The sequence below is a fragment of the Micropterus salmoides genome, unplaced genomic scaffold (assembly GCF_014851395.1).
Source record: "Micropterus salmoides isolate LMB-PRFRI ecotype aquatic unplaced genomic scaffold, ASM1485139v1 Ms_hic_scaffold_12, whole genome shotgun sequence".
Taxonomy (NCBI): Eukaryota; Metazoa; Chordata; class Actinopteri; order Centrarchiformes; family Centrarchidae; genus Micropterus; species Micropterus salmoides.
The window spans coordinates 15,841,600-15,961,187 of record NW_024040263.1 but is presented as its reverse complement, the minus strand read 5'-3'; the positions used below and the strand labels follow the sequence as shown (position 1 = coordinate 15,961,187).

The 119,588-nt window shown below is 40.2% G+C and overlaps 3 protein-coding genes across 3 annotated transcripts; all 3 read right to left on the bottom strand.

Moving 5' to 3' along the window:
* Positions 1-6,014: 6,014 nt before the first annotated feature.
* Positions 6,015-83,743, bottom strand: mast1a (microtubule associated serine/threonine kinase 1a). The gene is made up of 27 exons (XM_038713651.1): positions 82,318-83,743; positions 72,405-72,436; positions 45,224-45,312; positions 43,842-43,917; positions 43,214-43,286; positions 39,276-39,436; positions 37,377-37,452; positions 34,272-34,481; positions 33,802-33,903; positions 28,765-28,897; positions 26,232-26,299; positions 25,955-26,031; positions 24,661-24,869; positions 23,626-23,764; positions 22,264-22,396; positions 20,834-20,999; positions 20,323-20,424; positions 19,753-19,875; positions 19,486-19,595; positions 16,528-16,691; positions 13,642-13,886; positions 13,190-13,447; positions 12,854-13,086; positions 12,328-12,450; positions 11,868-12,004; positions 11,120-11,307; positions 6,015-10,868 (listed from the first exon to the last, which is right to left on the bottom strand). Exons 1-27 carry the CDS (start codon positions 82,354-82,356, stop codon positions 9,151-9,153), a joined length of 5,184 nt encoding a protein of 1,727 aa, XP_038569579.1. The 5' UTR covers positions 82,357-83,743; the 3' UTR covers positions 6,015-9,150.
* A 14,741-nt stretch (positions 83,744-98,484) lies between these two features.
* Positions 98,485-103,857, bottom strand: rnaseh2a (ribonuclease H2, subunit A). Its single transcript, XM_038713650.1, has 9 exons — positions 103,714-103,857; positions 103,312-103,447; positions 103,108-103,179; positions 102,731-102,857; positions 102,539-102,626; positions 101,574-101,711; positions 100,322-100,409; positions 100,009-100,132; positions 98,485-99,684 (listed from the first exon to the last, which is right to left on the bottom strand). The coding sequence occupies exons 2-9, from the start codon at positions 103,436-103,438 to the stop codon at positions 99,522-99,524; spliced, it is 927 nt and encodes a 308-aa protein (XP_038569578.1). The 5' UTR covers positions 103,439-103,447; positions 103,714-103,857; the 3' UTR covers positions 98,485-99,521.
* A 3,537-nt stretch (positions 103,858-107,394) lies between these two features.
* Positions 107,395-110,435, bottom strand: LOC119899180 (transcription factor Sox-10-like). The gene is made up of 4 exons (XM_038713649.1): positions 110,287-110,435; positions 109,234-109,902; positions 108,561-108,832; positions 107,395-108,373 (listed from the first exon to the last, which is right to left on the bottom strand). The coding sequence occupies exons 2-4, from the start codon at positions 109,674-109,676 to the stop codon at positions 107,589-107,591; spliced, it is 1,500 nt and encodes a 499-aa protein (XP_038569577.1). The 5' UTR covers positions 109,677-109,902; positions 110,287-110,435; the 3' UTR covers positions 107,395-107,588.
* Between the last annotated feature and the right edge of the window lie 9,153 nt (positions 110,436-119,588).

Genomic DNA, 119,588 nt, shown 5'->3' with positions numbered 1-119,588 from the left:
TCTTTTTTTTTAACACATACACTTTGATTACTTTATGCTTTAATTACTTGTTTAATGAAATGTATTGGTTTGATTGTTCTTATGTTGTATGTATGATACTTTGGCAATATTGTTGCTACACATTAATGCCAATACAGCTAATTTGAATTGAACTGAATTGAATTGAGAGAGAGAGAGAGAGAGAGAGACAGACAGACAGAGAGAGAGACAGAGAGAGAGAGAGAGATATCTCTCTCTCTCTAAATATATATTTTTTAACACACAAACACACGCTTACTGTTTTTTAAATTTATTTTATTTTTAATATATTTTAATTTTTTAACACACACACACAAACACACACACGCTTACTGTTTTGTTTATTTCTTTTATACATTTTTTTAAACACACACAAACACACACGCTTACTGTTTTATTCATTTATTTATTTTAATTTTTAATATTTCTTCTTTTTTTTTAACACAAACACACATACGCTTTGATTACTTTACGCTTTAATTACTTGTTTAATGAAATGTATGGGGTTGATTGTTCTTATGTTGTATGATGCTTTGGCAATATTGTTGTTACACATTCATGCCAATAAAGCTCATTTGAATTGAATTGAATTGAGAGAGATTCCGAATTCCGTTGTTGTTGAGAAGTCATGTTTAAGGCTTGCTGCTAAACAAAACGCTTGTTTTCAGTCCAAAAATTGGATAAACATCGACTTTTTATGAGGAAAATGCAAAAGAAGTGACCACAATACACCAGAGGGGAGAAAAAGAGGAAAAAGGAGGAGAAAGAAAGAGAAAGAAGGAAAAGAGATACAGTTTGAAGAAGGAGCTCAGAAACAGAGCATCAAGCTGAAGAGAAACAAACAAGGAGAGAACAAAAACAAACAAAAAGAGGATACAGTAGAGGGACTCAAGCAAATAAAAGCAAACTACTGGACACTGAAATCAGTAAGTTTTTGCAATTATTACTATAAAACAAGTCCAAACTGAAACACTCAAGCTAATAGCTAACAAGCTAACACTGGACTGTGGTTATCCAGCAACGGCATCAAACAGCAGTAGTGCTGTTTTAAACACAGAACACAGAAGCTTGAAGATCAACAACTGTTTCATGATGTCTACACACTCTGAAACCATTGACTACCCCCCAGCTATCAAAAGCAAAACTGCAAGAGGAAAATGTAAACAAACAATACTCAGAGAAAGACCAGGAATCCTGTTCCTGGACCACTATGGAAGATCCTGCAATTTAATCTTCTGGACGGATGAACCATGTGCTTGGCTGAATGTGTTCAGCTCTCATTACCCAGCAATAAAGAGAGCAGGCATTTGTAATGGATGGAAAATAAGTGTACTGGAAGAAAATGACTCTGACACCAGCAGAATAACAGTAAACCTGTTCAAAAATGGAACTGCCATGATACAAGGCGACCTGAGACCGTTTGAGCTCGACTTTCCTGCTATGAGACTGAGAGCTGAGAAGGAGGTCCTCGCAAGCATCGCTCCAACCCTGGGAGTCAAACCGTCCTGTTCTGTCCCTGCTCCAGACAGACAGCCTGCTGATGCTGACACTGATCCTCTCCTGCTACAGCACTCTGAGGCCCTGGACATCATGAGAGAGCACTTCTCCCTGATGGAAATAGAACTGGTACAGATCAGAGAACAGCTGGACCAACAGCAGCCTTCCTCTCCTACTGTCAGTGACTTCCAGGCCAAGAAAGAACAGGACAGTGTCAACTCACAGCCGAGTTTCAACAAGAACTAACTTGTCAGAGAAGACAGCTGGATCATCTCAGTGAGAAGGTGAAGGAACTTAGGCAGGACAGGGACAACTGCAAAACTGAGTTGGCTACTCTGAGAGAAGAGCAGGGACAGGCTCAGTCTACAAGCCAGACTGAACTCCACACAACCCCCTGGTGCCTGCCTCGCAGATCCAGACCACATCCAGCCAAACTCCCACTACACCTGCTGAAAGACAACACAGCCCTTTCCTCGAGGACCCCCCCCCCTCTCACACAGCCTCACGCACTCTAATCCCCCCCCCCCGTACCAACCAGCTGCCTCCATACAAACATCCCAAGCCGAGACGCCAGTCACAACCCTGCACCTGTCCAAGGGCCGGCCTCCAGCCAGCCTCCAGCTAGGAGCTCCAGACCTGAAACCACCACCACAGCTCCACATCCAGACCCGACAGCTGATAATGAACAAACACACACAGACAGAAGGGCTGACATTATCCTCCTCATGGACTCTAATGGAAAGTTCCTGGATGAAAAGACCTTATTCCCAAGGCACAGAACGGAGAAGATCTGGTGCTGTTAACAGTGCCTGAGCTAGGCTCACCTAGCCACATCATCATCCATACAGGCACCAATGACTTCAGGTCCCAGCAGGACAGACTGGCAGACTCTCTGAGGAGAGTCACTGAGCAAGCCTCCACCAATTTCCCTACCAGCAATATCCATGCTGCTGCACAGGAGAGACTTCCAACCCCACACCATTCAGAGTGAATATCAGCCATTTCATTTATTTATTCTATTTTTAATATATATATATATTTTACACACACACACACACACAGACACACTGTTTTTTAATATTTTTTTAACACACACACACTAACTGTTTTATATTTTATTTTAATATATTTTTATTTTTTTTACACACACACACGCTAACTGTTTTATTTATTTATTTTAATTTTTAATATACTTTTTATTTTTTTAACACAAACACACATGCGCTTAGATTACTTTAGGCTTTAATTACTTGTTTAATGAAACGTATGGGGTTGATTGATGTAGTTTGTATGATGCTTTGGCAATATTGTTGTTACACATTGCAGTGAAGTCGCAGACATCAGCCCAAGGATCGGTACGTCATGTCATCGTGACACGCAAGTGCTTCTGCAGGCTACACATACAGGGCCGTGTGTGGCGTTGGCGTCATTTAGAATTAGAATCAGAATTAGAATCAGCTTTATTACCAGGTAGGCATATGTGTACACATACGAGGAATTTGACTCAGGATTGTACAATGCTCACGATGTGCTTACTTACATACAATAATACAATAATAAACTCAGGCTACAGTATTGAGAACACATATACAGACACACTATAAACAAACAATATTGACAGATTGAGACAATAGTGCAATGAGCAGAGTGCAAAGGATGCAGGAGTAAATTATTATTATTATTATTATTATTATCATCATTATTATTATTATTGTACATGTCGGAGGTGGATGAGATATACAGGTACACATACACATACACGCATACATGTGATGGCAATTTGAGTTTTCAAAAAACAGCTTAGGCAAACACTTGTCTTCTACAGAAGGAACTCAGTGGGACATACACACAGTGTCTCAGCACATGCAGTTTTTATCCTAATCTCAGGGTCAGCACTATCTTACCACTGGAACATGTTGTCTTTAGGAGGTCCACTGGAGGACAGTCAATCCAGATCTATCGTAAAGACAATCATGCCCTAGTACAGCCAGGTACATGATGTAAAACAATGAAAGACATAACCCCCTGGACACATCACATACATTTACCCAGTACCCGATAAACCAGAGGCCCTCAGTGAGTAACATTAATTAGATGACTGTGTTTGGAGATGGTACTCATGGAATTCCCATTACATTTACTCCCTTTTAGCATGAGACTACAAACATTTCATGTAATTTCAGCAGTACTTGCAGAATGATTGATTATGTAAAAATATAAGAATATAAGAAATAAACAATATAGGAATAAACAATGTATTTATTTGTAATTAAACAATGTGGATTATCATATTTATCAATTCAAAATGCAAGTAAAATAAACTCAGACATGTACACAGTGCGATTGAGCATAGTGCAAAGGATGCTGGAATAAATATATTTGTGTTGGTATTATCTGCTTGAGGTAGGTGGATTTGGTACACATACAATATACCAGTGGTCAGCAATAGGTGGCCCGCGCAGCCAGATTGCTTTGAGTCCGGGTACTGGAATGGATGTTCCCCAGCCTCAAGTTTGTGATCCACTGACAGGTGGAGGCTGGCACAGTGAGCTGGGTGAGTTTGGTGCTGAGGATTTCCAGGATGATGGTGTTGAATGCCGAGCTGAAGTCCACGAACAGGATCCTTGCATATGTCCCTGGAGAGTCGAGGTGTTGCAGGATGTAATGCAGTCCAAAGTTGACTGCATCATCCACTGACCTGTTAGCCCTGTAGGCAAACTGCAGGGGGTCCAGCAAGGGGCCTGTAATGTCCTTCAGGTGGGCTAACACCAATCTTTCAAAGGACTTCATGACTACAGATGTCAGGGCGACAGGCCTGTAGTGATTTAGATGGAGGGTTTTTTGGGGACCGGGATGATTGTGGAGTGTTTGAAGCAGGAGGGAACTTCACACAGCTCCAGTGATCTGTTGAAGATCTGTGTGAAGATTGGGGCCAGCTGCTGTGCGCAGATTTTCAGGCAGGATGGTGACAGGATGGTGTCTGGGCCAGGAGCCTTCCTGATTTTCTGCCTCTGGAGGAGCTGGTGCACATCCTCTTCACAGATCATGAATCCCGGTGAGGGGTTGGTGAGCGGGGGTGACAGCGGGGGAAGGTAATTGTTTGAAGTTGGAGTTGGAGTGGGGGAGAGGTGTGACTATGGGCTTCTCAAACCTACAACAGAAACCATTCAGCTTGTCAGCCAGTCGTTGAGTATCAGCAGAGTTGGGGGATGGTCTCCTGTAGTTAGTAAGTGTCCACAGGCCTCTCCACACTGACGCAGGGTTGCTGGCTGTGAAGCTGTTTTCTAGCTTTTCAGCGTGGCATCTCTTTGCTGCTTTGATCTCTTTAGTCAGTGTGTTCCTGACCTGGTTAGACAGAACTCTGTTTCCACTTCTGAAGGCCGCCTCTTTGGTCTGACGAAGGTGCCTGAGTTTTGCTGTGAACCAGGGTTTTTGGATGTTGTATGTGTGGAAGGTTTTAGTCGGCACACACGTCCTCACAAAAACTGATGTAGGATGTCAGTTAGTTCGTCCAGGTCAGTGGCAGCAGCCCCAGAAACACTCCAGTCAGTACAGTCAATGCAGGCCTGTAAATCCAGCTTTGACTTGTTGGTCCATCTTTTCACCATCTTTACAACAGGTTTAGCAGATTTCAATGGATGAGCCAGACAGTGATCAGAGAGTCCCAAGGCTGCATCCTTCAAATGTAAATGAAAAATGTAGCGCGTCTGGACGCTACTGCGCTAATCAGTCACTAAAACAGCTTCGCTACTGAAAAGCTATTTGATTTAGAAAACAGCGACCACCACCGCGCTCCAGAAATGTAATTAAACTAGTAACGGCGCTACTTTTAGCGACGCTACTGCCCAACACTGAGTGGTCTCACTAAGAGAGAAGTCACTGGTTCACAATTTTGAATTTTCTTTTAATTATTTTTTTGTCATGTAGCCTACCCCCTAAGATAGCCAAACAAATAAAATTAAATTTGACTTGTGCATGTTGCAAAAATGTAAGTTAGTTAAACTACACACAAAACACAATGATTCTTACGCTATATAAATTGTGAAGCCAAGTGCAGAAGACTTGACATTGATGATGATGATGATGATGATGATCAGTTTTTATTTTCTTCTCTGTTAAAAATCTGTCCATCTTGTACATATTAACAACATTAATGATGGCTTCATGACAGCAATTTTCGTCTTTGACAAGTCTAAATGCTGTGAAATGTTTTTACCCCCTTGCCTGCCCCCAGGTTAAGAAGTAAGCCTCAAAGTGAACCAGAATGGACAATACCAGGCTCCTGGAACAGATAAACCTACAGCCAAAATCTATGTTATTAGTTATAGCTGCTGTTATATTGTTTTCCTGAGATAATGGTCTATTATTTTATGATTACCTGCAACTGTAACAAAATGTTTTTTTTGTTTTTATTGTGTTATACTATTATATGAGGGTCGCTGCAGAATGTTTATTATACAGATTGCAGTCAAAAAAGAGGGACAGGTGGTAAGTTTTGGAACAAATCTTTAGAATTTTATTCCACATACTGCACTTCAGGTGTCTGCATTTGAATCACATCTATCACAAACAAAAAATGCCCCAGGGTACAAATAAATACACTTTTCAGTGAACAGAGATATGTGGAATGTTTTTATACGTGGACTTTTGTGTTCATTTGTAGAATCCATATTTGTATACAGTATATATATATTTTTTCTTTTTTGTCAAAGTAAGTTACAAACAATACCAGCAAATGAAGATTTTTCTTTCAAATAAAGTGCATTTCTACTACTCTCTCTGTCAATCACAAAAAGAAAAAAGATGTTCTCAAACATGTAACACTAGTTATAGACACCACTGATTGGGGAAAGGCCTGAAAGTGGACATAATAGCTGTAGAAGATTACATTACAGTCAGTTTTCTTAACTAGGTAATCAAAACTGAGCTGATGTATTACATGAAGATATAAAAGAACTGCTTCCTATCATTAGAATATATAAGACAGTATATTTAAAAATGTGAATCCCTATTCCAGAATCAACAGTCACGTGAAGAACACAACAACAGAAGAGGAACAAATTCATTCATTTGATAATTACTGCAAATATTTTGTCATTAGAAACATAAATGCATATTCAGTAACCCTATGGCTAATAACATCCATTCTGCAGTATTTTGGTGGTCTTGGCTTCATTACAGAAACTGTTAGTCTTAGGGTTATTAATGAACATTTTATGGACATGTTTAACAGTGGATATTTTAACCACTGGGGGACAGTAGAGTACTAAGCCAAAGAAAAAAAAAACTCAGTGGTTGATGCATGAACTGCATGGGACATTAAAATCATTGGTACACCCTCAAAAATTGCTAGAGTCGTGGATGGATTGCTAACAGAACCCGTTCCAAAAGCTTAAATAGATAAAAATCAATTTAATTGCATTAAACATGCATTAAGAGATGTTTTTTTTATATCAATGACTTGTTATGTAAGAAGATGGTCTCTGCCAATACCACAAAATCAACTTCCCACTTTGTAGCTCTTAATAGCTTTTAGTTTAGCCACTCCCAGCCATTGTTATCAATCTGTGGGGGGGACAATGCTGCCAGCTGATGTAAAACAATAAGCAACCGCTCCCAGCACAACTCTACACTTAATACCTCATGCAAAACAGCTGACAGCAAAAGTTGGAGAGCAAACTTGAACATTCACTGTTGTTTGACACTGAAGTTTGGACTTGAAAATACATTTCAGTCTTTCAACTTCTGCCTTGGTGTGAAGTTGCTGTTTTTTGCTGAATCAGTTTATACTTGCAGAGTTTAGAAGAATCAAATTACTGTCAGAAAGGGACATTTAACAATGTGTAAAATCAAAGCTGGATTAAATCGTTAAAACCCTACTTTCTGCCCAAGACCGTAAACCAACAAGTTGCAGTATAGTGACAGCAGTCCTCACACACACAGCTGTAAATGGTTTGCATAAGATTATGTACACTGGATAGTTAGTGAGAATGAACTACTAAGAAGATGAATAAGACCAGGGGGAGAAGAGACTTGTTTTTCCTTCTCTTTTCCCAACATTTTAAAATCCTTCTCAGCACTCTGAGATGACTGATTCAAACACCTTTATCAGTATGTTACACAGCATCATGACTACCTAGCTTGCAGTACCTAACAACACAGTCATTCTGATTATACTGTAGATGACCTTGTTTTTACAGTAGCAGGTTCATTGTGATATACTGTACCATGCCCACATCCACAAACCCTACCTTAGCTAAAGAGCCCTTTAACAAATTACAGTATGCTACATCCATGACTGCTTGCTTTTCCAGTTTAGGCTCAAAACAACACATGGGTTTCACTGTATATGTGCTTATAATTATGTTTACATACTCTATCCACATAAGGAATCATCACTGTGCCTGTGTGATCTGTTAATAAAGTAGCAGAGCATTCAGCAAAGCCTGTAACTGTTACTGGATCCTAATTGCTGTCTGTTTATTTCCAGTTTGGTTTCTGTCATGACCCTTGCTGAGTCAACCGTGCAAAGTGAAATAACCCCTTGAAAAGACACACACACACACACACACACACACGTGTGAGTTAAGAAGCGCGCGCGCTCACTCGCAAACACACTTGTGTCCCAATTCATGTGCCACAGGCGTATGGAATTAAATGCATGAAAATCAGCTGCTGACACTGCTGCCTCCTGTGGCAATGTGAGTGTGTGTACATGTGTGTTTGTGCGTGTGTGTGTATAGGCTGCAGTCAGACGCAGAGGGAGGGGGGAAAAAGGGCTGTCGTAGCCCTCCTGCGAAGGGGAGATAAGCGCTGATCCTGAGCTCTGTCAACCCCGCTTTTCTCTGCAGCGGGACACAGCCTTCAAGAATCACCAGAAATAGACCCAAGGTGGCTTCACACACGCACACGCACACACACACACGCACACAAAATTCCCTGTGACAGACAGAGCTTGATGTGACATCCACTGACAGAGTGCCTGCTTTGGCTTTGTCTGACTGTGCACAACAACTCAGTAAACTGCTGGACGAAGAAGAAATGAGCGTAATCATCTTGTTGCTTGTTTAGCCACTGTTGCCAAACTGAGGCGGTGTGTCATTCCCGTTGTTTGATGCAAATATTACAATTTGACTGTGCCTCAGTTAATCCACCTGTTTCTTTGTCTTGGTTGATAAGCAGTGAAAGAAGGAAGGGCTGGTTGAAAGACAAAATAGAGTGACAGGATTTGGTATTCACAGTTTTCAGCATGTTTTGATCAGTAAAGCACTTTTTGACCTTCTTGTAACTATAATACATGTACAGTACATACCATATGACATGCGTTCACATAGACCCACACACATATACATCTGATAAAGTGTTCCACATTACATTAAGAGTCTTCTTATTAAATACTTTATAATAGAAAATCAACACATAATGCACCTTTACGGTAGATTATTTTACTCCTGGTTTTTAAATTAGAATCAGTCAATGATTGGAATCAATAAATAACATTTTATATACTCTGAAACTGGAATGTACATTGTTTTTAAGTGCTTGACTCCTGTTGCATTGTTCTTCCAAAAAAAGGCATCTTTTTTCTATTTTTCTTTTTTTTTTACTAAAGTTCCATTTAGGGGACCCATGGGGTCACATTTTCGGCGGGCTGCTACCTGTTGCAGCCTTCTCTAGCGGTGAACCAGCGGGACTTTGGGTCACCACTGCAGCCCCAACAACCACTCGACCTCCAGCAGGAGTGTCAGACTTTCCTGCTGTGCCTCCCTGCTTCTCCTCCGTTGCCTTAATCTGCTGTTCTTTGCTCTTGGCCCCCTCCTGGGAGCCAAGCTTGATTGGCCCGAGGACGTTTTTGGCCACGGTGGTCAGCTGGCTGACGAAGCTCGTCTTTTCACCAGGGGAGACAGGCCGTGACTTACAGAGGGAAGGACCACAGAGGGAGGGGGTGACGGCAGTCGGGGAGGGAGAGGGGGAAGGCGAATGCTCCTCCACCACCTCCAGGCGACATTTGTCCTCCCAGTCAAGGGTCCCCCGGTAGCAGTTGACTGGACCGAGTCCCTGCCTCACCTTGCCCAGGGAGAGCTGCTGCCCATGTGGGGGGACGACGGGAGCGAGAATGCGAGCTGGGAGTTTGGGGCTTTTGGAGCCGAGATCTGGAGTCCTCGAGTCACTGCTCTCTGCGCCGGCCTTTCTCAGGTTGTCCCCCATACCTGATGGTTTAAAGGTTTTGCTCATGCTCAGAGGACCTGCTATCACTGTTGCGTTGATGCCGATGGATTTATCTGGAGTAGAAGCAGAGCTCTTGGTGAAGGCAGCTCCAGGTAAACCAGGCCTACTCTTGTTGTTTCCTTCCTGCTTTGGCTCAGTTCGGCCCTTTAGCTGCTCCTGGGGATCTTTACTATTAGATAACACAATTTTGGCTGCTTTGGGGTCTTGCTGTTTTGGAGTTAAGTCTGTCGGACTCTTTTCAGGCCCCTTCTGACCAACTAGACTTCCTGTTGTTTTGGTAGGGGTGCTAGGAGTTGTAGCTTTAGTGGTTTCTGCACTTAATCTGGAGCTTGGGCCTGACTGCAAATTTAAGGGCAGCTCACTTGTATGAGTTCTTCTTGTTAAGGATGACTGGGATATTGTTGCTCCAACCCGACTCAATCTCTCCAGACCTATCCCTGTATCAGTCTCCCTCTCTTTCTCCCTCTCCCTCCCTCTCTCCCTGTCTTCCCTCTCCCTCCCGGCCAGCAGTGTTTCCCTGCTGAGCGGGGACTCCTGTCTTCCTAGTCTCCTCACAGGCTTCAGGACACCAGTCTCTGGGGAAGTAGAGGACGAGGGCAGGGGTGGAGGATTAGGAGGCAGATTTTCCCCTTCGGTCTCCAGCAGGCTCTGAAGCCCGAGCTCGCAGAGGAAGGCATCCTTACGGTACTCAGAGTGCTGCACCTCCAGGCTGTGCTTCCTCAGTGGACCCCCTAGCCCTCCTGTAGAACTGGACTGGGTCAGAGGCGAGCCCAGCTTCTCTGCCGACTGCACTCGTTTCAGAAGAGGTGATCGAGGGGGTTCAGCACTCTTGGGCCTGGGACGGACCACCGGCGGCGAGGAGTGGAGCTTGGCAGGGAAGGACTGGGTGGTGTTGGAGCTCCCCACAGTGTGGCCAGGCAAGGGTGGAGGCGACGACTGGGTGGGAGAGGGTGTGTGGGCCAGCGGGGACAGGGGGATGTTACCAGCAGACTTACAACGGGCAGAACGATACTGGCGGTGGAGCTTAGGGGAGAGGCCGTGCAGGGAGCTGGGCCTCATATGCTGAGAGGGAGCGGGAGAGTTTGGAGTGCTGGAGGCTGGAGAGCTGCTCTGGGAGGAAGCACCTAAAGGAAAACACACAGCAGAAAAGATCCATTAAGATATACAGACTCCCTGAGAAAAAGGCACACTTTGATTTAAAAGGGAATTTTGGCTTTAAGGACTGGAACAATTTCTGGCTTTAAAAGCTCACTTTCCAGGCCATACGCTGTGGTTTCTAAAAAAAATGTCATATTAAATAATCCTAATGTGAACTGATCTTAGACTACTTCTATTTGAAAACTTGTATGTTTGTTATTTATTCCCAATGTCCTACCCAGGTATGAGGGCTCAGGGGTGGAGCGGTAGCCCTGAGTCGGGGACCGAGCAGACAAGCTGTGAGTTGGGGAGCCAGGAAGACTCTCACTGGAGGACAGGGAGCGATTCAAAGAGGACAGGCTGCGGCTGGTGTGCAGTAGATTGGACTGCTTTGTGATCTTACGGAACAAGGAGTTACGCTTTTTACTGCAGGATAGACAGGCAAAGAAAACACAGGATGAGAAAGTAAGATTTGAAAAGGGATTAACAAAATATAATATATAATAATTTGTTAACAAACTTGACTATAAAAAAGGACTACACCAGTGATTTTTACCACGATATACCAAGAGTTTTGTTAATGCTTTTTTGCACATTATCTTTTGTCAATTAACAATGAGAATCAATTTGAGATACTTTATTTTGTTTTGTCAAAATGTTGAAACCTTGCTTTTGCATTCAAGGATGCTGAAATATCTGAAATTTCATTCTCTACGACCAAAAATGTGCCCCTGAGCAAGGCCTGAAGCCCTAACTGCTCCTTACGCGCTGCACAATGGCTGACCACTGTTCCTAATTAGGATGGGTTAAATGCAGAGAACAATAAATTTCCTTTGGGGAGCAATTAAATATAAGAAAAAAAGGAAGTATAAACTATTGACGTTTAGAATGCATGAAATCAACCCTGAAAACTATAAGTTTATAAGACATCATCAAAGACATGAGTAACACTGTCATTAACGTGTTGCAGGTGCGTCGGCTCCTACCTGTCCTGGCCGTCCTTGCCCATGGTCCTCTTGTTTCTTCTGGCCATCTTACACTTGTAGCTGGCCTTGCGGGCAGGACCCACTTTAATAGAGGTGTTCTCGAAAGGCGTGGTTGTCACCTTCACTTTGTTTCCACTCTGCACAGATCAAGGAAATAAAATTATTGTACACCTATGCTTATAATTATCCACTGTCAACCTTATTTACCAACAGAAAACTGACCAACAAAAAACTTTATTTACAGAATTAATTAGCAAACTTGATGTGTATTTGGAATACTTAAAGAGACACCAAGCTCAGAGCTACATGGATGTGCAAGCACTGTGTCTAAGTACAACTGACAACTTATAAATAGACAGCTAAGCGGCCTTTCACTGACAGAAATAGAAGAATTACACGGAAACATTGACATTATAAATATACTGTACAATTCAGAATGAATGAGCCTACTGCTGCCTACTTTGAGGATGAGCTCTACCACTTCAGTGTGGACCAGACCATGGACAGGCTCCCCGTTGACGTGGGTGATGAGGTCACCAGCACACAGTCCAGCTTCCTGGGCGGGGCCGCCATCTTCCACATGCTGCCAATTCACACAAAACGTTCGAGTTCATAACAGGGAAAAATTCATTACATGTAAACATTCAGAGTACAGTATTTAAATCTTAGACAGTATTTGTTTATTTCCCCTTTAGTTTGGCTATAAATAATACTAGTATGTTTTTTATTATAGAACAAATGTAACGGGAAGATAAATAATATATATAACTGGTAGAAGGTGTACCCAAAAACTCCTCAATAGTTTTAGACATTGCTGAAATCCCGTCCTTTCTTGCAGTTATTTTTAATTCACTGATCAGTGGGTTAAAAACTTTAAAATACACACTCAAAACTCACAGCACAAGCCATCCCTTTTTATGTGAGGATTTCTGCTCCAGTGCAAAACATCTCCAAACAGTACATACTACTACTACTAAGTTTCTTACCCAAACAATGTGATGCACGCTGTAGATATCACTGTCTCCAATGTAGACTCTGATGGCCCTGAGAGTAAAGCCATACTTTTTTCCAGAGCGATGGATGGTGATGGGAGAGCGCAGAACGCTGACTGCCGGACAAAAGTCTCTGCTGGGTGAAGAGTCACGGGACGAAGGGTTGGAGGAGAAAGAGTGGGGAGACATGGGGCTGGCCAGTGGAGAGAAGCCGCCATGCTGCTCCACTGGAGGGTTAGGTAAGTGAAGCGAGAGAGATAACATACTGTATTAGAGCACCACAAACTAATATTTCCAAAAGGGATTTTATTCTTTCCTTGTGCCTCTCACCTGATGGTATGATGACAGACAGAGCCGTGGCAGAGGCTGACTTGATGACCTTGTTTCCGTGTCTGGAGTTGCGTTTCTCTCCATCACCAGACAAATGCTGATGGCGAGCCCTGCGGAGGACCAGGTCATTGGTGGCCCGGGCCCCCAGAGGGTCATATAGAGGAGTCATCACGTCACGACCGGCTGCTGCAGGACCTGGGGATAATGTTTGGACAGCCGTGGTAACCTCCGGTGTCTCTCCATATCTAGGTGATTTGTCTGTGTGGATGTAGAGTCAGGTGAAAATTATAGTTATTTATAGTAGCATTTAGAGGTGAAAATAGCAATTTTAGGAATTGTCTAGCTGCCCACTCACTCACTCACTCACCAGCAGCTATCTAATAAGGTACTACAGGTTGGTTTTTCACCTCCTCCCCCCCTTGCTTCTCAGAGACTTCCCCCTGCTTACACACCTGCTCCGTTGATCTCCTTCAGACTGTTCCTCTGCTCCAGGAGGCAGGGTGAGGGGACACTGGTCCCATCCAGTGAGGTTCCACGGACCTTGATGGGCACCTGGCGAGACAGGAAGTCTGGCTCACCGTCTAGGGGTGAGGCAAAACGATGTGTATCCATGAGTGCTGAGAAGCGTCGGCGAGCACCAAGGGGAGGGCTTGCATCCCCGTCCATGTAGAGGGACTCTGAACAAGACAGGCGTTTCCTGCAAGAGAAAGATGAAGACACGGTCACACAAGATGATGAAAACTGTCTTCTCCTAAAGAATCCATTATTCAACAAGACTAAGGGCGCTTTCACACCTGTAGTTTGGTTCATTTGGTCCGGACCAAGTAAAAAAAATGATACACTGTTGCATTTTAGTTCTGGTCCGGTTCATGTTCACACTGCAGTTTTACAAACAAACCAGAGAAGTAACCATGACGTTACAAAGACTTACAGGTAACTTGTTGATTGGACAGCTTTGGCGATTGTCATCCTGCATCATCAGGACCCACGTGGGGAAATCAAACTCCGGTGACTGACAGAAGTTTATGCAGCATTTTACTGCTTCTGATCTGTATCGCAAAGAGCTCACGAAGTAATAATTTATTAAAAGCATGATTAGTAATGCTAGGCAGCAGAACGACCGCATAGCCTATTATGAATAATAACGTAAAAACAGGACATGTACAGTAATAATTCGGGGCTTATTCGCCTATAGTATACTGTGGTATTGCTGTCACACATTTTTTAACTTAATGAACTGACAGGGTAAACGGAATACTACTTGCCCTCTTTTTTAACAGATTTTAACCTATTAATCAGGGAAATACCCGCACTTTCAAGTAGGCTATACCTTATAAAATGATTTTCACAAACATAGGGGCTTATACAGATCAATTATAAGATCGCTGAATGCATTCCGCGATGGATTTATTAGTGGTTTAGCTTTGGAAATAATGCTCAGATCACATCTCTGCTATCATAAAATCCTGTTTTTGGTTCGTTTGCTTTCACACCACAAGCGAACTGCACCAGAGTTAATTTGAAAGCGTGCCGAGACCGCTTTTGGTGCGCACCCGATTGCTGCATTCACACCTGCCGAAACGAACCGCACCAAGGGGCAAAACGAACTCTAGTGCGATTCAACCTAACTAAATGAGGCAGGTGTGAAAGCACCCTAAGACTCAAGCCATGCTGGTAGCTCAGTAAGGCTGTCCGAGGCTGCTTTGAGTTACATGCTAATGTCAGCATGTGGTCATGCTCACAAGACATTTCACACTTTTGAAACTCATGGAGGCACTGGAAAAATTCAGGGGAACACCAAAGTAAGCAGGAACGGCCATCCATCTAGTATTTGTTGAGGTATTTCAATCAAGAGCAAAGTGGTGGGCCAACCGATCGACATTGTCATCAGTAGAGTCATACCGCTCTGTGATCTGATGGAAGTGATTGTTTTTACATTATGTCTTTAAAAGTAAACAGTAGAGTTTTTGACCTCTTGTAGCACTATTGAGATGTTTTCTCTGAGTGAACGTGCACGCGAGTTAAGCAATACACATTCCTGCCAATGGTGTTACACTGTTTCACTGATCAACAGGTGGCTGTAATGCACCAAGATATGCTCCAATGTGTAGGCAAAGGCAGGGTAGCAGAAGTCAGTACACATGGATGTAAACAACGGAAGATTCAAACTTCAAAATCATGAGGAAGGAAACACATTTAACACATTTGTTAAAACTCAACTTTACACACAATGCGTGTTGGTCGAGTAACATTGAATGTAAACATAACTTTTGTTTGCTTACAAGAAAACTCCACAGTGCACCTTTAATTAAAGAAATGAATGGATGTAATAAGTGGCTGCCGAAAAAGTAATCATAGCTGGCGAGATAAGGATAATTCATACTTGATGTGGACGAGGGAAAATCCAATATGTAAGGTAATAGATGAGCCACCTTCACATTATCAAATTTTCTAACTATTATGAATGCAGAATGTATGAATGATTTTATTTTACATATGAATGCAGAGGGATTGCAATCCAGACCTACACTTCCTAAAGATTGAGGTGAAACAGAGTTATGACAAGAAATGGAAATCTGTTTCTGCTCTGCGCTCCCAATCAGCAGTGTGTCAGTTATTAATATGTAGTGTGGACCCAGCAGGTTGCAGTCTTTGTAAGCTGCTTCAAAGCATGATAAACAGAGCAACAGAGCAGAACTATGTTTATTGAATCTAGAGCCCAGGATGAGAGTGATCTTTTCATTTAGGTGGGCTAAAAACTACAACCCTTTGTGCAAAGGTAATGAGAGGTGTCTTTCATTTTCATTCCAATATGAATAATCACTATCAGAATCAGACAGATGTTGACTATAACGAAAGACGAGCAAAGAAATCTTGTCTGTTAATAACTGTAGGTAAATGTAACTTCACTATTGAGGGTACAAATAGCATTAAACCACCTATATTCAATATTCCTAACATTACCAGTAACCATCCTTTTGTGTATCTTATTCAAAAATGACGCACTGGATTTGAGTGAAACAAGCAGCTACATTTGCATTATTTATTAACAAATTGTGGAAAAAACTGACACATCAGAGACATTTTGGTTTTCTGTGAGACATGTGAATCAACCATCCAATTCCACTTTTTTCCAGACTTTGTAGAAGTGGGATCTGTTGTCTGCTGCTGACTCAAAGTGAGTGTGAACTCTCACACAAAGTTCTTTTTATACAGAAAGTGTCAAAATTGTTGTCATTGAGATAGAAGGCAATTATTCAGGCACACTGGGGTAACACCCCACCTCACTTGCAAATTAAAATCATGAACATGCCTCTTCAATAATGGCCACTACTCACATCTCAGGGGACCCAGTCCTCCAGCTCTTGTCTCTCATGCTGAAGCTACCAAGGCTCTCTCTCTTGGTCACTTTGTCCTCGCGCGGACCCTTGTGCTCCCGGCGAGACACAGAGGTCGAGGCTTTCTGCTCCAGTTGAGACAGATGCTCCATGCTGCTGTACACCTGCAAGGGAACACAGTCAGATCAATAATCATTTGGTCTGTTTGCAGTTATTAACAGCTCTGGTGAGTGGGGATGACAGCTACCGTTTATATTTGTTTGCTGTAATTATATCTAGCATATTTGTTTCACATATCAGATGTGTCTATATATAAAAACCTGTTTCTCTGACCAGTGGGGAAGAAGTCATCTCCCTTAAACAGGAATGCCACTGATTTTACACATCAAAGTCTGTTTCCAGAAAAATACTGCATATGTGACAAAAGTTGTGAAAAGCCTTTTGGGAACTGAAGAAGCTGACACAAGTCTGGATTGTGTCTGGAATTTTTGCTTGAAAATGACTCAAGTAATTTATCGTCAAAAGACTTGCTGATTAGTTTTCTATCATTGACTAATTGACTATTCAACTAATTGCAGAGTGTGTCCACTCTAGACCCCATTAAGTGCGTGTATTCAACAGAGGTCTCGTACACCTGCTTTGCCAAAGTTAGTCATGGAGTTCCACAAGGATCTGTGCTGGAACCAATCCTGTTCCCCTTTAATAGGCTTCCTTTAGGCAATATTATCAGGAAACACTCCATGAACTTTCATTGTTATGCAGATGATACTCAATTATATCTATCAATCAAGCCAGATGAAACTAATCAATTAGCTAAACTCCAAATGTGCCCACAGGATGTTAAAACCTGGATGACCTGTAATTTTCTAATGTTAAACATTATAACAACAACTCAGATAAAACTGAAGTTATTGTCCTGTGGCCCAAGCACCTACGTGATGCATTACCTAAAGGTATAATTACTCTAGATGGCATCGCCCTGGCCTCCAGCACCACTGTGAGGAATCTCGGAGTTATCTTTGATCAGCACATGTCCTTTAACTCGCACATTAAGAAAATTTCAAGGACCGCCTTTTTTCACCTACGTAATATTGCAAAAATCAGGAACATCCGGTCTAAAAATGATGCGGAAAAACTGGTCCATGCATTTGTTACTTCTAGGCTGGATTACTGCAATTCCTTTTTATCAGGCTGCTCGAAAAAGTCCATTAAGACTCTTCAGCTGATCCAGAATGCTGCAGCACGTGTTCTGACAGGAACCAGGAAAAGAGATCACATTTCTCCTGTCATAGCTTCTCTGCATTGGCTGCCTGTAAAATCCAGAATAGAATTTAAAATTCTTCTTCTCACACACAAAGCTCTTAATGGTCAGGCACCTTCTTATCTTAAAGAGCTCATAGTACCTTACTACCCCACCAGAGCACTGCGCTCCCAGCTATCAAGCTCCTGTCTTATGGAACCAGGTTCCAGTTTGGGTTCAGGAGGCAGACACCGTCTCCACATTTAAGAGTAGGCTTAAGAATTTTCCTCTTTGATAAAGCTCATAGTTAGGGCTGGCTCAGGTGAGTCCTGAACCATCCCTTAGTTATGCTGCTATAGGCCTAAACTGCCGGGGGACTTCATATGATGCACTGAGCTCCTCTCTACTCCTCTTTCTCTCCCTCTGTATGCAACCTCATCCTGTTAATGCACGTTACTAACTTGACTTCTTCTTGTCTTGTGCTTTCTCGTCCCTCTCCTCCTATCACTTTCTGCAAGTGTTCCTAATCAATCGACACCCTCTGCTACTATTATTGCAACTATTGTACCTATTGTTATTATCATTAACATTACGGGTATTATCATTAACATTACTATAAATATCTGTGCCATTATTCATTCAGTCTATAGCAACATTACCTTTACGGTCTGTACCCCCACCCCCCATCACTCTCTCCCTCTTTATGGCTATCTCCCTCTCTCTTGCCCTTTCTCTCTCTCTCTCTCCCTCACCCCCAACCGGTCGAGGCAGATGGCCGCCCATCCTGTACCATGGTTCTGCTCGAGGTTTCTGCCTCTTAAAAGGAAGTTTTTTCTTGCCTCTGTTGCCTAGTGCTTGCTCTTGGTGGAAATTGTTGGGTTTCTGTAAATAACATCACAGAGTATGGTCTAGACCTGCTCTTTTATGAAAAGCACTATGGCTCTATATAAATAAAATTGAATTTGCTTGAACAAGGCCACTCAACAGCCATCAACAGTAACTTCAAATACATCTCAAAATTAACCTCAATGAGGCACTTTGGATTATCTGAAGAGCTCCTTCAGGACTTCAGGACACAACCGAAACATGAGAGGAATGGACCAGGTGAAAGACAGAGGGAAGAGAGAGCAGATCAGAAATAGAGGATGAAAGTGGGAGAGCCGATAGAGGAAATAAAAGACAGTATGAGGTGAGAAAATCCCACCCGAGAGGAAAAGTGTGACAGAATGAACACGCTGGCACGCTGAGAAAGAGACTCACAGATCGGAATTAAAAGAAACATGGCCATAGAAGGAGTGGATGTGCCAAATTAAATAAGGATGAAAGACTGTCTTCGTCATTAAACATACATCTGTAGAAACGTAAAGCAAGAAGCATTAAAGGCACATGGACCTCTGAGTGGTTTAAAATAAAAACAAGAAGAGGAATAAGAAGGAATGTTGTAACAGTTACAACAGCCCAGTAAGACTTTCTGAACTCCAGGTAAGAGACCTCAGTCCAGCCTCCAAGTCCTGCTTTCTGTACTGTCCTCATTGTATCTAAGACTCTTTTTTTCTTCCTTATCAAAGCCTGTCAAATAATCTCCAAGCGCCAAGAGACAAATAAAACCCAGATTGACACAATGAAAAAATAAATAAATAAAAACAGAGTAAAATGACAGAGGGAGGGGGAAGAGAGGGAATGAAAGAGGAGAGGGCAGTAGACAGACAAAGTCAGACCTTGCTGAAGCGAGGAGAACAGGAAGAGAACTGTTTGATCTCTACAGGCTCATCGTCATTGGTGTCATCCTCGTCATACGTATTGATGTGATGATAACGATCCGAGCGGGCTGGCAGTAGAGACACAGAAGAGATTAAATATATGAGCTGTCATAAAATGTGCATTTTTTACTGTGACGGCATCAGAAAAGTATTGTATAACCCATAAGCCTAATATTGACGCAGCTGCTGTACTTTACTGTACAGAAGAAGCCAGAGGAAACGTACTATCAAAGTAGCTGGTGTCCTCCTCTGACTCCAGGTGAGGGATGAACTCTGCCTTTTGTCTCAGCAAACTGTTCCAGTCCAGCTCTGTGAAGAATGAGTGCTGCTTCACCTCAAATGCTCCACCTGGTGGCAGGGGTACAAACAGCACAATCTGTCAGCCTTGTTCAAAACACAGAAAGATGGACAGACATGATACTTAAAGGCGCTTCAACTATAATTTTATGTTAACAGTGGATCGCATGATGACGTGTGAAAGGTGAGCAACCCACAGAGAATCATCACCCCACTCTGCAGTTTCACCCATCAAGTGGCAAGAAACAAATCCAAATAAATGCTAATGTTGCTCTGTGTCTGCTTGATTTGTAAACTATCACCTATTTGCTCTTTTAACGCAATGTTGTGTTTAAGGTGTTTATGGTTTATGGTGTGACTTAATCAACAGTCTTTTAATATAATATATGCAAGCCTGAATGCTTATTTGAAAAGTTAATGGATTTATTCATTCCTAATATAGACTCAAAATGGGTGCAGATCAGAGCTCTGATATCAAGTCAATGCAAAAGTTATTACCTGTACCCAACCTCACAAGAGGGTTGGTCTGCAATAGGGCAGAGATGAGGTCCTGGGAATCCGCAGGCAAGGCGTCATCACCTTCAGGCCAAACTATATCGTCTAATAGATGACAAAGAGAGAGCCAAAAGATCAGCATAACGAGGAAGAATGAAATTGCTTCCTTTTGAAGTAGTTTTCAAGATGACAAATCATAGGCTAGTCCAAACTACTGCTAAATTGCCTGTAAAAGCTGCATGTCACCGGGGGAAAAATTTAAACATGGAAGAAAACTATTCTATTTGGAGCAGTATTCAAAATCTTAAGACTTAAAAACTCTACATACAATGTGCTTTCTGAACTGTGTGGTAGTCTTAAAATACTGTAGCACACTTAACATGAACCACTTACTAAAAAGAAAGACACTAACCCAGAAACCCAGTTGAATGAAAACAGCTTTTGTAGTTTGCTTTTGATTGCTAAAAATGTGACCCTTAAAAAAAGTAGAAAAAGATGAATACTATTTTCTTACCTGTGATGACCTGTCCGAACAGCTGCTCCGGAGTATCCCCAAAGAAAGGCACACAGCCCACCAGGAACTCATAGAGGATGATGCCCATGGCCCACCAGTCCACCGGCTTTCCATAACCCTGACGGAGAATCACCTCAGGAGCGATGTACTCTGGAGTGCCACATACCTGAGTGATGGAGAGAAGGTTGAAGTGAGGGAAGACAGGCAAAGAAAAGAGAGGAAGGAGAGAAATACAGGTTGGAGATGCTTGACAAACTTAAGTTGTTGGCATAGCCACGGGAAACTGTAATGAAATCTAACTTGTCCAAGTTGCAGTGCATTCATCACTCATCCTCATCATCACTATCATCCTCAAAGATAATCTGTAATTATTCCCCTCCAGACATGTTGTAAAATATACATGTAAAACATAATATAATCTTTATATAATAATTTGTGTCTGATCTCTCTTTATACATCATTCTGCACACTGAAGGTCAAACATCTAAAGGACATAAAAAAAGAAAACCTTTTTCATCACTATCAAGCCACTCAGAGAGATTTGGTTTTATCTGAGATCTCTGTCGCTGAAAATTCAAAGCCAAAAGAAGGATTTTCACAGAAAGGTCTGTGGACTTTTCAGGTAACTGTGAACTTGGTTCTGGAAGGAGATACTACTGGTGAGCTTTTCAGATGTAAATTTTCAATGCTGTAACATTTGCATTTAAAACTGAAATGGCTGAATTAGACTTGTAAAGTCGGATTTTTTTCTTTATGATTTGGACAAACCAACACTTGAACACTAAAGTAAAAATGGAAATTGTTGAAGTTTTATTCTAATAATCATACATATATGCTCTTCAGGAGGTATGAAAGCGATGTATATATATATATATATATATATATATATATATTATCTGTGTGTGGTTACACAACAGGCACATCATTACGGAGTGAATGAGAAACACTCTCCTAATCAGAAGCTCCACTACAAACATGAAAAGCAAAGCCCTGATCTGTTTCATCCGCAGATGTGAGCTATTTACTGGCAGACAAACAGATGCCTGCTTCCACCCAGAAGAGGTGGAGGACACGCGGGCCAATTTGACTGATTATGACTGGTTTAATTCAGAGCATAAACAATAACTACAATTGCAAAATGGGATTGTAATGGAGATGGAGAGCATTAATGAATCACTTGTTCAGACTACACAGGTAGCATTGTTATGCAGTGTCTTTATTTGGAGTTTAGTGATTTTGGCACGCATGGCTGGGGAAGACTAAAAGGTGCTATGAATGCCAGTTGCCTGCTCACCACCATACATCAGAACTTCACTAACTTTGCATTACACACACATCTTATTCATACAGCCGCTAACCAAAGGCATCTGTCTGTAGCCTTTTATCCTTTATAACGTGGTGATAAAGTACTGCAGTTAATGTCCATGTACCTGCTTATCCAGGAACTCTCTGGCATCTTTCTCAATGTGTCCCTCGTACAGGTTGGTGGTGAGGCTCATTAGACCCATCTTCGACAAGCCAAAGTCTGTGAGCTTGATGTGTCCCATGGAGGTGATTAGTAGACTATGTGGAGAGAGAAAACAGGCGGTTTGACTCTTGTTAAGTTCAAATTCTGGCACATTGCTGTCAAATCCATACATATTTGAGTACGTGGTTATTGTGAATGCATGCAAAGTCATGATCAGAGGATGTCATTTGTTGTTTTCAATTGGATGCCGTTCTCAGGAGGACAGGTCTTAGATAATACATCAGGGGGAGAGTGCTGGAGCTGAGATATGGACACATGAGAGTGGCGCGCCGCAGATGAATGCACAGAGCAACCTTTCGATGAGACAGTGACTGACAATGACTGATAATCCTCATCCCTGAAGTATTTTTGTTTACTTTCTATCTGTATCAATTTGTCAGAATAAACTGAACCAACCGAGCTCTGTGCACGGCTGCCAAAACAAGAAGAGGACCGGAGCGGACTTGAGCGGGGCTGTAGGCTACTGAAGGTAAGGCCTGCCTACTTTTCTTGAGTGGTAATCAGATATGTTGTGGCTTGTTTGTAGCTGGTACAGCCATAACCCTAGACCTAAAAATGGGTGGTGCTGACGCAGTGGATAAGACACATCTTTTGGTGTGAAAGATCTGGGTTCGATTCCCTCTGCGACACATCAACCAACGTGTCCCTAAGCAAGACATTTAACCCCTGATCGCTCCAGAGCCGTGTGACATTTCTAGAAGTTGCTTTGGATAAAATGTTAGCTAAATGACTTATTATTATAAATTATTTTACCAGTGCTACCTGTGCTGTGACAGCTACATCAAATTCATGCAATTTTTCTCATCTATTGTACTATTTAAAGTGAGTTAAAGTGCTTTTTTCCAGCAATTCTCACTGGTATGTCATCCTTGAGAAAAGACAGGACTTTAAAAGCAGCATTAATTGATTTTTGGCCACTTAGGGAAGCAGAACAAACACCAACAAAAAATTCTTTCAACCTATACACTTGTGGTGATGAATTTGTTAGCAAACTGTTGATTATTTACACATCTAACAGTTACAGAGCAACACTATCATTCATTTGAAGTTGTGTTATAGACACCTGATTAATGTAAATCCAATATTCATCTTTATCTTTAACTCCTATTAGCCTTTTTAGTTTTTGGTCTGTAGTGTCTCCTGAGGGAAATATCTGACTGATATCTGAGTTTGTCACTACAAGAGACCCCTTTCACATCATACATAGTATTTGATCCATTTGTTTTTGTAAAAACTATTAATTAATGCAGCTTCAAACACTCACTTGTCAGGTTTGAGGTCTCTATGGACGATACCATAGTTGTGCAGATATTCCAAAGCTAAAACAGTCTCTGCAAAGTACATCCTCGCCAGCTCCACGGGCAGAGCCCCAATGTTCTTCAGCAAAGTGGCACAATCCCCACCTGAGAACGCAGAAAGACCACAAGTTGTTGTGAGCGGATTTATTCTTACTTGAGAAATGTTAAATTAATCAGACAAATGGTAATGAAGCACAGAAAGTCTGCAGGGTGATGAGGCAAAATAGCATCATAATAGGTGATTCATATAAATAGCATTCCTATTTTTGTGACGTACCTGTGCTTATGAGTGGGTATAAAAATAAATATATTTTTTATGTTTCTGGGGGTTTTTGGGCTTGTAATCCACCTTTGGCGCTCACTAAACCAGTGCAGTGTCATTATACATGAGTCATTCTTGACTACATTCATGCTCAGCTGCCCTCCAGAAAATTCAGCACAAATGGAAAAGGAAGATGAGCAGGGCTGGAGCAGCAGTGTGAATCTACTGACCTCGTTTGACTTTCATAGTCAAGAATCACTGTGATAGGGAAATAAGACTCTGCCCTTCTGGAAATGTGAGTGAGAGATTACACTCCGCCATATTATTTTCATTTCCTGACACTGAGCGGACAAACCATAATTTGCTATTCAGACGTGTAGCAGACACTTTTATCCAGAATTAAATACATTTTGTGACAAAGCTTGCACTTTAAGGTCACTTAAAATTGGTAAGGTCAAGGCCACAGTGCCCAGACAAAAGATTTAAAGGGAGCAAACTGCGTACTGATTTGGTGAAGATTTTATGGAAGCTAGAGATGTGCTAGGTCAGGACATAGGAGCCAGGGAGAAAAAGGCTGAAAAGTGTTGCTGTTGTTTAACAAGTCTGATCTAATGTGCGCCTGAAAAAGATGCCTGAAAAAGAGAGGGCAAATCGAACAAGACCAAATCACCCATTCAATTAAATTTGAAAAAGCCTGCAAGTAGTGTGCCTAAAAAACAAACAAATCTAACTCCCTTACCCTCAACATATTCCATGACCATGCACAGATGTCGCCGCGTTTCAAAGGAGCAGAACATGGAGACGACAAACGGGTTCTCTGCGAAGGTGAGGATGTCCCTTTCTACGAACGCCTGCTCAATCTGGTTCCTCAGGATCAGATTCTGCTTGTTGATCTTCTTCATGGCAAAACGCTGACGTGTCTCCCTGTGGCGCACCAGGTAGACAGCGCTGGAGAGATGACGAGATAGAAGAGCCAAGAAGTGAAAACTGGAGGGACTGGAGGTGCAAAGATGAGGAATGAAGGAAAGACAGCATGGTGAAACCGTGGTGAGACCATTATGAAGTGTAGTCCGCCTCAGAAATATCCTTTTTTTATTTTAAATAGGCAGATAAAGTGGGAGTAATACAGGCTTCACAGTTGCAATGTAATCCTTTCTGATCTACCCAATAAACAGAAAATTTTATAAATCTTTTAAAATGCAGCATCATGAGGAGACCACATGCTATTTTTTTTAAAATCCCTTCCGACTGCTTGTCAGAGTACATTCTGACTTTACGTCATTGGCTTTAAAATAATTTAACAGACCATTTCCTGAATCCATATAAGAAAATGCTTTTTAAAAATATTTACCCTTTGGATGTTGGTGATTTAATTATTCTCTGTGCCAGGATTAAGGACTAGAAGACTGCTTTTAGTGCCTGAATGAGTTTTTTTGGTCCATCCCACATTGGATTACAAGACACTATTAATATCTCAAACATGAGAAATATAATAAGACATCCTCTTGTAACACCTATACAAAACCCCACAAGAAACAGTAATATCAAATCAAACCATAACATTATATACACATACAGTATGTACTATTTTTTTCCCTCGTCTCCCAGGCTCTCCAAATAACTGGCTAAATACTGTATCAGAATCTTTTAGACTGCTTTCTTTTATTTATGACAGCTGGTTTTTAGTGTGGAAACAATATTTATTATTATTATAATGTTGCTGTAGTAGAAGCAGTAGTATTATTATGGAAGTTTTCTTTCAGTTTTCATCCTTCATGAGTGTCTTGCATGAAAAGCACTATATGATATTGAGCATGAATGTTGACTGTTGACCCTGGTAACAGTAGTTTGAATAAAAAAACCTTGAATACTTTGAACAATCTCAACTCAAGGCCCACTTACTGTACTGTACTTCTACAGTGGATTAAGGTTAAGTCAGGTTTTTTTTTCTTGTTCTAAACACAATATAAAAGCTTAAGTGGATTTGATGTTGTTTCTACAAGGGGTCAATGAGGTTCCCATCCATTGCTTACCCATAAGCTCCGTTGCTGATCAGCTTGATGCTCTGAAAATCTTCTTCACTCGGAGGCTTGATGGCTCTCCCTTTTCCCTGGTGACACATTCAGCATTTTTAAATTATAAATTCAAATCCACACAAAGGCGTTTTAAATGAAATGTTCAAATGCTCAAATGTCATTGCTACTTTGGTGATTTTGATAACTGTGAGTGTGAATGGTGGTGTGTATATGTAGCCATGCAGTATGTGAACGCATGTAAACACAGATGTGTCTGTGTTTATTTGTTCTTCACCTCTGCTGAGTCGTCGGTCTCTGGAGTATGTGGACCCTCACTGTCGTAGCTGTCAAGGCTCACGATTTCTGTGGAGAAACATGCAAGTTAACAAGCAAACCCGGTGTCATAATGAAAAGTGACTATTTTTCATGCTAAAACATCAGGCCTCCCACACTGCTGTGTGCAGATAAAACATTTTGCAGCTGCTCAGACATCTTTAACAAAACAGCTATTCAAGTTTCAAAACAGCTAAAGGGCTCGTCAGATCACAGAAAGAAAAACACGAGAATTAAAATAGCTTCCTCCTATTAATTTTTCTCTCCCTCCCTCTCACTTTGTACTTCCTCCATCCTTGAGCAGCACTGGCAGCAGATTTTCAGTTTTTCCACTCTTGTATGTGACAGCTGCTAGAATACGCATTGTTTTGTTAAAACAGGGAAATAATTGAATGATAATTAACTTTGCAAAGCGTTTACAAAGCGGCTCTGCAGATATTAACATCATGTAAAATAAAAGTCAGGAGCTGATAAATCTTATATTATGTCGGTTTCTGTTTGATGCTGAAAACAACTGATCTTGTCTCTGTGAGGAACCAAGAAAAGAAATGAGAAAGTGTGAAAGTGTGAAAGTGTGGACGTGCAAGTAGCTACGTGGGCGTGTGCATGTGTGTCTGTGCATGACAATGTAGGTGCAAAAGAAAGTGCAAGATCAAGATATCAAATGGCACATCGTTAGCTGAGATTAACTGAGAAAGACCAAGCAGGCTCATATTTTTCATGAATTCAGAAATAAAACAGCAGCAGTTTATTCGGAGAAGAGTCATTCCGGGTCATTTAAGCCATCAGCTTGTGAACAGCTTGTGATGGATTAGACCGGGAGCGGCTCAGCAGATGTGAATTAGAACTGTGACTTTCGGGGCCGAGTTTGAGCCCTGATGATTAACGAAAGACAGCGATGTCACAGCACCACCGCCAGCCAGTTGATGATCCAGCCAGTCCAAACTCTAAAGCAGGGGTTTTCAAGTCTGAGATTGTGGCCCTCACCCACAGACAAAATTGAGACAACAGCACCCCAACAGGCAACTACTGGAGGGGTAGACAAATTTGTGTCTGTAAGTCCACAGGACAAAGGGAAAATATCATTATATAAATTGAGTGTCAGTTTTGCACCATCAGAAAAATACTGCAACATAAAAAAGTTAATATTAATAGACTTCGGAAGTATAATATTGCCATGGAGTCAGTTTTACAAGTTTTTCTTAACCTATATTTCTTTACATTTGATCATATTTGCACCATTAAAAGCATGCCGAATTAGCTATGAGCATTTCCTATTTGCAATGTATCCATGAATGTAGAAACAACTATCACTGGATTACTTTGGTACTAAAGGAAACTTAAAAACATGATGATGCATGATGATGAGATGTACAGAACATCTTTTTTCTATGAATTCTAAGCTGATTTATGGACGTTTATTTGCGATGGACAAAATAGATAATGATATTCTTGGGAAGTGTAAGACATACTGAATCTATATGAAAAATATGCAAGTTATTTAATTGCGTCCATGAGCTGCATCTCACAGTCCCTGTTGCTGCTCCAACTGCTGATCGGGTTGATAAGCGAGACAAACTACAATGACTAACTAGGAGCTTAAATATAAATAAGCTTATTTGATAGTTAAATAAAAAGACTCATCTCATATCTGTCTATTAAGTATTGAGCTACAGCCAGGAGGTGATTGGCTTAGCTTAGCTAACAGGAAGCATGGGGAAAGAGCTAGCATGGCTCTGTGCTAGCACCTAAACAAAAAAAAAGAAAGAAAAGAAAATGACAGGGTGTAACTTAGTAAAAAAAAAACAGTTTATCCAGCAATCCAGCTGGTTGTCAGGTGACCTCCCTGTGACAGCAAGACTCTAGGAAGTCACTGCTTCTCGCCAGGTTGGTCATGAAATAGATACAGCACAAAACTCCACCTAAAACTACAAACATTCGTTCATTGCTTTTTGTATATTGATCAAGTAAACAAGGGGCGGCGTGGTGGTACAGTGGTTAGCACTGTCGCCTCACAGCCTCCGGGTGCTCTGGCTTCGTCCCACCATCCAAAGACATGCAGGCTAGGTTAATTGGTGTCTCTAAAATTGTTCTTGGTGTGGAGTGTGAGTAGTTGTTTGTCTATGTGTGGCCCTGCAATGGACTGGCTACCTGTCCAGGGTGTACCCTGCCTTTCACCCGATGTAATCTGGGATTGGCTCCAGCCCCCTGTACGCAGGATAAGCGCTTGACGATGGATGGATGGATGGATGGATGGATCAAATAAACAATACTTTTTTCAGTTTGGACAGAGCCGAGTTAGCCGTTTCCCACTGCTTTCAGTCTTTATGCTAAGCTAAGCTAATCACCTCCTCACTGACGTGAGATCAATCTTCTCCTCTTACTCTTGTCAACAAAGTGTATTTCCCAAAACAGAGAAAGAGCTCGAGTTGTCTTTGTCTACAAGGAGCCAGTCAAAAAGAAAGCACTGCAACAATTGAAAAACTTTCTCTTACCCTCCAGAGGGTCTCTGGTTAGCCCCAACTGGCCGATGATGTATCGAGGGATGTCTGCCTTCATCAATTGTCCCTCCTTGGCATGGTCCTCCGCTGCCTCCAGCAGATGGTAAAACTCTTCAGGGTTGAACTCCTGAATCATTGGAAGAGAAAAAAACTGAAATGCCAAAGACAACTACAATACAAATAAACCTAAAAGCTTAAACTACCAAGACTATCAGTCAAAACACCTGAAATAATTCAAATGTGGTGTTCATGTCCACAACAGCAGAATTTTAACACCTTTAAATAGGTTTAAAGACCAGTGCTGGACCCATATCCTCACTACAAGAATTCAAAAAACTCTAATCAGCTCCTGTCTACACCCAATAACAAATCAACGCTTGCTACTACTGTTTGATGCACAGGTTTACAAAAAGAAAACCTGTCTCTCTTCACTTGAGGTATTTCACTGATCCTGAAACAAATGTATTACAGGAAAAGTAACAAGGGACTGAATGAGTAAGACTGGTAACGTGTTGGTAAGTCATCATACCGCTTGCATGATATTTTGCCCAAAATCATGATAGCATCACGGTATCGCTGATAATGATGATATGATATATAGTCAACTGTCTATATATCATGATATACTTGTAACTGAAGAATAAAAATCACCTTTTGTATTGGAAAATAATCATTTTAAAGAAAAGCAGGGCCCATTTATATGGTGTATTTAGGCCTTCAACTAATTCAACTATTACTATACTTCAACTATTTTCAATCTGAATTAATCTAGTGATTCTTTTCTCAATTAATTGATTAATAGTGTGGTCTATTAAAGACCATGACATCCACCGTGAGTCCAAGGTGCCATCTTTAAAAACATTTTTGCTTGATAGATTCATCAGGTACAAAAACTGCCAATTCATTTTATCCAACTGACAAATCAATTAATCAACTTACCATTTCAGCTCTAACTGTATTTTTGCCTGTCCTATGCATTGATCACCTTTGAGTATAGATGATCATGATAATGCTGAACTTCCATAAGGTTCAAATGCCAGAAAGCAGAACAGTTCAAATGTCTGCAGGAAAAGAAGAAAACAGCCTCTGACTCAGCATCGCAATAAAATGTTTATGATATTGGTGCTAGAGCTAGATCAATAAACTGTCCAGGCCAATATTAGGTTATTGACGATATGTCAGTATTGATATACATGTCTGCTGATAAGTGACAAGAAATTGCAGTTCAGAAATGCCAAAGTAGGTTTGAGGTAATTTAGAAACAGTCTTACCACGACATAGTATGTCCACCAGAAAGAACTAACAAGAACAGTTTTCAGCTGCAAAATGTCATTAGTTTAAAAGTTAATTAATAAATAAATCAGTATCAAAATTGTTTGTTTATCTTATGCATTTTTAAAATTGACTATTGCTCATTATACTGTTATCAGATTTCTTTTCTAAATATTGATATCTGCATCAAAAATCTAGTATCGGTCGGTCGATTGGTATATTGATAACATGTTACAAGAGAACGTATGACAGCAGATCAGTATATTGATTAGTTTTCCAGCCCTACGGGGATGAATATTAAACCATGATAACTTACTTCCTAGTTAGCAGTAACAAAGGGATATAATAACGGCTAACAAAAGATGACTGAACTGAACTGATGTTACATCGTGTCACACCACATACATGCATCAAACTCATTCCAGCTGTGCCCAACTTGTACTCACAAAACTAGAATTAACTTCAACCTGCTGCAAATTCATGACCCAACACCGCTATGGGGCTGTCAAACAAACACAATCAGTGTTAATACACCTCCAAACTTCAAATTGCTTTTTCAACTGAAACAGCCTTTTGTGGTGTCCGGTGGGATTCTGTTTCATTCCTGTTGGTAGAATAACATTTTTATTAGAAAGCAGAGCCTGGGGCAGCCGGGATCATTTCCTTCCTCCCCTGCTCTCTCATATCTGCTCCCCTCGACCAGAGAAAAAAAAGAGAGAGTACGGAGAGAGGGAATTAACCTGACTCTCATAGCTTGCTCGGCTCAAGGATAATATTCTTGCAGCTAAAAGCCTACTGACTGTGTGACATTTTCACTAAATCAGACCTTGCAACTGACTCGAATGCTAAATGAACTCTACGACCATGGACAACATTTTGTCTGTGTGTGTGTTTTCTCCTCTCTAACCTAAGGACCATGAGGATCTTAAGTCCCCTCCACATCCTGCCTGACCCTATCGACCTCTTCTGACGGTTGCCTTGGCAACGGAAAGATGAGGCGAGAGGGTTTGGAGGAGGGACAGCGGCAATGACGAACATGTGAGGCCATCAATCAGTGAGCTGATATCCACGTATGGCTAAGTCTCTAGTGTAAACACAGAGGCGTGTTATTAGTAAGCTGAAGTGAGTAATGTACTGTACGTATCAACATGCCAAGGACACGTCTCCCAGCTGGTTCGATGTGCTGCTGAGAAGACAAGCTGTGGAGGTGGAAAGAATATTTGAGTCAAGTTGGAAAAATATCCTATGGCGATACGCGTGTACTCCACTGCTGCAGAGATGTGCAGCATGTCTGATGTACTGAATGACAAAGCTTAAACGAAACCATCACTTCTAATATAGTATCCATACATCAACTTCTCATTAAGGCCGAACAATTTGGGGAAAAATTCTAATTGTGACTTTTATAGTGTTATACGATTCGATTTGCAATTTTTTTAAAATGAAGTAATAAGTAAATATTCACTTTTTGACGCAATATATCAATATTCACTTTTTGACGCAAGCCGTGTCAAGCAGCACAGAGCAGATGAACCAGGCAGGATGTCAGACACAGAATGGCATAGAGAATCCGGATTTTCAAAATAAACACCGTATGGAGACTCCCAAATGTACAACAACAATAAACATGGTTAAAACAGACAAAAAAGGAAACAATTTAACATCGTAGCTACTTAACCATAGTAGAAGCAGAAAAATCAAGGACAACTGAACAAATAAGCAAAATGTTAACAACGTGTAGGCTAAACGCTCAGCTGCTGAAACACTTCAGTGTGAGTTTCCTTGAATACCTTGAACGCAGTTCAGCAGAGCCATTGCCTGTGTCGATTCGGCCGGCGCCATTAAACCATGTTTTCCTCTAGTTTCATTTGTTGTTGGGAAATGTACACGCCCTTTACTCACTCGCTTGTGATTGGCGAGCAGATCTGTCACACAAGGATGACAACGGAATGAATCTGTAACTGCGTGACTGTTTAAAACGGGTCAGATGCACTGTATAATTAACCTACATTTTAATCGCCGTCTTCGCGATTAGCTAATCGCGTTCTTTCAAATCGCAATTTTGATTTGAAAACGATTAATCGTTCAGCCATACTTCTCATATATTAAGAACGCTAAAGGTGAAACTGCATTTATTGGAAGCAATTGCACATTAGCAGCCATCTCCGAATGCATAGGGGACGTAGTAAATACGCAGCACACGTGCAATAAGGAGGTAAAGAGTAGAACTTAAATGTGTTTTTCCATGGTTTTGATTCAAATGCAGCCATGTTGACTTATCGTTTAATGATACCATGTCTTTCTTTTAGATTCACGTTGCTTCCATAGTCAGTGAAATACTAGATATGTACTGTATGTACCCTGTTTTGTAATGTTAAGATTATTTTTTTTTCTAAATGACAAATCAACCCAGTGCCTTCCAGTTCATAAGACTTTTGTCCACAGGTTTTAAGGGGCATTCCAGCAATTTAGTACTGCATTTCCATAAGGTCGGGGACCCATAAGAAACAGATCAACAGTCAAAGTCGAAGCCACAGAGATATCCTAACTTTTAGTCCCACAAATGCTAGATCCTATATTTCCCATAATGCAACTTTATAAGGATTGATTATACAACTGTTACTGAAATGTATATGTGAAAATGCTGAATCACTGTTAAATCATCTGTTGAATAACTCTAAAGGGGCACTGCAACCATTGACGTGACTGAAGACTGACCAGAGAGATTTTATACATCAGCTGTTTTCACACGCTTAGTACTGCTCCCCGTGCAAGTAAACTGAACTCCAGGTGTAAGATTGGTGCACTGTCCCTTTAACAGCAGCAAAAAACACAGTTCAGGTCCGGGAGATGAATGGCAAGAGATAAGAGATGAAACCCCAGTGATGAACTCACATATCAAAGACTTTTCACTTTCTTGCGTCTGAGTAGAAGGAGCTTAAAGCTGTTGAAGATCTTCTGAAGCTCAAAACAGCTCAAAAACTCAAGTTCTTATTTTAATCTCTCCAGAAACAACAATGTCGGGTAAAATCTCTTGTTCTAGTGCCTGTACGGGTGGACTGTGCAACAAATATAAAATGTGTGTGCACGTACATCATATTGTATGAGAGGCAGCAAAAGTTATATTTGTTTACTACAGTAACGCATTGTATTATTTTCTCATGTCTGAAATACTAGGGTTAATGTGATATTGGTAGTGGGTACTGGAATTGGTTCTATTTGTATGTTGCTAATTTGCCGTAATTGAAGGCTTTTGATTTCTATGTTGTAAAGATCTTACACGTGGGCACACCTCGTCTCTGTTTTTAATAAGACTGAATGCAGGTATGTAATTATGGAGTGTATATTCCTTGTTTGAGTGTATAAATAAATCTCCTTTATTTTATATCCCTGTGCTACCACCAGACTAGAAAAAAAGATGTCTTTTTATTTGACAAAATTAAAACAAATGCAATGTAAAAGATAAAAAAGCCTTAAACTAGTACCTTTTGGGAGTCAAAGATGTGACACACTTAGAAAAACTGTGTTTCATCACTTCAGACTGAACAGCAGACAGCCTGCCCCTCTTCTGCTAATTCTTTAATGCCATTTCAGTGTGAAGGAGTCGACTCTCCATCTCCATGTGGGAGGACGGGAGTCTTTTCCAGCAGGATGTAAAAAACAGCCCTCAGAAACCAAAAGATCTTGTCACTTGATTTAAAAAAATGCTCATTTGGTGAATCTGTATCCGTGTGTGTCGACTATCTCTGAGGGACTCACCAAACACTCCAGGAGCCTGGCTGGACGAGATATGATGATAAAGAGCTTTTTCACCAGCTCAATGACGAAGGTCAGCTCCGAACTCTCTGAGCGCTCATAAGCCTGATAGCAAGAGAGAGGCAGACAGAAAGATACAGAGACAGATTAAAGTATCATAAGTAGGCAGCAGAATGGCCCCTACCAGTGTTATATTACTTTATTATATATATATATATCATACTTTTAGATTATTATTCCATTATTATAAGCAGCATTGTAATATTATAGCTCTCCAAAGCTTGCAGTTTTAACTAGTTTCTGTACTATTAGTTAATTAGTATGTGTCAGATAAGTGTAGTGGACTAGAAGTATAAAGTTGCATGAAATTGAAATACTCCAGTAAAGTACAAATATTTCAAAACTGTAGTTTGGTACAGTAATTAAGTACAAGTTAAGTTAGTAGTGACTCTCCACCACTGGTCACAACTCACGTCATTCAGCAGCCTCTCCAGGTTCTCCTGCAGTTCACAGAAGTAGACGCTGGTGATGAGGCCCTCACGAGATTTGGTCAGGCAATCCCTGGACAGCTCGGCTACCTGGTGGTGGATGAAGCTGAGGACACCATCGGCCAGTGGTAGAACACTCTCTGGGGAGTAGTTGTGGATGAACTCTGCCAACCTCTCCTCCATCTGAGCTGTGGCCTGATTGAATACAAGACGTGGTTAACGGTCACTTCTGTCATCTTGTCAGGCCAGCGTTGAGAAGATAACGCAATCAACGGATCTCCCTGGGTTGTGACATCCCGGCTACAACACCTTGACAATTTCTTCTGCCTGTATGGTGTGTTCGGTGTGTGCCACGGATGTCAACTGACGCACGACAAGTGATGTGACTCTATGTGACTCGTCTGCTGTTTGATAAACTTACAGGTTTCTATTTTTGACTCTTTCGACTGGGACCTTAAGAAGCCTTTGTGTAATAATGCCATCACCCATTCATTCATCACACTGGGCTTGAACATCTGAACAAGTACTCAGATGGGACAAACCTTCAAAAGTTCATTTAAAACATAATTATATTAATAATAATTATATTAATTTCTTTGGGCCACGTAGGGGCAGTGTTGATCACAACCGAGACATCATCACCTTTTAAGTTGATATTGCGAACCTTTTCAGCTAACAGCTGCTTATTTACACATCCAGCAGTTATGGAGCAACATTATCATTCATTTGGAGCTGTGTTTTTTGGCCACCTGATGAATCTAATATTCACTCTCTTTTAGCTCTGTTTTTGGTCTCCACCAACTTAAGGGAAATACGTGGCTGCTAAATGCTCCACCAGCTAGCTGCCAACTGTGTCTGTCTGCTGTTTGGTGCTGAGCAAGTAGTGTAAAGTGGATTTTTAGAGCTTTTTCACTAAAAACAGCTGCCTGCTGCAGCCGAAAACTGCGCTATGAGAGCAACAAGAGTGTCCCAAAAAAAGTTTCAGGTCAGACAGCTAAACAACATGAGTAAATGAAACTATAAAGCTTTGTAAAACAGAGGGGAGCTGTAGACTCTGTAGACGAGTGACCTCTTTATTTCATTATTTTCACACTGGCATTTAATTAATTATTCTTATGAAAATATTGATTATAGCCACTTTAATAATCTCACACTGGATAAAGAATATATCATGTTAAAAAGACGCAGTCTACATGAATCTGACAAAATCTGCTGTAGCTAGAGTCACTCACTTGTGTATCAAATTTAGGCTCTATTAAGCTTTTATCAAATCCCTATTTCAGGTATGCAACTGCTAATTATTCTTCTTATAATGACGGTGAGGATGCAGCATGTTGAGCCTTCATTCACAATCCTGACAACTGTGCAATAGAATGTGGGAAGACTCGTTAGCGGTGCTTCACAATGGAGGTGGTGTGTGTGTGTGTGTGTTTGTTTGTGTGAGTGCAGGCAGGTACATTTCCTGGCATACACTTCCTTGTTCATAGAATCATACACACATTGAGTCATGTATCTATGGTCTCGGTATATAATGCATACAGACAGGTTTTAGAGGTTATGCACAGTTTGATTACATGCTGGCATGGAGCAAGATATGTGATCTAACCGAATATGTGCTCTTGATCAGTGACTCATGGGTCAGGTCTAGCATTTCAGACAGGGTTGACCTCCAGGAGTTTGCACACATTGAGGTTTCAACAGCTTATCGAGAACAGTGAAATAAAATCCCAGCGGCAGCAAGATGACTGAAAGTTGTCTTCATGTTGGAGCTCAGAGGAGAATGGTAAGCCTCGTAGTAAGTAACAAGGGCGCAGAAATACAGATATAACAGCTGAGTGTGTGCGCATGAGGGAATCTCTGAAAACACTGTTGAGTGGATAATAAAATGTTTTTGACCAACAAAAAGTCGGTTTCATCATTTTGAATGCGACAGCATACCTAATCATTCTCGTTGACTAGAAGTATGCCCGTTGTCTGCTAGTTTACAAATAGACTTCTATCATAGGATCACAGAATGTCTCCAGGACTGTTTAATGGATGTTCGTTCATTCAAACTGTCTGATAGATTACCTCTGCGATACGGTCATAGGTAATGTTAGCAACATATAATGTGCTGCCACAAATATCTTCGGGGCCCGTGTGATCATGTGGAACATTTCTAGGATTTAACTGAGTCCAGGTTTTCTGCAGGTTTATCATTCAGGACGTCCGCATGACATGCATGTAACCCAGAAATTAGATTAGCTCCAGATCAACTGACAGTGATGTCTTGCCAGCTTTTACATCATTTTGCAAGTTGTCCTATCCCGCCAATTGATCCAAAACGCAGCAGCCTTTCTGATCTTCACTTTGCCCAAACACCCCACTGCTACGCTCCCTACATTAGCTTCCTATAGTGCCTTACATTGGATTCAAGTCCCTGATGTTAATCTACAAAGACTCTAGCAAGAACTCTACCGTTCACCTGTAGCCTTTCCTTTCACAAAGATCCTCACAAACATGCAACACGGATCTCTTGTCTTGCAGTCATTTGAACTGGATCCCAGTGGAGATTAGGACTGCAGAAACCCTCACGTCTTCTAACAAACCCAACACCTAAGAGCAATGGAAATTTCAAGAAAAATGGACAAATTTGTTTTTTATTCCATGGATCTAATGCTTTGTGTTTTCATTATCCAACTGGTTTCAAGCCAAATCTAAGTTATTTTAAATCTCATGGTTCTGGATGTTACACAGTAAAGGTAGCTGCTTCTACCAGTGTGGCTGCCATTGAAAAAAATAGTGTAGTGTAGAACACAGTTCTAGAGAATGATTTTTAGCTTGTTTACTATTTGTTTTGGACACATTGTCACTCCCTGTAGCATTTAATGCATCGTCAGCAAAATCACTGGAAAGATCTGAACCCTACCATTACAAATAATAACGCAGTCATGGGGTTTGAGCAGGAAAAAATAACCTACTGAATGTTTTAAATGTAATTCAGCTTAGCTTAAGAGGTGGCAACCGACTGCATGCGTACTGTTTGTGTGTATTTTAATGTGTGTATGGATGCACAGTTTAAACTTGTGTATTTGTTTATATGAGGCTGACCTTGGGGAATCGCTCCTTGTAGACATGGTTCATCATCACTATTTCATTGTCATAGCAGGATGGAGAGCGCCCCGGGCTGAAGAGAGACAAACACAGAGAGCAGGAGTGTAACATACAGCACTGACTGAGAAAATCAAAGAAAGCAGGAAAACAGAGAATGAGGGCAGGCAGCCGGTGAGGCAGAGAGATGCAATTCTGCACTATTCATTTGAATGAAGGAATAATTCACTGCTTCCCCACATGTCCGTCCTGTCTGTATATTATGCTAATCGACCGATCAGGAAATTCAGTACACTCAGATTAGTTTTTCTAATGGATCCAGAGTCCATCATGCCACACTCCTCCACCACAAGCATCAGATATCAGACAAGCGCAAATACACTAAGAGTCACATGTGCACTTTCCTACACACACACATGCACAGATATAAGACAAGGCAAAAAGTCAACATGTGGTGGGAAAAAAAGCCCTAAAACTTAATTCTGTCATCTCATAGAAGCTCATACAGTGCTGAATTAGACATTCACAAAAGAAAAGCACATTATGAAAGAATGTCTTGTGGACAAACACTTAGCACAGAAAGATGCTATATGAATAGAGATAATGAGGCATGTCAAGGTGCACAATAAAGGCATTCTGTACACTGAAGCCACAAGATCAGATATTATTTAGGGCAGCGATTGCTGAGGAGCTTAATATGAAAACTGAATACTGATTAGTAATGACATGCTGTATGTAGCTGGGGCACATTGCATCCAGAGAGGGGGCTATAATAGGTGTGGTTGGATGGAGTGTACACCAGAGACTTCTGCACTCTGGAGAGGCTTGTAGCACTGGAGGGTGGACTGGTACTGATATAATACTAAGTACATTTACTCAAGTACTGTCCTAAAATGTTGAGATACGTGTAGTACTTTACATAAGTATTTCTGCAATTTTTTTCTACTTTAAAATAATACAGCACAACATGTGTGTAAATATTTTACACACAAAACAAACGATCAAGAGGTAGTATATCGTAAGGCAGTTCTTTCACTTGTAATGTAGTCCATATGTATTTTATAGTGTGGTATTGGTACTCTTACTTCATTAAATGATCTCAATACTTATACTGTTATTAATATATAACAATAATATTCTAATTACATAACAGTGAGATACTGAGCGGCCCGGACACATTTACAGCACAGCACACACCTGGAAGATGAGAAACCTGAAGAAAATAGTGTACACTATGAGTACGCTTTCCATGGGCAGGAAAGCAGGTTTTTACTGTCAATTGGCCTCATTTACATGATACTGCAAAATACTGTCATTTATGAAATAAGAGCCACAAACTGAATCTCTCATTAAGTGGCAGAAAATGAAGCATTCATCAGCACTGACACACACAGAAGGTGAATTATACAAGATAAGCAACAAAAGGCTTGTGCTCTAAATAAATTATTGAGAGCCCTCTGCATCTCTTCATGACCAGAGTGAAGTTGTTCCTGCACGCTAATTAACTTTTCCCTTTCATAAACCAAAAGGGGAGCTTAATGTCTTGTCATAAAAGCTTGACATGTGGGATTTTAGTTACTTTTGTTTATATTTCTTTACCAGATGATCTTTACAAATCTGCTACTTACAAATAAGGCTTTGAGCAAAGTTGTTCAGTACTACTGTAGCCAGAAAACAACCAGATGGTTTGTGAAATTCTGTCACAGCATTATTTTTAACTGGGTGTAAGTGGCAGAGTCGGAGACTGGGAGCTACTTTCTGCTACTCGAAGAAACCAGCCTCAAAGTCCTTTTATGCCTTCAGCTCTCTGGGATAAATTGCATTTAAGACATCTGAATCAAAGTGGGCTAGAAGCCTAGTGGGGGGTCGTCTTTTCCCCATGACCTGCTGTGCTCTCACCTAAGGCTTCGAGAGCGAGGGCGGACGTGCGGCGAGCGTCGGCCTCCGTCATCGTCCGTGATGCTCTCAGTGCTGCCAAAGTGCTTGGACAGAAAGTGCAACTCGTCCATGGTCGGCTGGAAGGGCAGCTGGTGCAGACGCTCTTGGGATGAGCTGGATGACTGGAGAGAGACATGAAAAGGCAAGGTTAAAATGCGAACTGCTCTTTGTTAGATCTTTTTTTTTTTAAAGCCTCTGTTACAGCCGCAACATCAGTAGTTTAAAAATAGATATCCACTGATGGAGAAATCAAAAACGACAAATGGCAAGAACGCCTTAATTGATGTGGTCACAACAAGAGAAGAGAAGAGAGGAGAGCACAAGGTGTGCTATGATATGAGTGGGTGGAAAGAGCTGAAACAAAGAAGAGACTAACATAAAAGAACAAGGAAGTAAAAGAGAGGTGGAGAAACAAGAAAAATATCCAGAAGGAGTTAGTGTAGGAGGGCAAAACTGAATAATGTGGACTGAAAACCAGAGCGAAAAGACTGCAGGGAATGAAAGAGCCACTCCACCTAAAAGTTGACTGCTGCTTTAAGTGTCTGCTGCCTTGGGGGGGTTAATGGCAGCGCTATTCTGTCTTAAACAAAAGACTTTTCTTCAGCACAGGAGGGAAAAACCAGCCTGGATCAATGGGAAGCTTAATGAACACATCTCCCAATGGGACACCATGGTTGGCTTTGGCCACATAACGATTTCTGCTATAAAAATCCATTAGAATCAGGTCTCGGCCCCTCGCAAGCTGCAGAGAAGCATTGAAACCATGGCGTTGTGAATGCAGCAAGTCCAGTCAACAGAATCAATTAAGAAGACCCACAGAGAGCTCAGAAGAAAAGCCACTGGATATTATAGTTGTCGAAGACGAAAACTATCTCATATCTGTCTCGGGTGCATCTCAATTCACATAATGGCATCCAGATCTCCTTCACCTGCACCTTAGTCCCTCCAACACAAGAGATGCAAGGAAATATGCAAGGGAAAAGCACAGTACAGGATGAGTCAGCTTCTGTAGCCTCTTTTAATGACTTGGAATTTGTATTTATTATACAATAATAAGGATGTACAGACACCATTTCCAGCACGTTCCAGGTGGGGTTTTTGTTATATTTCCTCCCATGCAGTAAAACAGAACTTGAAATTAGTATCTGCATTTTTTCCTTTTAAATAAACAGTTTGAAACGTCCATACATGCATCAAAACTTATTTCTGTACTTGCAATGTACAGATCAAACCATAGTTTGTAAATGGACCTCACTGTCCAGACGCTGAATGTACAGTACACGAGCCATTTCTATTGCAGGAACATGTTTTTGAAGCTAATTTATTAATGATTTGCATCTGAATTTTTTGTTTAATAACCAAGATTATGATGTCTCATTTGTAGGACATTTTTGGGCCTGCATTTTTTGTGTGTGTAAATATGTATGCATGTATGCAATTTCACATCAAAATATATTTTCTTGCCAGCACACAGGGACTTTCAGCGTCGCATATATGACTTAATGGAAATAACCCCAATGGAAAACTCCTGACTATGATGTTATCCATGTTACGGGTGAAAAGAAAAAATGAAAATAAACGCTGTTCTGATGAATGATGAAAGTTGGTTATGGTGCCTTTGTTTCCTTTGCTTATGTGAATCAAGAGCATGCTGAGATGTACCGACAGTCCACAGTTTTCTTCACCTGTAAGGTTTCATCCTTCAAACTTCTGCCAATCTCACCTCTATATTCAACTGGTTACATTTCTGACGTTTCTGTAGCTTTTCTGCATAAATTTGGTTCACATCTACCTATTTATATCGCAAACTCCTCCACACATGAACACACACACACACACACACACGCACACATCTCCTTTCATCTGCTCTGTTCAGTATGCAAGGGTCCCGCTGCAACTAATCAAGCAAGTAATGGCCCATGTAGGAACCAGCAGAGCACTGAAACCTGACGGGGGGGGGGGGGTTAGATGGAGAGGAGTGATGGAGGTGGAGAGGAGTATGGAGAGACTGAGAAACCATCTCCAACCTCATTTACCAGTAAAAAGAGATCAATCAGTCGCCTGCAGTGTACGTCTCTGTATATAGTATGTGCTACTGTGTGGAGATGCATGAGATGCAGTTAATGAAGGAAATGATGTGTGAAAAAGCAGCTAAGATGCAGAGGAAGTGATTGTGTTCAGGACGGCACAGAAATGTACATGGAGTGGACGATGAGTCAACACCTTGCCTCCACCTGGGCATCATACACATTAATAAAGGTCGATTTGTCAAATGGACTATTTACCAAATGGGCCTTGGCAGTGTTCATTTCTCTGAGTAGTATGCTTTCACTCAGACAAAAGTGAACATTGTTGTTGTCTCTCGGTTAGCTTCAAAACACGTCTGCCTTCCACCTACACTGGCTTTTTTGTCTCTGTTGCCCCTCTTTATCATCCATCTCTGCTTCTCTGGGAATAAAGTGATGGACAGAGAAAAAGTTACTGGAACAGTTTGCGACTGCAAGGCAGAAATACAGATTGGTTACTGCGGATAAATGAGGTCGATCATATCTTAGCAACTGATCAGTTATTTTTAGTTCTGGTTTACATGTGATGCATGTTCTTCAGCAATAAAAGGGCTCTGAAATAATCGTCTGAGACCTGCAGCAGCAAGTTCAAAGTCAAGGAACACAGGGGAACGCGTGTGTTTGTGTATGCACGGCATTCAGCTGCAAGTGTGCCGTGTAATCATTTCAAAGCGGAACGAAACAAAGGTGGAACATGCAACTTTAGAACATGAATTTACAAGCAGAACAGCGCACGCCGATTTTATGCATGAAAATATATGCAAATAAATTATTTGAGTGAAATACATATTCATGCAAAGGATACCAAATCCAATCTAAAATATGCTTTTGTGTGTTGCTTTCAGGACTTATGGAGCTAAATTATAAAGAGAAGAAAAAGCAGATCCCACACTTTAGAGTCATCACTTTTCTCCTGTGTCTCTGGAAAGATTGGAAATGAAAGAAAGTACAGTGTTTGATCCTTGTGAGCTTTCACTTGTCACGCTATGAAGAGGGAAAACATGAAGGAGTTTCCAATTTTTCCGGAGGCTGCAGCTGTGGTGTCTTGTTTGATAGCCACAGGTTTTGTGTTACAAGGACACACTTAGTCAGCCCCATCCTGCGTAAGGGCAGAGGCTGCTGCAGTCATAACACACGATGGATGAAGGAAAGTTGTGGCTACTGTAGGCATATCTGTGGTCGTGTCGTTGACCTCTTCAAAGAGAGAAAACACACGCCTATTTCTGAATCCAGCTCCAGCTAGAATGATACATAACATTAATTTGTTGTTTTGTTTTATGTTTTTGTACACCAGGAACAATTTCATGTTTGGTGTCTTGCTTAAGGACACTTCTACAGGAATCGAGCCACAAACCTTGTGATTAATGGCCAACCCACTCTATCACTGATGTTGCACTTATAGAGCGCTTTTCAACCTTAGCAGGAAAACGTCTGTCATTCACACAGAAATGGTGGTGGAGCTGTCAAAGCAAGGCGCTGGTCCGCCAACTGGAAGCAATGACCTCTCTCTTTGTTCAGGTTGACTTTTCACTGATCTGAAATATACTGACTTAATCAAGTGGACTGAGTTCGACTAGGACTTGACCGATCCACATTAATACATTGAATTAATTTAGTCACAGATTTTAACTTTTGTAAGATGAAACAATGGTTTTGGTTTGGATATCTGTATAGGACTGTTTAGAAAGTCAGATATTTGAAGTATTGGAATCAGTATCAGGAGAGAAAAAGTTCTCCTATCCTCAAGAAGACAAGATGTTCCAAAATGATGATAAATAAACCTAAATTTAAATGATTGGATGGGAGCTATGAGTGTGTGGCTTTATTTCTTACTGTTGAACTAGGTGTGTTGGTGCCATATCCTGAGGATGGCAGAGAAGCCAGGGACCATCTACGACCATCAGCCCTGAGGAGAAAAGAAAGGAAAGTGGAAAAGGGAGAACATGTGTTAGAATGAAATGGTTTTCTCTGCCTCTTTCAACAGCCAGAACTCCAATATCAGTTTCTATTTTAGTCTCTTCAAACAACACAATCAGTGGTTATACTAAAGCAATTTCACCACCTTCACTTCCTTTCAATCTAGCAAATTGCACTTATGTTCTTTTTATTCTGCTCTTCCCTCAGGCGTTCTCCAGCCACCCCTGAGTCTGACACTTCCTCTGAGTGAGTGATGAGGGATACACGTTTGGGCAAAATCCTGGCACCTCGCCTCATTCAGCTCGGCCTGCTGTCAAAGCTCTGTCACACGGACACTTGGTGGGAGCAGCGTAGGACAATGACAGGGCAGAGGCATGCAGTTTCATTTTGCATGTTTGTGTGTGTGAGTAGGTGTGTTTCCCTCCAGAGTTTCACTGTGTGTGTGTAAAAATAATCCTATCAACAATTTTCACTCAACTACTTTGCACTGCTCTTGTAATGTTGCATTTGTGACTTTTTGTGTGAATAAAGGAGGGACGCCAACCTGCGAGAAGAGGCAAAGGAAAAGTGGGCAGGTCCGCTTGGTGAGAAGTTGCGTGGGCTGTCCAACGGACTGCTTCCTATTGAAATACATATGGAGAGAACACAACAGAAAACATTAACTGTGGGTTATTGGGAAGGAAAACCTAAATTAGGTTTCAGGTAACTACAAGTCACTCCCATTTGGTTTAGTCAACCTCACTATTAAGGAAGTGTTGGATTCTTATCAGCAGACATCAGGAAATGTCAAATTTTAGGTCAAATTTAGATTCAGCCATTAACAGAAACACTGTTATGGTTATAATAAATACAACAACTCTGTATATAGTCACTGTGACACCTACAGTAATAGAGTATCTTATCATTGATTCTGTCCTGCAGTATTAATTAAATAATTAAAGATTAAAAGCAACTTGACACCAGCTAAATACTTGCCGACCTCTAGGGCCACGGTGCCAAAACATTTTTATACCACAGCACCTCTCCACACACGTTCAGCTGTCTCAGACTGTGCCGATGGCCAAAATGACTCAACTGTTAGATGCCAGAAAGTGTATTGTGTTACTATGACAACTGGCAACTGTGAGCTCTTGTGTCATCAGCTGAGGCAAATTAATTTATTTGAGTTTTTAATGCAGTGGTTCCGATGTTTGCTGCTTGAGTTTTTAGTTTTTGACACGTTCGAAAAGCGTATAAAAATGTAGTTTATGCAGATGCATCACCTTTTAATCTGGAGGAACGTTAGTGAATGCTCAATAAAAATGTAAATGAAAAATGTCTTGGCCTGTCCTCAAGGCACTCCACTGAGGGAACCACTGCATTAGCTGTTTAAATTCTCGCCTTCCTGTAGTGACGGGGTACTGACACACCCTGGAGTACACTTCTGCATCACTGCAACCAGTTTAAATAATTAAAGAAGATTTTCAGTTGGGTTTTTTTATTTAAAATACCTAGATTATATGTAAAGAAGCCTAAAACCTACTTGTACCCAGATTTCATGTCACAATGCAAAAACTGTTGTAGTCTATTTTCTGCTGCAAGAAGACACTGACCACTGCAATATATATTTAACTCTGTCCTCTTGAGACATGCGAAGCTCAGACAATTCCGCAATAGAAAATGAAAAAAAAAAAATGGTTGAAAACAGTGAGCTACTGATTACAACATGCAGCACAGTCTCACAAAATGAGTTAAAACAAGAAATACCAACTACACAGTGGTTGGAAGTCTTATTTTGTATATTTTAATTTTTTTTTACCAATTTTATATTAATCAGTTGTTTTGAAAAAACACAGCTAAAATGTTTACAATTTAAAAAACCACAATGATTTAGCCCAATATACAGTCTAAACAACTGTAACATGTCTGTAACCTGTATATACTGACCTATGTGTCCAGGCAGTGGAGAATGCGGCCGTGGCAGGGTCGGCGACGTACTAGTCAGGATGAGGCTTTTTCGGTTACTGGTTCTACAACTAGAACATATATTAGAACAAAGAGCATATCAATATTTGTCTTCATTATATTTAAGGCGATACCAGACAGATGACAACTGGCACACACACGCACACACAACAGAGTGATCCTCAAATTCTGAGTTAATGAACACAGCAACTCAAGTTAATGAATATACTGCATCTTTGTTTGTCTGTGTGCCTACTTGTCACCATGAGTAAATGTATAGCCTATTGTACAGTATGTGCGGATGTAAGTGTGTGTGTTTTTATCTTAAGTACAGTATGTCTTTGTGCGTGTGTGTGTGTGCATATGTGACAGGCCATAATACAGGACTTTATGGATGACCATCCACCCACAGGGGAGCGCAACAAAGCAACAAAGATTTTTAATTTCCTCAAGGTCCAGCCCCACGACGGCTGCTGCCAGGAAATATAAAAATATAATGGCAGGAGTGACGAGGCGATGGAGGGATAGAGGGACAGACAGAGAGGAAGAAAAGGACCAGTGAGGACAGGTACAGGCTGTAATGAAGAAGTGAAATCATTGAACCATAAAGGACTCACTCGCTGCTCCAGCTGCCACCGCTGGATGTGTCATCCCGCACGGAGATGCACAAGGGTTGTTGTCTTACATAACAGCTTGTAAAGTGGGAAGTGGAATTCTCAGGTGTTATTTTCATGTGTGGACTACTCACAGGGCTTTCGTGCTTCACCGCAGTGCCTGTCAATACAAGTTTGCTCCACGTTGCATCAGCCAGCACGCTGCTCTACATCTGTGCAGGAAGTGCAGTAAAGCATACAAGCGCACATAAAAATAAAAACACCCAGCACAGTCACAGAACACACACTGCTTATTTGATGTATCTTGCTCGATCTATAATCTATATCCCCATCTTGCAGTCCTCCCACATCCTCTCTACCTCCCTAACAATATCTCTCCCTCTGTTTGATGTAGCAGTTGTTTCTAGCACTATGAGACATCAAACCCCTGGCAGGATTTTATCGGTGGCAGTGAGCCTCTGTGAGCGCTAGTCGAGGGAGAGCTTGTACTCAACCTTGCAGAACAGAGGAGGATCATATTGAAATATTTAAGGGAAATGCATTAGCTTTGGACCGCGGGCTGGAGGCAACTTAACGCTGTCCATTTGATGCTGCACTCAGAAGATGAGAACAGACAAAAAGGGGGAAGGGTGAGGAAGGAGAGAGGGAAAGACAAAAAAGTGAAGAGACTGGAAGTGCATGTCGTATGTTCCTCTGATTCCTCTGTGTCATTCTTCTCTTTTCTTCAACCATATTATACTCTCCAACCTGCCCGCAATCGTCTTTTCCTTTCACTCACTCCTTAACCTGTAGTCTCTCTCAAATCCACATTCTCAGTGCTGCTCTTCCTCAATCAAAAGCTGAATCACTTGAGCATATAACAGTCAAGCTTCACTCCAGAACATATTCTTAGCTTTTGATTCATGATTCATCACATCCACAGCAGCTTGACTCTACCAGTGCATCATCAAATGTTTCAAACCACATATTACAGGTAAAGGGATTTAAAATCACCTGCCTCATTTCTGTCTTTTTTGATAACTCATCACTCGTCTGTTTCTCCTTCACTTCTTCAATTTTTCCCTCTATATCCTGCTTTATTCTCACTCTGCTTTCTCCTTTTATCGAAATTAACTCTGTCAGATGAATAATTATAATGTGGAAAGTGAAGAAAACTCATTGTTCTTCCCTTCTAACGCCCCTTTTTTAGGATTATTGAGCCAACTAAACTATTAAAGGCTGTAGAATGAGAACCCAGTAGGGCAAAGCAATTTAATCTCCCCATAATGCCAGAAATCTCTTGCAGCCACTATGCTTTATATCATTGTTATCTTAAATGAATGCTGCAGAAGGGCATCTTGCCCAAAGCATTTGTACTGTAAAAAAATAAAGGTTAAAGAGGAGTGCTGCTCTTTACTCTATACTCCAGCAGCCAGACACATATTTATCAGCAGTAAAGGTCACATTAGAGTCCTGCCACTTGTATTCATGCAAAGGCTATGAGGAGCACATACAACAGAACCAGCAGGGGCAGAGGAGAGCAGAAAGATCTGTCTGTGGATGCTCAAACACTGTTATATATCTCTTGTGTTCCAGAATATCCTGTTATTTTCAGATGATTTGTTCTCTCAACCTGCTGTTTTGATTTTCGACTTCAGTAAGTAATTTACAAAAGTTCTTACAAAAGAGTGACTTTGAGAAAAAAGACATGAACTTACATTTTAGACATGAGGTAATACTGAGAGTAGTAAAAAAAATGCCATTTACTCAGCAGTGCCTTAGGGCTTGCAAACTAGTCTATTGGAGTTAATATTGTTGGATAGATAATAAATGGATGATTGACAAGTTGTAGAAAAACCCAAACAATGCCATTTTAAACTTGAATGACTAATCTTTTTGGCCATTTGTGGGAAGCTGTAAACACAAACATCTTCTAAAGTTTATCACATGAAGTATGTTAATTGGAGTTGCCTATTTAAATGTCCACATTATGATTCTCTTGGAAACATGTCTGTGTCTCTCTAACGAATGGAAGTCCACCATTCACTCTCCTTTCAGCAAAGTTTTGGTCTCTGCCAGCTTCTGAGGGAAATAGCTGACTCTTTGACTGCTAAACTCTCTGTTATGCTCACCAGCTTGTCGCCAACTGTGTCTTGCCGCTGTGTGTATGTGGTATACTTACATTAACTCATTTATCTGATGCTTTTATCCAAAGCGACTTAAAATTGCTATATATGTCATAAGTTGCACACCTAGAGGTTAAGCATCTCGCTCAGGGACGCATAGGTGGATACATTGCAGTGGGAATCGAACCCAGGTCCCCCACATTAAAGGCATGTCTCATGTCTTATCCACTGCTCCAACGCCATCCAAGCTTCTAAACAGCGACTTTTTTTTTTTTACAGCTTTTAAGTGTTTCGCCATGCTTCCTTCTTTAACTTTTCAGAAAGGCAGGACAATGTATTTCAGGAGAAGCTCATATTAACCTGTCTTGTTCCCTTTCTTTCCCTGAAATCCTGGCCACATACAGTAATTAGCAGTCACAGTGGTAGCAGTCAGTGAAGGTTAGAGGACAGGAGCTATAGGAGGCTGTAGGGGATTATGACTAACATGCTGCAGATTCTCCTGACTGGGAAAGCAAAGAAGATAAGAGAGATGGGAATGTGTTGGTAGTGGAGGGCAAAATGTGTGTGTGTGTGTAAATATGACTTAAATCACTCTGTCACGGTTATGGTCTTGCAGCATGGGCTCATCCTGCCTCAATCTGGTAAAGAAGGTGTGTGTGTGTGTGTGTGTGTGTGTGTGTGTGTGTAACATAGGAACAGTTAGTATGCTGCACATTGCCATCTTTAAATCATACATCTAAAGCCCGTCTCTAGTTTTGTGGTCAAATACAAACACACACTCGGCCAAGCAATCCTGCACCATATCATCCACAGTCTCCTCTGTTTTCACACAGATGGTGATATTTGGATTCATTCAGTCATCTCCACTTAATGCATACATGAATTCTGAACAGAAGATTTACTGAAAACGAGACACTTAACTTTAAAATATTCAAACCCATTCAGATCCAATTAGGTTAATCAAAAACAAATTTTCTCTCTATCTACAATGAACTGACCGAGACAAAGAAAGATGAAGAGCAACTGGAGGGAAGAGGAATGTACAACGTTACCATAGCAACACATTTAGAGTCGCTGTAAGAAACAGTGACATCGACGACTGTTTTCTTTTTTTCTTTTCACCAGAGCACACATTGAGGAACAGATGACTTGTGCTTAACAGATAGAATAAGGAAGGTGAGCATCAGACTGACTCAGCTCTGATCAAAGGCCAGCAGATCCAAAAATTATGATCTCACCCTGCAGTGAACAATACTGCGTGAGTCAGTGTCTGTTGTCACGGTTGAGGCCAGAGAGTGTTTGTGTGTTTTTATTTGAATGCCAGTCGCATAATCCATCATAATCCATTGTGTAATCCATCGTGGAGGTTCAATCTGTGTGTGATGGAGGAGCAGTGGTAAGGCGCGTGGTGATGTCAGTCAGACTGAGTATGATTCATCGGGGTCAATGGTGCATGCAGCTATTGTGTGGAGCTCTGTAGACGGACACCAGAGCTGATGAGGAAAGCTGCGAGTGAGAAACAACTTTTAATATGAGAGAGAGAGAAGCAAAGTGCGTCTCTCTGGCCGAGTCTGTCAAAAGGTGCAAAGTAAATCAGTGTTTTTCTGTAGGCTATGTTTTGCACGATGTGGGAGGTTTTTGTATCTCAGTGGTCTCAAGAAACAACGCCAGAATGAAAAACAGTGGCAGGAGAGAAGAACAAGAGGAACAAGGGAGGGACAGAATGAAACAAACAATGCCGGCTGCTAGGGATGAAACGATTACCGGTTCAACGGTAAACCATGGTAAAATTCCCGACGGTTATTATTACCGTACACATTTTAATTACCATGATAACCGGGTACGGTTAACCGCGCTGTCATAATCTCATGGCAAACACTGTCCAGCGTCTAGTGATGTGCGGATCAATCCTAAAGTATCGATATTTCTGATACCAACGTTTCCTGCTCTAGGATCAATACTCATATAAAACTCAGTCATTTGGAGTGAGTGTGTGTTTTATTATAAGTATCTTACTGTCATCAGGATGGTCTAATTATACTCTGTTGATAGGAACTACTTTTCCTTCCGCCTGTCAAAGTCATGCTTGCACTACAGCTCTGTGACGGAGCTTGTTTGAAGTGAGCCGCTGCAGCCCTTTACATTTCCCCGATTGAACAGTCACAAAGACAGTGAAATACTTTGGCAACACCGCAATCTTCCCTAAACATCTGAGCTTAAGTCTTTCACAATAATAGGATGATGTTATGAAGCGGCAGTTCTGAGCAGGATATTTTTTATTATAATTAAATTATATGACAGTGGTTTGATGTCTTGTCATTATGCAGCTATTATTTTAAATTGGTAAGGCTACAGCCTACTCCTTATTTCTCTCATAAATACAGAAACAGGAGACGGAGGTCACATTAAACTGGAAATAAAATATGTAAAAAGTATTGGTATTGGTATCGGGATTGGCAATACCAGCCTGGGTATTACTTGGTATTGGATCGTATAGGAATTAAGTGGTATCGCACATCACTACCAGCGTCTCCCAGAAGCGGGCACGCATGCGCAGAATGCAACGTGGGTTTGGGTCAATGACACCGCTGCAGAGATTTTTCAGTCACTCTGAAGTCCGGTCGTATGTTAGTTTTTATGAGAGTGCTGAGGGAAACTTGATTGAAGAAAATGACCTTATAGTGAACGCAGGGTGAGTTAACTTTTAGCTTTCTCTGACTTGCTAACAGCGTGTACTGAAGCTCTGTGTTAGCCGCTACACGTTGTTCTGTTGCTGTGTGCGCATGATAACACGTTATGCAGTTTAGTCAACCAACCAGTGTATCTAGAAACACTACAGACTCCTCTGTATTTACGTCAGTTTTTGGGCTCATTGCAGTTACTATCACTATCACTGTCTTCTAAAGACTCTAAAGAATTTGTTTTCATGTAATTGTCCACGGGGTCATTGTATTACCTATATAATATAAAATCTTGATAATGCACACTGATGATTTTCATATTTCTTATTTCATTTACAAAATGTATTTGCTATTATTTAATTTTTTATGCAAACAAAATGGCAATTATATTTGTAGTTTTCAATATAAAACTTTGGTTTCAGTGTGTGTATCGGTACATTTTAATATTTTTTGGCACATTTTTACAATACCGTGATAATACTGATAACCGTGATAATTTTGGTCACTATAATCGTGATATGAAATTTTCATACCGTTTCATCCCTACCGGCTGCATTACATTTATTATCGTCATTATGAGAAAGTGTTTAATTTGCTTTCCCTAAAAAATCTGCTCTTGGCAACTATAACAGGATTGACCTTTTTTGGCAACCCAAAACTTAGCTAAGTTTAGAAAAAGATTGTGGACTTATATATTATATTAAACAAGCTGACTTGAAGCACAAGCAGATATGCCTTGACTTTTCAAAATTTTAACCAAAAACACAATCTATCTTTGATACTATAATGAATATTTTCATATTAACGATGGATCAAATGACTACGCAGAGAAAGGTATCACTGTAGAGATGAATCCACAGATAATTATCACTGATTCTGCAGATTCCCTCACCTTTACGAAGCACTTAGGCAACTTTCAGCTGATTGTTTTGTTACTGTTCAACAACACTGATACCTGCTCAGCACCAAATGGCAGACAGACACTGTTAGCCGCTACTGGCAGTGTAGCATTTAGCAGCTAAAGAGCCAAATATATCCCTCAGGAGTTGGTGGAGATAAAAAGAGAGAATATTGGACTTACATACAATAAGCTACCATATAAACAACTCCAAGTGAATGATGCACTGCTTGTTTGCACGTTAGCAATTATGTGCTAGCAAACATTTTTGTAATAAAACCTTGTTATTTAATACGTCAATGTTGCGTTTGCAATTTGTTCTGCGACCCAATTTGAAAAATCTATTCATACTGCTTTCAAAAAACTTTTATAACAGAGGAGAAGTAGGACGTGAACCCAAATCTCCAATGTCTGTGCTTTGTACGCTCAACCATCCCAACCCAACATTCTTACTATGATTCTGGCAGCAATTACGATTCAGGCAGAAATTACTAGCATACAAAGATATTTCTAGGTGACAGGGTTGCATGGTGACACGGCAATGTTGAGAGGATAACATACACAGACAATGTCAAATGTAACCAACAAAGACACAGAAAGTGCTAAAACCACAAACACAAACACAGACACACAGATGTGACAGCCAACAACGCCTTCCTGTGTCTCCCTGTTCCCAATAATGAAACCCAGGGCTGTCATTGGCTACGACGCTCCGGTCATCCCGCTGTGGAGGGGTCCGAGGTTAAATCTGTGGTAATGGCTCGTGTAGAAGCTTTGACGAGCAATTATCCCCCTGCAGGCCCTCGGCTGGCACCAGGCCATTAGTCTCTCACACAGACACATGCTGATGAATGTGCACACACTCAGTGTTGGTCCCCTAGCGCTGCCCCAAAACTGTCCCAAACTGTCTACACTCATTACGGCAATAAAAATAATACAAACACATCACTTGGATACAGGTCATTAAAACTACATGTTTCACGTTTCCCTGGTACTGATACACTCTCTCAGTTGTAAGAAATGAGTTAGGATGAAACAAGTACCTGGCCATTAATAAAAATAGGCTAGGGCTGCTTAATTACAATTCAGGTCCTTTATGGTAGCATTGTTCTCACCAAGGTAATTGCTGGGAACTGGGAACACAACAACACTGCTACAACAAGAAGCATGAGCAGTCCATCGACCAGGAAAGAAGCCAACAGTTTAGCAAGATTATCTAAACCACTATATTTGGAGATAAAACTGAAAGAAAGCACATCTGAAGAATCCCTCATTGCCCAGAAAAAGTATATGTGCTAACTACAGCAAGTACATTAGGTCAAAGTTGACGCAGTAAGTCAGTCTGTAAACTGTGATGCAGGTTCATAATGTAATAATTTTACTCGTTTTCTTTTCCAAATAAATTTGTTTAACCTGGAGCTTTGTTTAAAACCAGATTGATCGTCAGACTGCTCATGTTTCTTCATCTTTTTAACAATGTCACCATGTGCTCCAATCTCAGCAATAAACTTGATAAGTACAATGCACGATGCAATAGAGAAAAAAATAAATAATAAGGCGTCACAAACTGAAATTAAGGTTTTAAGGCTAAAACAGACAAATTGTTCATGTAAAATATAAAATTCCATAATCATACCAAGCTAAATCACAAAACAGCAAATAATTCCATTTCCACCAATTCTGGCCTCACAGATTTGACCAAATAAAACTTGTGTCAGCTGGTGGAAATCTTCTCCACAAACAGAAAAAGAAGCAAAAGAGAAAAATGCATAACAGTCTTTAACAAGACTGCATGTTAGCAGCTCTGAGAGGCTACACTCAGGCACAGCATGCTAACATGCCTGCAGAGACAATGCTAACATGCTGCAGATTTAATGTTTATCCCATTCTTGGTTAGCATTTTGTTGTATTTTATACACAATGAAACTTTGACCCGCATTATGATCTGTGGTTTAACCAGTAATTTAATAAAAACTGAACACTGAATAAGAAAGGAAGTCAAAGATAATTAAAGTGGGAATTTAACTGACTGATAATTGTTACAGATTTGGTTTCAAAGACAGGGATTATTCTGAAATATTTGTTTGCATTTTTCACTAAATAATTGTAACAGAAAATGGAAATTAATCTGTAAATAAATATAAAACATCATCCTCAGTAAAAACAAAACCTTTTACTAGTATCATATTGTAGTATTTAAAATATCTATCACAGACTGCCAATCTTTTGTATTTTTATCCTCATTTATAAATAGCGGTTATAAATAATAGAAATATAGAAATAATGTAATTTCATTATATTTCTTTTTCCCTTCAAAATGGTTTCCTAAATGTCCTCTCTACTCCGCTCCTCATGTGAGGCTCTGTCTACAAACTTAAAGGCCTCTGATGGGTTTATAATGTATACCAGACAACTGAGCACATTCATTTTAATCATGATAACTGATAAGAACACAGCAGCTCCCACCATGAGTCATTTCAAACTGCTCGCAGCTAGCAGCTCCATATTGCACAAAATCAATTAAAGGAATGAGCCAATTGATGATGGCCTGATAGCACATCATGAGAGGATGTTTAACTGTCTGGTGTAGGATGTTACGGACACAGCAACAACATATGTGTTCCTCTGTGTGTGTGTGTATGTGCTATTGGAAGATTAACCATTTGCATGCACATGTGAGTCTGTGACAGGTGTGAGCGAGCACTTGCACATGCTTAATGTGTTTTACCTAGCAGATTATTACCTCTGTGTGTGTGTGTTGTCTGTCTGTCAATAGTGTCATCTTCTGCCCTAAGTGCTGACTCACAGGGCACAGAGGACACCAGACACTCCTGACGTTACACCATTGATCCATCCGGGCTCACTTCCTGTCAGGTAGCATCTCTCTCTCTCTCTCTCTCTCTCGCTCTCTCTCTCTCTCTCTCAGTGTCTGTCTATCCCTCCCTCAGGAGCTCTTAAAGGTGAGTGCATGTTTACAACTGTGGAAACTGGGATGGAAATGGACGGGATAAAATGCCACCCCTTTAAAAAGCTTTCTGAACCAACAGGCTGGTCCCTGTTAGTGCATCCTATTACGCAACATCCGCTGTTCTTACTGCCAGTGTCCAAAACATCCCCCAGGATCTGGATGGATCCTAAACTCTGGAAAGTGGCCAAATCAAACCACGTGGGCAGATTTATCAAGCATGAGGAATTCAGATGGTGACTGAGGGGATGTCTGAGTGATGCGGACAGGCAGCAGATGAAAGCAAATATATAAAATAAAATAAGAAAGGGACAAACGCCAGGATGAAACTAGGAGGAGAACATGTGACAGGATCTTCTTGGTGTTAGGGGTTGCTGCAGGGGTTAGTCACATGGCCTTCCTGTTGCTATGCAATGTAGCACAGAGAGACAGAAATAGAGGCCTTTGCTGTTATTCCACATGAAAGAGAGGTTAAGTAAAGATGGAAAAAAAGTCGACCAAAAAAGTAACAAACATAGCTTCACAGTTGTACTAAGAGAGAAAAAAAAGAGGCAAAGAATGAAGATGAAAAGAGAAACGCAGAGAAAGGAGGTCACAGAAAAATAAATATGAAATACTGACTGACTCACCCGGTCTTTTCAGCATGTTAGAAAAATAGCAGTAACTCTGGCAATCCACGCTGTTACAAAGGGGCAATTCTCAGTTTATAATAGGACATAGTGCTGGCTCAATAAATAAAAAAGGTAGTATGTTTTGTTGTGACTCCTTAGCACAGAAACAGGCTGAGTATATGATGAGCTGGCTGTAGTAAGCTTGTTTTATGATTGAATAAAAAGTTGGCTGGCAGACAAGGTAGCTGAATGCGTAAATTACTGACCAACTGGTTGGCTGATAGAAATGCTGACTGTATTTTTGGCTGAACTAGTGCCTAACTATCTCGCCTGGCTAGCGGATTTTATAGTGGACTTACACTGGAAGTTTTCACTAAAGTCTGTCAATCAACTCTGGTGATGGTGCAGTGGATAAGACACATGCCTTTGGTGTGAGAGACCAGGGTTCAATTCCACACTGTGACACATCCACCAATGTCCTCCTGAGCAAGACACTTAATGTCAGAGGTGTGTGTCCTCATATATATACATATATATATGACATATATAGTAATTGCAAGTCCCTTTGGATAAAAGCATCTTTGTAACTCAAAGAGCAGACCAGCTACAATCAACATCCCACTGGTTCCCCTGAACATTTTGACTTGGTTTGGTAATTTTAATACCTCTGACATCTATTTTTTCTATTTTATTTGCTTGTGTACAGCCGGAGATATAAAGGAGTAGCATAGCAGACATTTTGTGAAATATGCTTATTCGCTTTCTTAGTTAGATGAGTAGTTTAGTAGTAGTTAGATGAGAAGATCAAAATCACTGTCATGTCTGTGCGCTTAGTATGAAACTGGAGCCAGGAGGTGATTAGCCTAGCTTAAAAAGAGTAGTCTGAAAAATACTTTGGTTTAATTATTTGGTTTTGGTCTCTCTCATAGCTTAACAAGGTTTGTTGATGATATAAAAATTAGGGCTGTCAAAAATAGCGCGTTAACGACGTTAATTCGTTGTTTGTCGTTAATTACGTCAATTTTTTTAACGCATTTCACGCATGCGCAGTGTGACAAATTATTCATGTCAGGAAAGTGGTTGGGACGGGAGCTAGAGGCGAGATGGAGCAAGGTGAGCAAAGTGGGCCTATTGACGGATTCAAATATAAAAAGAATGATGATGGTACAGTTAACAAGTACAAGGTTATTTGCAAGATTTGTAACAAGGAGTTTCAATTTCACCGGAGCTGTTCGTCTGGTCCTTTATGGTAGCTGGGTCGTCAGGTTCAGCAAGTGGTTCGCGCCAGACCACGCTGAATTTTCGCGGGCCATTAACAAAATCAACCTCAGATAATTTGACCAACAAAATAGCAAAATGGATTGCAAAGGATTGTAGACCCGTTAGTATTGTAGAAGACTCAGGTTTCATTGATGTTTTGCAAGTGGCGTCTCAAGACTCAGCCTATAGGCCACCGTCAAGAGCCACAGTTATGACGAAAATCCACGAGCTCTATCAAAACGAAAAAGAAAAAAGGAAAGAGGTCTTGGCTCAAGTAAATCATATCGCCCTGACAGGAGACCATTGGACATCAGTGAATAACAACAATTACCTCGGAGTAACTGCACATTTCATCAGTGACACGTGGGAACTGAAGTCTTTTGCGCTGACTATATTAAAAACTGAGGAGCGTCATTTTGCGGAGGCTTGTAAAGAAAAGTTCCTGTCTGTTGCACGTAAGTGGAACATCGAGGGCAAGACCACAACAATTGGGACTGACAGTGCACGCAACATGGTTGCCGCAATTCGACTAACACGCTATGAACACATGAACTGTGTCGCTCACATGGTGCAGAGAAGTGTCACGGTCAGTCTTGCTGAGAGCGGCTTTGGAAATGCTTTGGCCAAGGCTCGCAAAGTTGTCGGTCATTTTAAGCACAGCCCAGCAAATGCTGCGGAGCTTCAAGCACAACAAGTCAGCCTGGGAAAGAAGCAAGAGCCATTGATCCAGGATGTTCCAACACGTTGGAATTCGACGCTGGAAATGGTCAAGCGCGTGAGCAGAAATAAAGAGGCTGTCATCGCAGCCCTGGACAATCAGGATCACAAACTCGTTTTGCCGAGCAGAGTGGGATAAACTGCAGAGGCTGGAGACACTTCTAGAGCCATGCAGGTAAATCAGTCTGTAACTTATCAAATAACATTGCTTTGATTATTTTCTGGAATGAATTAAACCAAGTCAAATATCAATAACTTGTATGTAAATAATAATAATGATAATAATAATGATAATAATAATAATAATAATAATAATATGTTGATAACCACTGTTCTAATAATAGACTGTCTCTGTGTGCATGTGTGTGTTTGTGTGCGTAGGTATGTAACTGAGCTCCTGGGTGGAGAGGCCTATGTCTCCTGTTCTGTGGTACTACCTTCTCTCTGCCACTTGCGTCTCAAGATGGAAGCCTGTGATGAGGACCCTGCATATGTGGTGAGATTCAAGACCAAGTTCAAGGAGGACCTAGCATCCCGTCAAGAACAGCTCAACAATGCATGGCTCCAGATTGCTACAGTTTTGGATCCTCGTTTCAAAGACTTGAAATGCCTGCCCAAGACAGACAGGGAAGCGGTGTGGACCACACTTGAACGGATGCTGCAACAAGAATCACCCAGAAAGTCTTCAAAGACACATGATGATGGGCCACCCAGGAAGAAAATCAGCCTTCTGCAAACGGGCTCAGATTCAGAATCAGAAGATGAAGAGGTCCAACCTGCCATACAGAGGTACAGAGCAGAGCCCACCATTAAATTGGAGGACTGCCCCTTGAGGTGGTGGGCATCTCATTCAGGAGCCCATGAGAAGCTGGCCTCACTAGCTCACAAATATCTAGCCACTCCTGCAACCACTGTTCCCTGTGAACGACTTTTCTCAGTTGCAGGTCACATTGTGAACAAGAAAAGATCAGCTTTACTTTCAAAAAATGTGAACAAATTAGTTTGCCTCAGCAACTGGCTGAAAGATGATGAAGCTCAGTAGATTTGAAAGGTGATATTCAAACAAAAAGACCAGTTTCAGTGCAACATGTTATAGTAGTTAGAAACTGGATTTTTGAGCAACTGGATTAAAGAATGGACGAAAAGGTAAAAGATTGTTCTTTGGTTTGATTTAAAAGTTTTATTGAAAATGTTTTTTTTCCACATAAAAACGCAACAGATGATTCAAATTGTGCAAAAATATGGTAGGTCACTGTTATGATTTGACTACATTTATTGCTTTATGTTCAATTGAATGCTGTAAATTGTACATCCTGGTTAAGATGAATGCCAAAGAGGAAGCGATGGGACATTACAAAAACAAATATTATGGTGTGTAGTATGTTTTAGCTTGATTTAAACCACCATTATTTGGCTGTGTTAATAAACAGACATAATATGAAAATTATGTATCTGTGTCTTTTTATTTATCTTTTGGTATGCATTTCAGAAAAAAAAAATGGTTAGGATTCAGGTGTAATTGCAAATAGTGATTAATCCTGATTAATCCACTGAAAATTCTGATTAATTTGATTAAAAATTTTAATCATTTGACAGCCCTAATAAAAATGTGACACAAAGACCCCCCTGAGACGATTCATTGTTAAAATCGATTAATACGATTACTAAAATGGATCGACGGAAATTCTTTGCATCGATGCTTCGTTGAATCCATATAACTATATAGTGCACTGTTTCGCACGGATATTTATTACTGTCGCACATGAACACTGTGTGAACAAAACGTGATTATGATGGCGCTGTTTGCAAAGTGGAGGAACAGAGAGAAAATAGCGCGGGACGAAGAAGAACGATTATTTCAAACTAACAGAAAACAACAACTCTGTAATTTTACAGTCCGTCCATCGTAAAACTAAACTTATGTCATTACTGCAACAGCACAACGGCACCTAATCAGAAAGCACCCGGTGTTATGCCAGCAGCTTGCTGCTGCCAAGCAAAAGTACTTCTTAAACAATGCATCAATGAATCAATGAAATAATCTGTAGAAGCTTCGAGTACTAAAATCATCGTTAACTGCAGCCCTATAGCAGAGATTAAGTTACATCCCAGCTTAGTTCTCTGGTTATGATTAAAGATGACAGAAAAATAATGGGAGTTGCATTCAATAACATTGATCCAACAATTCACTGGTCTGAAACACATAGGACAGGACACGACATCTACTTTAGTCACATCACTTCTCCTCAGTCGAATGTGTTGTCAGATGTCCTGTCAAGGTGTGAAAGTGTATCCTCAGGCAGAGTGACGCAGCAGGAAGTTGTGGCAGTGCAAAGACCTATCTGGATCTTTCTGCATGTGTCACTATCAGTCTCTCGTCTGCAGGTTTCCTGTTTGTCTGCATTAGTCTCTCCACTTTGTGTTTGTCTGTCAGTGGCTGTTGCTATCTCAGCTCATTGAAGTTACTCTACGTGGAGACCTGTGAAGGGCTCTGAATCAACACAATCATGCCATTTCACTTTGTTCCCACCGTGGCCTTATTCACAGCAAATGATCCGTAACCATCACCTCATAAAGAATTAAACACTTCCTTCAGTGGGCAGTACTCATTTGCATGAGTGGAGAGTCTCGCTGCATGTCTAATGGACAAGTGATTAAATCTGATTATGGATAATGCATATGGATTCACAACCAAGCAAAGCTTCTATCTCTTAGTGTTGGAATTGAGATAGCAGTAGAACACTTAACTCAATAAATGTCTGGCGTAATACTAGACTTTAAACTATGACACTGTTTAAATTTAACAAGCTTCAAGGGACAACTGAATGGTTCAACATTTTGTGTCAGTTTGATTATTTGCTGAGTGGGTTGCAAGCAGTAAAAGCTTTGATTTAAAGCTATATGTTAACACCATGGTGACATTTTGGACAGGTCAGAATTTGTGTGTTTTTGTGCACTTTTTATGCCACTAAACAATATAACATGTATTATCTGATGTTGCATTGAGAAACAAATGTGGTGTGGTAACAACATTGTTATATTTTTTTGCACTACACTTTCGCCCCAGTACACTATCCAGTATAGACTGCAACGATCTCTAAAATGTCAGAAAAAGTGTAAGTTGACTTATTCAAATTGCTTGTTTTGTCTGACCACTAGTCCAAAGATATCCCGTTTATTATCAAAGAAGACAAAGAAAACTAGCAACAGTTGCAGAGAAGCTAGGACCAGTATATCTGTGGCATTTCTGCTGACAAAAATGACTCAAATGATTAATCAATGCTGGCAATTAATTTACTGTTGATCAATGAATTGATTAATCAGCTAATCATTACAGCTCAGTTCATTCGGAGGGTTTGGCTAATTGCTTTGTTACATCATCCAGGAATCAAATACAACTGTGGTAAAAACAAAAAACTGTTAATAAAAAAGGAATAAAAAGTTATAACTTCAGAGTTTGAACAAGTATATAGGTGCTGGTCATATAATTAGAATATCATCAAAAAGTTGATTTATTTCAGTAATTCCATTCAAAAAGTGAAACTTATATAAAGTATACATTCATTCCACACAGACTGATATATTTCAAGTGTTCATTCCTTTTAATTTTCACCCATAATCAGTATCTCAGAAAATTAGAATATGGTGAAAAGGTTCAGTATTGAAGATACCTGGTGCCACACACTAATCAGCTAATTAAAACACCTGCAAAGGCCTTTAAATGGTCTCTTAGTCTAGTTCTGTAGGCTACACAATCATGGGGAAGACTGTTGACTTGACAGCTGTCCAAAAGACAACCATTGACACCTTGCACAAAGGCAAGACACAAAAGGTCATTGCTAAAGAGGCTGGCTGTTCACAGAGCTAAATGTCCAAGCACATTAATAGAGAGGCAAAGGGAAGGAAAAGATGTGGTAGAAAAAAGTGTACAAGCAATAGGGATAACCGCACCCTGGAGAGGATTGTAAAACAAAACCCATTCAAAAATGTGGAGGTGCTTCACAAAGAGTGGACTGCAGCTGGAGTCAGTGCTTCAAGAACCACCACGCACAGACGTATGCAAGACATGGGTTTCAGCTGTCGCATTCCTTATGTCAAGCCACTCGTGAACAAGACACAGCGTCAGAAGCGTCTCGCCTTGGCTAAAGACAAAAAGGACTGCTGCTGAGTGGTCCAAAGTTATGTTCTCTGATGAAAGTAAATTTTGCATTTCCTTTGGAAATCAAGGTCCCAGAGTCTGGAGGAAGAGAGGAGAGGCACAGAATCCACATTGCTTGAAGTCCAGTGTAAAGTTTCCACAGTCAGTGATGGTTTGGGGTTCCATGTCATCTGCTGGTGTTGGTCCACTGTGTTTTCTGAGGTCCAAGGTCAACGCAGCCGTCTACCAGGAAGTTTTAGAGCACTTCATGCTTCCTGCTGCTGACCAACTTTATGGAGATGCAGATTTCATTTTCCAACAGGACTTAGCACCTGCACACAGTGCCAAAGCTACCAGTACCTGGTTTAAGGACCATGGTATCCCTGTTCTTAATTGGCCAGCAAACTCGCCTGACCTTAACCCAACAGAAAATCTATGGGGTATTGTGGAGAGGAAGATGCGATACGCCAGACCCAACAATGCAGAAGAGCTGAAGGCCACTATCAGAGCAACCTGGGCTCTCATAACACCTGAGCAGTGCCACAGACTGATCGACTCCATGCCACGCCGCATTGCTGCAGTAATTCAGGCAAAAGGAGCCCCAACTAAGTATTTAGTGCTGTACATGCTCATACTTTTCATGCTCATACTTTTCAGTTGGCCAACATTTCTAAAAATCCTTTTTTTGTATTGGTCTTAAGTAATATTCAAATTTTCGGATACTGAATTTGGGGTTTTCATTAGTTGTCAGTTTTAATCATCACAATTAAATGAAATAAACATTTGAAATATATCAGTCTGTGTGTAATGGATGAATATAATATCCAAGTTTCACTTTTTGAATGGAATTACTTAAATAAATCAACTTTTTGATGATATTCTAATTATATGACCAGCACCTGTACAATAATATAGGCAAGGATAAAGCATCGGTAGGCCGTATAACATAACATATATACTGTAACACCTCAATTAAAAGCCTTTTCCCAATTAGATGCCTGTCCCTTTTACTGGTCTAGTGTGGCTAGATGTTTTGACAAATAAGCACAGGTCTCAATTAAATGCCTGGTCTGGCTTTTACAGACGTTCTTTGGATGTATAAAACCTCTTGAAGCTCACGGGTTCACCCTCTTGAGCTGGTTCTAATCTGCTTAGATCATGCATACAAATATAAATGTTAAAATTCTTGTCAATATGGACATGAAACACATCGTACATCGGTTAGATTCTTCACAATTTAATTATCATTTTACAGAAACAAAGAGCACCAAAGTATTATTCATTCAGATTTACCGGCATGGTAAAGGAATTAAAGGCCACCTCTTGCAGGGACATAGACAGGGGTAAGTTCAGTGATTTAAGCAAATAAAAACCCAGGCTATTAATTAAAGTTTTACAGTATTATGTGATGTCAGAAAGACAAACAGGCGTTGCTTTTACAAAACAATGCAGGCAGCAACTTTAAATGTCACCTAAACATTCATTCAACTTATCAGAATTTACTCAAACTCTGACCTAGAAAAAAAACCCTTCACAATCCACTTAACTAGCATTTTTAACTTCGTCTCACTGTCTTCTTCACTGCATGTAGTTTGGGCAGTTAACTGCACGTGAAATGACCAAATCACAAATTAAGATTTGTTTCCAACTTCAAGAATGAACTTTAATGCTAAGTATTCAAACTATCTGCAGGAACTGAATATGCCCAATGCTCAATAGTGGTTCAATAATTCTGTATGTTAGGAATCAATATTCAAAAAGCCAGTTACTGCACAAATTCTTTCTGCTCACATTAATAATGATGCTGTGTTTTATCATCCCATCAGATTAAGTTTGACAGCGTCTGTACAAATTAAAACATTTTGAAGCTGTCTTAATAAAAAAATCCTAACTTAAACACACAGTTATTTTAGGAGTCTGAATTAAATTCACATGCATTGCATGTTGTGTTATCATGTCTTTGCAATATCAAAGATAAACCACAAACAGTCTGTGTGTTTTGGTTAAGGCCAGTCTGAACACCAGCCAGGAACAGATGGTGCTGTCATAGCAGAAACAACAGGAGTAGAGCATGGAGAGGAGTTGTAATTTTCTATACCATCTTTACCCCGCACAGCTCCTTCATTTGAAAAGACCAGCTAAGCAATGCAACTGCTCAAATATATGTCACTGAACCTACAACATCCATGCTTCTGATGCTGAAGGAGGTGGGTAATCATCATGTTCTTGTTTTTAACATCAGAAATATCTGACAAAGTACCTTCATTTAGTAACCTCTAAAAGCCATACCGCTGCTGAGTATGTGCTTCATTGTAACTATGGTTCATTTTTTATGCCGAAGTAGATAATTGTGGGACCTACTTATGAGCTATCAGGTCCATCAACATAACATATGCTATACTGAGGCTTAAAATACCCTGAATTACCTGTCACAAAGAGGAGAGCAACCTCAACAGATGGCAGATGTGTACAAAATAAAACTAGCAGAAAGGTGAGAGCTGTTTTTTGTGCAACTATTGTATATTCGCTGTAGTATAATTATAATAGATATCAGCAATAAAAATCTGTTGGCACCATGAGTCAAAGAAAGAGAGCATGTAGGTCAAAATAATCAAATATCAAATGTTTTAATGTTTGCTCTACTGAATTACAGTTGTTTCTTTGCCTTGTGTGAAAAATGGACATTAACAATGTGCACTGTATGCGAGTGGGATGAAATGCCTGTGTGTTCATGAGTAGGATCATTTGCATCACGTACACTGTGATGATATGTATGAGTGGCATAAAACTGTATGTACTGTGTGTGGGTGTGATAAACGTGCACGCTCATGTTCATGGCGAGAAAAAACATCAAGACACTTGTTTGTCATCCGGCTTCAGTCCCTCAGCGCTCCTCCTGGCTCCCGGTCTCCCTTTCATGATCTCCAAAGCCAAAACAACACAAAAGGAGATTACCTTCAAGTGGAAAGACCACGTGAAAGGGAAGGAAGCAGACTAACTAAGAGTTAGAGACTGAGAGTGTAACGTCATCGTGGTTTCAGTTAACCCCGGTGGACTATTCTTAATTGTAGGCTGAGACACTACCTCGGACTCTGCCTTTCATCCCGCCCTGCTATCTTCTTCCTGTGGCTTTGCTGCTTTCTGTGTTCCATGCGTCATGTTTTCCTCTATTACTCACTCATTTTTACGGTCTTCCTTCAGCTCAATCTGTTTGGGAGTGGGCACAAAGCGTTGTCTTTTTTAATTGCCATGGCCGGCCAAGAAGACACAACATGCACAAATGAAACAATGCAGACACACACACACACAATACAGAGCAGCAAGACAGAGAGAGGGAGAGAGAGAGAGCAAGACAATTAAAAAGTATATTGAAAAAAATATCAGGGATAAGTGATCTGATGATATTTATAACTCAGAGTAAGTGCTGGGAATTGTTTAAAAATTTTCCATTTTCCAGTGTTGATAGAATACTTGAGTTTCAGCACCAACACCAACAAATGGAAATGGAATGAAATGATGAAATGTTTTTACTACAAAACCGTTTTATATATAACAAAAGTTATATTATTTTAAAGGTTCCCTAAACAAAAGCAACAGTATTTTCTTACACATTCAGTCGCCAGTTTATTAGGTACAGCTAAAGCTAAAGACAACACGAATGCAGTCTAATATAAGAGTCCAGCAAAAAACACCTCCCTTCATCTGGGTGATAATGTTATTAAGAGAGGTGTTGATTCAACTGTACAGACATTTTGGTGGCTGTCGTTTGTGGTGCTGTTGAACTGTATTTCATTATGCAAAGAGGTGTTTCTGTGAAAATGAACAGGGACCATCTGATCACTATCTGATTAAGAGTGTCACCCGACATTCGATACTAACTTTCAGTATATAATACTCGATGCTCACATTTTGGTCGACACCAAATAAGTTTTGAGGTCTGATACCTAGCCCAGTTTCAATATTGACAGTAACAAGAACATACTCACACATATAATGAAACTATATTTCAGACTTTTTTTTTACAATTTGATGATCAATTAATCCGTGTAAGCCATCCATAAAAAAATCTGAAAATGGCATTTATCTTGCAAATTTATTTACAAAAAATGGATCTACGATTCCCATCCCGCCACATTTGACATTTTTTCCTATCACTTTTCCAGAATAGTTAAATTGACTCCCATCCCACAAGATTCCTGAAAAATGTCAGCCTCTATCTCAAATGTGAGAACATTCAATTTTTATCATCATAGTAGATTGAATATATTTAGGCACAACAAATACGAACAAAACAAGCAATTTGTGCTCTGAGAAAAAACTCATTCTGACAAAACAGCTAATCTGGTCATCATAAAAATGATTGACAGATCAATAAATAGTGAAAATAATCATTAGTTTCACCCCCGCCAATTCTCACAAAGTAATAACCTCTACACAAGTGGAGTATAAAATTAAGTCGCACTGCTTATACACACTCGTGAACAGGCAAATTCACACACATGGAAAGGACTCTTAAGGCAACAGCAAACACAAATGTCTCCTAAAAAAAAAATCTCCTAAGCAAACACACCCATAAACAAACATTCTCATGCACACACACATCACACATGTGTCCTCGCTCATAAACCCATACACTCTGCTTGGTGGCCGACAGTCAGAGAGGATTTATTCTTCTTCATAAACAGAATATCCTGCTGTTCATTCCCAGCACAGTAGGAGCAACGGTGAAGACTCAGACTAATCCCCCTGTGATCAGACAAGATGAAGAGAGCTAAAATGAAGCACTGCAGGAGGGACTATAGGGTCTGTGCCGATTGTACATTAGGGAGAGGAGAGGAGAGGAGAAACAAGAAAAATATAAGCCTGGAGAGGAAAAGATGGACAACAAATAGGTGACGTTAGGGACAGAAAATAAAGGCAAGAGAGAAAGTGGATAAGAGAGAACGAGGTGAAGAGGAAGGAGGAAGAAGAGCGAGGACCTGTGCCAAGCAGACAGCACCACAGCACTGCCCACTGTTGGCTCTGAGCTACACAAGCACTCCCTGGACACTGACAATAATGCCTTCACTTCATAATGCTATCTCTGGCACACAGGCTACCAGCCAAGGGCACACATACCATCCGTGTGTGTGTGTGTGTGCGTGTCTGAAAGAGAGACATCACCAACCATAATCTAAAGCAGGCTAAATTGTTGTGCATCACTACAATGAAGCACAATAAAATGATAAATTAATACAAATCCAGCATGCACACACACACACACACACACACATATATAAGCATAATAAAATGTGTAAATTATCAAACCTTAATGTAGTTAAAAAGCCCTACAGGCATATACAAAAACATAACAGCACACAGTGTGGACAAAATTGCATTACATATACACACATACATGTAAAAACGTCAAATACACACACCATATTGCTGGAGCTAAATGGAGACAGGGAGACAACTGTGAGACAGCATGACAGCTGGCAGGGACAACGGAAACATCATGGAAAAACACCACCAAATGAATCAACACACGCTAACAACAGCAGGGCACCACACCAGTCACAAAGACCGCACGGAGACAGATAGTTGCCATTTACCTTTTTGTGCGTCGAAACATGTTGCTAGCAGCAGAGGCTGTGTTGGCAGATGCACATGAGAGCAGCTGAGCCTCCACATACACACACAGAAAAACACACGCACGCACACACACACCGAGGCAGTCAAGAGGCAGCGATTACACTCCAAGCCGGCATTGTCAGCCTCCTCTGGCCAGTTAAACACATGCACACACAGACTCACTCACAAATGTCTCGCCGTGACTCTGTACGCGTGAGTATGCATGCAAGAGCGTACAGAAGAGAAATTATATAATTGGAAGGACTTTGGAAATGTCAGCAATGTCACAGACGGAGAAAAAGACAAGAGATAGAGGACGGAAGAGGACGAGATGGAGAGAGGGAACAGGCTGCCGACTGTCCCTCTCAGAAGGAGAGGATTGTGTGGGGCTGCTCTCAAGGGTATCGTGCCAAGCCAGAAAGTGCAGGGGGGGGGGGGGGGGTAGACAAGAAAAAAAGGGAGGGAGGTCAATGCAAGTAGACACAGTATGAATGAGGGAGAGAAACAGCATGTGGGAGAACGCAAGCGAGAATGTAAGAAAGAGGTTAAAAATCAATCAGAGAGATGAGAGAGCAGACTAATGTGAGTGACAAGACAGGGGAAGATAGAGATGGGGGAGGGAAGGACACTGCAAGTTGGTTGTCACACGCAATTGTGTGTTATTCTGTGTGTTTGGGGGTATGTTACAGCTTGCTCATGGCCATGGTCAATGAAGGATCAGGATGGTGATATTCTATGTTTTACTTATTGTCAACAAAAGCCTGTGAAAAGACCAAAACCAACAGATAATTACTAGTGACAAGAATTGTCTGTGTAGCCAAAGCCTGATGCAGTTTAGTCCTCTATGCCATTGTAGACCTCCACTGTTGCCCAAAAGCATAAGGCTGGCGAAATTCTGTGTGTGTTCTTATTGTCAATAAACCCCATGAATAGACCAAAACCTGATGCTTTCTGACTTCCCCAACTGTGTATGGTCTCAGGCCAAAGCCTGGTGGCTCCTACTGGTGACGCATCTTCACCCAATGCTTTCAGTTAACATGACATGTTCCTTTATTACAACATGGGTACTGTAGTTTGTTGTTAGTCAATACCACACAAACACTGTCCTGCTACTTCAAATAGCAGAAAATGTCTATTAATCTGTAGCTGAAAATAGTCCCCACAACTGCATTATTTATTCCTGTTTAAGCCTAACATTTGCTAAAAAACTACAGTCGCCCAGCTGGGTTAGGGAAATTACAGAGCCCTTTTAGTTAAACGATATATTCATATGCATTTTTAAAGATTTACATCTTCAGTCGGAACCAGTGTGCTTGAGGCTGAGTGCCATAGACAGGGTGGACAGTAAGAAAGTCTTGACAAGATGAACTTATACACTTTTGGTTTGGGGGTTTTCACGAGGTTTATTGACAATAAGAATAATATAGAATTACTTCAGCCTTATTCTTTAAAATGCACATTAAGTCATACACAGACAGTTTAATTTTTCTATGTAAAACCGCCATATTGGACGAGCTCCGGCATCTGCTATTTGTCCTAGATATCACAGGAGCTGCTCTGCAATGCCCGGCCAAGAGAGATGTCATTTCTGTGTGTGTGTGTGTGTGCCCTCCCTCCTTCCCTGAAACAAATCCACCAAATGTTAAAGCTGACGTGGGGTGACAGTTGCACAGTAGTGATGATGGGAGTAATTCAATAATGGATGCCGTCTCTAATGTGGGAGTCTGGATAGATAAAATATACATGGGAGAGAAGAGAAGGGGCTAGGGGGGAGGGGAGGGGAGAGGGAGCAGGAGGAAAAGCAGGGTGGTGATATCACTGAAACACTGTGGGGGGTCACAGACAGGGATGGGCAGCATTTCATCATATAGACAACATGGTGTGTGCTTTTGTGTGTGATGGGCTTCACAGGCTTTTTCTGAAGCACATTTAACCACTCAGGATTTCAGTATTTGGTAACCTCTTTGTCCTTCAGGTCACTCTGTTCTCATTCTGCTATAAACGCCCAGTCATTTCACCCATAGTGTAAGACTCCAGCTCCACCCACAGGAGGATATGTGTAGAAAAATCCGGCGGGGTGGGGGATGGTTGGGTGCAGGGAGCTGAGAGAGCTGACCGTGAGCCCCCAGCTCCAGTGTCTCCTTCATGTCATGCTGTGACATCTGCCACCCCGCCACAGTGGTCAGAGGTCGGGGACAAAACACAACCGATGACAGCAGTCAGGGATACACATGCATGCTTCACACTGGATCACTGACACACACACACACAAAACCATGCAGCCAAAATGAGTAAGGCCGTAAATTGTAATTACACATGGACTCACATACACCTTAAATACCCCTGGCATGTATAAGCTAGTATCTTCAGGCTATTGCTGCCAGACGACAGTATCTCTACAGAGTAAGACGCATAAAGAATATTAAATAGACAACAACACAATAAAAAATGAAGTTAAATGAAAACACAGGGAATTGAAGCCATAGTTCAAACGTACAACGTCCTCAATTGCCAGCAACTCTCAGTGCAACAATAACAATTTACATGATAAACAGACATTTGACAGAGTTACGTGATTCACATTCTGCTCACACAGGACAAATATGGCCAAGCCGAAAGTAGAGTGGGGAAAAAAAAGTATGGCTCCAGACCACAGCAATTTCAGAGGAATTTCAAGGATTTCAACACTCGAAATGTTGACGGCAAAGTGTGAGCATTTTGTGGAAAATTACGCCCCTCTCCATGTTTCAGACCACATTTTTGAGCTGACATGAGACACTTTTCCAAATTTTGCCTGATTTGTGAAGTGCTTTTAGCAGGAGCAGCAGCAGCCAGCTCTTTCCAAATCCGACTTTCAGTGTAAGAAAAAATGCACAGCTTATCACAGTAAAAGAGTGGATATTGTCAAGAAGCGAACAGTAATTAAGATGTCGCAAAAGAAACGCTGCCAGAGACAAGCACTTCACAATTTCATGGTGGATACATAAAGGGAACGAGAGGGATTTGAGTAAAAAGAGTGACAAACACAGTGAGCATGGGGAAGAAAGAGTGGGGAGATTAATTTCAGCACCATGGACAGAGACATACAACAACAACAGCATCGTGTGCATTAAAAGACAATATGAGTTTTGGTTCCATATTTCACTGTGTTAAGTGTAACAGTTTTTACACGCCTGTACCACAAATAAGGATATTTATAAGGATAAGGATATTTTAATCAGTTTTGTCAAACCTCTCAACATCATTCAATCCCACTCTCTTTTATGGCACAGAAAAACGACTCCAGATGTTTCTAATTCAGTCGCTAAAGCCAATTGTGTTTTGTGGAGCTGCCTCACAGCGTTAATATCTGGCTTTAACGTTGAAGTTTTGAAGGAATTTCCATTAGTCATTTCCTTCAAGAGCTCCATGAGAGCTGATACGAGGCATGAGAGGGTCTCCTCTTTTTAATTTCTGCTTGTGATTTCCATCTTTTCATCTACAAATAACACTTTCAGGCAACCCGGTTAGCTAGCTGTCAGCTACAACTTGAGCACAGTTTTTAAGTGTGTTAAAAGAATAACAAATTATCTGTAAAGCAGTTCCTGTTTGCAATGCACCCATTTACCTACAGAAAACTAACACTGGAATACTTTGATACCGAATAAAACGTGATGATTGTCAAGCAAGCTCTAGAGACATAAGGAGCATAGTTTTTTTTCATGATTTCTAAGCTGATTTATGGATGTTTATTCACAGATTATTTACAGAGCTAATGCTATTCTTGATGCAAATTGGAGCAATCAGGCGCTAAGGATTTTAAAGTACCTTGATTTCCTCTGTGAGCTGTTCCAACAGCTGACCATCTGGATAAACAGGCCGAATCAGCTGCCAAACAATACCTAACTTCTCAATATTTTCAGAAAACCAGCATGGACCTCCGTCACCTCACACAGTGGCTTTGCTGCATGTCTCACCCTCATAACAGTGTGGCAACCTCTGGTCGAGGGCCATGCGTTGTATAAAGCTTTCCGACTTGATTTATTCGTTACTTGTATTCACTTTTCTATGTATCTGTATGTTGGACCTACCTACGTCTCTGGTCTGTTCCCTGTGCTGCTGTAATGCTACATGTCCCTCCTGGGCATCATTTCTCTCTATTAATGTTCAAGGACAGTGATGACCTGTCGGGTTGCCCTCCTGGCACAATGTTCTCTCTCCCGCTTTAACAGGATAGATTCACATTTGTAGGTTTTTTCGAAATGCACATTCTGCGTAAAAATGCATCCACCTGGACATCTTCCAAAGTTTTTGTAGGATCACATTTGTTGTATGTGTTACTGTGTCTCTGCTTTAGTCCATGGAAGCACAAAGTGGGAATGTGGTACTGAAAAGACTGTAACTCTGGAAGATACTCGTTGGATTTTTTTATCAACTCAACCTTAGAAGTAACTATTACACAGCTGTGATTTTTCTTACACTGAAATCACTCTAAGAATGAATCTCTTTGAAGTCAGTTTGGACAGACAGACAGAAATATATATGGACATGTGATTATTGTATTACACTTTAAAAATGTGAACCTATCATCCTAACCTCATAAAGCATAAATGTCATAAACAACACATAACAGGTCGGTCATGCACTATCTGCACTAAACATTTGACGGCTTAACTCGTGTGCGTTACACATCATGTACTCTCCCCTCTCTACCTCCTCGCCTTCCCACAACCACGCAGGGCACTGAGGTCACAGCACGGCTATCCTGCCGCTGAACTTTCATTGCACAGCTTACTGGTGCAACAGATTGACGCTCTGAGAGTGAAAGGGCTCCCGCAAAGCTGGAACATGCTGCACTCGGTAGACAAGGCTCCCAGTGAAAAATCCCATCACTCGACCATGACGTCCTGTATAAAAGCTGGAAACACTCCTAAAGTTACTAAATGTCGTCCCACATCTATTTATTTTGTCTTCCTTAATGTGTCCATGTAATATAACTACTGTTGGTCTATTCAGTAAACAAGTCAACTATTGTGCGTCTGTCCGTACTTGGAGAGGAATCTCTTCTCTCCTGCTCTTCCCTAGATTTCTTCCATTTTCTCCCCCGTTCAAAAGTATTTTAGGGGGAAGGTGTCATATGCTGTACATACTGTAAAGCACCTTGGTGAAAATTTGGGCTATATAAATACAATTTACTTGACAAAAAAACTGTTATTCCTCCCTGGTCTGTGTATGTCTTTCAGCTCACAAAGCAGCCTGCTTTGCATCATGCCAAGCAGCAAAACAAGATGCAAAAGTAATTCTAGTATATTACATCATGGCATACTAAAGTTCTGTAAAGAATACCTATATTTTGATATTGTTTAACTTTTCCAGGTAATTAATCAAATTCCCACACTTTCCCTCTCCGGGAACCTTCTCTTCAAATTTCACAAATTCCATTAGCAATGGAAACACAAAGATTGAAAACTCACATAAATAACACATAGTCGAACCCAACAAAAACTGGACACTGTATCTCAACACAACATACTGTACATGTATCCAGAAACGCACACAGAGAGAAAGTGAGATGAACTTACCTGCTACTTTTTCGGGGCAGAGGTAGATCCTTCTGGAGAGGGAGAGAAAAAGAAAGAGGAGGAGAGCAGAAAGATTAGCCTGATTACACATCATGCAATCTGCTACTGCAGGACTCACTGTTTCTAGGGCTGTAGAAAAGATTATAATGTCAGTGTGGTGATGAAATATGAATTAGCATAATCGTTTCTGTAATCACACAAAGACAAAGACACAAACACTGCACAAAGTAACACTTCAGTAAAAGACTGAAACAGATCAAACTAATTATATTAACATGTGTGGTTATTTACTGAAGAACAGGGAATTTCATAAAAAAATGTTATAATTACTAATTACTTTGCGTCTTATTTATATAATTTGAAATATGTTTTCTATTTTTATCTCCTCATACATTTCACTGCGGATGTTTTTATGCTTCCCTGTAAGGCACGTTGTTGTTTCTCAGCATATAGACAGGGCGTGTATAAATCAAATTCATTCAAGGTCAAACATTAGACTGAAACACTCCCCATGTCTATTAAATGGATCCCTTGAGTTATTACAGGAGAAATGTATTTAAGAACTAACATGTTATTTTTCAAATGCTTGATACTCAAACCTTGCGTAACAAAATTTCAGAAATTTAATATTTCAGAATCAGAAACCGCTTTAGTGCCAAGTAGTTTTTACACTTACAGTGAATTTGCTTTGGTGACTAGGTGTGTAACAATAGACATAATATATAAATATAAAATATGAAAACTTTAAGATGAAACTTATACTGTGACAGACATCAGACAAGGCAGTAATATTTTCCATTTCTCCTACAAAGCTCTCTCAACCCTTTAATGGCCTTGTGAAATTCTTACATGCATGCATCCCAAATAATTGCTGCTAGACACTCAAACCTTGACAGATTTACTTGCAAAAGATCCAAAAGTATGTTTGACCACACTTGGTCATGCTGACTAGTAAAACAAGTTTGTGTTTGTTAAGACACTCTTTACATCATCTGTATTGATATATTGAACTGTATTAAGCACATTCAGTCCGAATGAAATGAGTGTCTGGCCTACCTGCCTACCTGTGCACACTCTGCCCGTGCCATCACTGTACATAAAAATGTTTTGGGGGAGTGGCTTTGGAGGGAGGCCTGAAGGGAGGGGCTATCATCTAATTAATTGAGACACTTTCAAAATCTAGCAGTTTCTTGCTAGTTCCTCCAACGTTAACTACTCGAGCTTTAAAATAATAAATAAGAATGATTTTTTTTTGCTGTCAAATCATGTATCACTTTGCTTGTTACAGTTAAACCTTAGCATCATCATTAGCATATATTGCTGGCATCCCACACAAAAAATAGGGCTCAGCAAAAAACTAAAAGAAGGTGAAACTTGTAAGTTGCAAGGTCAAAATATAACTTGTTGTACTGCAACTGCCTGAAAAGCTGCAGCATCAAACATAAGGTTCTCTCAACACTGAAACTTTCCAAAGAGAGTAGAACAAGAAATCCCAGATGGTCGCTGTGGTTTACAAAATAAACACTATTGTTAAATTTTCTGATAATAAAACTGCTCAAGCAGTAGTGTAGGATGATATTAATATAGAGTTCTGTTAATGTTTAGTGTAAGTGGAAATCAGTTTGAAAACTGATCCCTGCTAAGTGCTCTGAGACCTCAGAGCTTCAGGAAGCACCAGGTTGAACGGAGCCAAAGTCAATTTAAAAAATGTTGCTGCTCTATTTATGACATTGGGACACAACACCAAGGACCTGTGATGTGATTAGCATCTACTGAGATGAATCTGTGAGGTTCTTGTTGTCCGTCTATTCCCAATTTGATTTTAGGTGAGATCAGGTTTCTGTCAGTTTCTATTGTCAGCCTGTCCTGCGCTGCTTATCAAGCTATTTTCTATGTCACAATGGCTCGGCTAAAAAGATATAATCATGTTTTTCTTTTCTCTCGGGGAAGGCTTAATGACACAGACCCATGTAAACGACATGAAAGGAATCAAAGCGACAAACCTCACCAAGGTCAGGAGTTAAAAAAATAATAAAACATTTGAGAGGAGAATAAGAAGAAAAATGAGACTGTAATTGATTTTACAGAGAAGGATTTCAGTTAGACGCGGGCAGTCCTGACATTTCTCTCTCAGACACAGACACACACACAGTCTATCTCTCTGTCTATGTAAAAGTAAACAAGAATTACAAAACCCAAACAAGGCCGAGCTGATGAAACATGACTTGACAGCTGGAGCTCTCGTCTCCAAACAATCTCAAAACAAGCTTACTACCCAAACTCACATGATTTACTTTCCAGCACAGTCAGACACTAATACTTGCACTTAATAAGAAAACTATGGGGAACAAATGAGGAGTGGAAACCCTACTGGGCTGCAAAGATGCATGGTTAGAAAGCAAGTTAGAATCTGTTAGAGTTAGAATCAGTGTAGAATCCAAAGGCAGAGAAATCGTCGTCATAAGTGCAGCAGTAGTGCAGTAATCACATAAAAATAGAAAACAAAGATGCACAAACTGGTATATTAAAGGAATAGTTCCACATTTTGGGAAATATGCTTATTTGCTTTCTTTTGGAGAGAGTTGGATGAGAAGGTTGACCCCACTCTCATGTCCGTGTTAAGTATGGAGGAGACGCTTAGCATAGCATAAAACTGGATGCAGAGGGAAACAGCTGGACTTGCTTTTCAATGACCTGTCCAACTACAATCTTCTCCGCTGATTGCCTGGTTAGCCAAGAAGTAGTTAGACTACATAACTACAAAGTGTTTTTACATTTCGGTTTACAGAGAGATTAAACAAACAAGATGTAATGTGTTAACTGTGTATGTGAGCTTAAGTGGCGCCAGATCTGTAGGCATAATCTTTACTTTTAGGAAGAGAAAGCCAAGCTGTTTCCCCGTTTTCAGTCTTTCTTGTAAGCTAAGCTACTCATGTCCTGGCTTTAGATTTATATTTAGCATATAGACATGAGTAGAATCCATCTAATTCTCTTTAAGAAAGCAAATAAGTTTATTTGCCATCATGTTAACTATTTCAGTAACATGGAAAATGAAAATACACATATGCGATAGTAAACTTGCAGCATTTCTCAGTTCAGAGGAGAGTGATCACTTTTTTCTTCAATGGGAGTGACATCACCCATCATAGTGAGCTCTTTCTGGGATGGCTAATGAGTTACATCATCAAGAGGAAGTGAGCTCCAGCAGAGTGACTCAGAGAAGGCCCCGCAGGAGTCTTATATACGTACTATGTGTGTGTGTGTGTTTGTGTGTGTAGGGGGTGACAGGGGTGGCTAATGGATAAAACCCCCAACACCTGCTCCCTCTCACTGTCTCTGTCAAACAGACAGCTACTGTACGTGTTGTTGCCATGTTACTGGTCACTCTGGCATTTGTTACAACAATATTCACCTCAATTTCAAGTGCCCATGACAACATGTGGAAGTTCTCAGTAATATCCACTGTGCTTCAATACATAGTCATGTGCACCATACACATTCTGGCAAAAGCTATATTACAGGGTTATTTTGGAAATTCCTTTATGTGTACTAAAGACTGTAATGCACAACAAGGTACAATGCAAAGAGACTCCCTCAATGCCAAATCTGAAACACATATAATAAACTTCTGCGGTGTGAAATGGCGTTGTTCAACACAAGTCTGACCTAACTCTGATTCCCATCTTTTTCACAAGATTTATAAAGACCAATTTTTGGACCTTTCATCAATAAAGGGTGCAATCTTGCAATAAATCTGTAAACACATCCCCGTGAAGCAAACTGATATTTATTTATGATAGAAATACAACAGTAATCACAGGCCTGGATAATTATGAGTGATTGCTCATCATTAAAAACCATTTCCTGTTTTCACAATAACACACATGAATGTTGTGACGTGTCCTATTGTGTCTTTACACCTCAACACTACAGACACAGACACACAAGTAAACTAATATTTTTCCCCCAGGAGTTTTCCATTTCTGCTCTTTTACAGAGGATATGTCACTAAATACTAATCTCTAAACAAAAAATCAAGAGTAAGAAAATGTTCTGATGTGACATATTTGCACTATGACAAAAAGGCAAAGATGTGATCTCAAAGTGGTATTAAATAAATGGTTTTGCAGACACAATGCAGCATAGACAGACTCAAAGTTGTTTGCGCATAAAAGCAAACACATTCATAGTACATTTAATCCATTATGCACAACCTCTACAATGCTGCAAGCAACTTCAAATTATTCACATTCTCCTCAGCCAATGCGCTTTGTTATAGAAGGTGCCGTTCAAAACACATAAAATATTAGACAGCTTTCTCTGTCTGACAAGTGGCGAAAGGGTGTCCATGATTTGGAAAGAAAATTGGGGTTATATTTACCCAAGGACAAACCGAAGTCCAACTGGAAACCAAAGAAAAGAAAAATGTTAATATGCTGCTGCTCTGGGCAGAGTCAGAAGGCTTCTGTTCGGTTTCTCTTGCCAAAACTGACAGCAGATTGCGAGGCAAATGTCACGCAGTGTATTCTTCAGTTTAATAGTTTTACTTAAAGGCTTTGAACTCACTGGTCATTACAATGAGGTTGAAAATAATGTCTAATTTGACTCACATTCTTGACCTGTATCACTTTCTTGTTTAACTGGATCGAGTTTCAAACCTTAATAATTGCTATCTTTTCCCTACTTTGTCCATTTACGTCTGCTTTGAGGATTAAGGTGGGCTCAAGCTTTTGTGCTTCATAGGCGTCTGGCATGGTGATTCAAGCCCAGTTGAAGTAGTTCAAATATTTGAAGTTATTCCCAAATATATTCTGGCCTAGATCTGTTGCTTTGATGTACACTTTGCTCTCTCAAAAACAAAACCTACCCTTTCTGAATAATACTGACATCAGAAAGGCGTGGTGAGGGAGAACAAAGCAGTGGGCATGGCAGTGAGTGACAGGACTTGGCAAAGAGACCTGGATCTTCTGCAGTGATCACACTCTTATCCCTTGTGCTTAGCATATTGGAAATGGGCACACTGCCCAGAACAAAATATTGGACAAATGTGTGTATGTATGAGAGAGAGAGAGAGAGAGAGAGAGAGAGAGAGAGAGAGAGTGTGTGAGTACTCCCGACTCCTACAACAGAGATGGGTGAGACACATGGTATGACAGTTTGTGTGTGTGAGTGTTTGAGCATATGGGTTAAATGTAAGTTTGTTTCACACTCCTACAACTGCTCGGGGCAGGATCATCTTCATTTGAGGTGAAAGCGACTCATCTCAATGACACACACTCACCCACAGCGGACTGGATGGTGCCACAGATCATTGTGGTTGATCTAGATTTCATTTATAATGTGTTTCATGAAGTAATATGGGGCCTGTTGATGCACAATTCTGAGATTGATTTTAAATGTTTTGGATGTGTACAGTTAATAAATAAGAGCCAGTAATGGGCACGTGAACAGATTCACATGTACACAACCTTACGAATATTAAAACCAAAGCCAGGGGTCCTTTGTTGCGTGTCATATCCCTCACATTTCATGTTTGTCTTCATATGAGTGCACAGGCAGATTGTGCGCAGAAAGGCAGGTAGACAGGCAGGTAGGACAGCCAATCATTTCATTTGGAATGAATCAAATGATTGGCCGTGCTTATTACAGTCCTGCGACAGCCAAGAGATCCCAGTATTTTTCATTTGTGTGTCAGAGCATTTGATTAATTGATTGCTGTCGAGCTGCAAAGAGAATTTCAACAAATATAACAAAACGTGTTTCTGAAATAATGTGCCTATAGATTTAACTGTCAAATAAAAGCAAAAATGGCCAAATATAGAAAAAGAAAGGGAAGAAGCCAGAAAGGACAAAATAAGGTCTGCATACATACACATATATACATATATAAACATACACATATATATATATATATATACACATACACACACATATATATACACACACACACACACACACACACACATATATATATACACACACACACACACACACTCATATATATATATATGTATATATATATATATATAGGGTAAAATGTTTGTTGCTCTGGACAAAACTAATGCTAAATTAATGTAATAATGTAATTATGTAATATAATGTAACAATGTAATTTATTTCCTGTGTAATGCAAATGAGAACCCCGATACCATAGGCCACACCCTCAAAATAGTGTGCCAGATGTGCCGTGTAGAGTGACCAGAATGAGAGTGAAAGGAGGTGAACGAATGTGTTGAGGAATGGGAAGACATGGAAGGAAACAATGGGCGAGTTGATGGAGGTCAATGAGGACTGAGGACTGAAGAGAGTTGGAGATAAGAGCAAGACTTGAAGATAGCAGCTGGACGGATCAAATGACAGATGTTGCCTTTCTTCGTGGAAGGACAGTCTCTTCACTATTGACTGTTGAGAAAAAGCGAACATGTTTTTAAAAGCTTAGCCAGTGTCTCTTTTACATTGTTTGTCCACCATAGCGCACTGGCAGGTTTCATTTTTAATTGTAAAATGTCCCTCTCTTTTCATATCTTCGCAATTCTTTAAAAGCCAAATTTCAGGGATACTTATCAAACATGTTCATTTGTGTTACATATGTATTTTAATAAATTAATATTGCCCAATACTATACCAACATCAAAATTTTTAACTCTCAAATATCATTACAGTATCAGTATTGGTCTTACAAATCCAGTAGAAGTCAGGTTAAACTGTCAATACTAAGTTTACCACAAATGCTTCAGATGATCAGAAGTTTTCTGTACTTTTTTATGTATCACGGATTCTCTCCTTTTTATCATAACTTGTTTATTTATTGTAATTTTGTTAATTTTGACTTCTGTCCAGTTTGTGTTAAAGGGAAGGTCCAGCACCTGTTATGTGGATGTCTGTTCAGTGTTGATGGTGTAGGCAGTCTGTTGAAGCAATATATTCCTTAGCAACTGCTATATTGACTGAGAAAGATGAGATTGCGAAGTAGTTTCTGCATCCAGCACCATCATTTGATGTGACAGTGACGGTGGCAAGAACTACAGGCTACAAATGAATGAATGAATGAATGAGAAATACTTTTTATATAAGACCACCAATTGGTTTCAGTAATTTTCAGTGTCCAAACTCACGGATGAACAACAAAGTAATCTGTATGAAACACACACATGCCATACATGTACACACACACACACAACCCTTTCCTCCCTCCTTCCTCCTCTGTCTCTCTGGTGTGAAAGTAGATCCAGGCAGTAAAGGGATCCAGATTTTGTAATAGCCACTTAAATGGGGTCTACTGTAGCCCACAGCTGCTGCCTGCCTCAGGTCTATGCTGCACCCCCCTCCTCCTGGCCTCCAGGCCTTTCAGCCCGTCCTCCTGCTGGTGGTTGGTCTTCCTCCCTGAGGGCACACAAGGCTGTTAGGCCACCATTAGTCCTGCTAATGGGCCCGACAACTGCGCCACATCCTCAGCATTTAGACCTTCTCTGTCTGAGATATGGATATCGACCACTTCAGTGGAAATGGAGAGCAGGGGAATGGGGTGGGACTCGATTTGATAGGTACATATAGGCATGAATGTTACGCACAAACACACACAAGATGCTTGGTGTAACCACAGTGCAGTGAACTGAATGTGAGTCTTTTTACGTGTCTGTGGATTCCTGGTTTTAGTCTACCTTGGCTGAGTGTGTGTGATTCTGCATTAGATTGAAACCTTTATGTTCACATCTAATTGTTTCCTGTCCCCGCTCTCACTGACAGCGCTGATATACATGTCTACTTCTGAGAAAATACTTCAAACAAAAGGACTGTCGAGCTCAGCAGAGTAACTTAATATCTCCTAATTTACACACTGAACTCTGCCAAACTGAAACAGTTGTTGTTGTTAAAGTTGTTTAATGAAGCAAAAATGAAAAACAAAGAATTGGTTCAAGCTTCTCAAGTGTCTGTATTTTTTACTTTTCTTAAGTCTTGTATTATTTTGAATTGAATATCTGAACTTTTGTTTGATGGCCAAACAAAATAAGACATTTGAAGTCGTAACCTCAGGCTCTCAGAACTTGTGATAGTCGTGTTTCAATCTTGAAAACAAAAAATGATTAATCTGCCACAATTTTGAATGGAATAATATTGGATATAACCCAGAATAAATAAGAATATTATGGAAGCCAACTTTTTAAGTAGAAATACTAATAATTTGCTGGTTCTAGTTTCTCAAATGTAATTTTTTGCTGGTTTTCTTAGTCGTTTATGATTGCAAACTGAATGTTGCTGGTTTTACACCGGTGGTTGTACAAAACAAGCTTCTTGAATTAGTCAAGTTGGTTTTTAGGTGATCTTTTTATGGACCAAATGATTAATCCAGACAATAATCAGCAGACTGATCAATATTAAATATAATCATTCATTGGAGATAATAATAAAATACTCCGGCACATAATGACTTACCTGTGAATGCCAAATAAAAGTCTACAAGCACACACAAACTACTGTATCTCTGCACCTTTAACATCTATAGATTATCAAAAGCCTCAGTCTAAATGTCACAATGATACAGCTGACGAGAAATCCTTAACAAACAGGTTCAAAAGGGCAGTTCAACAAAGGTCGAGCTGGTGGTAGAGGTAGCAGATAATATATGGATCATTGCACTCTAAGGAATACAAGAATACATCCATCAAAGACAAGCAATCAAAACATCCGCTTTAATTCACCAAGCCTAACAATAGGAGTCCAGCACCTGTAGGAGTGAAAACTCTAAGCTGCTACCAACTTAACAGCAACATTTGTGCAGGAAACCATCCAATTTCGCTTGTCTATACTCATAAATGATGAGCAATCATCTACAGCAGAATATCTTGGCACAAAGTGCAGCAAAGTACTTTTATTGTAAATTAATTCACGAGGAAGCAGAGAGGGACTGGCAGACAATAGACCTGCATAGTAAGCTTTGCCTTGCCTCACTTGATTCATTTCACGCAAGTGCCCACCACACAGAGGAAAGCCTCGAAGGAAGCTTTTACCAGAGCCTTCCTGTGTCGTAATATTCAAGATATGGGCTAAGTGACTACATCCTGCAAATGTAATAGAAGGATCTATTCCACCAACTCAGTCTCTTTAAGTAGCCCGGACTCAACACATGACTGGTTATTATAGATACATATTATTGTGAATCTAAAACAGGTTATCACAAAACTTTATTGGGACAATATATTAAGAAGTTTTTCTACTACTTATACCACAGTAGATATGCCTTAACTATATCGGTGTGTTTTAGGTCCATTATGACAAAGATCAATGAGCTTGACTGGTTCATGGCAATAATTATTTTTTTATTAAATTAATTCATACTGTTTTTCACTTAATTTATTTTTAGAAATGTTACTTTTATACAATCCTGCAAAAATCAAAACATATACTATGGTTTTCCAAATCAGCCACTCTTTTCTGAAATGTTGCTGTTCTGTTGTCTACTAAATCAATCAACATCATGTCCTTCTTTTAGGTCTAAAAGTCTAACTTTTTTTTAATGAGCTTGTGCCTTTGCATACTACTTTTATAAACTCACTCATGGGCCTACACTTCCCATGGTTGGAGATGTCTTTGGAAGCATCATTAGATTAAAATGTGTTCAAAGCAACTGATGTTGGCTATATTATATTAATTACAAGTACAACTGATCACATTGGCTGTATTTATGTAGGCTACACCCCTTACATCTATGTTTGGAGGAAGAACCACCATATGTCACATTAAATCTCCTTTAAATATTATGTCCCAGTATTTGTAATGGTGAAAAATGTCTCAACACTTCCACTTTTAGCCTTTTGAAATAAAGAGACAAGTAGCCTATCCACATTCATAAAATAATCATACATGTTTTAATAATCCCCATGTGGCAACAAAGACGGTTAAAAAAAGTTCTCACCTGCAGCCTACGTCTTCGGATGATCCCAGAATCATCCATGGCGCCAGTCCGGGTTCACACCTGTCGGTGGGTCTCGTGGCTCCTGCGGTTTTCCAGGAGATGGGGCGAGAACAAACCCCACTCTCGCGTGGCTTATCAATTCACTACTAAACCGAAATGCTTGGCAGAGCTGCTTTTAACATTATTTACCAGCGAAAAGCAGGTAATATCGGCTCATTTGCTATGGTCAGTGTTGAAAGTAATATCATGCGGGAAACACTGAGATATAAGCTTTATATTCTCTCGCGGTACAACAACAAAACAAAAACTACACTATCATATATGACCCAAGTAAAACAAAGTGCCGCTCTTGTGTTGGACCCCAGCCGACATCCCTGGCTGGCAGAGACTGACAGACACTACTGACTAGGCTGCTCTGTGCTGGGAACCGCTGAATAAGCGAGAGGCTCCCCGGTGGGATCAGCGTGCACTGCGTGAACTGAAGTCCAGCTGAGAGACAGAGAGGAACAGCCCAGACTGTCAGATCGAATATTACCACACCGCAGATAAGATAAACCAAACAAGTTTGCACACATCTTCACACCAAGAGCATCCAGTGGGAATCACAGCTCAAAACAAAAAATCTTACAACTACACGTAGCTCATTGCACCAGCGACAGCCAGAATTAAACTACTGTCATCCTTTAATTAAAAAAACGCTTCTATCTCAGCGATCCTCTGTTGGTCTGCGAACGACAGCGATCCGCTACGTGTTACAGGAGTCCACAGAGCCACATTCAAGCACGGTCTAGGTGCTGAGGATGCACCATGTACACACGGGGTTCATTGCATGCACACTGCAAAACAACTACAAATCTGTATTGTGTGGTGAATCCACACGCTGTAACAGCTCCTGTGCATTTAAAAAAAGGCGAGATGAATGAGAAGCGACTCTATACGTCCCTCTGGTGAAAGACACACACATCGGCACTGAAAGCGGGTTGGTAACTTCACGTTTTCGTCCCCTGGTTGGCAGATTTGTCCGTTCTCGGTGTTCACCTTGTTCTTCTCCAGTGTAACGTTGCATTTCTCGCAGAAGACGATGTGTGGTTGCAACCCAGGCTTCGCTCCATCCTCAGCTCTTACCACCCACTTCCTACTACCAGATGACGTTTAACCCTTCAGCAACCACAGGCGTCTTCTTTTTTCTTTTTCTTTTTGCATTTATCAGCTACTGTATGAAAGTGGGTTTTCATATACAAGTTTCCATTACCATTACCTGACAAAGTTTATGTTTATGCACATTTGAGGTGCATCTGTCCGGAACAAACTGCTAAACTATTTAATATTTCAAAGTCTTGTAACTAATGACAACATATTTGATACTAGGGTTTTGCAACATGATGTAGATTAGTTGATTCATCAATCTACAGAATAGAAAATCTGCAGCTATTTTGATAATCAATCAGTCTTTTCAGTCAATTTTCAAGAAATAATAGTGAACAAAATGCATCAAATGGCAGGGTTGGCTGCTTTAGCTGTCAAATTGAATATCTTTGGGTTTTGGACTTTTGGTCAGACAAGGTATTTGAAGACATCACGAGGCCTCTGTGAAGTTGTGATTAGCATTTTTTTCACTATCTTTTCACATTCAAAGCCCGATTCATCGAAAACACAATCAGCAGATTAGATTAGACAGTTTTACTAATCCCCACTGGGGAAACTCATTCGCCACCAAATCAACTCCTACAGAAAACAAACATTACACAACAAAGAAAAATAATTAACAACATGAAAACTCATTTGAGACATGGTTAACAGCTGAAAGGTATATGGATCTAGACCACATCTAAGAGTCTTCATTCATTTTTTGATTTCTGATCATTTTATTGATCCTGTTTTAATCATCTGCAGTGATAATGTCCCTCCAGTGGAACAGAAAATAGGACACTAGCTACGATTACTAATGAAGAAGCTTCTTGATATCTACCATCATCTATGGATCCAAGCTTCCTCAAGAAGAATTGTCTTGACTGAGCTTTCTTGAACACACCATCTGTGTTCTTTTCCCAGTTTAATTAACTATCCAAGTAGACGCCAGGATATTTGTAAGACTGGACGATCTCTATCTGCTGACCCTTAATTATCACTGGGAAGACCCCCTTTTTCTTCCATCTGCAAACATTAATTAACTAACTGGTCTTCCCAACCTTCTATAAAAAAAATGTGCATCACACCAGCTGACAAATAATTCAACATCTCTTTTGTAAACCAGGTCTTTCTATCAGCCCTACAGCCTATCATGAAATGATACAAAGCTACGTATCCTTTAGTATTTCCAGTTGTATTAGTCCGTTGTAAACCAATCAGCAGAAGTGTTTGATGCCAATGTTATGTGTATATACAGTATATCCATATGACATATAAAAAACAGAGCATACCATGATAGAGGAAATTCACAGACGGCCTTCTCCATAGGGTTGACAAATCTGCCTAACTTGGCACCCAACCTAATATGATCCATTACCTAATATGAACAGAGAGTTGCTTACATAAATTATGTTGTCTAGCTGACTTAACAGTCAACACAACCTGCCGTCATGCTTCCATTGCTATTCCAGTGAAAAATGGCATCAAGCGTTATGTATTATTCAACATTCACACCTGTCACACATGGGATTCACTGCCACATTTCACAGCTCCTCACCCTTTAGTTTGTGTCCCTGATCCAAATGTTAATGAATGAACACTGGCACAGAAACAAATTCCCACCATAGTGATTTTAAAGAGAAATATCTTGAGTGCTGATGAAATATTAATTGGAACTACACATATAATGTTTCGTTCATACCAAGTGAACCGTGCTGTCCCTGTGGAGTCTGCCCAACAGATATCGTCAGTAAAATGAATGCATTCCCTGATCAATACTAAAGGAAAGTCGCCACTAAGCAGTTGTAATCACTAACTATACTGAAACATTTAAGGGCAAAGTCCATCACTGTGTTCACACAATGCCGGGGCGTTTGTCAGGGATGATGTTTCACTGTTACCCATTCTCTCAAGAAAGAAAGAAATGTTATTCAAAGGTGGCTGGTGGGACTATCAATGTGGAGAGGGAAAAACACACAAGAGGCCAGGCAGCTGGTCCGGCTCCAGGACGGAGGGAGACAAGAGGGAGACTTAGTGGCTTTCAGCATCGTGGCCTTAATGTTCCCCTGTCTCTCTGAGCAGACGGAGCTGGTAGGCTTTAGTCCCTCTCTCCCTGTGATTTACAGCTGACAGTTCATTCTGGGCTCAACCTCAGCGACTCCACCACCACTTTAACTCCCACTGTCAACCACACATATGTACAAGGAGAACATTTTTAAAACTGCAGATTCATTTTATGCCCATCGACTAATCAATTAACGACTAATAGTTGCATCGCCATGGTTTAATAAAGCAAAGGACACAGTAGTTACTTCAATATTAGGCTTTTAGGAGTCTTGCAGCTTCTGGAATAAAACCAAACGTCTTACAGGAAATCTTAAAAGCACTCCAGATGGCGCAGCTTAAAAAAGTTATGAAAAACATGTGTGGGGTCATTGATAATCACATATGGATTTTTTTGGGACTTAGTATTGCATGTAAGTTGTCGTCAGAGATCTGCGTGTGTACATTCTTTAACAGGGTTATGTGCACACACATGTACACACACACATACAGACACACACAGTCTCACACATAGACACAAACAAATTTAGGTTGTCCCTGGTAGAATTATTCCTGATGCTTTTCTTTCAGTTACTTATTTAAATTAATTGTTATTATTCCAGCTCTCGTGGCTGTGCTGTGTTGCTTATTTAATGTGCTGGACTGTTTCTTGTTTTCATTTTTCTCTTAGTTGTCTTACTATGTCAGCTGTTTATTGCTGCTGTTCGGCTGGTTGTCTTTTACAATTATTATTATTTTTGTTGTTTGTTTTTGTTTGTGTTTGTTTGTTGTTGTTTTTCTCCTCCCCAAGCCCCCCTCTCTGTTCTATTGCAGGTTTCATTGCTTTCTGCAATTGGTGTTTCCCACTGCTTTTCCCTGTTGTCCCCACCTTCCATCCCCCTTCACTTACAGGTCTTGTCCTTTCTCTGTGCTGTCTGTTTGTGCACCCCCATCCCCGTGTCTGCCCCCCTGTGACAAATCAATATATAATTAAATAAATAATAAAACAGACAAAGGAGTATATTAATACTCTCTTGTTAAAGTAAAATCTGTCTTGCACAATATGGTATCCAGGTCATCATACTCAATACCAGGCTGCTGGGCAGGACAGGTTTAAAAAAAAAAAAAAGAGATCTGCGTGTGTTTTGCCAATAATTTTAGAAAGGGGGTTAACAACACTTTGGGGGATCTGTATTTTCATGAAGTGGTGAAATCATGAGACGGAAGCATCAGTGGCCTAGATATCTCCAGAAACACTGGATCCTATGTTTCCCGTGATGCAACTCAAGAGCATCTTTCATTAGGCCCTCCCTACCTCGTAAATGCCCACTTGTAACGACGTTTTGAAAGCCCAAGCCAAGATAACAAAAAAGTACAAGCTTTTTATAAACATTGGACTCCAGAGCCACAGACAACATTATAATAATAAGTACCCCACACTTAAGCCATGAATAACTGTTATAAGACTATCTCTGCGTTTTGGTGAAATGATAATTAATTTAGTGCTGGATACATTTAAAGCAATTAATTATCTATAACAACAGTCCACAAATTCTTGCATTAATCAGATGTTACTGTGGAAATCAAACAGTGAGAATTTAACGAGTATGCTTAAATTATATTTATACTACAAAAAAATCTCCTATTAGTAACATCATATGGGAGTTTCAGTGTCTAATGGCAGCTGGTCCACCCTGCCTGTAATGTGCTAGGGAACATGGTAGAAGCTAAAGAAAGCATTAGAATAAAGTAGAATAAATGTGCCTTGGTGTCAGCAGGTGAAAAACGATGCTTCGTAGAGTGACCCAGTTTCCAGCTTGTCTGACTTGTCTAGCACATTTAGCCTGTGCTGCTTTTCTTATTAATATTAAATAATTAATGAAGGCACATGAATTTTACATCTTTTTTTTTTGTTCATTAGGTGCTGTGAGATTTGGGGAGGAGGCGGAGGCAGCAGCGTAGAAACTTTACAAGGCAATACATATTTCTTTTGCTTTGTGCAAACACTCAAAAATGATGTCACCATTTTTCAGAGGATGTCCCAGAGGGAGGTCACATGGGGTCAGCTCTCTGCAGCCAAAAGCTTGGCAGGGCTGGGATTTGGAATATGCCTGCCGCCTGTGCAATCCCATTTCCCGTCCTGGTTAAGCCTGTCTCACAAGAGCCACGTCAGCTCACATCTCTTCACGGACTACAAGTGCCTCCCCCTGCATTCACATCTGATGTGTGTGTGTATTTGTGTAGGTTGATAAAAGGAGTCAGCATTCCCCCCACCGACACAAACTGTAACATGTAGGCGATATTTGAAGTGAAACTCTTCCCCTAGTGATTAATCACATCAAACACGGTGTGTGCAGGTGCTTTATGATATACAAGGAGAAAACACAACAACATAAAACACCTGTTAAATTCAATACAATCCTTAACAGTCCTGCAATGAATATTTTACCTTATACTTAACCTTTGTGAAATGTTAGTTATTTTGTGTTGAGAATGTCAGAGGGGTATTGGTTTAATTGTGTGGTTCTTTTGAGCTGCAGAAGTGTTGTATTGTGTTTTGTGTTGGATTTCATCATATTAGGGCTGCAACTAGCAATTATCTTCTTTAGTGATTGATCTGTCGATTGTTTTCTCAATTAATTACTTGCTGGTCTCAAAAGATATAAGATAATAATAGAAAAAATAATCACAATTTCCCCAGCCCAGTGAGGCTTCTTTAAAGGGTTGTTTTGTCTGATTAATGGTCCAAAACACCGAACATATACAATTTACTATTACAGAAGAGTAAGAAAACACATTTGAGAAGCTGAAACCAGTGAATTTTTGCCATTTAAAATTACTTAAATGATTAATCGGATATCAAAATTGCAGATTCATTTTATACTTTCTGTCGACTCATTACTCCAGTGATATTAAAAGTTTTTTTTCATGCCTGACTATTAGGGTGCCACTCAAAAATAAAGTTTCTAAATTTTATCTTCCCACACCCCAAATGTGTTAGTAATGTGACAAAAACTAAGTTGACAATATTTGAATGTTTTCTAATAATTTTTACTGGTAGCTCAACACTGACAAAGTTTTACAATATTCAACATTTCCCGATTTTATCATGTAATATTAACTTTAATATCAAACGTTAGAATAACGTAAAACTCCTCAAAAAGAAGACACATGGCTGCTAACAGTCACTTCATAAGTTAATAATAAACACTTAAGTATTACACTTGTGTCCAGAGAATGACTGTATTGCAACTTAAAAAACAGCTACATGTGTTTTGTTGTAGGCTAGCTCTCCAGCTCACAGAGTAGCTGCAGATTTCTATGAAGTCGACGAAACACATGCACATGTAAACCAGATAGACTTTCAGATAGACCTTAATTATGGAAGTGTTGAAGTGGCATAAGTGGGCGGCTTTGACTCAGGGTAGAACGGTCGTCCCCTTAAAGGAAGGTTGGGAACCTGAAATTGCTCCTGGTGGCTGTGCCATCAGTGTGTGAATGAGTTAATTTCTGTTTCTGATGAGCAGTTGGGTCTCTGCTCATAGGTGGGTGAACGTGATGTAGTGTATAGCACTTTGAGTGGTCGAAAAGACTAGAAAGGTGCTATACAAATACAGCCCATTTGCCATATTCATTCGGAATTGGGGGCAAAACCGGAAAATGTTCAGACTGTAGATAACCGAGCCCGGTGGAAAGCTCTGAGAGCCTAAATGTGTACGTCCGCACTGCGCTCCAACAAATAGAAGCGACAGCTGCAGAAGAAGCTCTTGTTAAGTGACCTCTCTTGAAGTGTCCTCCTTTACTGTACCAGAAAATAACTGGTAGGTGGTGCTAAAAATGAGAATAATTAAGATTAACATGACTGTGAGGTTCTGTGGATCGAGGCCCAGGCCTTTCTTTGTGGAGTTTGCATGTTCTCCCCGTGTCTGTGTGGGTTCTCTTCATGTTCTCCTGCTTCCTCCCACTGTCCAAAGACATGCATAGGTTTATTGGTGACTCTTTGCCCTTAGGTGTGAACGTGTGTATGACTTGTTTGTCTCTATGAGTTAGCCCTGTGATGAACGACCCAGCAACCTGTCCAGGGTTCACCAATGACAGCTGGGATTGGCTCCAGCCCCTTCGCGACCCTGCACAGAGTTAACTATACTACTGACTACGGCTGCAATGGTGCTAACCCAAAATTATTCTTCTGATTACATAGTATTTAAACCAAATAATAACACAAATCAGAATATGAAAAAGAACAGTAAAATGATATAAAAAATTATAACAATACTTACTCAAGGATTAATTTACTTTGTTAGAGAAATTTTAAATTAAGTAACATTTTATTGCAATGAAAGTAAATATAAAAACATTGAGCCCATTGAGCTACCAGTAAATATTAATATATCTGAATGAAACTTCTCACAGTTACTATGCATCATACAAGGAACAGAATGAGGGGGTGGGACCTGGAAAATGTTGAAAAAAAAAATTGGCCATCACATTGAGTGGCACCCTACTGACTATATTAGGGCAAATCAAATGAGCCAAGTAATATTGTACTGAAATAAAAAGTCTCAAAATATTAATTTCAAAATAGCTTTATCAGCATTATGAATACACCCATCACCTCCCAAGCCTATCGATTAAGCTCTACATCATATAATGTGTTGATGTTATAAGTAGTCTAAGCAGCTAGATACAGGGACAAACAACATTCACTCCAAACGCCTGTGAGGCTGACGGCTACTAATTCAGATGTACCTAATTTATTATGACTGTGTCCCAAAGTGCATTTTCAATCACCCCCAATAATCTAATTCAGCCTCACACAAGATAAATGCTCACAAAATGACTATGTGAGGATATTCATCAGTGCTTCCTTTGGCGTAAAAATTAATTTAGTCATTTGAAAGAAGCTCCTACACATTGAGCGGTGATGATTTGTCTCCATTTGTCTCTGTTGCTGAGATCATTCACATATAGGTAAGTACTTATCGCCACGTCTCTCCTGCAGACGATTAGCAGCTGCTGCTAATTGGCATTCAAGTGAACATGACCTGACTTTGTAGCAGCATTTGTAATTGTGATCGTGTTAAGAGGAGCGGTGTTCACGTTGTTTACCATATGTAGGTTTTAATTACCAACTTAATGTTGTGTACATTGTTGTGAACTTTCAGTGATCGAACACATCAGCATTACCTTTGGATGTTGTTAGGCCTATTTTAGGGGGCCTGTAGCTACCCTAAAATCGTCCTAAGCCTCCCCCAAAATAATAAAAAAAATAATAACTAGGTTTAGATTGAGGAAGGGTGCAGTTCATTGCTTTTCTGTCGAGCAACTTTACCCTTACCACACACACATACACACAGGTGAATGGTGAAGAAAGATTGATTCAACATAGTGAGTGATACAGAGTGAAATTGTAAGTTGCTGGCTATGGAAAACCACTAGTCTAGCTAGCGTGAATGGCATTAATAACTGTAGTATTTCAAAACAATAACAGTCCCCATAGAATGTTATTGTCAGTGAAAACTACATGTCATAGTGTCCCTGTTACTGCTATTGTACCGGTATATCCTTAAATTCATTGACCAGATGGATATTAAAAGATATTTTAGGAGAGAGAGAGAAGCTGGAGATTGGCAGGGGAGCTGATTCTGAGGGAGCCGGTGTGATTGAGGTCAGTCGTGGTCTACAGGTAGGCATTTGTTGTCGGGTCTAGGTACCAAGGCAGAGCCTAACCTAATTTATTCCATGATATTTATTATATTTGCTATATTCTGACCCACTTAACTTTCTGCATTCATTGGCTATATGTATTGGCTAAATGTAGGCTAGGCTGTCCATGAGCATACCCACAGATATACCCACAAAATTGAATAAAATTAAATCAATCATACATACATGCATACATCCATACATACATATAGTAACTGTTGCTCCAAATCTTTTTATTTCTTCCGCCATCAGGTTATTAAATTCGAACAGCAGCAACTATAAATCACATGATTTCATGATAAAGTATTTATGGTATGAATGTATGCAAGCCAAACTACAGAGCAAAACCACACTCTGATTGAACCAATCACACAGTGCAGTGACAGTAATTAGTGTAATTAAATAGCATTCTTTGGACCTGCAACTTATCTAACAGAGAGAGGAATTATATATGGTATTACTTTATCACACATTTACATGAGCAGCTGGACAGCATTTAGGTCATAGCCTACAGAAAAACTCAACAGGAGCACAGTCTGGCCTAAGTAAATTCCCCCCATGCAGCTCTGATATGTCTAAAAGTTAACATTACAGTAACTTTTGTTCGACAGAGGACAAATGGAAGACGATAATATATCAGTCGCTTTTTACTTGCTAATACCAAGGCCCTGGAATCACACCTGTGCTTTAGTTGCTATGTCAAAATGTCTGCTGTGAAAAATGTCTATATTGTACTACAAAACTATTCTTTGTCTGATTTCTCTGCCTTCTGTAAGTACAGTATTTAGGGAATCACATATGAGCCAACAACAATGTGCTTGATCTCTGTTCCCTATGCTGAACTGGCACTCAGCCCGCCGTGTCTTTTATCCCAAAACTCCCCACTTATATCTCCCTTTTATCATTCTCATCCTCATTTATCCATTAGCTCTCTTTTTCCATGTCCTGCAAATCTGCTTCCTTTTAACCCCATATGCCTCCTTTCTCCTCCTCCTCCGCTCCCACCTTCTTCTCATTTCTAGCCACGTCTGTCTAGAAGTGGGTCACAGACTACAGCTGTGCTAAAAGCCTAGTCTGTGAAGAGGAGCTTCTCTAAATAAAACACTATATGATGAGTGAGCTCGGGGGAGGGGGGTGCCTCATCATACATACATAAATCTAACAAAGATGGAGAAAAGAGAGGAAGGTGTTCAAGAGATGGAGAGATGACGTATATGCAGCTTGATTGGTTAAGTGGGTCTCTGGCCTCATTGACTCCATAAAGATAGGAAGGCATTTCTGCTTGCACACATGAAAACTTTTAAAGCACAAAGAAATCTTTAGATACAAGTGCTTGTCACATTGGTCATGGTGAGGTTTTTCATGTGATATGTATGTCTGTACTTTTGATCTTTATGAAACTGAAAGAGCATAACTGAAGCTGTTGGTTTCAGTTGAACATGCTGTTGCTATAGCAACATCTACTGGCACAGTTCAACAGCTAGCAGTTGGTTAAACTGACAGTTACGTCCACCATTTTGTCAGATCTGTGAACAAGCCAATATTGATCTGCTCCTCAAAAAGCCCTTTTTGAAACATTATGTGTAGGGGCTCTTTGTTCATTATAGCTGGTTTGTAATTGTTGATTTTTGATTAGTTTACTGCTAACCAGGCTAGCCATTATCTGAGCTTATGCAGGCTAATATGTTGCTAATACAACATTCTAAGTAACTGTTATGTTACTGTTGTATGTATTTTATGCATACTATATGTTGACTAGATGAATTACTAGTACTTCTGTGACCTTCTTTGACTGGTGATACAGCGATAATTGGCCTATATGTTTGCAAATGCACTTGCATTGTTACTCTAGCAGGTTGGCTAATAATTAATTAGTACAGTCCCACTGACATTTGTGATGCTCTGTCTTTTCCTCTGGCGCCACCATGAACTTGACATTTGTGGTTCAATGTGAAATATTTTGACAAATATTGGCTGGATTGCTGTGAAATTGTCTACAGATTACAGGATCCCTAGAAGTGATAGTGAGTTTTTACCTACATTAAAGACTATTTATAAATTCAGTATACCGTAGCAAGGCTTTTTAAAGTCTGCAGCAAGGTCTGGATCCTGGCAATTATCACGTCTTATTACATTACATAGTAATACATTTTCTTATGTTGGAGATAAGCTAGTGTAATTGAACACCTGGATCAGTACTCTATCTAGCAGTCACATCATTTGTGCCCATGATTGAGGCTCTGGTTACATGGAAACCGTGCCATTTCTCCCACAAAGTCAAACCACTATGCTGTCTGTGTACTGTTAGATAGGGTTGGGGGATCTTCTCTCTCTCTCGTCTAATCATGGCTGCTTGAGATCACCGATTGGCGATCTGATCGACAGGGGGCAGTGTTAAGTTGCAGCATGCCAGTGAAATGCCAGCAAGGAAGAAAAAGGCTTATTAGCTTTAAGAGAAACCACCAGAAACATCTATAAATGCACAGTGCAATGTTTCCCACAGAATTACCGTGTAAATCTGGTGCCGCGCACGGGTTGGGGGTGCAATTGATTTTGAACAGCAGCTATGTACAGCGTGCTAACCTGGACAACCCAGCTGTATTCTAACGTTAACATAGCTATACTTATTAGCTAGGCTCCTTGCATGCTTGCTTATAACGTATTTGAAGGTGGGTCTCCAACACTGACAGCGTTGTGTTAAGAAATAGACTGGATTCTTAAGAGTTAACTTGAATGCTTTAGTTTTTATATAAACACACGGCTCCGTTTCCATTTGTGAGAGAAAGGGAGTGAGCAAGCGGAGGGGCTGAGCGAATCTATGCACTGCGGGCAGCTCCACAATGGATTCTAATTTTACTTTAATAGTATATGTGGCGGTCAGCGTTGACATTGAGGCGTGTGGTGTTGCCACAAATAAATCAGTGAATGGGAAACACTCCAGTGGGGTGCAGATTCTAGAGACTTTTCATCTCTAGAATCTTAGATCTGATAGTGTGTTAATTAAAATCGCCTTAATATTGACACATGAAAAACCAATCACTGATCATCCCTTCAATCATCGATAGCCAATCCAATCGCCAAATGGAACAAGCCTACTCTTAGATTAATTTTATTACAGGCTGCTGAATCTGCAAAACATTTGTCACATTAGGGACAATGTATTATCTTTTATTTAAGTGCATTTAACTGGCATTGTTCTGGACCTCTGACCTTATGAGCATCCATATGTGAACCTTTAATAAAAAAAGTATCCCTAGTTTATAGCTATAGCAATGGTGCAAAATTTGCTCCAATAAAACATGTAGGATGCATTACAAGCACCAACAGGCAGTAACACAGAGAAGATGTAATATTGTGAAAAAGTGGTTATCACTGAGTGACACTTTCGCAGCTCAGGTACAGAGCCACCTGCTTTCACATCAGTTTTCATACAGTATGCTAGAACCTGTTATGTGTTCTTTATATATTGTATGATATCATTTTTATGTAGCTCTTGAACACTGCTATACTGACTTTTCCATAGTGCAGTGCTGAACTGACTGTCCCTTTTGAAAATAGTGCATGAAAAGAGACCAATGCAAAAGAAAAAAAAAATACAATAATTGCATTTAAAATCTTGCTGCTTAAAAAAAAATTAACACATTGTTGTATTGCAACCTAAAAGGCTTCCACTCGTGCTGAAATATGATATGGCTAAAAAAAACAGAGCAGTTTTCATTCTGAGGCAATAGGGACACCATGTGGAAAGCATGTGCATTCCAATTAAAATGAGGCTCCATATGTTGAACGAGCCAGGAGTGAAATGTCAGGGCACATGAGAGAGGTCGTCAAAGATAATTTAATCTGAGGGCCAGGTACAACAGAGTCTGTGGAGACCTGTTCACTCTGCTGATCCGCAGATGAGAAGCAGCTTTAGATCATAATGCTCAATTTGGACCAGAAGCTGCAGGGATATACATACTGTCTGTGACACATAGTGAAGACCTCATGGTGGCCGTGTGAGTAATAATTAGAAAAGACGTCGATTTATGAGGGATCTATAAATCTGTACCCAGGAGATTTTGATGTTAAACGACCACTGACGGAGCCAGCTTGAAATGCCAAGCGGAAAGTTCTGCAGTTTAATGAAGAAATCCTCAAAAGTTCACTTACACAGATGATGGCATTTACAAAACACTTTATGCCATCTGATACGTTTGATAAGATGGTACCGATCGTCTTTGATTTTCAACTGAACGGAACAGAATCAGCCACATTATTTAGAAGTTTCAACTACAAGATCATTAACTAATACAATATTTTATACTGCACAATAAACAGTATATTTCACAAATGTATTTGTTTATTATTTTATAGGGTTTTTTGGACAGTAGCAATTGCATGTAAAAACAAGAATTCATTTTGAATAGCAATTATCTGTTGTTGCTCTTAGCAGCATATAAACACATTTTTTAATTTTCATGCCCCTGCAATACATTTACAAAACCTGAGTGTCAGTACGGATCTCAATACAAATTGCTTGAACTAATATATAGATGGATACATTATGCACCCCTATCACAAACACCCTGTCTGCGCCTAATAACCATGGCCTGTTTCCGCAGCACATTCATTCATGAAAGCTTTCTGTGTCAGTAGTGGAAAAGCACCGGAGCAATCCAATTAGCACAATTAAAGAGACGCAATGAAAAGAAACTAGGACTACATGTAACAACCTCAGGGATTAGAGACCAGCCAAACCCATGTGACCTGGGTCATGGTGAGAAGGAGCTGTCGTAGGTGCTGAAAACTGTGTCACAGCTACAAGTACAATTTTATTTTTTTCTGTCATGCACCAAATACAAATTCTTTATATGTGAAAACCTACTTGGCAATGAACCTAATTCTGACATGATCTAAGGTGATCTTCAAATTTCTTCTTTTTTTTTTGCCCAAAAACCCAAGAATATTCCATATAAATTGATATAAAATACAGTCCATGTTTAAAATGGAGATAAGGAGCAAATTGTGAGATTTGAGAAGCTTGAACCAGAGGATGTTTAGCAAATTTTTGCATATTAAACAGCTAAAATGATTTATCTCTTATCAAAATGGTTGTCTATGTCTGTCTATTCTGTGTTAATATGGGGAATATCATCCAATGTTTTCTTCCCGTTTACCTCCCTATATGTAGTAGGACATACTACAGTATTTACAATATATAAACACACACACACAACAGAAACACCTGCGAGAATAAAGACGTGGGGTTTAACATTGATATAAACATTTTTGATAGAAATGTCTAATGCTGTTGACTAAATGAGGACAGACAACTTATAATTTCAATATAGCATATATTAACAACTACGTCACTATAATGTAGGTGCATCATCTAAAATTAAATAAGAATTAAAGTCTTTAATGACAAACTTGGCTGAGACCTTTAATAGGAAACCTTTTTAGTGAAGTCACAGAATGTTAACTTGAACTTTTAGGTTAGGTTTGATTGTATAATTGTCCCGTACTGTTTTTTAATCAGCTGTTCTCAGCCTGGATCTTTGATTGATCCTCTCAGTCTCTCTACAGCTCTACTCTTATCTCATCTAAGGGAACAAACAGTAAATGTTCATAAAAATACAGTAAGTCCTGGATAATAATAAAGTCAACACTGACTCATTCTCGTAGCTCGACCAGTATCAATTACAGACCATAATCAATGGGGGGGAAAAAAAACAACTAGCTGCCAAACACTAGTCTGCTTCACCTCATGTGCACCTTGATCCTTTCTGTCTGCTAAGACTGTGATATTTCTTTTGGTTAACAAAACCACTTTTGTAAACATTTGCCTTGCTTTGTGCAATATTTCATCTTTTTTGGGATACTGACTAAAGTGCAGAATGTTTAGAGAGCATATTAGAGGAGTAAAGAGCTTTCATTTTGGATGTGATGAATATGAAGTGAAAGGGGATTCAAGCTAAGGCGTGAGGAAACGACCCTCATTGCTGACTGCGTACCTCTCTGTGTGATCACCGTTTATGCCCTTTCCTAATTTTAAAGGAGTTTAATTAGAGTCGTCTATGTTTGCAAGCTTCTGTCTCATAAACAACATTCATTCAATGTGGGAGAACGGCAGGGTGATCTAATAGTATTACAGTAGAGAAGTCTTAGCTGAAATAGATCACCACGTAGTCCACTGCAGTCATGGCTTAACTATAATTTTAATCCCATTGACGCAGTAGGAGACCAGGCTATTTGGAGGAATTAGATGAGGAGCCCGGGAAGGTTATAAAAGGAAGGTATCGGGTTGGACTCAGACAGAAGCTCTAAGACGTATTGGTCAGACACTTCCTGCTGAAGCTCCAGCAGACCCAACGATTAACCTCCCAGAGACCAGCTTGTGGACTTCCTTACGTCCAAGCAACATCCACACCGATGGAGCCCATGGCCCAGACAGTGATCGCCACTGCAGCCTTCAACAGAGAAGCTTTCCCCAGGAGAGCCCCGAGATTAACCCCCAGAGGAGCGTCGTCTCATTTTGTGGGGAGCTCGATTATGATCCTGTCCTCGTTTGCAGTCTCCACTTTAGCTATGAACTGCGGAAAGAGAATCCAAGAGTCTAGACACAAACCCAACGAGAACTAGCAACGGTGGACAGATGGATATGCCTTTATTTTTTTTTAGTTAACCTTTGTTAAGCCAATGCAGTATTTATTTTTCTAATGAAACGACGGACATCCCTTCCTAGCCAGCTGCCTTTTGTGTTCCCCTGGCAGAATGTCATGTGTGACGGTTCCTGTGTGTTCAAGGGTTAGCCTGGAGAGTCAGATGAGGATGAAGCAACACAGAACAACAACAGGAGAACACTGGTGACATTTCTGAGAAGACAAGTGTTGAGCAACCCTCTCAAGATTAATCTATGTGATGTTGGGTTCATATAGATTACACTGTGGTGTTTTAAAGAGGGGAACAGTATGTAGTAGTACCATCAAACCTCATCCTCCTTTTTACCTCATACTTAGCGAGTAGTCTCAGCGTGTGAAATGTAAAACTGAAGATAATAGAAAATAAAGAAATCCTGAAGAGTTTTAGTTTAAAGTGCTGGTACAGGGACAGTTATGGTTAATCAAATGTAAATCTTTAGTCAGTTTATTTATTTATATAAGAACATAATGAAAGCTAAAAAGTAGAATAAACAAACCTTTATTTAAAAGAAAAGCAAGAGAAATCTGTCAAGTACTGAAAGCTGGCATTGAAAGCTTACTCAGACTATTAGTCTTCTTAAATTATCCATTGATTAGACAGTTTCTGATTTGAATCAAAATTTAAGACTGTATTTTATTTAGTCAACAATCTGACAACTTTGTTTTCTTTTGTTAAATGAAAAAAAAAAAAAGGTTTTGTAGTAACACATATTCCTCGTTTTGGTATCAGGTAGGGCTGAACAATTTTGAAAAAATTATCTAATTGCGATCATTTTGACTGATATTGCAATTGCAATATGATTTATATTACTAGGGGGAATGATCATTATTCTCATTTTCACTGAAACACATTAAAATTAATTATGGCGTAATTTTTACAGGGATCTGTCCCAAAACAAAGATATTTAAGGTCAGTAGAATATGATGTGTAGGCCAGGACGTCTCTGTAGTGTGACAATATTTAATTTAAAACAGTATTCTGACACACAAATCACTAAAAATATTGCGCCTTCTGCAATTTGAAACTTGCAGCAGGCCATACTGTGTTTTTAATTAATTGTTCAGCCCTACTATCAGGTTTCATTCTATACATAACAGATAAATTATAAGCCATAGTCTTACTACTGTAACCTAAAAAATATGAGATACAGGACAAGAGACTATGATTTCAGGGTACGTGGAACATGCTGAGTTGTTTTCATTCTGCAGTTGTCATATTATGGTGGTTATTTAGCATTTGTCCATGTCAGTCATCAGATTATGTTTGTATTGGGACCCTTAAACGTTCATGTGGAACACCGCCAACGCTTTTCCAACCTCTGGTGTGTTTTATCATATTGCCACCAGAGGGCTGTATTGGCATTAAAGACATTTCTCAACAAAGCCTGTTTGCTTCTTTCACGTGTATGGTGTAGAATTACAAAAGAAAAGTAAAACGAAAGTTTTAAACATTACTTTTATGTATTAAAAACAGATACAAACAGAACAAATACAGATAGAGGTTCTTTTAAGTCTGCAGCGGTGATAAAAACATCACATATCGGCACATCACATCTCTGCCGAAGACTGATCTTTTTGGGCCGTATATGAAAATCTCACAAAGAGCTTATAGTTCCCTGTATGTGCGTGCATGTCCTCTACACTTCACAGTGTGTCGAGGCTCTTCAGCCTCCGCTCAGAGAAGAAGCGGTGTGTTTGGTGGGTCGGGTTTTGGTCGTTACCTCCAGCTGATGCACTGAAGAATGACAACATGGACTTGTTGTTCTGCCGCTGCGCCGCTTTCTCCCCGTCCTCCTCGTCATCATCCCTGAGGACAGATTTAATAAAACAAGTCTGATTTTTACACTGTGGTTAGCGCTCGTCTCTTAAAGTCAAGTGATTTATGCAAACATTAAGCTTGAAATGTAAATCAAAAGGGGTTTTCTTGTGTTTTTTGGCTTCTTTGGAAATAAACTGGAAACTATGTTACTGCTTTTAGAAAAGACTTTGCCTAACTCTTGGTGACAAATGGCTGACAGTCCTTCTCTCAGAGCAGAAAAACAGATACTGTAAATCATGTTTCAATGGTATTCTTCTTTAACTCGACATTCAAGTTCAAAGTGCTTCACAATCAAGTTTGAAGGTTCTTTACCAGTGGACAATCACACCCTTGCTGTCCATCAGGGTTTGGGCAGTGCTCCAGCTAAATCGAACAAACTGAGGGTAACCGAACACTGGGTCCAGGTACTTCAGCAGCCACGCTTTAGTTTTGGGGTCTGAAAACACAAGGGGAAAAATATCTGTCTCAGTATCATTATCTACATGCACCGATATCCACCTGGGCTTGATTAGGTCATGTTACCAGTGCACTCAGATGTTGATATTATTCAAAATATGTAAAAGTATTTCACAAACATAGATGTCATTATGGTTGGATTATAATTGCTGTTGATTGTTTCTGTTACCGTTGGGGTATCCTGAGCCGTAGTCTGTATCCACCTCTCCCAGGTCCTCAGCAAAGTTCCAGCCCTTTACAACACGATCCCTGGCCACCTAAAAATCAGCAAATAGCTTCAGAAAAAACAAAAACAAAAAAACAACACTGGTAGGGTTTGGAAGTTTCAAGGGGAAAAAAGGAAGACAAGCGCACATATCCACACATTCCCCACTGCCTTAGAGACCGGCAGCCTGTACTCAGCAGACTAAAGAAACTCACAATCAACTCCCCTTTTGTTCTGAAGATGACCTGTTCAGATGCAAAAGAAATGATTCTGACATATCAGCTCATTAATTGCTAATAGTGGTGTAACGGATCATAGTTGATCCATGATCCGCGGATTCATTGCTAAGTTTAATCATAGTGTGACAAACCCACCCATGTTCTCTCTCTCACAAGCTACTGCACGCATATGCACGCACAGAAACTCGAGACCCTGCTTGTGGAAACATGAGCAATCTGTCCAGACATTTATCAAAAAGCCATACACAGGCAGACAAATGCGGTGTTTTCGACTGCCTAGCTGGTGGTTCATCTCTTGTTGCCCCGTCTTCATCAGGTATGTATGCTAGCAGAACAGAATAATCCACGCACAGAGTTAATGAAATTATGCAAACAGGGGTTCATGATAAAAATGAACTATTAGCCAGCTGACTGTTTATCTATGGTTAGTTTATAAATTCAATCACCCATTTAAAATGTTGCTCTATACAACTGCATTTTCTTTTGCAGTAAATAACTGTTTATTTCGCTTGTTTTACTTTTCAGAAAATAAAGCCATGTTAATTCTGTTCTTTATTTTTTTTGTTCTTTTAAAAAAAAAAAAAAAAAAAAAAAAAAAAATGACATAAAGAACCCATAAGAATACTGTTAAAGTACCAGATCAATAAGCAGTATCAGTAAGACTTACCCATCCCTAAGGATAACAGAGCCATTCAAATTCAACTCTTGATGATTTCGCCAGGCATTTTGCACTTGGAGTGAATTTTAGACCATGCTTACAACACTCAATAAATAAATATTTAAGACCTTCCCAAATAGACCTGAAAGCTATTTAATACTTTAAGGCATTTTATTTGTAAATATGAATTTAACACTTTTTTTTTTTTTTTTTTTTTTAAATAAAAGGGACCCACAGCCACCCTGCTTTTCTTTACCTAAAGGCAAAGACGAGCAAGAACGGCAAAAGAAAGAGTTTCAGTTGGCCAGTGGTTACTAACCTTTGCACAGATACTGGCTGCACTGACGATGGGGAAGAGGGAGTCAGCCTTTGGCCTCACAGTCACCTCAATACCAGGGAAGCGCTTCGAGAGTTTCTCCTCATACTTCTCTGCTGGGCCGACTGTGTCAACAAATACCTGCAGAAAACCAGGGAGGTGGTGCAGGGCAGGCCAAGTACGACAGGAAAGAGAAAGACGAATGAGTGAAAATGAGAATATGCTGTATAAGGTTGAATGTTTCTGTCTTAAATCAGTTGCATGTATTAAATCACAACACTGTACAACACATGAAGAGCACACAATCCACAGGGCCTGTAAAACTATAACAAAAAAATAAACTGTTTAATAACCAGTATGGCTACATCCTGATCAAAATGCAACGCTCTTAAAGTAAGTCTCAAATACAATAAAGCTGCTTTCAAATAGCTGATTTGTTATCTTAGCTGATATTTTACTTTATGTGCAGTGAATCTAGAATACATGGAAGTTTCACTTTTTCACAATATTCTAATTTTTGAGATGCACCTATAAATCCGTAGAGATTAAATGGTGTGAAATGACACGGAAAAAGCAAACTACTTGACACATTGGCATGTTATTCATACAACATTTGGTGATACCAGGCACGGTGGAGATCTGCACACTTGTAGTTTCATTTTGACTCTCTAATGCTTAACATGTTGCATGTGTTACTAAGTTATCGGCCGGACCTGACCCAGAATTCACACAGAAACACCAAGTCCCAACCTAAAACCCGGTTTGTGTGGGTCTGCCTAAAGACCCTGTTCTGACTGAATATAAAGAGTATCCATCTTCCACTGAAAGGCACTCTGTATGGATAGAAATAGCTATATAAAAAGGCATAGATTGTGTATACTGTAGGTACAACAGAAAATATGACACTGATAATAACAGAAGCATTAGGTGTGCACCTTCATATTTAAATGAATCATTTGCTTACATACCTCTCTGAGTTGTACTCCACTGTCCAAGGCAAACTGTACTAGACCAATTGCTGTATCGTGCGAGAGGGCATTCAGGTTGTATTTTGTCCTAACAAAAGCAGACATTTTATTAGTTTGTGAATGTAAAAGACAGTTTATGTGGAAAAAAAGAGAACAAGTCTCTGTCTGCATGATGCCATATGTGCCAGATACCTCTGCAACATGCTTGTAGAGATTGTGTTTGGTGAGAGAATCTGTAGAGCCCAGCCTACATAACTTCTGGCTTCATCCAGTTTTTGGAAAAGATTCTCTCTTTCTGCTTCCGTTAGAGTCTTTGAATCTGATAAGGGAGAGACAAAATACATTAATTTGTTTTCTAATGTAAGAAGACTGAGTATAAAGGGTTTATTATTATTCAATTTGCAGATTGAAGTACAACCACTTGAACAAAGGAAAAGATAAAATAATTCACATTTTTTAGGTTCTTCACTAAGACAGCAGTGAGGATGAGTTCAAAGCATCACACTGAGAGAGACCGTGCAACATCCTTCTGACCTGCCATCTGCAGAGATGTAGACAAAAAGCATTACCTGCCACTTTTGAGTCCTTCAGCTCCTGCTTTTTGGAAACTGGACAAAAACATATTCCATACACCATGGGCCCTGGATCACAAAACACGAACACTGTAAGTATGTGAGCCCTAAAACAAAGGGCACTGCTCATTCATCTCCACCATGACTTATGCATGACTGCAACAGTAGATGTATTTTTTCCATAATGAACTAACAGCATACCCAGCACAGGCCCCCTTCCTGCCTCGTCAATGCCCAAACAGCAGTCCTCAGTCCTGCAGACATCAGGGATCTGAGAAGCCAGTCGGCAGCTGACCGAGTTGTCTATTTCAAAGGAGCTCAGGTCCATGACAGCCGGCTGAGAGGACAAATTAAACATGTATCGTATCACGTTCAAGTCTTACTCAATGTGCAGTTCTATCTTTGGCCCCGAAATGAGGCGTTTCGAGGCTCACCAAGTTATAAATCCTGACAACCTGCCATGACATGACAGGCACACAGAGATGTTAGCTAACATTAATTAGCTCATGACATAACTCAAACTTTAGCTGAACGCTACACGTAATTCAGGCTGCAGCGAGAACACATTCTAGTATCATATATCATAATGAATCTAACTGTTACCTGTTTAGACGGCGAAGGGACTCTTAAAAACTTTCGTGTTGTGTTTCTGTCCGCTCCGGATTTGGCGCCCCTAGAAAGACGTCACGGGTTCTTCTTGTTCTGCTTCTTTCTCCTTTGCCGCTTCCGCTTCTTCTTTAGTGTTTATTGGCGTTGATAAACCAGGTCAGGGGTGCATTACCGCCACCAACTGGACTGCAGTATCAGACAAGAGAGGATGTGGGGAAAAAACAAACAACAAACAAACAAAAAAAATTCTACTAGAACTTGTTCGACTGTTGATTGGCTACAGTGTGCATTTTTTAGTCTAGTGAATGTATGATTGAGACCTGTATGACCTATTCTCTTCCCTTTGTTTCCAGCCCTCTGAACACCAACCTGTTTTTGTAAAGCCTAGAGATGTCTTCCAGTTTCATTATCATTCCAGTGCTCCTGTCAGTGATTGTGCAAATGTCCTAATGCATGTCTTAGCTTCAGCTTTGCTCAATTCAAGTTTGTAGGTCTACATACTTAAGTGTTCATTATAAGGACTGTTTCTTTGATGAAATCTGTTCTAAATGATGATCTGCCAGATCTTATGCTCCTTAGGGCTGAAAAGCTGTCAGGTGCAATGCTTATTTCCTCCTCCTCTATCCACTGCAGGGTCAATAATATTGCCAGCTACTGTATATACTGACAAATGGTCTGATACCTTTTTTTGCCTTTGCACCACCAATCCACACAAAATTTGTCTCATCATGTTCCCAGCAGTCTGTTAAAAAACTATTGCCAGGATGAGTGTCATATTGCCCCTGAAGATTGCCCCAGTGTGCCAGCATAAACTCCAGTCTTCATCTCCTTCATATCCTCCTTCTTCTTCTTCTTCTACAGCTCCTTGTATGAGTAACGTTTAGGTGCATAATCACCAGGTCTGCAGTCTAACCAGGAAATTTACATCTCAACTGCATCCTGTTAGTAAGGATGAGTAAAAATAGTAATCCCACAATACTACACAAAATAGCAGTAAAAGTACATAAGTGTTCACAGCAAAATATTCTTAAAGTATCAAAAGTACTGATTATACAAATTTGCCCCTTTCAGGGGTGTTATTCTATACATGATATTATTGCATTGCTGTTAGTGATGCATTGAGGTGTAACCACAACGTTAAAATTGCATCTGGTCGAAAGGGAGCTATTTCTAATTTTTGGTGATTAGATAAATCTACAACATCACATTTTTTAAGATGCTCTTATGTTTTGTGTGTAAATCTTAATCTACAAAGTATCTCACAACTACAGCTGTCAAATAGAAATAGTAAAATGTAGAGTAGTAAAAGTTCAGCAAAATGTAACTAATACTCATATATATAATAAAATGTTTACCTAAGTACATCGATTGAGTAAATGTACTTATTTTATATTGTATTTATCTATGGGACAGATCATATTAATCCACTTCCATATAGGTTAAATGGTCCTGTACCTGCAGAGATGAAAAGCGTGCCGTGTTGGCTAAAACTGGACACATTTGATGCTTTGCACAGTCAGTAAGGTGGCACTGAAAATAGATAAGAACAGAAATGTACTCTCTTGCAACAAATAGTACAATGCTGTGGTGTATTTTAATGCTTTTTTGCATCCTTATTGACTTCTACTGTTTCCCCTGATTCAATATCCCCAGATTTCCTGGTTGATTTCGGCCTAAAGCTGGAACCACAGCAGTTGAAGGGTTGTCCTGTTTGATATTTTCATATTTAACTAGTGTTTTTTTTTCCTACCCCATTATCTCTTTTAGTATTTGTTTATCACCTGATTGGTTGAATTAATTAGTTATTAATATCATTATTTTGTTTGTGTAATTTATGGTGAAAAGCTTCCCCCAGGTTTAGACTGCTCTGTTAATAGCCTACCTTCCATTTCCCCGTTAAATTTTGAATATTGTCACCTGTTTTTCTTTTTGTGTAAGATCCCCACGTCTATCATCATCTTTGTTTTTCAACTCCAACAACCACCATGGCAGAACAATGAACTTGACATTTTGATTCTGGGTTTGAACAGCAGCTGAATGTGGAGGCAGGGAGGGAGCCTCAGGTGGAGAGGAGAGGGCAGCGTGAAAGGAAAGCCATGTACAAAAGTCCAAGTGTATGCCAGTTACTGAGCTGAAATTGGCCTTGCCTCTGGCTCTTTACACCCACCCCTTCTCTCTCTTTCTGTCCCTCTCCCTCGCTGAATGGCTTTCTTTGTCTTTCTCAGTAACACGCAGTCCCCAGCCGATTAAATGTGGGGAATTAGTAGTCAATTTTAGCCTGCCACACATACAAACACACTAAACAGCTTAGGTTGGTGGGGCACTGATTGTGTTGTTATTACAGTTCACACGTCAGCAGCGTGTTTTTAATTTATTTCTCTTCACCCTTAATTTACTAACTGCTCCATGTGTTATCACTGAACCATCGCTGCTGCATAAAATAGCGCTCTTACACAGGATTTTTTTTTATTTTTTATAAATAAATTGATTTAATAGATGATGACAATAATATTTCAACATTGCTTTTCATGTATGGAAGCAAAATACTCAAGTGAATGTATAGCAAACACTTTACAAAACTATCCAGAATTATACAAAATGGAAGAAGCAAAGGTGTGACACACATTGCATTATTACTTACATAAAAATAATAACTACATGGTAAGAGGGTCAGTATAAAATGGTAAAGTATGCATCACGTGATAAAAGTGAAGCCTGTGGTAATGACCATTATTCACATTGCTGAAGAGGAAGAGGGCTATTTGGGCACAATATAGGGGAAAAAACTGTAAAGACAAAAACATGCTTGTGGCCCACATGCAGTGCAGAACAGTCGTACATGTGATTCTAATCCTTAAGTAGGACCCAAAGCTGGCCAATTATCTGAAGAGATTTGGTTGAGACTTTGTACTTATACATTTTAAGTCAGTTTTTTGATAAATCAAAAGTGAATCAGCCAAATGTTAGGCACTTAAAAAGCAAGAAAGAAGACTGAAGCGGATGCTTACTGCTCTAAATGTTTTGAATACCTTCAGCATTATTTTATCAGGTATCCAGAGTCGTATTTCTCCTTTGCTATTGGCACAAAAATGATTAGAGTTGAGGTAAGTGTCCACGACTGAGCGGTAAGCTGAAATACATCTTTCAGAGCTCTCTTTTCCCTCTCTTTTTCCCATTTTTCCCCTTAAATGCTTAATTCTTCAGTTCAGGACAGAAACACGGAGTGTTCTATGTACACAGAAAAAAACAAAGTTGCAGCTATCCATTTCTGGCCATGAAGAAACAACCCCAGGGAACATCTTACTGAAACAAAAACATGCTTTTCCCAAAGCAGTGGTGCAGATGTATTAGTGTAATATCAAATCAGTCACAATAAAGTTACAAACTAGGATATCAACAACGACAATAAACTTACTACTCATATAAAATAACACAATAACATCAAAAACATCTGCTTTAGTTTGGTTAATAAAATCTGATTATGTCTGTCTAAACCCATCGTTTTCTGGGTCAAATCAAAGTCATACATCAGCGCAGCGTCTGTTCACACTCAAGTTTTCACACTTTCTGTTCCATCCCAAGTTATAAATGTATGTTGGCACACGTTTGTTAAAGTTTATTTAATTCTTGATTGGCGGTTGACCCATGATTCACACTTTATATTGTGTGAGTTTGTGGCTGTCTTTTTTTTTTTAACTGTGTAAGGCCCCGTGGATGCGTCTTGCATTATATTGGCTAAAAAAGTAAAAACCTCTAATATAACATCAATATGGCACGGGCACACGCACACACACACGTATACAGAATCACACGCTCACACAGATCCACTCACACGCTTCCCATATTTCCCTCTGCTCAGCTGGTCTCCCTCAAGGTCTTGTGAGTGTGGTGTAAACAGGCTGCTCCCAATGTGTGGGGCTGTGAGAGGGGGCCACGCTGGAGGGGTCTCCTATGGTAGTGTAAAGAGGCCTCTGTGTAGGACCCATGTAGGAGAAGGCTGAGTACAGCCCCGGGGCCTGGCTGGAGTGGGCATAGTAAGCCCCGGGGGCCTGGTGCTCTCCGTACTCAAATTGAGCCCTGGAGGCCAGCGAGGGGAAAGCAGAGCCATAATGAGGGAGGCTGAGAGGGGTGTAGGTGACGTGGGAGCCTGAGGAGGGAGAGGACGAGGCCTCGGCGTAGTGGCTCCCGGACGCAGACTCGCTCTTGATCTGGGCCTTGGAGGGGTCGGAGGAAGATGGAGAGACCTGAGGCTGCTGCTGCTGTTTGGAGAGCCAGGCGGAGTGCCCGCTTGCAGCAGCCAGGGCGTAGGCGTAAGACGAGGCCGAAGATCCGGCTGCCGTGGCCCCAGGTGCACTCTGCGGGTGGCCGTTTGGAGGAAGGTACTGGTCAAACTCGTTTACGTCAAACGGCTCGATGTTGGACATCACGTCGTTACTAATCTCGCCGATGTCCATGGTGCCAAAGTCGATGTGGGGTTTAGCGCTTGATGATGAACCACCAGACGCCCCTTCAGCTCCCACCCCAAGGGCTCCCCTGGACCCCCCTGATCCTCCGGCCGCTCCTGCTGCTGACTCCCTCTTGGCATCTGACAGTTTTCCAGACTGGAGTTCTGTCTTTGGGGTGGTGGGGGGTGTGGGTGGGCTGTGACCCTGACCTGGAGGAGAGAAGAGAAGGGACAACATGCAGGTGAACATTGACTTCAGGTTTTGACACCTTTTAGTTTTATTTTGATTGAGGAGTTGTGGGTTGTTTTTATATTCCCTTCTTTCATAGAGGTCTAAATATCTCTTGAAACTGCAAAATTAAAATGTGTCCAGACTCAGCACCTGTGAACCACCTACCAGCAGGATGGTGGTGGTGATGGTGGTGGTGGTGCAGGTCACCCAGGGGGGACCCAGCCCCACCATTGTGCTCCAGGTGCAGGGTCTTGTAGTGTGACTGGGAGTGGCTGGCCTCCCCTTCCCCCTGGCTATCTGACTCGCTGGCAGGCGCTAGTTTGCCGTTTTTGCGTCTCCGGGGCTGGTACTTGTACTCCGGATAGTCCTTCTTGTGCTGTTTCCTCAGCCTCTCCGCCTCCTCGATGAATGGCCTCTTGTCGTTCTCGTTCAGCAACCTGGGTACATAAAAACAAGGAGCAGTTTTAGTCTTATGAGGCGTCTGAGTTAATGTGAAAGTATTTTTTGTCGCATTTTTTGTCGCATTCAGTCTCGCGCGTAACGGACAAATACAGGAAAAGACTTGGGCAAAACTCGCAATTTAGGCTGGTATAAATCTAGTTTTAGTACACATTATATAATAGGCTATACACTATATTAAATGAACACAACAAAAACACCAAGTTGCTTTCTATTTCTAGGTGTTTCCCTTGTTTTAAATCACCATTTTGAACTTATAGCCTAATTTGCCCACTTTTACATTTGAGTTCAGCATCTAGGCTACACCCCCACTTCACGCACAGACAGGAAATGTGCCACTGTATGGCCACACTGTTCTTTTCTGGGACCCCATACAAACCTCCACAGTTTGCCCAAGGTCTTGCTGAGCTCCGCGTTGTGCAGGTGGGGGTACTGGTCGGCCAGTTTCCTCCTCGCCGCTTGTGCCCACACCATGAAGGCGTTCATGGGCCTCTTTACGTGGGGCTTAGCTTTGTTCCCGTTGTTTACGCGCACCGGCATCGGCACAAGTGTCCAGTCATATCCGTCCAGCACCTGGCTGACCGCCTCCCTGATGCCGATCGGGAAGCGATCTTCCTCTTCCTCTGATTTGGCTCCGGACATGCCTCCATCCTCCGCGCTTCCATCCCCGACACAGAGCGCGGACACCTGCTGCGACGGCCCGGTCAGAGGTGAGCCCTGGCCGGGTGGCGCCCCGGGTTGAGTCGGTGACAGTGAGTGACCGTCGTCTGACCCTCCGGGACTCAGTTCCGCCTCGGACAGGCTGTGGTCCTCGCCGGACATTTTGTTTAACTTTCAACTAATGGCAAGACAACCCTCGAATGCAAAATTTGTTTTTAGAGAGAGTCCAAACTGTTCAGAGTAATTAAATTGTTTTAATTGAATAAGACGTCTGGAGTCTACGACGATCCCGGTTACTGGTGACTCTTCTCAGGCAAAGCCATACTGCTGCGTAAAAGTGTCCAAATCCTTTCCACCGCTGGCTGGAATTCAGCAAAAGCAGTTACACCTAAAATCGTATCAAGTACAATAGAAACGATTCAGTACGAATCAAGTCCACAAATGGGTAAAATTATAATTTTAGTTGTGGCCAGGTTTAATTCAAGCAGGTTAATAGATTTAGCTAAATGTGACCAAACAGAGATGTAGATGTAGATGTAGTTAGCCGACAAAACTACATCTCTAGTCAATAATGATAATAATAATAATAATAATAATATATAATTATAATAATAGGCCTACTTTTGGTGGAAAGAAACTAATATAAAAAAATATTCTGCATTCAATCTTTCAGTAACAAAATTTATGAGAATACAACTGGCACATAAATACTGATATGAAATATTCCTTTTTATCTTATAAATGTAGTTTTTTTTTAAATTACATAACTTACCAGTTTAGGTGTCCAGTGGTTCAACATGGGAGTGTGTGTGGCTGACTGTAGAGCCGATGAATGGCTGCTCTGTGTGGCAACACCGGAGCTTAAAGAGCGCCTTGTGAGACGGACTGGAAGAAAAAAAAAGTGATTGAAAGTGGAAAACATTCCCAGAGAGGCAGCATTCCAGCACACAGTGAGCCCCGCCCACTCGGCACCATGTCGCGCTCCGATTGGCCCTCTAATTATCCCGCTGCTCTCGGATTGGACGGGAGCAATGCACTGTTAAGGCCGGTCTGTCCATCAGTGCAACATTTCCAACAGAGAAGAGGTGAGATTTTACATTCGGAGTGGCTTAAATGACTCTACAGTGAGCCCATTTAGAGGCAGGAGAAGGCAGGCTTTGTTGGAAGTGTTGACATGTTGTATCAAACAAATAAACAGCCAAGAGGAGAGTTATTGCCTGGTGTGGTCACGTTCCTTATATGTAAAAAAAAAACAAACAAACAAAAAAAATCACCCCTGAATTGTAAAGTTCAGCTCTGATTTGACAGGATTCAGTGTAACGCGGGAAAGAAAGGATGCAATATTGATTTAGAGACTTGCAAAACTTATCAGAGATAAAAGTTATGTGAGTAAAAGCTGGATCTTATTGTAGCCTACAGAAAATCCATTAAAAAAAATGATAATCAAGTAGGCCTATGTGGGAAAAGGATATATTGGGTTAGTGATCAATAATCGTCGAATCAATGATAATTAATCCAGCATTAATTTCTCTATCTGAACACATAATAATCTTTAATAGCATTATAATATTTTAAAAATAAAATTAACTCTGGCCTGCAGGTATGATGGATTACACCAATTAAGGCAACATTAAAACAAAAAAGTTTTAATGAGAATTAAACAGAGGAAGTGGGCCATTATGGCAAATGTGCTGGATCGCTACTCAGATTAGGTTTTTGTGAAGTGATACAACGCTTCTTACAGGCTTGCATAACGTTTTGAAGAGTAATACATGCACATGGCCCATCTGATATAGGCCTACACATCTTCAGCCACCTCATCCAACATGTAAATATTGAAATGCATGATATTGCAGAAATACGTTAAACATGTTTACAAAAGTCTCCCAGTTCTGCTAAAGACAGTGGTCAAAATATGAGTTCCAAGACAACTGAAGATGACATTGTGCACTTTTAATTTTGAAATGTGCTTGGCAATTTAAAACACCATATTTTATATTTACTGCATATATTTTAGGGTCCAATTAATTTTCCAGTTACCTTGAACACATGCGACTCTTTGACTTCCAGCCACGCCCACAATGATGATGTCACACAGACACAAATGGCTGCTGAGTGATCAGTGGTAGGCTATTGTGGCAAGATTTTAGGATAAAAACAAATTCATTGGTTCCATTAAGTCCAATGGCAAAACAATGCGATGCCTAAATGCCCCCTTGTTATTAGTCAACGGTTTAGACATCACCAGTTTGACTTTAAGGTTGTTATTACATCATATCTGAAATGCAGATTGATGTGGAATCATTCTATGCAAATAACACGAGAACTAATGTATCACTAATTAGATTTATTCGCATAATAAAGCTGATTTCTGAATAAAAACCTCTGAAATAACAGAAGACAGGAAGCATGGAAACAGGCTGGAGGATGAAATATATGTGAACAGTAAAGAGGCTCGTTTAGACTGACTCATCCTTGAAAAACATCCCTTTAAATCTTTTCTTAAATGAATTAAATAAATCTAAGACTTTCATGTTTTTTTGTGTGTGTTTTCCTAAAGAAAGACGGTGGCAGTGAAAATGGTCCTTTTTTCTATAACATGCTTGTGGGCCATGATTTGTGCCGCTGAAGCACGGCCTGATGGGAAGGAAGAGAATCGACTTCAGCTGCGTCTGATGCGTCCGGACGGACACACACACACACACACACACACACACACACACACACACACACACACATTAAATGAATGCAACAATAACCCCTGTGTGTCCATTGCCTCTCATGACGAGCCTGGCTCTCGGTTTTCACCCTCTCTCTCTCTCTCCTCTCTCTTTGCTCTCTTTGTCTCCATCTCAGGTGAATTGTAGCCATGTGATCAAACGCCCAAGCCTCTATCCATTAACCCTCGTAAATGAAAAAATGGGGAACAAAAAGCAGTTTTGTGCTGCAAACATGGAAAAAATTGATAACAGAGAGCGATGTGTGCGTCTTTCTCCCCTTATGTCCGAGCATAGACACCAGTCGCGCACACATAGAAAATACTCTGCAGCAGACGGGACACTTGGATCTCTCTGTTTCTCCCGCTCCGACACTTTCCTATCTGTAAATACAGCTGGATTTGGGCCCCGGAGGTGCTGATGGTGGGTTGTGTTTGGGGATGAAGGGTTGGTGGTTGTGGGAGGGGGTGTGTGTGTACAGAGGGGACACCTAGATGCTGCACCCGACAAACCAGCAACACTGCGATCCTGCATGAGGCCTGCGAGGCTTGTGAAGTGAGTTTTTTTGTCTATAGTTCATATGAGGGGTTTGCTGCTGTTAATTTTGGCAGGAAAATGTTTTCAAATGTGGGCCTCGTTTTGGAGTTGGTTTCACGGACAGTGTTTACTTAGTGGATGTTCATGGCCCCTCCAGGGAGTCTGTGAGACAGAGCAAGGTGCTTTTTTATAGCGTCAGTATGTCCACAGGGAAAAACATCCATCGCAAAATGTGATACTCTAATTTACCCCACAATATGTCACCATATCTTAATCAATCAAAATCTTGCATTGAATATAGCCTACTGAGTTAAAATACGCTTACTACAAAATTATTATATAAGCTACTGAATATTCCGACTGAAGTGTAACTTATTAATTAGGCCTACTTCAGCATAAGGTGACCGGTTTCTTTATATTTTCTATGAACTAATATGTTACAATGTAGTGGCTTTAACGGTTCTGTGACATTATTATTTCGCCTCATTATTGAAATGATTTTATGCCGCATTGGACTTGACAATTTTTTTGCTGTGGTGGTTACAATATTGTTATTACAATTTCTACTTTGCTAACTTTCAATGCTGTATTTCGCGATGAATCTTGTAGCCTAGTGGTTCCGTTTCATATTCATTTAGTGTTGTTGCTGACATTGGAGATGCAGGAAATATTATTTAAAAAATAAATTTAGAGTTTAAGTTAAGTCCTGGATTATCTTGTTGTTATCTGGATTACTTTTCGACTGATAATATGAAAGGCCAATTTCTCTTATTTCGTATGTTATGTGCGCTCAAAAAGCGAAACGATCAAATCTTTGGAACTAAAACAAAATCAAACGAATTTTTAAAAATCTTTTGTTTCCTCAAAGGGACCGCAATGCCCTGAAAGGCAAAACTGTGGATATAAAAGGTTTTCATTACGGCCATACTACGAGTATAGCCCATATAGCCTATATTATTAATGTATTTACAATATAGCTTATAATTTTATTAAAAGCTGTAATAATCGAACAAACAGAGGAAAGGAAAGCGTCGTGCCTTTAAAATATTATCTAAACTAGATGTCTGCCACTTCCTATGCATGCAACGGTATTTTAAACATTATCTATGTTTAAATCTATTTATTTTAACGAATAAAATATAAAGAAGGAGGAGAACTTTTCAATGGTGCCTGTATGGTCTCTTTTTTTAATTAGGCCTACTTGTGAATTTGCATGTCTCAGAATGGGCATCATAAAGTTGCTAAGCACTAAAATAAAAGTTATCTCTTCTCACGTTATAATTTCGTTGCATTAAGACAAAAAAAGTTTGTCTATAACATCTGTAAAGATGTTCATTTCAATAAATATAGTGTATCTAGTTTTTCATTATATTGTCACTTCCTCCTTGTGTGCCTGCAGGTCTTTTGTTCATCACCTAAAAACAGGCCTAATCATTCTCTAAATTAAGCAGTTTGTGTCTCTGATTTTCAGACACAAATATTCTAATTTCAAATCAGTTTATATGTTGATATGTATTTTAAATATCCCCCCCTTTTTTTTATTAATTTATTATTTAATTTATTATTGTAGATGTTCAGTGAAAACAATTTTACTTATTATTTACTTTTTTTAACATGAACTTCAAACTTGAAACTGGCCCCTGCGAGGTAAAACTGACAGTGGATGTTAAACTCCTTCAGCTTAACTCACTCAACCTTTGGTAATGAGAGAGCACCCAGCACTGAAGGGACGATCAACTCATTTATTACTTTTATATAATTGATAACCTTTACATTTCTTCCCCTTAAAGAATTTAAATATATGTGCTTAAATGTGAGATTTTGACAAGCAAGGGTGTTTAGCACATATTCATGATCTTTGACTGTGTATCAGAAGTTTTAAAGACCTTTTTTTTTTATCATTTAAGATTTAGGTAACAGCTTTGACAGGTTCACATCCTGGTGATCAATAAGAACTAAAAAGCACAAAACGTCTAATTTCAAAGTTTCTTCTTTTGTTTTATAATGAGCAAACTTTTTCAACCAACCTGGATATTCCACCTGCCAGCCACATACATATCACCTGTTCATTTCTTTAAGCTGATTCATTTCATCTTTGCAGATAAAACAAAGGGAAAGGGAACAATCTCGGGTTTGCTTGGATTTGCATTTTCAGACGTTTTCTATGGCCTGTGTGAAACTATCACGGGCCTCAGGCGAAGCTGCAACTTGTTAGAAAATAGAGCTCACATGGTTGCATCAGTCCCTGTGCTAACCTGCCATGTGACTGCAGTAATGGGCCTCTCCATGGCTGCACAGACCACTGGGTCACAAGAGCCCGTTTCCTGTGGCTCCTGGGGGAGAGCGGGGAGAGGATGGGAGGACGACAAGGTCTCATGATCAGCGTGGGGTCAAAGATCATGATCAGCAGGGGGGGTCAAAGAGTCAGCCTTCAGGTGCACACTTTGGCAGCCGTCTTTTATGTGCGATCTAGAAGAAATTGAGTTAAGGGATGAATTCAGGTTTTTCTTCTGGAGATAGCTTTGTTGTTTTCGGACAGAAAATGAGGTGGTGGAAGGACAAGGAAAGTAGCAGAGGAAAGAAAGAGTGAATGGCCTTTTGCTTTGGCCTTAATACTTGAACAACTCCCAGGGGAAATTCCTGAAATCTGACGATGGACGGGGAGAAAAGTCAAGAGAGAGAAACAGAGAGATGCAGATAGTGTGAGAGAGAGAGAGTGTGTGAGAGGGATGTAGATAAGGGAAGCATGCAGAGCGGTCAAATATTCACATGCTGGGTCACATTCATGCATTAAACTGATGTATAATTGGTGGAAAGCATTCATTCCCATGTCAATGGGCACATTGGGCACAAAATGAATGGCGTCACTTGTTCCGAATGATGACAAACTCGACAAAAGGATATGAAATTATATGTCAGAAATGGCGAGGACTGTCGCAGAAGCATGTTTTCTTCTTTCTAAGCTTCAGATTTAATCCCCAAAATGCCCGTGTTAGGTTGAAATGCCTGTTTAAAATGAGTTTATCTGGAGATACAAAGAGTTTTCACATGCTTTGGGTTTCCTTTGCATTTTCTCGATTTGTAAAAAACACAGTACTTAGTTCATGAATGCCTTTCTCTCTCAGTGTTTGTTCGTAAAACGGTTGAGGTCAGTGCTTTTGCTTGGGGAATTCCAGTTCTGGAGCTAGACTATCAATAAAACTGAACCTCATGTGACTCAATGTTTTGACTCACGCTGTACTGTACATCTCATTGAGAACTTCTCCTCTGAGACCTAGCACAGTGATTTCACCAGACATCCTCTAAAAAGGAGAACACATTTCTACCACCTCAGGGGGGTTTATGGGTCGACAACACTCAGTGATAACTGAGGATCAGACAGTAACTTGCTGTGACTCTGTAACACGAGGGCTGGATGTCATCTGAAGTATTTACACGTGGATTGGAAAAATATAGAAAAAACAAGGGTCGTGTTGGGACTTCTAGCAGGTCAGGGTGTGGCTCGAAATTGTAATTTTATTTTGAAATTATGCTTGGAACAAACTGGTGAATTAATCACCCCAAGGGCTGCAGGTGTTCTCTGGATTCATCACTGGATTTATCCATCATGCAGACTTTTTAAGTGTCCATGGTGCAGTGACACGCCATCCTTGGGGATGAATAAAAAATTATGCTGCTATCTGACCTCTGCCACTTCTTTTTTTTAGTGTGCGCCAATTTTCACCCAGTAAATTAGTGTGCAGCTGCACCACACTTAAATAGGTCCCCCTCTTTTTTCTCTGGGAGTGTATGTGACCGACCATGAATCCTCCCTTTGTGCTCCGTCTGCACAATTTCCCCCCTCTATAGTTTCTTGCCTTCTTCGTCTCTTTTATTTGGGAGAGAGGGGCTTCGGTTGCGATGGCGGCAGCACTGGTGAGGTGGTGGCAGCGATGGTGGTGGCGGCTGCAGGGAATGGGGGCGGTGGGAGGGTGGTGGTGGTGGGGGGGGGACTTGTTGGACCACATTCCTGTGCAGCTGTGGAGGCTGGTGCAGGGTGGGGGGGTGGGGGTGGAGGGCAGAGCAGGCTCATCATTGCATTGCAGGGCATCATGAATGGACTATTGTTCGGTGGTTTGCTGTGTCCGCATCTCTTTGCAACAAATTCTGCCTGAGAGAGGAAAAGAAAATTAACAACAGAGAGATAAAGTCAGACATTTAGAAATGATTTGTAGGACTGATTGAAAAGATGGATGAGAATCCCATGGAAGAAAAATAAATCAAGAGTGTGAGAGAAAGTCAGAGATAGACCTTATGTTTGTGCCTCTGACACAGATGCAGGAGGATGATGGAAAATCAGAGTGTGATGGTGATGATGAAGATGAGGATGATGGTGACATGGACAATGGCGCCATTATTGTGACTCTATGAGGGTTTTGCCCCTCAGTCATACGTGCCAACACGCTGTTTAGTCATGCATATATGTTGGCTATGAGACACTTAAAATTCAGCACCGACAAAATCAGTTGTTGGAATTGTTTCCACACTTAATTGTTCCACTTATATTGTTTTTCTGTCAGATTCAAGTTACAAATGTGATATTTGTACATATTTTGCTACACAGATCTTAAATTGTGCTCCAGCATAATTATTGTACATTTATTACTCTTCTTGTTTTATAACTTGTTGCTTGGATTGTCTGAATTACTGTGTCTCTATGTGATTCTTTTTATTAAACATTAAAATAAAATTAAGCAAAAGTAAAGTAAAATAAAGATTACTGTGACCATGTCATCCCAGGTGAACTCACAGGTCTTCAATCAGCGTCTAAATGAGCAATTAAGCAAGAGCATATAGTTCTGCAAACGAGAAGCTGTAGACAGCTTCATTACAACACCTGTAACATGACACTAGGGCTGCAACTAATCATTATTCTCATTATTGATTTATCTGCTAATAGTTTTTTTAATTCATCATTTAATATATCAGTTATGAAAAAAATTTGATAAAAATGTCCATCAAAGCTTTCAAAATCTAAAGTAACGTCTTAAAATGTCTCGCTTTGTACGACCAACAGTCAAAAACCCAAAGATATTTAGTTTCTAAACACGTACGACAAAGAAAAGCAGCAAATCCTCTCATTTGAGAAGCTGGAACAGGAGAATATTTGCCATTGTTTTCACAATTTCTGCTTGAAAAATAACGTTTATTGGATTTACAAAGTAGTTGTGGATTCCTGTCGAAAGGAGGAGCTTACTTATGCTCACTTTTTCTGGTACTCGTTGTGAAGTCTGTGTTGAATGAGGTTGACGTGAACTGCCTAAAACTGTTGTTTATGAATGTTTATGCCTGACTTTGTGGGACTCTGGATCTTTAGCAGCATTTTAATTTCATTTTGTGGGTTGAACACATAATTCTCCTTGTCTGTATATGTCAGCTTCTGTGCCTCTTTAAATCTATTGTTGCCTTTATCTTCCTCGTGTAAAACACTTTGTAACTTAAAATCATTAAAAATCATTAATCGCACCCCAGTTATTAAAGGATTTATATTTCACCTGTCAACACTCTATTAAAAGTTTATGACAAAAGAAAAATTGAAATAACTGAGATGAGAGCATATTTTGTCTGACATTTATCGATCTAAAACCACAAATAAAGTGATATTTTTGATGAAAACAAAAACATCTGTGTCTTGATTTTTAGAAACACGAACAATAACTCAAACATGGATTTTACAAGACTGTTTTACGAGCCAGAGAGGGAGAGACAAAAAGAGACAGAGAGAAAGCAGCGCAGACTTTCCAATCATGAGTTCTTCTTCAGAACATTTAATTAGTCTGCGTGAACGAAAGAGAAAGAATGAGAGAGCCTGAGGGGTCTGAGGAAAAGACTTCTACATGAAAGAGTCTGTTGTTGTCAGAGCTGAAGGAGAGATAAAAGGCAACAAGACAGAAAGATTGATGGGTTATTTGGGAGTAGAGAGTGAGAAATATGGTGATTTATGACATTCCTTATGTCTGTCACTTTGATTTCTTCTTTTTAAAAATACATTAATGAATATGAGCTGCCTAATTACATTATGTGACAATAGGAGATGACTGTATAACAGTCACACAGCTTGTAAAGGGCAGAAAGATTTCTGTTTGTCAGATTTCCAGAGAAATATCCTGCACAAACATCCAGACAAACTGACAGGCAGAGTGGGGGACAGACAGGTGTTCAGGCTCGCAAACACTCGGCTGGTGAGCAGAAAAAGAGACGGACAAGTGGAAGGCATGCAAAAATATGAGTCAAAGTCAGTGTGATGCATTTGACTTGGTCGGCTTCTCCTGTAGGTCACATCACATATACACATTTATGAAATCTCCATAATGTAGTGTAAAAGCAGTGCAGCCATAGCACGCTGAATTTGAATTATACGTCCTGAATTTGTGGGTTCCAGTAAAGAACTGGTACCTGCACAAAGAGGAAGTGAGATGCTGTACCCCCACTAAACCCCTTATGCTAGAATATGCTAAAATACCTACCTGGTATCAGATTTACTGTGTGGAAATTTGATAAAACACAGCACTGTAACATAGAAGTACAAAACTGAATATATATATCTCAGTAAAGATAATAAAGCAGGACTCTCCCTTAAGAAATTTTATGACATTTTGGAAAACCTTACACTTTAGACGAGACGATTGATACCACACATGTCAATATAAGGCTACAGCCAGCAGCCAGCTAGCCTGGTTCTGTTTGAAGGTAGCAAATCCACCTACCAACACATATAGAGCTCAAGAATTAACACGTTGAGTCTTGTTTGTTTAATTTAGTGTTGTTTAATGTTTAATTT

Coding starts and splice junctions, on each gene's coding strand:
- mast1a (XM_038713651.1), bottom strand. CDS start 82,356: ATGGATGATTCTGGGATCATCCGAAGACGTAGGCTGCAG. Junction 13,887..16,527: donor AGGACTGGGTCCCCTGAGAT/GTGAGTAGTGGC, acceptor TTTCTCTTGCAG/GAAACGCCTGTCTTGTTCAG. Junction 11,308..11,867: donor GGCAAGGACGGCCAGGACAG/GTAGGAGCCGAC, acceptor TCTATCCTGCAG/TAAAAAGCGTAACTCCTTGT.
- rnaseh2a (XM_038713650.1), bottom strand. CDS start 103,438: ATGGACCTGAGCTCCTTTGAAATAGACAACTCGGTCAGCTGCCGACTG. Junction 102,858..103,107: donor GAAGGACTCAAAAGTGGCAG/GTAATGCTTTTT, acceptor CTCCCTTATCAG/ATTCAAAGACTCTAACGGAA. Junction 100,133..100,321: donor CGGCTCAGGATACCCCAACG/GTAACAGAAACA, acceptor TTGTGTTTTCAG/ACCCCAAAACTAAAGCGTGG.
- LOC119899180 (XM_038713649.1), bottom strand. CDS start 109,676: ATGTCCGGCGAGGACCACAGCCTGTCCGAGGCGGAACTGAGTCCCGGA. Junction 108,833..109,233: donor ACCTTGGGCAAACTGTGGAG/GTTTGTATGGGG, acceptor TTATGTACCCAG/GTTGCTGAACGAGAACGACA. Junction 108,374..108,560: donor TCACCACCACCATCCTGCTG/GTAGGTGGTTCA, acceptor TCTCTCCTCCAG/GTCAGGGTCACAGCCCACCC.